The 140,383-nt window shown below is 29.5% G+C and overlaps 19 protein-coding genes across 59 annotated transcripts in view; 11 read left to right on the top strand and 8 right to left on the bottom strand.

Annotated features, from left to right (window-relative positions):
• LOC124952137 (inositol polyphosphate 5-phosphatase OCRL) overlaps positions 1-1,442 on the bottom strand; it is a 5,372-nt gene extending 3,930 nt beyond the window's left edge. The window contains exons 1-4 of the mRNA XM_047501556.1: positions 1,271-1,442; positions 625-812; positions 340-520; positions 1-85 (exon numbers count right to left, since the gene is read on the bottom strand). The exon at positions 1-85 is cut by the window's left edge and continues 50 nt beyond it. Coding sequence (XP_047357512.1) covers positions 1-85; positions 340-520; positions 625-690 — 332 coding nt within the window. The 5' untranslated portion in view covers positions 691-812; positions 1,271-1,442. The remainder of the gene's footprint in view (positions 86-339; positions 521-624; positions 813-1,270) is intronic.
• Positions 1,443-1,714: 272 nt separating this feature from the next.
• On the top strand, positions 1,715-4,249 carry LOC124951975 (beta-1,4-mannosyltransferase egh). Its single transcript, XM_047501144.1, has 3 exons — positions 1,715-1,875; positions 2,434-3,242; positions 3,318-4,249. The coding sequence occupies exons 2-3, from the start codon at positions 2,439-2,441 to the stop codon at positions 3,888-3,890; spliced, it is 1,377 nt and encodes a 458-aa protein (XP_047357100.1). The 5' UTR covers positions 1,715-1,875; positions 2,434-2,438; the 3' UTR covers positions 3,891-4,249.
• Positions 4,250-7,702: 3,453 nt separating this feature from the next.
• Positions 7,703-11,072, top strand: LOC124952208 (lymphoid-specific helicase-like). Of its 2 annotated transcripts, none has more exons than XM_047501742.1 (7): positions 7,703-7,903; positions 8,049-8,368; positions 8,506-9,092; positions 9,207-9,811; positions 9,933-10,327; positions 10,425-10,683; positions 10,807-11,072. In XM_047501742.1, exons 1-7 carry the CDS (start codon positions 7,837-7,839, stop codon positions 10,890-10,892), a joined length of 2,319 nt encoding a protein of 772 aa, XP_047357698.1. In that variant the 5' UTR covers positions 7,703-7,836; the 3' UTR covers positions 10,893-11,072. The 2 variants fall into 2 exon arrangements, with proteins under 2 accessions (XP_047357698.1, XP_047357697.1); XM_047501741.1 differs by having other exon boundaries at positions 7,706-7,903; positions 7,986-8,368.
• Positions 11,073-11,298: 226 nt separating this feature from the next.
• On the bottom strand, positions 11,299-16,386 carry LOC124952079 (SANT and BTB domain regulator of class switch recombination). The gene is made up of 9 exons (XM_047501411.1): positions 15,625-16,386; positions 14,619-15,498; positions 13,779-14,162; positions 13,421-13,687; positions 13,052-13,346; positions 12,741-12,969; positions 12,339-12,600; positions 12,012-12,208; positions 11,299-11,534 (listed from the first exon to the last, which is right to left on the bottom strand). Exons 1-9 carry the CDS (start codon positions 15,713-15,715, stop codon positions 11,431-11,433), a joined length of 2,709 nt encoding a protein of 902 aa, XP_047357367.1. The 5' UTR covers positions 15,716-16,386; the 3' UTR covers positions 11,299-11,430.
• Positions 16,387-16,574: 188 nt separating this feature from the next.
• LOC124952080 (solute carrier family 35 member G1-like) lies at positions 16,575-18,799 on the bottom strand. The gene is made up of 3 exons (XM_047501412.1): positions 18,211-18,799; positions 17,911-18,007; positions 16,575-17,823 (listed from the first exon to the last, which is right to left on the bottom strand). The coding sequence occupies exon 3, from the start codon at positions 17,819-17,821 to the stop codon at positions 16,775-16,777; it is 1,047 nt and encodes a 348-aa protein (XP_047357368.1). The 5' UTR covers positions 17,822-17,823; positions 17,911-18,007; positions 18,211-18,799; the 3' UTR covers positions 16,575-16,774.
• On the top strand, positions 18,548-21,214 carry LOC124952081 (transport and Golgi organization protein 2). The gene is made up of 5 exons (XM_047501414.1): positions 18,548-18,877; positions 19,027-19,450; positions 19,628-19,877; positions 19,968-20,186; positions 20,259-21,214. The coding sequence occupies exons 2-5, from the start codon at positions 19,309-19,311 to the stop codon at positions 20,467-20,469; spliced, it is 822 nt and encodes a 273-aa protein (XP_047357370.1). The 5' UTR covers positions 18,548-18,877; positions 19,027-19,308; the 3' UTR covers positions 20,470-21,214.
• On the bottom strand, positions 20,217-26,626 carry LOC124952078 (Fanconi anemia group D2 protein). Of its 6 annotated transcripts, none has more exons than XM_047501409.1 (16): positions 25,621-26,617; positions 25,279-25,552; positions 24,811-25,170; positions 24,353-24,713; positions 23,845-24,272; positions 23,683-23,774; positions 23,345-23,519; positions 23,016-23,273; positions 22,621-22,945; positions 22,467-22,538; positions 22,226-22,376; positions 21,941-22,147; positions 21,551-21,848; positions 21,218-21,435; positions 20,888-21,096; positions 20,217-20,778 (listed from the first exon to the last, which is right to left on the bottom strand). In XM_047501409.1, exons 1-16 carry the CDS (start codon positions 26,141-26,143, stop codon positions 20,566-20,568), a joined length of 4,164 nt encoding a protein of 1,387 aa, XP_047357365.1. In that variant the 5' UTR covers positions 26,144-26,617; the 3' UTR covers positions 20,217-20,565. The 6 variants fall into 6 exon arrangements, with proteins under 6 accessions (XP_047357365.1, XP_047357364.1, XP_047357363.1 ...); XM_047501408.1 differs by having other exon boundaries at positions 22,226-22,538; positions 25,621-25,773; positions 25,849-26,617; XM_047501407.1 differs by having other exon boundaries at positions 20,217-20,529; positions 20,652-20,778; positions 22,226-22,538; positions 25,621-26,613.
• An 823-nt stretch (positions 26,627-27,449) lies between these two features.
• LOC124952163 (regulatory-associated protein of mTOR) lies at positions 27,450-37,043 on the top strand. 3 transcript variants are annotated; one of them, XM_047501608.1, is made up of 23 exons: positions 27,450-27,819; positions 27,938-28,040; positions 28,299-28,540; positions 28,610-28,756; positions 28,826-29,010; positions 29,091-29,150; positions 29,401-29,501; positions 29,585-29,718; positions 29,834-30,217; positions 30,304-30,378; positions 30,484-30,741; positions 30,808-30,951; positions 31,031-31,286; positions 31,372-31,413; positions 32,091-32,236; positions 32,339-32,436; positions 32,496-32,604; positions 32,769-32,932; positions 33,050-33,220; positions 33,526-33,767; positions 33,844-34,008; positions 34,225-34,507; positions 34,585-37,043. In XM_047501608.1, the coding sequence occupies exons 1-23, from the start codon at positions 27,661-27,663 to the stop codon at positions 34,778-34,780; spliced, it is 3,864 nt and encodes a 1,287-aa protein (XP_047357564.1). In that variant the 5' UTR covers positions 27,450-27,660; the 3' UTR covers positions 34,781-37,043. The 3 variants fall into 3 exon arrangements, with proteins under 3 accessions (XP_047357564.1, XP_047357566.1, XP_047357565.1); XM_047501610.1 differs by lacking the exon at positions 28,610-28,756; XM_047501609.1 differs by lacking the exon at positions 31,372-31,413.
• A 1,823-nt stretch (positions 37,044-38,866) lies between these two features.
• On the top strand, positions 38,867-48,187 carry LOC124952384 (putative phosphatidate phosphatase). 4 transcript variants are annotated; one of them, XM_047502186.1, is made up of 8 exons: positions 38,867-39,416; positions 43,702-43,853; positions 44,778-44,882; positions 45,314-45,516; positions 45,798-45,855; positions 45,918-46,094; positions 46,203-46,301; positions 47,123-48,187. In XM_047502186.1, exons 1-8 carry the CDS (start codon positions 39,353-39,355, stop codon positions 47,177-47,179), a joined length of 915 nt encoding a protein of 304 aa, XP_047358142.1. In that variant the 5' UTR covers positions 38,867-39,352; the 3' UTR covers positions 47,180-48,187. The 4 variants fall into 4 exon arrangements, with proteins under 4 accessions (XP_047358142.1, XP_047358143.1, XP_047358144.1 ...); XM_047502187.1 differs by having other exon boundaries at positions 38,868-39,416; positions 46,387-48,187; XM_047502188.1 differs by having other exon boundaries at positions 38,868-39,416; positions 46,369-48,187.
• A 2,686-nt stretch (positions 48,188-50,873) lies between these two features.
• LOC124952379 (E3 ubiquitin-protein ligase HUWE1) lies at positions 50,874-73,063 on the bottom strand. Of its 7 annotated transcripts, XM_047502165.1 has the most exons (55): positions 72,713-73,063; positions 72,319-72,596; positions 71,451-71,523; positions 70,879-71,097; positions 70,557-70,796; positions 70,325-70,387; positions 70,025-70,243; positions 69,408-69,679; positions 69,029-69,305; positions 68,157-68,798; positions 67,732-68,001; positions 67,111-67,620; positions 66,572-67,015; positions 66,379-66,495; positions 66,169-66,303; positions 64,924-65,210; positions 64,524-64,761; positions 64,322-64,444; positions 63,976-64,230; positions 63,534-63,851; positions 63,303-63,434; positions 62,974-63,222; positions 62,558-62,907; positions 62,226-62,466; positions 61,957-62,110; positions 60,622-61,843; positions 60,211-60,352; positions 60,027-60,132; positions 59,561-59,857; positions 59,283-59,427; positions 59,057-59,198; positions 58,847-58,973; positions 58,604-58,753; positions 58,383-58,523; positions 58,063-58,248; positions 57,791-57,965; positions 57,515-57,700; positions 57,102-57,330; positions 56,828-57,008; positions 56,340-56,712; positions 56,015-56,191; positions 55,320-55,938; positions 54,993-55,168; positions 54,734-54,915; positions 54,571-54,630; positions 54,387-54,479; positions 54,185-54,312; positions 53,828-54,065; positions 53,446-53,721; positions 53,108-53,296; positions 52,845-53,032; positions 52,623-52,756; positions 52,343-52,508; positions 52,027-52,217; positions 50,874-51,891 (listed from the first exon to the last, which is right to left on the bottom strand). In XM_047502165.1, exons 3-55 carry the CDS (start codon positions 71,493-71,495, stop codon positions 51,789-51,791), a joined length of 12,522 nt encoding a protein of 4,173 aa, XP_047358121.1. In that variant the 5' UTR covers positions 71,496-71,523; positions 72,319-72,596; positions 72,713-73,063; the 3' UTR covers positions 50,874-51,788. The 7 variants fall into 7 exon arrangements, with proteins under 7 accessions (XP_047358121.1, XP_047358120.1, XP_047358126.1 ...); XM_047502164.1 differs by having other exon boundaries at positions 72,319-73,063; XM_047502170.1 differs by having other exon boundaries at positions 54,387-54,458; positions 72,319-73,063.
• Positions 73,064-73,496: 433 nt separating this feature from the next.
• Positions 73,497-80,837, top strand: LOC124952381 (RNA-binding protein 39). Of its 8 annotated transcripts, none has more exons than XM_047502178.1 (10): positions 73,502-73,660; positions 73,739-73,812; positions 74,062-74,064; positions 76,771-76,835; positions 77,914-78,252; positions 78,656-78,863; positions 78,955-79,221; positions 79,299-79,474; positions 79,640-79,810; positions 80,164-80,837. In XM_047502178.1, exons 2-10 carry the CDS (start codon positions 73,759-73,761, stop codon positions 80,459-80,461), a joined length of 1,581 nt encoding a protein of 526 aa, XP_047358134.1. In that variant the 5' UTR covers positions 73,502-73,660; positions 73,739-73,758; the 3' UTR covers positions 80,462-80,837. The 8 variants fall into 8 exon arrangements, with proteins under 8 accessions (XP_047358132.1, XP_047358130.1, XP_047358136.1 ...); XM_047502181.1 differs by having other exon boundaries at positions 73,515-73,660; positions 74,062-74,135; XM_047502176.1 differs by having other exon boundaries at positions 73,497-73,812; positions 78,659-78,863.
• Positions 80,838-82,144: 1,307 nt separating this feature from the next.
• On the top strand, positions 82,145-85,159 carry LOC124952382 (GDNF-inducible zinc finger protein 1-like). The gene is made up of 6 exons (XM_047502182.1): positions 82,145-82,914; positions 83,064-83,251; positions 83,346-83,522; positions 83,578-84,049; positions 84,158-84,202; positions 84,551-85,159. Exons 2-6 carry the CDS (start codon positions 83,069-83,071, stop codon positions 84,940-84,942), a joined length of 1,269 nt encoding a protein of 422 aa, XP_047358138.1. The 5' UTR covers positions 82,145-82,914; positions 83,064-83,068; the 3' UTR covers positions 84,943-85,159.
• Positions 85,160-85,388: 229 nt separating this feature from the next.
• LOC124952380 (G patch domain-containing protein 1 homolog) lies at positions 85,389-88,991 on the top strand. Of its 2 annotated transcripts, XM_047502171.1 has the most exons (4): positions 85,389-85,758; positions 85,828-86,206; positions 86,309-86,539; positions 86,615-88,991. In XM_047502171.1, the coding sequence occupies exons 1-4, from the start codon at positions 85,695-85,697 to the stop codon at positions 88,794-88,796; spliced, it is 2,856 nt and encodes a 951-aa protein (XP_047358127.1). In that variant the 5' UTR covers positions 85,389-85,694; the 3' UTR covers positions 88,797-88,991. The 2 variants fall into 2 exon arrangements, with proteins under 2 accessions (XP_047358127.1, XP_047358128.1); XM_047502172.1 differs by lacking the exon at positions 85,389-85,758 and having other exon boundaries at positions 86,005-86,121.
• A 333-nt stretch (positions 88,992-89,324) lies between these two features.
• On the top strand, positions 89,325-92,146 carry LOC124952383 (ethanolaminephosphotransferase 1-like). 2 transcript variants are annotated; one of them, XM_047502184.1, is made up of 8 exons: positions 89,325-89,744; positions 90,037-90,105; positions 90,188-90,380; positions 90,595-90,857; positions 90,943-91,100; positions 91,178-91,358; positions 91,629-91,805; positions 91,883-92,146. In XM_047502184.1, exons 1-8 carry the CDS (start codon positions 89,670-89,672, stop codon positions 91,943-91,945), a joined length of 1,179 nt encoding a protein of 392 aa, XP_047358140.1. In that variant the 5' UTR covers positions 89,325-89,669; the 3' UTR covers positions 91,946-92,146. The 2 variants fall into 2 exon arrangements, with proteins under 2 accessions (XP_047358140.1, XP_047358141.1); XM_047502185.1 differs by having other exon boundaries at positions 89,329-89,744; positions 90,042-90,105.
• Positions 92,147-93,120: 974 nt separating this feature from the next.
• LOC124952378 (coiled-coil-helix-coiled-coil-helix domain-containing protein 7) lies at positions 93,121-95,955 on the bottom strand. Of its 5 annotated transcripts, none has more exons than XM_047502160.1 (4): positions 95,139-95,955; positions 93,658-93,836; positions 93,489-93,587; positions 93,121-93,411 (listed from the first exon to the last, which is right to left on the bottom strand). In XM_047502160.1, the coding sequence occupies exons 2-4, from the start codon at positions 93,754-93,756 to the stop codon at positions 93,304-93,306; spliced, it is 306 nt and encodes a 101-aa protein (XP_047358116.1). In that variant the 5' UTR covers positions 93,757-93,836; positions 95,139-95,955; the 3' UTR covers positions 93,121-93,303. The 5 variants fall into 5 exon arrangements, with proteins under 5 accessions (XP_047358116.1, XP_047358118.1, XP_047358117.1 ...); XM_047502162.1 differs by lacking the exon at positions 95,139-95,955 and adding an exon at positions 94,444-95,022 and having other exon boundaries at positions 93,718-93,836; XM_047502161.1 differs by lacking the exon at positions 95,139-95,955 and adding an exon at positions 94,361-95,011 and having other exon boundaries at positions 93,718-93,836.
• Positions 95,956-96,104: 149 nt separating this feature from the next.
• On the bottom strand, positions 96,105-102,360 carry LOC124952376 (46 kDa FK506-binding nuclear protein). 3 transcript variants are annotated; one of them, XM_047502151.1, is made up of 4 exons: positions 102,211-102,360; positions 98,398-98,487; positions 97,124-98,114; positions 96,105-96,979 (listed from the first exon to the last, which is right to left on the bottom strand). In XM_047502151.1, the coding sequence occupies exons 2-4, from the start codon at positions 98,477-98,479 to the stop codon at positions 96,898-96,900; spliced, it is 1,155 nt and encodes a 384-aa protein (XP_047358107.1). In that variant the 5' UTR covers positions 98,480-98,487; positions 102,211-102,360; the 3' UTR covers positions 96,105-96,897. The 3 variants fall into 3 exon arrangements, with proteins under 3 accessions (XP_047358107.1, XP_047358105.1, XP_047358106.1); XM_047502149.1 differs by lacking the exon at positions 102,211-102,360 and adding an exon at positions 98,677-98,846; XM_047502150.1 differs by lacking the exon at positions 102,211-102,360 and adding an exon at positions 98,789-98,820.
• Positions 99,203-104,207, top strand: LOC124952377 (transcription elongation factor, mitochondrial-like). Of its 5 annotated transcripts, none has more exons than XM_047502156.1 (6): positions 99,203-99,527; positions 100,270-100,380; positions 100,460-100,673; positions 100,752-100,898; positions 101,059-101,227; positions 101,316-104,207. In XM_047502156.1, the coding sequence occupies exons 2-6, from the start codon at positions 100,277-100,279 to the stop codon at positions 101,645-101,647; spliced, it is 966 nt and encodes a 321-aa protein (XP_047358112.1). In that variant the 5' UTR covers positions 99,203-99,527; positions 100,270-100,276; the 3' UTR covers positions 101,648-104,207. The 5 variants fall into 5 exon arrangements, with proteins under 5 accessions (XP_047358112.1, XP_047358111.1, XP_047358108.1 ...); XM_047502155.1 differs by having other exon boundaries at positions 100,188-100,380; positions 101,316-104,206; XM_047502152.1 differs by lacking the exon at positions 99,203-99,527 and adding an exon at positions 99,537-99,739 and having other exon boundaries at positions 100,188-100,380; positions 101,316-104,203.
• Positions 104,208-110,042: 5,835 nt separating this feature from the next.
• On the bottom strand, positions 110,043-112,563 carry LOC124952375 (bifunctional purine biosynthesis protein ATIC). Its single transcript, XM_047502148.1, has 7 exons — positions 112,402-112,563; positions 112,105-112,308; positions 111,668-111,956; positions 111,089-111,580; positions 110,592-110,981; positions 110,255-110,519; positions 110,043-110,168 (listed from the first exon to the last, which is right to left on the bottom strand). The coding sequence occupies exons 1-7, from the start codon at positions 112,418-112,420 to the stop codon at positions 110,049-110,051; spliced, it is 1,779 nt and encodes a 592-aa protein (XP_047358104.1). The 5' UTR covers positions 112,421-112,563; the 3' UTR covers positions 110,043-110,048.
• A 1,770-nt stretch (positions 112,564-114,333) lies between these two features.
• Positions 114,334-138,569, top strand: LOC124952289 (AT-rich interactive domain-containing protein 4B). Of its 5 annotated transcripts, XM_047501896.1 has the most exons (7): positions 114,334-114,733; positions 125,275-125,389; positions 132,821-135,377; positions 135,910-136,163; positions 136,283-136,699; positions 136,867-137,350; positions 137,424-137,822. In XM_047501896.1, exons 2-7 carry the CDS (start codon positions 125,387-125,389, stop codon positions 137,606-137,608), a joined length of 3,900 nt encoding a protein of 1,299 aa, XP_047357852.1. In that variant the 5' UTR covers positions 114,334-114,733; positions 125,275-125,386; the 3' UTR covers positions 137,609-137,822. The 5 variants fall into 5 exon arrangements, with proteins under 5 accessions (XP_047357852.1, XP_047357848.1, XP_047357850.1 ...); XM_047501892.1 differs by having other exon boundaries at positions 136,867-138,569; XM_047501893.1 differs by lacking the exon at positions 114,334-114,733 and adding an exon at positions 115,011-115,032 and having other exon boundaries at positions 136,867-138,569.
• The last annotated feature ends 1,814 nt before the right edge of the window (positions 138,570-140,383 follow it).

The following is a 140,383-nucleotide window of genomic DNA, read 5'->3' as shown; positions in this document are numbered from 1 at the left end:
CGTTTCATTTCGAATATCAAACGAAGCTTTCTGAATGCTATGTTCAAATATACATATAAACCTTCTTGTTGCTTTCCACCAGTATCTAAATAATATGATATATATTTATTGTCTGTTTCTTTTAATAAATAATAGAAATAAATATAAAATATAATGAATCCCTGTACAATGTAGCAGATATGTTCCCTATTGTACAAACCATATGGAACATATTGATTATGAATGTAGAGTATCATTATATGAATGTCAAATATAATTTAAAAAGTTTTCTATAACATGGAACATATTTCTTGCATTGTATAGGGACGGGGGAGAGAGTTTTATTGTATTTATAATTACCTATATCACACTTAAAATCTTGATCAATAGGTAGTACTCTTTCTATAGTTAAATCGCTATATACTTGCGGAGGTGTTCTAGATATAAGAAATACTACTAGAGCATATGTTGCTCCTTTATTAACTAAAGCTATTACACGTGTCGCTTTTACCCATCCTTGCATTAAAGATGCTTCCATCGCCTTTGAAACTAATTAAGGTTATTTACACGTATATATGAAATATATTTATCACTTTTAATATCAATTACTAAAATAAAATTTGCATTAATTCAGACAAAGGATACAATCACTACTATTTCACCAGAAATGAATTTGGATTGAATAATACCCAATTGCTCTGATGAAGCCATGGTATTTGTTATAAATATAAATTGCAGATTATATGGCACTTGGTATATAATTTGTTAAATACAGATACAATGAACCATGAGTATCTATTTATTTTTTATTTTACTTTTTGTATTTCTACCTCCTAAAAATATGTTGTATTAATATTTTATATTAAATATATATAATTGCTCTCTATAAATTAATTGTATAAATGTCTCAGAATACTAATGGTTAAAGGACAAATATAATTAATTGCAATTTAATAATAAAATTAATGAGATAACAGAAATTTTTTAAACATTGAAAGAATAAGAAATTGAAAAAAGAAATATTTCTTTGTGTTAAAAAAATTCATTGTCAATTACAATCATGCGCAAATATAATAGTTACTTGTAACAAAACAAGTATGTGGATGTGTGTATACATATATGTACAATATTAAATATATATCAATATATATAGATAGATATATAGTACAGATGGCGGGATGGCAATGGTGGAAGGAAGGGGGGAGAGGGGGAGAGAGAGAGAAAGATTATTAAGAAGACGCTTAATCAAAAAATGTATCACTTATCATATAATTCGTATTACTTTACTTACCACTTAATATATATTTAAAAACTTTCATATTTCCTTTATTACAGTCATGATTTTTAGATAAAATATTAAAAAGAAAAGCAAATATACATTTCAATATGAGCATAAAATTACAACTACTTTTTGACAGAGCTATCACTAGTTATCTCACTAGCGTCAAACACGAATTATCTAAATCTATGAAAGTTTTATACTATAGAATGGTATAACTATTAGAACTTAGATAACAGAAAGACTCAAGAGGGTATATTTGTTATTGTAGTACACGACGAAAGTAGAAATATAGATTCTCTTATTTATATGACAAATAATAAAAAAGTATCCGGAAGTATTTTCATGATATAATTGCTCAGCCAATCACAAAATCAAATGGAACCAACTATCGTTATATAGAAATATGCTTATATCAATTCAGTATAATTTAGTGATTACTCGTAGCAACTGATGGTAACACTGAAAAATAAGTACAAAGTTGCAAAAATGACTGTGTTGGTCGTTGCTTCGTGAAATTTTTATTTATATGTTATTTACCTATTGCCTTATTACAGGCAATGGGCTAAACAAATTTTTCGGAACATATTTTTAATTAGAAGCTCTACATAAAGCAGGTATATATGTTTGTTATAGGTTAAAATGATTACAGTTTTAATAAAGTGGACTTGCAGAATGTTTACTATTTCCTAATGTCCTTTTCTTATTTTATTGTATCATAGAAATTAATTATATTATTGTTGATAAATTTACACATTTTTAAATTATATATTTAAATATATTAGACATATTGTGAAATTTAGATAAAATAACTTATACTACTTTTTAAGATAGAGAATAAAGTACAGAAATGATAAGATTTCATTGAATTCTTTCAGTGATTAACTTGACTGATAATTTTTAGATAAAGATAAGATAATACTATATCTCAAAGTTATATATACTTGTACTCATTTATATATATATATATATATCTACTTTTTATACTTTCTACTGGTTAAATTAAATTAATTAAACTATATAATCACATATATATATTTTGTTTCTTTTGGCACCTGACTTTAATCTTAACATATAAACATATTAGTAAAATAGTAAATAATTTTAAGAATTTGTTACTTTAAAATTATTTTTATATGTTACAAATGATAAAATATTTTTATTCTATATTACAGGCATAATGTTAAGCAGTATTATGAAACATGTTTTACACTGTTGCTTGCTGCTCATTGTTATTCTTATATTTGAATTTGTCTCTGGAGGATTACAATGGAATATCAATAAAACAGAACAATTAGATCCCTGGGTCCGATATGGATTTTTTGGTGCTTTAATATTGTATCTGTTAAGAAGTGTGACTTTTCTTTCGCTTCCTCAAGTTCTATTTAATTTTTTTGGTTTAACAATTTATAATGCATTTCCGGATAAAGTTATTCTGAAAGGTTCACCATTATTGGCACCATTTATTTGTATCAGAATAGTAACACGTGGAGATTATCCACAATTAGTCAAAACTAATGTAAATAGAAATTTAAATAAATGTATAGAAGCAGGCCTTGAGAATTTCCAAATAGAAGTAGTAAGTGACAAACCAATAGGGTTGGTATCTCATCGTAGAATTAGAGAAATTGTTGTACCTGCAAATTATCGCACAAGTAGTGGTGCTTTGTTTAAAGCACGTGCTTTACAATACTGCCTTGAAAATTCAGTAAATGAGTTAGCTGATCATGATTGGATTGTACATTTGGATGAAGAAACTTTAATGACAGAAAATTCTATTCGTGGAATATTAAATTTTGTATTGGATGGGAAGCATCAATTTGGTCAAGGCCTAATCACATATGCAAATGAAGATGTTGTTAATTGGATTACAACATTAGCAGACAGCTTTAGAGTAGCAGATGATATGGGAAAATTAAGATTACAATTTACAATGTTTCATAAACCATTGTTTAGTATGAAGGGTTCTTATGTTGTCACTCAGGTAATTAGTAGATTACATTTCTTATTATCAAATCGGATATGCAACTTCTAATAGAAAACAACTTTTATCTTATAGATGGCAGCAGAGAGAGAAGTTTCATTCAACAATGGTTTAGATGGATCTGTTGCAGAAGATTGCTTTTTTGCCATGAAAGCCTTTTCACAAGGATATACATTTAATTTTGTAGATGGAGAAATGTGGGAAAAATCACCATTTACATTATGGGATTTTGTACAACAAAGAAAAAGGTGGCTACAAGGTATATTATTAGTGGTGCATTCCAAAGCAATTCCATTGAAAAAAAAATTGCTACTAGGTATATCTTGTTATTCATGGATAACAATGCCCTTATCTACTTCTAATATCGTTTTAGCAGGACTATGTCCTATTAGTTGTTCTCCACTTATAGATTTTTTGTGTGCTTTTATAGGGGCAGTAAATATTTATATGTACATATTTGGAGTAGTTAAATCATTTTCTTTGTATCGTTTTGGCATTATTCATTTTTTATTATGTTTGTGTGGAGCATTATCAACTATTCCGTTTAATTTAATAATAGAGAATGTTGCTGTAATATGGGGTTTATTTGGTAAAAAACATAAATTTTATGTAGTTAACAAAGAGTACAAACCACCTATAACTGTATGATTGTCTAAGTACTGTCTGCTCAACAACGTATCATATGTGCATATAATCAGTACCTGTAAGTCTATGAAAATAGCAATATCATTGTCGCGAAAAAATATCAATATAGATAGACTTACAACATTGATCAGTGGAAAATGTTTAAAAAACTTAAAATGTTTAATTACTTAAATAAGTATGTAAAGTTTTACTAGGAAACCAAATAATGTATCTACATTCAGTTGTAATCTAATAAGGTAATATTTATTTATTATTTTGAAAAAATTTTAGTATTATTAGTTTAATAAATTTTTTTATAATATTGATCAAATAATTGTTATTGCATATTTATTTTCCAAAGCATTGCGAAATAGCAATATAAATAAAGCTTGAATTTGTTCTTTTATGACATACATTTTTCTACAATCTATAAAATTGTTAATATAAAAAAATAAATTAAAATTGCATGAAATTCAATCTAAGGAGAGATTATTATTAACAAAAAGCACTTGCAATATATTTCAATCATATACATACTTTCTTTTCATTTTTAATATTATTATTTGTCAGTTAATTTAGAATAATCATATACTTTTATAATCAAAAAATATTAATATCATCTGTGATAGAGATAGAGGGAGAGAGATGTCTAATGGATTAATCTTCATTTCTACTTTGTTAGCCTTATTAATCTAATTACACACTTTGTAAAGGAACAAAATATAAAAGCTAAGTGCCTCCAAAAGAACAGACATTAAACATTGCAATGAGGTCAACACAATATAACAATATACATAACACCTTATATTCTTATAAGTATCCACTTAGACATCTCTGATTCTATGACATAAATATCTGTCTGTATAAAGTAATGTTATGAATTTAATTCTATTACATTACATTAAATCTTTATAAGATATTACATATAAAATAATTAAATTATTTGATTAGTTAATAAGACAGAAAATTAAGAATTTTTGAAAATAAAAATACATATATAATGAATATTTATATCACATTTACTCCAATTTAATGTGTATTTTGTAATTATACTACTAAAATAATATTTCTAATATTTTATATAAAGATTCATCATTTTTAAATTTTGAATTTTGACTGTTACAATCATTTTCAATTTTTTAGTCCCATTTGAATTAAACAATTAATCGCAGATATTTTTAAAGATTTTATATTTTGGGAAACATTTATCTATAATAAAAGCAGACAAAGGAAAAACGTAATATATCTTCCAAAATAAAACAAAAAAAAATTATTTTTTCCTTCCAATACTATTCAGTTTTTTGCTATTTAAGAAATTTTAGTCAATATAGAATGCTGAAAAATGTGTACTGTATTACTTTCATATGTGCCGACATATCTAATAAGTAAAACCAGAATATAGAGTAAAGATGAAGTAAAATCATATTGAAACAATTTTAATTTTAATCTGAAGTAAATATTTTTTTTATAAATTATAAAATCTTGAAATGAAATATGTTTTTATAAGAAGAAATTGTTATTCTAAATTTATGTGCCTCTTGGATCTGTGTTTTGTTGCTTCATGTAATGATATATTCAGATCTTAATATTTAGTGAAGTAATAAATAGTTGATAAGATTATTCAAAAAGACTTAAGCTATCTAGTCATAAAATTTAAAAGAATTAACACATTACTGACTGTAGAAATGTGTGTAATAATAATACTAAATATGTTAAATGTATTATTACTATATCTATACTATTTATTTCTAGTATACACCTTACATGTAAAAGAATGTGATTCTTTAAGAAAGTAATATGTAAATATAAACAAAATTATGTTTAATACTGAAGATTATGAAATAGAATACTAAAAAATGTATATATGTCAACAATTATATACATATACATGCATGGACCAAACTTGATTTATATTAATAAAATCACTGAGTGTTAGCCTAGAAGGCATTCATTACGTATATAATAAGCATTATGAAATGAAATATTAAAATTAATATACAAATATATGATGTGTGTGACTTATTTTTTTATTAATCATATCATAAATGAATCTAGTTAAAACATGAAACCGTTTACTTAAAACTAAATAACAGGCATTTTCTCTAGATTTACATATATATATATAAAAAAGGCCTCTATATATAGGAAAGATATAAATTTACAAAACGATATCTAAATATAGGATTTATCGTAACAGTTACATAAAATTATTATTTTTATTACTTAAATGACTTAATATGTACTTTTATATTTACACATTTATATTACATAAAGTAGATAATCAGCATTAAAACAGTTAGTAAATGTGTAAGTAAATTTGCCTATATATATACATTAAGTCGAAAGCGAAGGTGAAAGATTGACCTCTAAAGGATTATGCTTTTTCTTATTAGATGTAGAATCTATATTTTCTAGTAATCTTTCTTGACGTTGCTGATTCACAGGGGGGGTCGCAGGAGTATAACGGTTGGATATCCATCCCTCTAAATGATATCCAATAAAACCAATAACACAACCAAATGGAAGTGATATATACGGAATATATTTATTGGCGATTCTTGCCACAATCTTCGACCACATTTTCTGAAATATAAACAAATAATATACGTATATTCATCTCTCGTTTGTTTATTCATAATGATTTCTATATATGTATGAATACTGGAATAATCTTTGTTTGTAACAGTAAATAATAGACAAAAATTTTGCAAATTTATTATGTCATTTATTTAATTCTTTGATCCATCTTTTATAACAATGATTATTTCATAATTATTTTATGAAAGTACTATGAGAAAATTTATACTAAGCATGTATGTGCATATATATGTATATACTGACCAACTAATGTACTTAAAGCTACTTCGATCAAATTTGGTTAACTTTAATCAACGATTCACTCAATCAATAATACACCAAACAGTAAAGCTTTTAATTGTATATTGTTTTCAACTTATATTTTCATGATATAAATAATCATTTAAAAATCTTATACATGGGTATAGAAATGCATATATATATATATTCTCTTAACTTATTTCAATTAATATTTTGTTTGTTTTATATTATATACAAAATTTTTTATTTGAAAATGAATATTGTTTGGCATAACAGTGAATAATAACAAACGTATAATAACGAGTAAAATACTATATATAAAGAAGAATCAGGATTTCCAATAACAGCAGTTTCTACCCGATGAGAACTGAACGATCTATATTATTTGATCTAATGATAAATTTTTGACAATATCAAGATTATCTAACATTCTATTTTTTGCTTGTTTTTTGACAATATAATACGTATGATGTTCATATTTTTTGGATTACACATACTTTTATTATTTATTATACCATTTGCATGACATATATACTACAGTAAGTAAAATCAAGCTAATAACTATTCAATATACATTTCGAAAAATGTTACTAGATAGCGCTTGAATTATCGTGAGTTTCAGTTCGATATATTTTATATATTGTTACATTTTTTTATTTAAGCACTTTCAAAAAACATGTGCAATTTTTCGCTAGTAATGATATAATTAAATAATTACAATTCATTTTCTAAATAACGAGATGATATTTTACTGTTTTAAAAATTTATTTGTAGCAATAATATAATAAAGATATAACAAAAAATAACACATATTTATATATTCCTATATGTCAGTGAGTGGATGTGAGATTTCTTCTTGCCCAGTCTAGTAATCATGACGCGAAGTCGCAGTGTTTGTTGCCTAGTAACTCTTTTTGGTAATTTGTCAAGTCTAGTGCACATGTGTCCGCTATAAAGGCACTATTTGTGTAATGTCTAATCTGAATAAACTGATGATCGCTACACAGATAAAAGAGGTTTACGTTGAAAATTTCCTTTAATCTTCTTTAAATTTGGTGGGAATTTAGGCGCTAAATGGTTTAGTTATACTTCGTTGTTACAAAGATTTTCATATTTTTTGTTTCTTTCGAAAATGGAGCATAAGAGTGACAAAATTTTAATAACGAAAGAGAATAATAATTCTAATATAAGAATAAGGAGTAAGTATAATTAATATAATATTTTTAAACGTATATAAGAGATTAAATGATTACTTTATTATATCAACAACTATTATTTGAGGTGAATCGATTGATAATAAATCTTTGAATACAATTGTCGATCAAGTTAAATTTAATAATTCAGTTATTGAAGATGATATTAAGAAAGAAAAAAAAAGAAGGCGAGATGAGATTAATATTGAAGAAAAGCGCATTGCACAGGAAGAATATAATAAAATATTACACGAACAAAGATATAAACGGTTGATGCATCTTTTAAATCAAAGTCAATTTTATGCTAATTATCTAATGAAAAAAATTACTCCAACTTCATCGCAAGAGATAAAAAATAAAAAAGACGAGAGAAACGGAATATCAAATATTAATGAGAATATACCACCACAAAAAAAAGGAAGAAAAAAAAATACTCAAAAATATGATATAAAACAATATTTTTCTCCAAAGGTGAATTACATATATATTATTTTAGAAAAGTATAATAAATTCAAACATATAATAAATATAATGTAAAATGTACCTACTTTTTATGTTTTATATTTTGAAGTATATAAATTATTTTTAACATTTAAAATTTCTTTTAGATGGAAAAATGCGTAAATTCAAATAAATCCAAAATGAATTTAAGTGAAGAAGAAATTACAGAAGAATTATTAAATTTAGATACTCAAGTACAAATAGATGGCTGTGAAAATTCTAATGCTCCAAAATATTTTAATGGTATTTTGTATAAATATCAAAGGGAAGGTTTGCAATGGTTGAAAGTATTGTATGAGAATGGATTAAATGGTATCTTAGCTGATGAAATGGGACTTGGAAAAACAATTCAAATAATAGCATTGTTATGTCATCTTATAGAGAAGCATCAAGATGGCCCTTATTTAATAATTGTACCACTTTCTACAATGCCAAATTGGATTTCAGAATTTGAAAAATTTGCCCCTTCTTTACCAGTAATAGTATTTCATGGACCAAAAAGTGAAAGATTAGGTCTTTCTAAAAAAATTAAACAATCTCACCAGCTTATGGGAGGATATAAAACACAACCTATTGTAATAACCACATTTGAAGTACCATTATTAGAAAATAGTTTTTTTATGTCCCAGAAATGGAGATACATAATTATAGATGAAGGTCATAGAATTAAAAATCATCAATCTTTATTAGCTAAGTAAGTTGGTATCTGTAATGTATAACATATTTGAAATGATATTTAGGGCTGAAAGTTGTTTTATTTATTTTCTGCTTTGTACTATTATAATTTAAAATCTATATCATTTTATAGAGTCGTGAGAACATTTCCATCTATGAATCGTCTTTTATTGACTGGTACACCACTTCAAAATAATCTAGCTGAACTATGGTCACTTCTTAACTTTTTATTACCAGAAATATTTAATGATTTGGCTGTATTTGAATCCTGGTTTAATGTAAAAGAGTTACAAGGTACAGAGGGTACTGAAAAGATTTTAAAACAAGAAGAAGAGAAACACATTCTATCATCATTAAGGGAAATTTTGAAGCCTTTTGTTTTAAGACGTGAGAAATCAGATGTCCATTTAAATATTCCACCGAAAAAAGAATTAATTGTTTATGCTCCACTCACACAGTTGCAACATGACTTATATAAAGCAGTTTTAAATTACGACATTGATAGTAAAACTGAGAAAGAATCTATTTTGCAAACATTGGATGGTAGCAGACCTAAAAGAAAGTGTATTTTGAAAAATACATTTAATAACTGTGATAATTTAAACTATCAAGTAACATCTCCTGTACCAAACAAAGAGTGTACAAAAATAGAACAAGATCTAACTATGTGGAAGCAACATATTGATATTAATGATCAGAATCGTGATTATTTTATCAACCTACGTTTCCGAAACAGGTGTAAGTAATTAACATACAATTGTATATATACATCTATATATTTTGTATGTATCGTTTGTACACACAAACAACAGTTTTAACTGTTATTCTTATTATTGTATATTTTTTTTTGCTATTTCAGGGGCAGTATATAAAAAGATTGTCAATCATCCATATTTGATTCATAATCCTGTGGATTTTATTAGTGTTTCAACAATTAATGATGATATTATCAAATCTTCTGGTAAACTTTTAGTAATGGATGCTATGTTATCTAAATTGAAAAGCAAAGGACATAAAGTTCTTTTATTCTCAACAATGACAACAATACTTGATGTCATAGAAGATTATCTTTCATTACGAGATTATAAATATGTTAGATTAGATGGTATAAGTAAACTAGAAGAAAGAAGTATAAATATTAAAAAATTTAATACGGATCCTGAATTGTTCTTGTTTCTGATATCTACAAAAGCTGGTGGAACAGGACTTAACCTTGCTGCTGCTGATACTGTGATTATATATGACAGTGATTGGGTATGTTATAGTATTATATAGAATTATACAATGAATTATGAGAATTCGTTATAGTATGAAAGTTATATTATATTCAATATATGTATTATATTTGTAGAATCCACAAGTAGATATACAAGCAATGGCACGTTGTCATAGAATTGGTCAAACTCGTCCTGTTGTAATTTATAAATTATGTACTAAAGGAACAATTGATGAAGCAATAGTTAAACGTGCTGAAGCTAAACGGCTTTTGGAAAAAATGGTTATGTCTAAAGAATTGTGTAAGCTAAATATTCACAGTAAGGAAACACTTATAGAATTAAAACAACTTTTAGAATCAAAAGAATCTAAAATTGTTACATCTACAAAAGAAGGTAATTTTTTATAACACAATCTTATATTTATAAATCTGAATTTTTATAACAAATTGAAGTGTATTTTCAATTTTTTATATTTAATATGAAAAAGTACAATAAATACAAGTGATAATTTATTAGTGTTCACAGAAGCAGAACTCAATGAATTAATGGATAGAAGTGATTTGGTATACAACAATCCTGTTGATACAAAAAAATTTACTTGATAAGATTGTTATTGTCCTTTAAAGATCAAAGTTCAATTTAATGTACAAATATCAATAGATGGTCATTTTTTCTTGATAAGTATTATATTTATTTTATGTATTTTACAGTAAACTCTAGTAAAGTTTTGTTTAATTTTCTAATAAAATAGCATTAATTACATTTTCCTTCCAAATCTATTTATTGAAAAAAATATAAATAAAAAAACTTTTTGCTTATTTCGCATTTTGTTATTTTTCCTTGTATTTGAGTGACTAGTAATAAAATTGATAAGTCACGTTTTTAAATAAAAATGATATATTGTCCCATAATTAACACGAAATATTTGAAAATTAATATAGATAATCAAAGGAAATAAAAATTGAAAATTTTCTACATTTCACGTTCAGTTGTTTAATTTTAATTATCGTAGGTAACTTATATTTTATATAAACATAATTTTTTCGTATCATAAATTACAAAAATACGTGAGTATTAGCCTAATATAACGATATAGATGAAATATAATTTATATAAAAGATTTTAAATATTTAGTAAAGCTTATTGTTTTTTCAAACGCATTGTGTTCTTTCCCGTTGAAGAGTTCTTATAAGTTTGAGCCCATTGATCACGAAACTCTGCTTCTAATTTCATATAGGATCCACCTATTTGAAGAAATAATATAATATATACTAAAAATAATAAAAGATGTAAGCACGTGTATTTGTTTTTGCGTAATAGTATATGACTAGTGAAAAAATCATATCTAACTGTAAAATATATTTCCTCTTAAACTAAGAATAAATGTCATAGACAAGACTATACATAAATTTATAGTAATATATGTGTATGTAATATATGAACTATAGTAATATATATGTTGTGATAATTACTAATATATATATTATATATATAAAATACATATATGATCAATTTGGGAATTATATATAACCATCAGTTATTATATAAAATAATCCATTTGGTCAGTGTTATCAATACTACTATATTTATTACATTAACCAATGATTATATATTATTTCCAATTTATTATATTGACCATATATATATATGTTCATTATTATATTTTTTAATTAAAATATATTAAATTATTTGTAGGGAAAAGAACAAAATGAATAACTTACACATACCTATTGGTAGAATATTTTTATAAATTTGGCTGCGTTGTCTATTATATGATTTTGATAATAGGATGTGTTCTATAGATGTTCTTTTTGTTAACAGTGAAATCATTTGTGCATTAATTCTTTCTTCAAAATCTCTTTGATTATCCTGATTATATCTTACCATTAAACTTGTACTCCAACATTTACCATTTTCCCTATATATATATATATTTGTATAATTTATACGAAAGAAGCAAAAACATTATTTTATTGATCGATATATACGTACATATGTAAGCACTTATATGAAAGATGCACTTAATAATATATTACATTTATCTATACCTTTTGATAGTTGTAGCTTTCGATTTTTTGTTTGTTTTTTTAATAGTTTTTAAACTGGACCATACTGATGATTCTTCGCTGTCATACGATTCGTTATCCGTGTTATCATCATCATTCATTTCTATTTCATCGTCATCACTAAATGTAACTGAAGAGCTAGTAGAAGATCTGCCTGTTATTTGACGATTATCTTTTTGCAAAGGTTTTTCTAGGTCAATGATCTGAGTAGACTTATGAATAATTGATCCATTCCAAATTTTTCCTATATTTAGATGAAAGAATTAAAATTCTCTATAATTTTTCTTGCGATAAGAAATTAATTGAAAATTACAAAAACTTATGTCACATCGTAATTTTCTATTTTCTTTTTTCTCGTAAAAATATTATATTATTTTACTGTACCTAATAGACCAAGTTGCAGTCTTGATGGTACAAGTTCTAAACCATTCCACCACATTGTTTCTTTACATATTAACTTGCCTGATTGAATGCTTGAATCGTGTGTTACTAATCTTGTAATTTTTTCTGGAAAAAATAACTGAGGGGGTTCTATAGATATAATATCTCTGTACGTTATAAAGATGTTCAATATATTCATATCATTTTCTGTTTTGATATTTGGTAAGTGTTCCTAATCAAAATATATAATTTTTAAATTATATATTATAATAGTTATGGATAAAAACTGAAATAAATAGTAGCAGTTTATGGACCTTGTATTTGCAGCCTTGTTGGTTTGGTAAAACTTCAAATCTGTAAGCACGTTGACTACAACAGGGATATCTGCCCAATGGAAATGACATAGGTCTTTGATGTTCATTTACAAAAAATTGTGGACATTCAGGATGGTAACAACACCAACCCATTTGATGTATTGAAAAATATGTATTACAATATTGACAAAAGAGAAAATGGCAGTCACCCCACAATCTCCAATATACTTTACGCCATGAACGCAATTCCATCCGCAAGTTTGTAATATATTCATTTAATGACCATGTTGAATCTCTGAGAAAGAAATATCATCTTCTTATTTACAATTAAATAAAATATTTTTTATCATATAGTATAAAAAATATTACCTTATATGTTTATTATGAATAGTCCCTTTATTATCTATCTGCATAGCAGTTGAAATACATGGAATGAAGTCAGAAATTGATTGCACAACATTTTTATTACATTTTCCACATTTAAATAAAGTAGCCAAAGAACCATAATGTCCCTTTTTATTATCTGGATTAATTTCTATTAATGACATGATAAGCTTGCAGAACAATCGGCTTTGAATTTTATCTTTTTTGTCTTGTAAATTTTCTACATCCTCGTTTGTAAATAGTTTAGCCAATCTATATGTTAAAATAAATATTTAAAATAAATTTCATTAAAATATTTATCAGTATTCAAAGTTTGCCATAAAAAATATTTGATATATTTTACCTTGTAAGAAGATTATCATTCAAGCATGTCAAAATTGTTGATGTTTTTAAAATATCTGACATATTGTCATGACAATATTGAAAACAATTTTCTAATAACGGTTCCATTTGTAGAAAGGATGCAGAAACCATTATAGGAATAACATTGCTTGCTTCTAAAATAGGCCATTCAGATTTTTTTGTGATATCTTTTTTAACCCATCTCATTAACCAATCAAAAATAACAATATCGCAATGGACAGATATATCTATTTCTTCTAATTTCTGGCCAGCTGTTATATCAGCAAAATAATGCATTTTTTGTATCAGTAATTTTTGAGGACATCGGAAATCCTTCTTCATATTTTTTCCCTCGTCACATACATGAATTTCTACTTCTGTCATACTAATGACAAACATAAAGAATGAAAAATATACAATAGCTTTCCTTGTATATTTCTATAATGGTAATTATTTGCAACTATAAGAAATTAATATAAAATATTAATATATTCTCAGCACTTTACTATTATAGTACTTTTTACTGCTTATGAAATATATATTTATATATGTGTATATATATAATAAAAGTAAATATTAGAGAGAAAAAAACTATAATAAATTATTACACAAATATATTGTTCCATGAAAATTAACACATATTACTATTGTATAATGTTAATGCACTTCTGCAATAAAATAGAATTGTTAAAAAAATATATAAAATAATATACTTAGGATTAGTTAAACATTGTATATAATTTTTCATTGATTAATGAATCTTTGTCTATATACTCCTATTATTTTATATAATATTATTATGTAAATTATTAGCACTGGAAAGTTAAACTAAAATACTTACTCTGCAGCTTTTTTCACTTGTTTATTTTTATCTTTATCTTTAGATATTGACAGATTATTTATTATTCCATTATCAATATCATTAGATAAAGAAGTACTCCTTTTGATGTTTATATTAACAATGGATTTTTTAATAACAGGCTGTGATATTGCAGGCTTTGGAAGCATATATGGCAATATAGAGTCTAACAATCCTTCATGCAATATATCACTCAAATTTTTCCGCAGAATTTTTGTTAAAATAGGTTCTTTTTCTTCTATGTGTTGCTTACTCTTTGATGGCTCTACATGTAATATATGCTCTGATAAATGATTTCTATCCTTAATATCATCCTCTTTTGATTTTGAATTTTGCAAATAATCTTGCTTTTCTGTATAATTTATGGTTTGCAAACACACTATTGACTGATCATGAATACTTTGCAAAGGTTTTATTTCTTTTGTATATTGATTAGTTGTCAAAGGTAAAATTAATTGATTATTGTCATCTGCTGTATTATGCATTATCTCTGGTGTATAGAAATCAATTTTTTCATTTGTACATGTACTTAGTGTTTCTGTTAAATCTGACATCTCGTTGTTAGGACTTTCAAGTTCATTTGGAAGATCCTTATGCAGTTGAGTGTCATTTGCTGGATTTTTATTATCAATGGATATGTCCAAATTTAAATTAATTTTTGCCAATTTATTCCAGTTTATTTCACTTTTATTTGTAAGAATAGCAGCTAAACCTTCAAAACTATCATTCACCTGATACGCAGTTCTCATAAATTCAAAGAACATTCCAATTGTCAGTTTTGGATATTTATTATTCTTAATATCATATGTATTTTTAGAGAATCCGTAGGTAAGTTCATCCAGCTGTTTTTGTTGGGATGTATCTTCCAATACATTGACAATTAATATAAAGTATATAATAGATTTGATATATTGTATTGTAAGTTTTAAATTAATGAAGAAAAGACCTTAATATAGTATAGAATTTAAAAATAAAGGTTGATGTGTACCTTTTCGAGTAGCAGAATTTGGTGCTAAAAATGAACACGAATGTCTTTTTGATATTAGATTTCGGTTTTTATTTAATTCCATTTCTGACATATAATAATTTGTATACTTTCTACAAATTTTATTAGATTGTCAAGGATTGGTTTATCGTTTTAAAAGAATTTAATCTATTTCAAATTTTACTTGCATATAATAACATACTTTAATACACACGAAAAATTTTAAGGTATCATATCATATAAATAATTTAATTTTGTCCATTATAGAATAATTACATCGATTGATACTGACTGAAACCACTAATCGATGTATTAAAAATTAGACTATTTTGGTTATATCAACAAATTTCGAGCGGATTTGCCTTTTAAACAGTCCTGCCAATACTATAGTAAAAGTTGTCTACTTTATCCTATGAAAAATATCAAAGATACATACAGTGTCGCCAATATAATAATAATAATAATAATAATAATAATAATAATAATAATAATAATTTTTATAAACGACACAAATTTAAATTTGATAAATTTCTACGTATATGTATATTATTATATTAAACGAAATATGAGCGGTTGATCACGTACTTTCGTTAATTGTTTGACGAATTTTTAAAATACTTCATATAGTTCTATGACAAATTTAATAAAATCTAATAAAAGCAATTATGTTAATAACACTTAAGCTATTCTTTCTCATATGCATACCTTGTAGTAGATACATCTTGAAAATAAAGTTTATTAAACTTAAAAAAAAAGTATTATATTCAAATTATATAAAAGTATTATAGATAGTTTTGTAAATATATATGTAATAATATTATTTTAATTTATAATAAATAACATTATGCTAATCATTAAAAACATTTCAAGAAAACAATATTTTGTTGAAATTAATATTGACTATTAGACCCAATATAAATTTAGTATCACAATCTTTTGTAATAAGCAATTGATAAATTCATAAAAATATGTATTGAATATATCTATATCACATAATAGTACATCATGTTTCAAGAAATGTGTATTTTGAAAATATTCATATACATAAGACATTATAACACAGTAACATAATTATGACATGTATTAGGAACACCCACAGATTCTAAAATTATTCAAAAACTTCATGCCAATGAATTTTTTTTGTTTTTTTAAACTACATTGCTAATATGCTCAATGATCTTTTAATATTGGACGTGTCGGGTAATGACACAGCCCATTTTTTTAATCCTATCAATAAAACTGAACTTGTTACCAAGATTGCTCCACCTACTGAATATTTATTAGGTATTTCATTGAAAAAGAGTACTTGCCAGAAAAATGCGAAAACTATATCTGCTGATCTTGCTATAGCAACAGGACCAGCCTGTTCTATTTGTAAAGCTAGAGTGAGTAAAATTTGTCCTCCAAAACTAAACAATGCTAGAGCAACGACCAACAATCTGTCGGCACCGCAACGAGGTAAACAGAGAGCACCAATCGCCCAAGAAATGATTATTGTTTGTATTAAAGCAAGTGATCCAAAATTTGTCATGATAACAGAAAAATGAAGACCTTTTAATGCACGCAATAAAACGTAAACATTAGCACCGAATAAAGTTGCAGAAAATGCTGCTATTGCACCCCATAAATCAGCATGTTCTGATGTATTATGAACATCTGAAAGAGACTCTATGGTATTTCCAAATATGAATGGTGGGCGAGTTATTAACACAACCCCGATTAATGTTAAACATACAGTCAGTATGTTAAATAATCCAAAAGGTTCTTTTAAAAATATCCTTGCAAATATTGCCACAAATACAGGCACAGAAAATACTACAATGGAAGCATCTGCTAAAGGCATATGTCTAAAAGCATAAAAACTAAGCATGAGAGCAGTTGTACCTACAAAACTTCGCAATATTAACATTATTCTACGTCCTTTAGGAAACGGATGTTCACCTTTATATATCAGAATTGGTATTGTTGGTAGTAACACCCCAACAAATCGAAAGGCTGCCAATTCCATTGGATTAACTTCTACTAATCCTTTAACAATAACGCTACATAAAGAAAAGAACAAAGAAGAAAGTGTTGCTAAGACTAAGCCAAGGTATGGACATGATTTACAAATTGGAGCAGATATTTGCTTTTGATGGAAGGCTGTATTACTTTCCACATCTTCATCAACTAAATGCTGTAACTCGACGTGTTTTGACATATCTAAAAAGAAAAAAATAATTATTTATAGATACTTTTAATATCATGGTCTAAGAAAAATTCATCTATATATGTAATAATTATAAATACCTTTAGGTATGAAGTAGATACAAACTTATTAAACACCCAATTTCATTGAGTCTCGCATCAATTATATTATATTTATAATAATACTTTTTAATAATAACTGCAATGGAATTATAGTTTATTAAATATTTGTCGATTTTTGTTATTTCTATTATTTCTATTATATTTGAAAATGGTGATGATATTAAACTGAAGAAGTAGAATTTATAAAATTAAAAATGATTTATTTTCTAATATAGGAAATATGTATTGTTCATATATTACTATAAGTATTTACTAATACTTTTAATAAAATACACTCACTTAATCATCCCACTTATTATTATAGATTATCAAAACTTCTTTGGTAATTAGTTGTGACCAGATCATACGACTAGATCGTGAAATAGGTAAAAAGATGACTAGATTATGGAATAATTTTTTTAAATATATGTTGTTCACAATTTGATAAGAATCATCCATGAACCACAATATCAAGTTAAACGATTCATAATATCATGTCAATGAATTGTATCATTTTGATACAAGGTTATTCTTTTGCGATTTTAATTATACTTTTTTATATTACATTTTCTGTGCATTTTTTTTACTGATATCATTGTATTTCAGGTTCTTCTCCACATATAGACACAGATAAATAGGATCATAAAGAATTTCTAATAAATATTTAACTTTCATAGAAGCATTCCAAAGCAATTTCCGAAGTAATTTGTGACACAGATATCATGCATTTTTGCGCATGCTCCTGAATCGATATACTATCAAATTATACTATTCGTGTTTAAAAATTCATAAACAGCATATATATATATATTTATACAATCGCTTAAAGAGACGTCATAAGGACTTTTCGTAAAGTAATGAGAACTAATTCTTGAAACTTAAATAACTTTGACACAAGACTCTACAAGACTTTGATTAGATTGAACTAGTGTAAATATAAAAATTGTCCAATCAAAATTCAATAAAGGTATATTCAAGTTGGCCATGAATTTTATGAAATCAATTTCCTTTGTATCTTTTTTATGTATTGTTTAAATTTTATTCTAAATATCCTAAAATATTTATACATATGATGTATTTTGAATAAGTTAGTAATAAGTTGTTATAATTTGATAGGAAGAATAATGATATACTGATTAAGAAAAGAGAAAACGAAGAATCTATTGTAATAAATAGCAAATTATTTTGGCGCACAACGTACGATAATCAATCTTGATTAATTTTAACAATCGTAACTGATTTAATGTACTGTTATAAAGATTTTATCTTAATTTATGATTGCATGCTGTCATGATCTTATCAGAAACGGTAGATAACATCCAAATGATATTCTTTTAAGTGGAAGAATATAGACCAAATGCATTCATATATTATTTCAATACGCATGTGACAGACGATATGTGTATTTTATTTATTTATCGAAATCCTAATGCCGACGCTAAATCTTATCGGCTAATCCTCGCTGGAAATCGAGATGAAATTTTTAAACGCCCAGCATTACCTGCACATTATTGGAAGGAATATCCTACATGTTTAGGAGGTATATTAAAGTTAAATAAAATTTTTTCTTGTATATATATACAATATATATATATATATATATATATATACACTCTTACATTTAAAACACATTTATATCGATTTATATATTTTTCTTTTAACTTTTTGCAATAATTTTCTATCTGACTTTCTATATTTTTGTTTTTTATTGGATTAGGTATTGATATGGAACCTGGCAAAGAAGGTGGTACTTGGTTAGCGTTATCAAAAAAAGGAAAAGCTGGTATCATTTTAAATCTAAGTAATGAACCAGGTAAAAGTAAAACTCCAAAAAAGGGCCGTGGAACTTTAGTAAATGATTACATTACTTCAAATGATTCTGCAGAATCTTATCTAAAAAAATTGCACAGTGAAAATCAAATTACTCAAGGCTATAATCCATATAATTTAATTCTTATAAATTTGTAGTATGTATCTATTATTTATCTACTAAGAATGTGAACAAATTTACCAAAATTAAGATTGTTTATTAAAACTTCTTTTTTGTTTTCGTTTAGTACTGCCGATGTGTATTACTTAAGCAGTTCTTTAAATTCTTCAGGACCAAAAATATGTCAAGACAATATATTAGGTTTTGGTAATAGTACAATAGAATGCCCTTATAAAAAGGTGGAAGCAGGAAAAGAAAGTTTTTCAAGCATTGTTCATAATATTAAAACTTCAGAGCAAGATGAACTTATCGAAAACCTTTTGCAACTTTTAAAGTCACGAGAAAGGTATGTAATAAATTATTAATTTAATGTATATATTATTGTCAAAAGTATTATATTATTATTTAACATTTATAGACATTTACCAGATCTTGAATTACAAAAAAGATCGCCAAATATGTATGTTGAACTCAGTTCCATTTTTGTTTCTGTTGCTGATTATGGTACAAGAACCCATACTATATTAATGGTTAATGGTTTAAATCAAATGACCTTTGTAGAAGAAACTCTTATGCCGGATTTTTCATGGAAGCGGCAATCATTTAACAGTACTTTAATTACTAATTAGAGGAATTCACTTTAATAATCAGTCACATTTTTATAAAATGTGACATTTATAACTCTTCATCTGAGAAATAAATACATTGATTAATAAATGAAATGATTAATCAGTCTTTAGTATGTTTACATGTAAATGCAATAATTTATTTGCTTTCGATTTTTTACATTGTATATTAGTAAAATACCTACCATCTTCCATATTTTCCATAGACTTCTCCTCCTCATTTGAATCACTATCTAATATCTCTGATGATATATTTGATGCTTCATGTGTAATTGTATCAATACTTGGTAATGAGGTTTCTTCAGATGATGTCTAAAAATAAAATATATTAGTTTCTGTTTTATATTTTTATATCTCGAAATATTGAGCTGTTCATATGTGCAACTATTTGCATATAATTTGTATATAATTATTAAGAAACCTGTGAAAGTATTTCTTGACCCTCTAAATTTTTGTTTAAAAGATTTCCCATCCAAAATGCAGTAGAACTGTTGTTGAGTACAAGCATTCCTTTCACGCTATAGACTAATCTTTCAAGTACAGATTTAGCTGCAGGTATATGTTTTGTTAATATCATGTCTTTTTTCTCCATACCATCGCAACATACCGCATGTAAATATCTTGTACCGACTATAATGTAGTAGAATATATTAAAGTAGACATTTGAACGTTTATATTTTTCTTGTAACTTATTGTAGTACACTTTTACTTTTATTTATGTTACAATAAATAAAAATTATGCATTATATACCTTGCATTAATTTTACTAATTTAGTTATATCTTCTGATTGATATTTTAAATTATGTTCTAAAATTGGTATACCAGAATTTAAGAACAATCGTAAAAGTATAGGCATACATCGTAAGAAGATAAGTATATTAGTTTTTGTATTCAATGTTTTACATATGTGAACCATTTTTTGAACATTTGTTGCAACATTCAACCATATTTCCACTCTTTTAGGATCTCTAAAAGAAGAAAAATCTTTAAAATACAACAAATTATTAAATTAATATCATCAATTTTTAATGTATGTATGTATATTTGAGCTTTTAGCACTGGTTATTAGATTTTTAAATTTACCTATTAGCTGCTGATAAAGATATTTTTACACCTTTAATCATACCATCAAATATCTTTTTATATAGCAAGTGAAAATTATTTCTATTTATTGATGGTAATCTATCTAAGTAATTGTGAGACTTTTCCAGTTTTATAACTTCACTTGGTAGCCATTCCAATAGCATAGTTATTGTATCAAGAGGTGATAATTCATAATCAATCCAACTTTTTATAAGAGTATTAACAGCAACTTTATATGAAGTACTTGCTTGTTTATCTTTAGACCAGTCCAAAGATAAAAAACCCAATGCCATTTTTGCTAATATATACAATTAAAAATGATATATGGCACTTTAATAGTTTGATAGTCAAAAATATTTATCTTATTGCTAGTTATTATATATATTTTACCATTTTTATCTTTATGCTGCTGCATATAACTTTCTGAATGTTTCATTACTGATTGATACATTGTAATAAGAGCAACGCTGATTGATATTCGTGTGGCTATATCAGATAAAGATTCAATATATTTACATGACTCAGTAACAAGTTCTTTGCAAGATCTAAGCATGGCATTTGTGTCATTTTGTTGACTTGCTAATATTCGTAATCCCTCTGGAATGCATGAAAATGATTATCAATTATCACAGACAAAATTTTATATAAAAAATATAAACACAATATGTATTGTACCACGAAGCATTGGGTTATAAATAGCACTGTGAAATTCTTTCCAATTAAAAACTGTTGCTAAAAGGCATAATATCAATCTTGCCCCTTCTCTTTTTTCATCAGCATCTTCTTCTCTCAGTTCGATAACAATCTCTTGTAATTTTCCACATATCTTTGGCAATAAATATATAATATCTTTCAAAAATGTTTCATTAAGATCATTTTCAAACATTCCCAGAAGTTCTTTAACAATAAAACATACTTGGGATATTGAAATACTTTGTGTTGTTGGTGATGCATTTAAATCTAATTTAAAATCTAACAAATGTATTATCTAAAAAGAAATTTTAATAAAGTAGTATCTTCCTTTTTAACATAGTAATATTATATAAAGAAAGTCAAGTGTAAGAAAATACTTTTGCATCGAGTTTTCTAAAATATGCTGGATTTTTAGAGCACAATATAGAACCGATTTCCCAACTTTCTTGACTACATGTATTTACACTTTTTTCTAAGGATTTCTTTTTTCCTTTCTTTCTTATAGTTTTTTCAACTTTCAAAAAAGGTGGAGGTGGGAAATAATGAAAATAGCATGGTGATGGTTGATATTTTGGATCACATAGAGATAACATTGTACTTAACTCTCCTTGTAAAAGCATTAAATCATTTAATCGTGTTAATACTTGTTTTTGTAATAAAGATTGTGATTGGGTTACAAAACCACTAATAACTTCTCTAAACCTGTAAATAAATACATAAATATTATATAATGATTCATAATATTTATTATGGATTTGCAATATCCACTTACCAATTAATACAGGATACTACAAGATCTATTATAAAAGGCTCTGGTATATCAAAATTTTCTGGCATTAAAATGGAACATCCTAATAAAGAATCTATATCTTCCAAATCTCCATTTTCACTAAGTTTCATACAACAAGTTTTTAATAATCTAAATGTAATAGGCACAATAGCTCCATACTTCCTATTACTAAAATTTAAAACCAAATTCTGTGGCTCATCTTCTACATTATTTAAACCAAATTTAGGTATAAGTTCTCCGCTACGGATAATATCAATACATTATAGAAGTTATTAGTATTAATTCATATACGTTTATAATATTCAACTTACTTATAATCCGATTTATTAACCATGTATGTGTTGATTAATTCATCTTGTATATAAATAGTCACGCATCGAAGAAATTCTTCATGGATATTTTTGGTTTGTGAAATAACTTGTGCTAGTTGATCGTAAAATAATGCTTGTGAACGTGGACATGACTTCACTGCAGTAAGAACTTTTTCTGTGGAAAATAACATTAATGAAAAAACCCATTCATATATGCAATGAAAATAAGTAGCAAAAAGAGAAAGAAAAAAATATTTTTACATTTAGGAAATTATAGGAAACATATTTATTTAAATAAAAAGAAAAATAAAAAAAAATAAAGGATATAAATTTCATACTGAATAAATTACGAGCAGATGTATGAGTGTCTGGTTTACATGCCAAATGTTTTATTGCCATGACAGCTCCAAGAACTCCTTTGCATTTTATTCTAAAAGGAAAGAGAAACACACAGTTATATTTATGTAGAAATATCATAGTTGTGGAGTAATAATACTAACAGTGGTTTTATAGCAGAAAGTTGCTTTTGTAAAACTATAAATAAATCATCACGTAAAGATTCTGCCAGCGTACTCGTACATAAACTGTGCAATAAGTCATTTAATGTGCCAACTTCTTCGATATCAAAATGATCTATTTTTTCTAATAGAATTCTTAAATGATTGCAGTGTGCATATAGATACTCCTTTTCTTCTGTACCCATGGCCATTTTACACAATACTTTAAGGGCATTCTTTGCTGTCTGATCGTTATTACCCATAAGTAAAATGATTTTTTCTATAATTTCACGTTGCTTATGAACAGTATCTTTTTGACTAAGAAACTGTAATCGAAACCATTCAATTGCAAAATCCACATAAATTCTTTCTTCCACTTTCAATAAATTGCTTGCTAATTGTATTACAGATGATTGTAAATGTCGTACAACCTGAAATCAAATTATCCATAAAAAAGACACTTGTATATTGCTATGGTAAATAAAAATGACTTACAATTTATTATAAATACCTCCTTATAATTATTATATAAAAGTTGAAGTAAACTTAATCTGTAAAATCCAGATCGCACATGTTGTTTTAGAATAGCATCAACACTTTTTCTTCTAGATGATCCAGTAGATGATATAAGAAGTAGTAATATGATATCCATTGGTTTTGGATCTTTGATAACTTTTTTTATGATCATCAATGATGCACATACCATATTCTTAGAGAGTAGAATACTCATTTTTATATTTTGTATCATAATCATTTGATTTTTATAACAATCTTCATGTTGTTCACCATGAAGAGGCTGCATATCAAGATTACGTAATACACATAATATGTTCTTGTATGCCTCCATTGATGTGCAATCGCTGAGAATAAATCTGTATAATAAAAGTTAATCAATTCATTAATATATTCATGTTCTTAAAAATTAATGTGATCTTTGAAATTACATAGTTCAAAATATTTTATACTTACTTAGTAATGGCTGGTATTACGTTTGTTTTTAAATGTTTATTTAACATTTCTAGTACTTTCTGTTTATAATCATTCAAATATTCTCTTCCAAGTGTCAAATTATTAATACAGTCTAGTACTGTATCTATTAATTCATTATTATCATCCATTAATTTATTAAGAATTTCAGCAATAGGTTGATGTTGTACTTCTGTTATTATATCAGGTATACATAGAATTAATTCACGTTGAAACCATAGGGGACATGTCTCAAGAAGTTGTTCCAAACATTTTGTTAATTCATCTGGTTCAATAATAATTTCTAAAAAACGAAATTTCTGCAACAATGTTCGAGCCCAAGGTATTTTTTCTATAGATTCACTATAAAAAATAATATAAATAGAATTTTATAATCAATAATATAACACTTTAATTTTTATAGTATTTATTATTAAAACTTTAAAGTTTTTAAAAAATAATACCACTTACGCTAAAAGAACAGATTCATTCAACTTATTTAGAAAGTACACATATATATCTGGTTGTAGTTCTGATACTTGTAATAAAATTCTTACAATACATGTGTTACTTATATGATCAAAGCTTTTAAAATCAGAAGAAATTTCAAAATCACACAAAATACTTTGTAAATTTTCTTGATTATCAATGTATCCTTCCAATGAATTTATAATTTCTTGTTTTTTATATTCTTTACTTTGTATATTTTCTTTCATTTTTTGTTTTATTGTTGTAACTTCTTCATCTATGATAATATTCAATATATTATATAGTTTATATTATGCAATAATAAAAATATAAGAAGGAACTTACTAAATATATATGTTCCATCAGAAACCAATGTAATACCACATTTTTTTAGAAAATCAACAAATATTTTTGTTTTTTGAGTAGTTTGTATATTACTTATGTTTTCTTGCGTATTTCTACTTTTTTCTGCCTCAGCAATATTGTCATTATCTTTTTCTGAAACATTAGATGTTTTTTTTGCTTTGAGAGGAGTTTTGCATATGTTTGATGTTATTTTCTGTGATGATATACCAATTATTTTGGAATAGTTTTCATATTGAGAAAGTTTAGTTATTTCTTGTGTAAGATTTACTTCACTTCTCCTTTTTTTTGTTATTTCATTTTGCGATAAATAAAGATTAGAATCATTCCTGCTTCTGCTTTTTACTATATCTAAAACAGGTAGTTTACGTTTTCGTGATGTTAATTCTTTATTTGTTAGATCATCTTCATTAGTTAAATTACTTATTGATCCTTGACTCGAATTATGATTCAAATTTTTATGTAAAGTTGATTTTAATCGTATCTTTCTTTTATCCATTGTCATAAAATTATAATTGTCCCTGTCTTTTTTTTAATATTATGAACGTTTTGCTGTAGATCATAGATTTTACTTTACACTATATTATACATAAAAATAAGTGATCTTGAAACCCTTTTCAGTTTTATGTGGTATTAATGCAATAGTCGTTTTAGTATCATTCAAATTTTATCAATAATTTTACCACTGACGGTTACATTTAGCGTAAAGTAATTGATACGAGATGGACAATTTTGTAAAACATTCTTATTGGTTCGCTCATCGTTTGTCCAAAAACTAATGAAAGTCCATTTATATATAACTATTTATATACAGCCATGTCCATTTCATGTTCAAACATTGTCTGACTGTTAAGGTTGTTCACCATTTTTCGCATATAGTGTACGACTCCAGCAATAAGTATGGACAAAATATGAACTATAAAGTTATTAATAATTATGTATATATCATCATTAATAAATAAGTATAATAAAGAGATTAGAATTTTTCAGTGAGTTTTTTTAAGAAATTATTTAAAAATTTTTCTACATCTGATCTGTTTATCTATTAAAGTATTATTAGCAATGTAAAACGTAAGTTAATGTTTAGTTAGAATTAGAAAGAAAAGATTTTGGAAATATACTGACATATTCAACCATTAACCCAAAAATATTTGCATTATTTAATCTAGAATTAGATTTCGATAAATTGCAAATAATACCGATCCAAGTCTCATCACATGGAGGTTGGTGCTTCTGGAGACTCATGGACTGATGGTACTTTAAAATTCGAATTCCAAAATAACATGTCGGTTAGTGAGAATTCAGGATCTATATGTTAATTGGAGGAGAATTAATTTCCACTTATGGATAGCAGAACTGTCGCAAAATCGGAAGCTTCAATTACCACTATTGAACATAACCATTCGTGTTTTTAGAATTTCGAACAATAAAGTGGAGTTTACGGATGAACTTGCATTCGTGACACTTAAACGCGCGCTTTGTTCTTTCGATCTTATCCGTACAGAAGAAAATGTATTATTTATTATGTATTTTTGTCTATCTTTCTGTTTTCTGTAATTCATTGTAAAAGTTATACATTAGACTTCAAATTCACAATCAATTATTACTTTAAAAAGCAGTTATATTTTTTAGATTTTATTTTTATGTAATATTTGAAAGATATATAAATAAAAATTTAAAATATTCATTCTCGAAGACATAATTGATATCTCCCAACAAACTTGTAATTTTGTTACCAATAGACGCAACAAAGAAACTAATCTAACTTGTAGAGAAATTCATCGATTATATTATTATTGGCCAACCTGATAGTATGAGTCGCATGGAATTTTATCATGGCGACTGTCCAGGTAAACTTACGAAGTTCGGATTTAATTCAATACATTTGCGATTCGTGTGCTTTGTGATTTCTTATTTTTAAGTTTACAGACTGTAGTCCGTGTAAAAGTGAATTGAAATTTGATGTGATCGAAACGTGTCTTTCGTGGAAACCGGCGGAGGCTTTCCGTAAAATATAAGTGGATGATGTCAGTTATCGACGCAAAGTCATGCCACGAGGAAGACAATTCGAATTTGACCGAGGACGATTGGAAAATGCCTGTTGCTTTCCAAAAACCTCGACATACAACGACAATCGAGGGTATCAATTGTGTCACGCAAACTTGGCGTATGAAAGAACGGGTCGGTTTTCTTTTTTTTTCCTTTTTTTTTTTTTTTATTTGAATTGCCTTAGTATTTTCCTTAATATTATAGATCTTTTATTAAGATAAGTTTACTATAATCTTTTTTCATTTTTCAGATGAAAACAGTTAGCGTTGCATTGGTACTTTGTCTAAATGTTGGTGTCGATCCACCTGATATCGTTAAAACACAACCATGTGCTCGTTTAGAATGTTGGATTGGTAATTAATTTTATTTACTTAATTTGCTATTAATTATCTTTATTTGCTGTCTCTTTCATTACTGTTATATAATGTTACATCAGTGTTCTAATTACATTTAATATATTTACCTTGATATATAATATATAATGGATATACTTGAATATTCAAGTAATTCATTTTTAACATTTTGCTTATAATAATTACTTTTTTCCTATCTAAGTAAATGTGTAATAATATAAGATTTAAAAATGTAAATTTCTAATTTATCTCCTACAGATCCATCATCTGTAAGTCCACAAAAAGCTCTTGAAATGATAGGCTCAAATTTACAGAAACAGTATGAAAGGTGGCAGCCTAGAGCACGTTATAAACAGAGCTTAGATCCTACAGTAGAAGAAGTTAAAAAATTATGTACCTCTTTACGGAGAAATGCTAAGGAAGAAAGAGTTCTTTTTCATTACAATGGACATGGTGTACCTAAACCTACTAGTAATGGTGAAATATGGGTATTTAATAGGGTTGGTGAAAAAATGGTTTTTCAATTATTAAATTACGTATCTTTTTGAGACACAGATTTTTTTTTACAGACTTATACACAATACATTCCATTGTCAGTGTATGATTTACAAACATGGATGGGAGCACCTAGTATTTATGTATATGATTGCTCTAATGCCGGCATTATTGTAGAGTCCTTCCAACAATTTGCTGAACAGCATGAAAAAGAATATGAAGTAAAAATGTTTTGTTAAGTTCACATTTATAATTATAAAATATATATAATATTAATTTCTGTTTCTCAGATGGAAAAACAGGCTGTGCAACAAAATTGCGCAACCGGAATTGCGAATTCTACAATCCCATCTTATAAAAATTGTATTCAATTGGCAGCATGTGCAGCTAATCAGATTTTACCAATGAATCCAGATCTGCCAGCAGATGTGTTTACATCTTGCCTTACTACACCAATAAAAATAGCATTACGTTGGTAAGAAAACAAATTTTCAAATATTTTTTGAATGCATATAATACTTGGTCATATTATTTATTAAAGTAATTTTTATGTAGGTTTGTGATGCAAAATACTACCAAATTAATCCCAAAGATATCATTGGATTTGATTGACAAGTAAGATGAACATTTATTTTAACCGATTTTTAGAATTCCTTTATTTTTAGATGATATTAGAAGATCATTATTGTATACAGTTTGAAAAAATAATTGTTATCTATTAATATATTAGATTAACCAATAAGTGAAGTCAAAATTTTCAATGCAAGCATTGTTTATTTAAATATAAAATAATTTAAATATAAAATACTGAAAATTCCGATATTATTGGTTAACTCAATACAGTATGTAATCGCGTACATTATAGAATTCCAGGTCAGCTGACCGATAGAAGAACTATGTTAGGGGAATTAAATTGGATATTTACTGCAATTACAGATACCATAGCATGGAACACTTTACCTAGAGGTATGTTAAGATCTTAATAAATTTTTATTATTTTAAAATTACTAATAATAATTAATTCTTAAGTAGATGTTTTGCTTTTCCAGATTTATTCCAAAGATTGTTTAGACAAGATTTGTTAGTTGCTAGTTTGTTTAGAAACTTTTTACTTGCCGAAAGAATACTTCGTTCATATGACTGCACTCCAGTATCCTGTCCAAAGTTACCACCTACATATCAGGTAAAAATTAATATTGGAACATTTATTTTAGAAATAAGAAATTTCAATTTTTTAACTTTTGATAAAATTTTGAAATATATCAATATAATCTTTTCTATTTTATTTATAATCTTAGCATCCAATGTGGCAAGCTTGGGATTTGGCACTTGATTTATGTTTAGCACAATTACCACAGATTCTTGAAAATGAAGAGCAATTTGTACATTCTCCTTTCTTTGAAGAACAATTAACAGCTTTTCAAGTGTGGCTTACATTGGGCTCAAAAAATCGTAATCCTCCAGAACAACTTCCGATTGTGTTACAAGTGCTTTTGAGTCAAGTACATAGACTTAGAGCATTGGAATTATTGGGACGTTTTCTTGATCTTGGCCCATGGGCTGTGAATTTAGCATTAAGCGTTGGAATTTTTCCATATGTCTTAAAATTACTTCAAAGCAATGCAAAAGAACTTCGACCTTTACTTGTGTTTATCTGGGCAAAAATTCTTGCAGTGGATAATGTAAGTTATATTCTACAACATTTTATAGTTATTATTTTATTCGTTTTAATACTAATGTTAATGCACAGTTGTTATTTAAATTGTAGACCTGTCAGGCTGATTTAGTACGAGATGATGGTCATAAATATTTTCTGTCTGTTCTTCAAGATACTTCGATTTTGGTATAAAATTTAATAGTATTTTCAGCAATATCTGTAGACATAATTTTTAATTAATTTATTACTAACTTCATTGTTATGTATATCTTCAAATTAATCATATTTCAGCGGGAACACAGAACATTAGCAGCATTTGTGTTAGCTTGTATTGTAAATGATTATCGACCTGGGCAAGTTGCTGCAAATCATGGAAGTCTTGTATCAATTTGTCTTGAACAATTAGGTGACTCTCATCCATTACTACGTCAATGGCTTTGTTTATGTCTTGGAAGACTTTGGCATAATTATGATAAAGCAAGATGGTGTGGAGTAAGAGACATTGCGCATGAAAAGCTTTTCATATTACTACATGACCCTGTTCCTGAGGTATAAAGTTTATTATTTTGATATATGTTATAAAAATCAGTGAACTATGATTATTAAACTATGTAGGTACGAGCTGCTAGCGTTTATGCGCTGGGAACTTTTATAAACAGCGTAACAACTCGAAGCGAACATGCGAACAATATCGATCAAATTATTGCTATGACGCTTATTAATACTGTTTCTCATGATATGTGTCCCTTAGTAAGAAAAGTACGTATGCTTTATTTTTTAAAATCATTACGAATTATTGATAAGAAAAAATTATCACAAAATTGAATGGACATTGTAGGAATTGGTAGTAGCACTTCAATGGATGGTTCTACATTTTGAGAATTCGTTTGTGACTTTAGCTTTAGCTGAAGAAAATAGCAGAAAAGATTTAATCGTAGAAACATTATCACCATTCAGTGGAATGAGACGTATTAGTTCACGAGATCGTTTGAAGATGTTGTCTCCTAATAATACATACACTGTAGATACAACTGATGGGCTTGGTCAAGACCGTATAAAAAGAGTTTCTTCTTCATCTTCTATTAGTAGTTTAGGTAAAATTTTTACGTGTTATATCATTCTATATGATTAATTGATCTCAAGATAATAGTTACTTGTATTGTTTCATTCATATGCCAGGAAATAATTGGGAGTTCGTGAGGAAACCTTGCGAGTCACTTGGTAATAATAATTAGGAATTCAATTGCATGTTCTTGGTTACACAACTTTCTTACTATTCATGTATTCGATAGATCTTTTTATATCTTAAATTTTAAATATTCAATGATCATATGTTACTTTGATATATATATATATATATATATATATATATATATATATATATATATATATATATATACATATATATATATATGCCAACATAATATAATATAATATAATATAATATAATATAATATAATATAATATAATATAATATACAATACAATACAATACAATACAATACAATACAATACAATACAATACAATATAATACAATACAGTAATATACAGAATGTTCCAAAGAAAAGTGCCCATCAGAATTATTATGAAATTAAGTGATTTTTTCGAAAAACGATAAGAAGTAAATTTTTTTGTTTTTTAGGGGGACAAATCCTTATTATAAACTCATTCACTTTAAGCTAATCCTTTCAAAAATCTTAAATTAAATGGGTTATCTTAAAGTAGGTGAATTTATGATGCGAACCTATTGCTCTTGAAAACAAAATTGATATGTTTCTGTTTTTTGAAAAAATAATTGGATTTCATAATAATCCTGGTGGACACTTTGTATACATTTTTGTTATAGAATAATCGTATTTTATATTATTCTTCATTAATTTAGTGCATTTTTATCATAGGTCATAGTTCTTTAGGAAATTTACCAAGTTTATCTTATGGTAGTGTATACATGAAATTATGGCATGGACTTGGTAATCTTGATAATGATCCTCATCCTGCGGTTGCTGTGATGTCTCAAAAAGTAACAAATCATATTCGCAGACAGGTAATGCATATTGCCATGATGAAAAAAAATATCTTTATGTATATCGTCTAATTATTTGTATATTAATAAAATTAAAGCAAATTTTTAAACATAAAATTTCAGGTCAAAGATTCGTTTGTGTCTAAAGAAGTAGGAGAGACAAAAATATCCTCATCATTGTCCCTTCCACCCTCTCCATCAAATCAAACTAGTTATCTAAGGTTAGTAAATACATTTTCAGATTTAAGTTATTGTTTTAAGATTTTTATGTCATTTTTAGTAACAGCAAGGGAGAATCACCACCTATAGTTAATTCTGGAACAGATTTATTGCGATCTGCACGAATGTCTTCACATGGTAATCGTCCTAGGAAACCGGTTCCCATTACAGTAAATATAAAATATTTTGTTTTCTTATACAGATTATATATACAGTTGGGAACTTAAGTATTCGTACAGAATATTTAAATACGTACAGAAATACATATTGTACTATATTAATACTTAAATCCTGTATATATTTAACTATATATTTATTGTTTCTTTATTACAAGATATCAGAAGAAGCAGATGAAATATTTGATATTAAAACTCCTTTAACTACTTCACAATTTGTTGAATGGAGTTGTGCACAATTTGCACAACCTGTTACTTTAAAAAATGAAACTGAATCTATAAGCGACATGGAAAGCAGGGCACATTATGAACGCGAATGGAGGTAATTAATATTATTGAAAACCAGATGGGATTGTTATTATATTTGCTTTTTATGTAAATAATGTAATTATGATATAAATTTATATAATTATATAAATTTTTAAAATTATTTATGTAGGTATTTACGAAACAAACGACAGAAACATGATGCGAAAGAAGAACAGTTAAAAGCAATGCAAAATAGAATAGAATCTCAAGTATTTCATACTAGATGTCCTCAATCTCCAGATGTTCTTACGTTCCATCCGTTTGAATCACATTTGGCGGTAGCATTGAAGGATTACTTTGGGTAATATTAATAATATGATTCAGTTCACTATTATTTATATTAAATACAGTTAGGTTGTGCGTGGCACTGCGCACAATCTAATAGTATATCTGTTATTGTAAAAAAACTTGAAATCAAAGACATAAACGTTTTTAAAAAGAGGATTTTTCAATTTTAATATTGTGATTATATTTTTTGATTTACTACTCGAAAATTATTAGGAAGCATGAAATCATTAAAGTATTTATTGTTTGATATGATTAATTAATTAAAATCAGATTATTATATTATATCTGTAATATAGAATGGTTAATATATATGTACAGTGTATGGGACTGCCAAAATGGTGCTAAACTAACATATTACGCCAGTCGTGGTAATAGAATGTCACGTATTACAACTCTGGAGTTTATCAATGCTCATGATGTAACGTTATTAATGGCTGGCTCAGATGATGGTTCGATTAGAGTATGGAAAAATTACAGTAGCACTTTAGGACGTGATCCTGTCTTGCTCACTGCATGGCAAGCATTGTCTGATATACAGCCATTAGCGAGGACTTCCACTGGTAAATAACCGATAATTGTATATTCCTAAAAGTATAATATATTTTTCACAGGAATATTAAGGAATTTTTTATTTAGCAACGGCAGGATTGGTTACTAAATGGGAGCAAAAATCTCTAACTCTAGTTGTAACAGGTGATGTTCGTATTGTGAGACTTTGGGATGCAGAAACAGAGTTGAAAAAGCAAGATATACCAACAGGTGCTGACTGTTGTATTACGTCTGTTGATGTCGATAATACAGGTTTGTAATTTTTTATAAGATCTAATATAAGTGAAGATATTATTTTTATATACATATATTTACTTGTATCAATTGGTCAATAAATAATGTCGGAATTTTCAATATTTTATATTTAAATAAACAATCCAGTATTCAATATTTTTTAATAAAAATTTCATTCCGTTCAATTTAAATTATAATAAGGTAGACATGCATATTTTATATTTTAAATTTTAGGATCTTTGATGGCATTAGGCTGTGGTGATGGATCAGTTCGACTCTTTGACCGGAGATTGCCTCCATTGGAAGCAAGAGTTATGACCTGGAGAGAACATATTGCATGGGTGTTGGGAACACATTTGAGAAAATCCGACGGTTTCATATCACAATTATTTACTGGATCTTCTTCCGGAGATATTAGAATATTTGACATAAGAAAAAATTCTTCTATAAATACTGTACAGATAACGCAAGGCATTACAGCATTAACAGTTCATGAAAATGCTAATGTTTTTGCTTGGTAAGTAAAAAATATATTAAAATTTTTTAAAGTATTTTTTTACTTCAAAAGAATCCTCTTATACTAATTTATTTTAGCGGCTCAACGAATCACTGCATCAGTGTTTATAATACGCATGGACATCATCTCAATACAATAAAGTTTCACGAAGGTTTTATGGGTACACGAATTAGTCCTGTAAGTTGTCTTAGTTTTCATCCCTATCGTGTGATTTTAGCAGCGGGATGTGTCGATAGTACTATAACTGCATATGCATTAGAGTCAAGAAGATGACTATTAGAAAGAGAATTTGTGTAATATTGGTTTTGACAATTTTTGAAATTATATTTTGAATTTCTCTAATTATTATGATATGAAAAGTACAAAAAGAAAAAGAAGAAAAAAAAAAGAAAGGAAGAGAAATTTTAAGCATAGAATATTTTTTCTATATATGTTTGGTATAAGTAATAACAAAAAATTAAATACAATTTTTTTTCCCTATTGTTTATGATAAAATTATTTTGGTTATGTATATTTCTCTGGGTCTAATAATATGTACAAAAAATATATTTCAATATGTCTTTTGTAGTCAAAAAAAATAGCGGTTAGCACAACCAAAGTCTCTTATAATAACCAAAGAGCAGTGTAAAGATGCAATTAGCACCATTTTTGAAATAGAATCTGTGCTCCGTTAACTATGAATTTGAAATATGTGTGCGTGCGTAGAACTTAATGAAAGAGGCTGTGCGAATAAGTGTTTGCATATGTTTAAATTAATATTTAACAGAAGTTTGCAATTTGTACAGAGTAAATTAACTTTAATCATTGTAATATGTGGAAATGACTTCGGAAAAATTTGAAAGCTATAATGTATAGATTATGAATTTGATATAATTTAAATTAATTTTTATATTTTTAACGAGTTGTGTAAGACCAGCAAATATTACTTCTTTTTGTAATTATGTTCCTAGTTAAAAAAAAGAACTTATTCAAAGTGACTATGAGGATACGAAACATTTTTTACACAGTTTGGCTCTAATTTTTCTAGTCACAAAAATATTGCATTTGAAGCTAAGATGCACAATTATTTTTTTGTGTAAGAATTATTCAAAATTTATTTATATACATCACAATGCAGATTTTCATGTTGAAAGGAGTAAGCATTTTCTTACTATTATTAGTTATACTGCACGACTACAATACATATGAAATATTCTACGATATAAGAATATTATTGCGTTATTATTATTATCTACTATCGTCAATGCAATGTAACGTAAATTATTGATATTCATATAAGATAAAATACTTGTGTATCATATTTGTTAATTAAACTGTATTAATCTCAAACACGTAACATACATTAGAAAAAGAACAGTAGGTAAAAATGTTATAGGAAAAATAAAAGAAAATATTGACATTGCTCTTGTCACTGCATAGTTTTCATAAGCATACATGCGCGCAAGTATAGTAAATAACGAAAAATAAATTATACCGACAGATAATTCTATCGATAGTCTATTATTAATATGGACACCTACGAATGGACGATAAGTGCTTAGACTAATGCATGCGGAAAGCATGAAATGAATGATATAAATGAGACAATTAATATGAGTCATTATTTCTAAGTTAACATGTTTTAATTAACAAAGTACTACATGTCCTTCGTAAGTAGAACCATCAGAAATGTATTCGAATGATTACATTATTTTAAATGTAATTCCTATATGCAAGGAACTCGATAGAAACGATTCAATTACATGAATCAACGATTTGATCTTATATATGCGAATAATGTTCATTTTATACAGTCTTCGAAAAATGACTGTAAATCTGTAAAATTAAGTAATGCTGACTGTTGAATGTACTTAAGCATGACGATTGACGATCGATTGCTTCGACCACATATACAATAAATAAGACACATAGGCAGAGCTAAAATACAGACAAGCCTAGAAAAATTTTTGTCTGTATTATATACAGTCGACGGTCGCTTTTATTATTAGCAATAATTGTCAGGAATATCCTGTACATGGTAATTGTTACAGACGAAGAAAGGAGGTAAATTCCATGTACTCGCTTCGTTCTGTATTGTCTTTTGTATATAGTTGCCCTATAATAAATACACAATCATGTTAAGTCGAAATATAATACGATATATATATTCTTTTTTAATTTATTTTCCAATTAAACGTCCATTGGATAAATATACAATCATTGATTTTTCGAAGAAAATTTAATCGAAGTATGCGCTTTTGTCACATCGGATATAATACACGCTACAAATAATAATAATAAAAATAAAAATAAAAATAATAATAATAGTGATGATGATGATGATGATGATGATGATCAGCGATAATATTATTATTAATATTAATAAAATAATAATAGAAATGTGTAAGAAATCTTGGGTAGTACTTCATTTTTTTTTACAATGAACAATGAGACTCCAAGTATCAGTCTTATCTCGTAATTTGACTTTATAGAGTCGGCGTGCTTGTAGTATGAAGGAAGTTCTGATGATAAATCAAAGCATGTTTGCTGGAACATATTTAACTTACGTTTTTCTTTAATCTTATCGTCTTTTGCTTCTGAAAAGATCCCTAAAACCTGCCCTGTTCATTACAGCATCCAATTTTTTTAGATAAGTATAATGCAGACTAATAATCTTATCTCTATTTATAATCTTCATAGATCTTTTTATTAAAACATATTATTATGCTTATATCACAGAAATTTAGATTATTATGAAAAGGTAACAAGGTCATGTTATGATATATAAATCACTTGAGAAAGTAGTTATATCATACAAATATCAAGTTGCTTCAATTAGATGTTATTTAACATATATTTTGAAAAGAATAAAAAGAAACATTATTAAAAATTTTAATAAATTATTTATTTTTACCTTATGTTATTATTTTTGCATTATTTAAATTTACGCGAATTTATTTCCATGAATGCGGCGTATAAATATCGGTACAAAAATCAAATGTTTCAAAAAACTAGATAATTTAATAAATGAGATAATAGTATAAGATAACATTATTTTCGTGTATTAATCTGTTAAGGTAGACATTATCATTTGATTTATCGCCATATATATATGTGTGTGTGTGTGTATGTGTGCGTGCGTGCGTGCGCGCGTGTGTGTGTGTGTATATATATATCTGTATTAATGAGTTTTGTAATATCTACAATATCTGACATATGTAATACGTATGTACATACATATGTACATACGTATATACATATGTCGTTATACATTCTTGATACATTTTTTTTCTACTTAATATTACCGTGCATAAAAGGTAATGTAAAAAATGTATTATTCTTTTATATAATTTTATCTGTTGTGTGTATGTGTGTGTGTGTGCGTGTGTGTATGTGTGTGTGTGTATGTGTGTGTCTGTATACATACATACATACGACTTATATCTTTATTATATTTTTTGACTTTTAACTTTCGTACGTGCAATCGAAAAAAGAGATTATTATAATCTGGCGTTTTTAAAAAATTAATATACAAGTGTATACATGAAATACCACAGAAATTTTCGAGTAATATTTAAAAATATATTTGACATTTTTTAGCATTTTTAATTTATTTAATATTTTATATATTTATTTTCTTTCGAAAGTTAATTTTCATTTGTAGTTTCACGAAGATCTCAAAGAAAGATAAATTCGATAAAACGTATAAGGTTATGCAAAAACAAAAGACTATAAGAGACACATTATATTACACAAACTAGATGGAGTAAACAAAGGATCTCCTTAAATAAAGCCAATGACAATATATATATATATATATATATATATATATATATATATATATATATATATATATACGGACTAAAACCAGAATTATTCAGACGAAAATTATTATTAGAAAAATTAAGACGATTGATGATTGTAACTTATCAAGTTTTTATCATTTTTGCTTTTCAACGTAATTTTTTTAGTAGTATGTTTGATATATAAATATGTACAATTTTATAAATGGAAGAAATCATAAGTGAACATGAAAGGATAACTGAAATTTTATCTATACATAATAAATAAGTAATTATATTAAAAAAAAATAATTATATTAATTGAAAAGAGCTTTTTGACAATATCTAATAACGTTCTTATTTCATTGCGGATCGTTTAGTTATCTTTAAAGGAAAAAAAAGAAAAAACGACTTACGATTCCATATGTCTTTTAAGGTTTTTTTTATCGATTAGGATGTTCGTACGATATTCAACGGATCAACGATCTCTTTCAGAATTTCGCGAGAAATCACGTTCGTTGCAGCTTTTTATTTATAAAGCGACAGATTCGAAGGGCGTCTAGGCACTTGCCGTCCAATCAAAAAGCGCACGTGCGCCCCGCATTAGCGAAGCGGCTACGAGCGCAGACGCATTCTTCGACCGCCGCGAACTGCCGTCGTCGCACAGTTTTCGTTCGGATCTTGAAGGAGTTGGTTGTTTTTGTCGTGAAATTTCTCTCACTCTTTCTTACTCTCTCTCACTCTTTCTCTCTCTTCCTTTCTCTTTTTCTTTATATCTCTCTATCTCCTTATTTCCATTTTTCCTCATGCTCCCCCGAGCAAATTTTTTTCTCTTTAACGTTTGACACACAACGAAGCAGAAATTTCACAGAGCACCGATATATATCGTAGCATGATATTTTGCATCGCGTTCGCGCGTACTCCTCTTATTCTCAATAAAATACATACACGTGCGCACGCGCGCGCGTGAAGACACACACACACAAAACACGCACGAATATCCATACTACATAGAACCGCGCGAAGTAAAAATTGAGCTGTGGACTGTAACTAGTACTACAAGAGGAACGTCGACGGAAAGAAGATGGATCGAACGTCAAAGTTACTTTTACGGAAAATCATCATCGACTTTGTCTGCTTACTTGTCGGTAAGTGATTGACCACTATCGCAAACGATATTGTAAATCCTAAGGGAAGTGCATTCCCGTTAGAAAAAGGAAAAGCGGCGTTAAAAGCTTTTGCGAATCGTCTTACCCAATTGAGGGTACAATGAACGATGATTGCGTTACGTCAAACGAGCTGACAGATCGTGACAGACGAAGGCATCGTAAGGCGGTACGTTTGATTGCGATCCCAAAGGAAAGGCTTAACATCTGAATCGAATATATTTGAATACTTTCAAATACGCTTGAACACACGTAAATTTTTTTATTTTACATCTCGGTGAAAGCACGCTGAGTATACGTTGCTGTGCACTTGTCCAAGAACACAGATATCCTCGCAAGGCTACGCTCGCTTATCCGCGAGTTCTCCATCTTTTCTTCCTTTACAAAGAAAAAAACAATATTATCTTTTGCACGTTTCTACATATATCATATAGAAACTGTTTGCTCATTTCCACGCCCAACAAAAGCGATGAATTCGGTCGTGATTAATTCACCCGTGATTCCTGGAAGCATCCTTGTTGCTTTAGTATTTCGCGTAACAATATTCCCACTCTTAGTTCGCAGCAATTTACGCAATCGTCGAGGTCATTGAAAGTAAGGATCGTCGATTTACTATATAAGCAATACCTTGCTCACCTTCTTGAGTAATACTTATCAACTTTTTTACCACTCCTTTACGATGTATTAATCATTAATTTAAATAATTAGAACGTCTTAATATTCTTAATAATAAACTTTGAAAACATTTCAGGCAATAACGTTTTACGTTATTTTTATGTACTTTTCAAGTTATCTATAATAATATTATTTTTGTTAGATCACTTGTGTTTTCTTATACTTTTACCTTGTTCTTAATATTCCTTGATGTTCATGAGCCATAGCTACTTAACGCAGTTATTACTGTTTTCTTTACTATCACTTATTTTACGATTTTACCGCCAACGAACTCAACAGCATATAACGGTACATTTATTTTTGCATATATCGGAAAGTGCAAATTAAAGTGAATGTAAATTTGCAGGTTAGTTCTTTAACAGTTAAGTTCTCGACTGAAATACGAATAGTAAGCAAGTCTATGATTAGGAATAAAAAAAAGAAAACATCGAAGGAAAGTGAGCGATATTATAAACAAAATTTGTTCTTGAGTTTTCTACGGTCCGGTTAACTTTGTTTAAAAACTATCTTATGTAAATATAATTCCAGTTTCATCGATCTGACCCAAGGCGAGATGACATAGTTTCATACTGAACAAATCGACACGCCTATAAGCTCCCTGGTTTCTTATTCCTTCTTCTAATAAAATAAATATTTATTACTAAATGTCTATTAAAGATAATCGTACTAAATAGCATAAAGATACGTAGTTATATGTAATTAAATACACATAAAGAAATAACTCGATGAATGAAGTATAATTGACTAGATAAATTCTCTATTATAATTTATCGCATTTATCCTTTTATATTAGGAAAACTAATCGAATAACTAATAAAAAGTTATATAATAATACATCGGCAGTTAACAACAGCATAAGGAAAAAATATAATTACTTGTTGGAAATATAATAATTAATCGAGCAATGTGATAATCGATCGAGATAATATTTTTCCAAAAGATATATAAGAAGTAAGTACTTATCTTCTTTCTACTCCCCTCAACGAAAGAATTTTGAAATTGATAACAAATAATGAATTACATATGATTCACAATTCGTATAAATATTGCTATTTTTACTATGCGTGTAATCTTTACTACGATGACGTATCATGCTTATTTCAGGTAGCTGAAATAATTTCAGTTATGTCATGTATTGGATTTATAAAAATCTGCGGAACATAATCGTTTTTTTTTTTTTTTACGAATAGGAAAATGCGAGAATGTAGATTCAAGGTAAATCTTCCACCGGCGTGACATTGCCAGACATCATACATATATATTATATATTATATACTTGATTACTATACTATTCTACTCTTCTGCATATTATTGTTCTCTTATTCTATATTACTATACTTCTAAACTAGTAGCTATATATATATTTTCTTATGATTATTCTTCGTGAAGAGTCATCACTCGTATATATATATAGTACTTATGTATACATATATACATATATATATATATATATATATATATATATATATATATATATATATATATATAGAGAGAGAGAGAGAGAGAGAGAGAGAGAGAAAGAGAATGTAATGAAGAGTTGTTAGATTATCCCATTAAAAATCAATTTCCCGGCAACGTTTCTAATCGTATTCAATATTCATTAAATAAGTGTTTATCATCCTATTCTGATAATTTCACAGATCGTGTGATATAACTTATTTATGAGCAACTTATTTTAAGCATTTCAACTATTCATAGAATTTCATAGAAATTTTGCAGAACTTAATATAACTAACGTAACCCGCAAACTGAAGTACTTAAATATAATTCTTTCAATGACATATCTCCGGAAGATTGCTTGCATTAGAATTGCTAAAACATGCCTCGAAACATGCGATTTCTTTGTTCTAAATATTATTTTCTAATTCGTTTATTTACCATGCCAATTTTCATGAATAGATTCAGTGTACATAAATAAAGAGCTTTTTCTAAAGCGTTCTAATATATTTTGATTAATTTTAAGTTATAGAAATTTTGTAACGTTAATACGATTTCTGCCTATTATATTTTTTCAATTAATGATTTTCCAGAATTATTTATTCCATGGTTTCATATAATTTCAGAAAGGCAAATTCTAAGGTATTAAAAAGTAAACATTTTTCGTATATTATGATTTATAATATTAACACGACGAAATCCCACGGTTCCCTTATGTCATTTTACAAAATTCAAATAGACATTTATAAGGTGATTAATGGATAATTGCAGATTGTCTGTATAAAGATCTCGTGAGATTAAAAAAAAGAGATAATGTTCGAGTTTTACTATAAGTGTTAAATTAAAGCAGCCCACCATACACAATGACGATCGTACCAAGTTCACACTATTCATCAATGGTGTATGCGTTAATGCTTATTTCTTTAGTGAACATACACAATGACCGCTCCCTTTGAGACGTCGTTAGGATGGATGACGAGAACCTGCTCGACCCTTTAGAAGAAAAAAAAAAAAGAAAAAAGAGAAGAAAAAAAGAGAAAGAAAGAGGGCAATTCATTGAAATCCGAGATACATAGTTTCCTTATTATGTTCAACATTTCATTGGCGATTTTACTATGACTATGTTGGTAATTTGAGCGATCTAGCTTCCACTTTTCGACTACCGCACTGCGCTGCATTAACTTCTCTTTATGATTATTTATTATGCTTGTTTCTTCTGTTAGACTAGTACATGATAAAGATATAAGAAGAAATAGGCGATGAAATATGACGTATAGTGTTATTTCTATCGCGTTATCGATAACATTACATTACAGACCGGCGTCTTCCTATTATAAGAAAACAAACAGATATATATCGTATTTAAAAAAATTTTTTACTTTTATGAAAGACAAATATCTTTTATGAATTATTAAAAAATATTGTCATATATAAATTTTTCTCGTAAATTTATGTTTGATAAATTACATGTGTCATTAATATTGAATAAAACGGAAGGCTTAATAAATTTTAGTGGCTAACAAAGAAATTTCAATAACGAAGAAATAGTGCTAGAATGTAGCGCTAACATACAATTGTAATATCGTAGTAAGATTTCAAATAATTAATTATTTTTTTACTTTACTTTAGTGAAACGTAATTCGTTATTACATGTATAACGTTATTACGTGCTTTAAAAAATTTGTATATTTAACGACTTTGTTTATGACGATAATGTAAATATAATATGATTTAATTACTAATTTATTTCTTTCATTTTTTCTTTTTTTCTTATTTCTTACATTAACCGTGAAGAAATAAAATTATGCAGTCGATTCCTGACGACGTTATGTACTGATAAATATATGGTGCATATGCGTGTTTCACGTAAAATATTCCATCGGACACCATAATTTTCCAACGTTACTCATTATTTTCATTTTTTTTTCACCATAATTACCATGTGCGTAATAACCGAGGATGTTGATGTATGTAAATCGTTATGAACTGACACAATGATTAAAATAATGAGAGTTCTTTGGTTTACCTGGAAAGATCAGATGAAACTCGTTATTTAAAAAAAGCAACCAGAAAAAAAGTAATATAGCATTGTCAAATATAAGATCCGTTTTTTCCTAGATTTTTCTAATATATTATATTTATGAATTTGTTATAGTTAGTCTAGCTGTTTTGATGTTCTTCCTCTTTGGTAAACCATACAAGCGTGGGTTTTTCTGCAACGATGAATCATTGATGCATCCATACCATTCGTCCACGGTTACTAGTACGATGCTCTACGTCATTGGCCTCTTTCTTCCTATATGTACGGTGAGTCACCTGTAGTAATTATTATTTCTTAAGGTAGTAGGTGAAATCAATGGTTATCGTTGCCGGTTATTATTATGATCATTTGTTTCTTCTTTTAACGAAAAATGATGTCTCATGATATTAGTGCACATGTTTTCGATCTCTCACGTCTCCATTATCTATATATTATTTAAACTATTGTCAATAGTTTTGAATCTATATTATTTTCCATCTATAGAATAAATAAAAAGATAAGAAAAAAAAAATGTTATCAGTTGGACGGAAAAGAATCAAAATCAGATTGAAGTATATAAATTTCATCTTGGGTCATATTATTATTACTATTAAATATCTCCATTCTTTCATAGAATAAAATATTTTTTCTTTTATATCTTGGAATAGATATCTGAATGTAAGAGATGCTATGTCTGGATTGTAAGAATCCAAAAAAGATTTATTTCTGTTGCCCATCCTGAAGTTTACAGGCTTCATAGAAAAGCTTTAATCCCTTTAACGTGTAAAAAGAGAAAGGCTCAGGTTATTCTATTCTCTCGGAAAAGATGAAAGAAGTCGTTGAGGCAGGTAAAACTCCTCAGTGCTGCAGTTATATTTCATTCACACAATTCCTGTCTCGATCGCCGTATCGGCCCGTATCACCTGGCATAGCATTTACTTCGAGTTTGACCGGTTAACCCACTTTAGGTATACGGATGTAGCTTTTACATTGGAGAAGATTCCACAAAGGATGGAGAAAGAGAAAGAGAAAGAGAGAAAGAGAGAAAGAGAGAGAGAGAGAGATAAACGTGACCCTACTTACCTACCCTACTTTTCATTTCCCCTCTATAATGACGTTTCAAACATTTTATCTTTAACCATTTAAATATGGGTATGCTTATTCCGAACTGTTTTGTTAATCTCTTATTTAACACTTTTAATTTACTGCAGATGATCGCAGGTGAGTACTTATATGGAAGACAATATTCTAGCGATTCGTCAAGAGTACTCTTTGGATATACGATCCCACCTTGGCTTTGGATGGCTTACATTAAGGTAAGGGAACAACCTTTTACCAACTATTTTTTTAATTTTCCCTTCTTCTCTTCTTCAAATTTACCAACTATTTTTTTAATTCTCCCTTCTCTTCTTCATCATTTTTATAGTAAATATTTCTTACATTTTTAGTTACATACATTTCATGCTTTGTAAAAAAAAAGTTGAACAGTTGAAATAACGAAAACATAAAACAAAATTTCCAGCGTGATAAGAATAAATTTATCTTTGTTAGTTATCATTCCTTGTTATATATATCGAATACTAGGAAGAGTCATCAATTATATAAATTGTATATACTACTTAACTGCTATTTAAAAATAAGAATGACAAACCCACATTTCCTCGTTTTTACTAGTAGTGTGCTATCTAATATGATGTATACTCTATAATAATGAAAGATATATATTATATTCTATAATATTTGCCAGGTTGGTGTTTTCGGATTTGGAGCAGCAACAACAGTTTTTATGACGGACATTGCCAAATACACGATTGGTCGATTGAGACCACATTTTATGACACTCTGCGTACCAGACATTAATTGCAATTTGCCTGAAAATCAGTTCAGATATATCGAGAATTTCACTTGTACCGCACCAGGCATTTCGCCGAAATTACTTAAGGAAATGAGGTAAAAGAAGATGTAAAATAAATCTTTTTAAGGAGCTTGAAATTAGTTAAATAAAAAAAAAAGGTAAAGAAAGGAGAATTTTACTATGAGCAAAAACTCAAGTAAAACGCGGAAAAATAGATTTTATGAGATTTTAGATTTCGACAAATTTATTTTATTTCTTCTTTGACGTTAATTTAAAATTAATCGCAATTTTTCTATTATACGTTATATTATAATCTTATAATGTTCCGCAGAAAAAATATTTTCGATACTTCATAAAGTACGATGGATCATTTCAGATTATCTTTTCCTTCGGGGCACTCCTCGTTTTCAGCCTATACGATGATTTACCTCGCCGTAAGTTATTTGAAATATGCTTACACATACTTTGTAAAATACAACATGACCATTTTTTCCAGATTTACTTGCAGCTAAGAATTACATGGAAAGGTAGCAAATTACTGAAGCATATATCTCAACTTATATGCATTTTTATGGCGTGGTTTACGGCAATGTCAAGAATTTCCGATTATAAACATCATTGGAGCGACGTTCTCGCCGGATCGACCATCGGTACCATTATCGCTCTTGTTGTGGTAAGTATCGATATTTCATATATATATCCATCGTAAATAAAAGATCGAATATCATTATCTAATTTAAAGTTATTCTTTATCAATGTTGATAACGTCGTGTTCGTTTAGATATTCTGCATAGCCGATCTCTTCGAGGAAAGACGAAGGAGCTGTCGGGTGGAAAAACAACGGACAGGGGACTATGAAGCAACAGAAGCTGGTACGCAGGTGAATAATGGCAATGCTAATCACAATCGTTGACCTAACGAGATCGCTTGTCGCTGATCGCAACAAGGCCGTAACTGTCTTCTAGTTGTCTCCGGGAAGCTAGTGTGTTCTCGGGAAAACGAAACGTCGAATTTGCTAGTGTCGGCCTTGAGGATGCACCCATCATCCTTCGGGACCTTTTAGTTCAGCTGCCTTACAACCGGGACTGCTCATATGCAGTTCTTCTTTCATCTGGAAGGCCTCCTCTCTGTTTCTATCTCTCTATTTCTTTCACGCTACATACAACATATGCCGCTGATCGAACAAGATAAAAAGCTGCTAAATGTCTTTTGTGATCCATCTATCTTCCATCCTCATTTTTCTCCGCACAATTTTACCAACCATACGGGAGAATTAAAATATTTGTTTTATTTACAAGTTTAAATTGTCTTACGCTTGAAAGTTTTTTTCAACGATTTCGAATTTGTGTAATATTTGTTTTGTTTTTATTACTGCTCGTGAATTAGCAGTCGTTGCGATCATCCGGATAGATATACCTATTTGTTCCTTTGCATAACATATAAATTCGTATATATATATGTATGTGTATATCGATGGAATATAGAAATATCTCTATTTAATATATTATACGCTAATTCTCGAACTTTTATTTGAAAATATTCGTACATATTTAATTATGAAGTAAAAACTTCATAGAACGGCAAGAACATATCGTTTTGTTTTATTTATATTATTCACATGAATATGTCTAGCTTCTGCGCCAAAAAATATTTGAATTGATAACAGGTAAAGATAAAATGTCTTTATTCTATGATCAAAAGGTTGTTATCGACTTAGAAGAAGAGGCTGATGACATACTACTACGGCAGACATTGTAACTACGCGCGTACCTATTAATAAGAAGTTGACAGAGCCGAATTAATTATTTCGGTCAATATGCATATATATATACATATATATATATATTTACTTCTTGTTAATTCTTATTTATTTAAAAGAGCGAAGTTTTATGATGGATAACTATGATTCTATAACTTGGGAAACACTGTGTATTTCCTATCTGTGTAAATATTCTCTCAGAAAAAGGACAATACAATGACCTTAGAGCAAATTTTCAATGGCGTCAATTAACAAAAGTTAATGTCTGTAGATAAATATTTTTTTTCAATAATGTTAAATTGTTAGCATGATTAGTATGTTCATAGAACTTGTGATTTACGTCTTGCAGTGCATAGATGTATATGATGATCATACATGCACGATCCATGCTACTTAAATACGAAAAATATTCTGTAGTATCGACGATACATACACATTACAATGGTGCTTTAGATTTGTTACATGTACAGCTATGCTGTATTCTTATATCTGAAAGTATTTCATAATTAGATGTATCTTATGTATATGTAAGAAAATCCTCTATATTTACATACATTCAAAGATTTTTATTTATTTTATAAATACCTTAATGTAGGATAGAGTTTGGATTTACATATGCATTTGATATACTATAGATTATTAAGTTTATAGATTATAAAAGGGCTCTATATTTCTTCTATGTAGAAGATACTGTTATTTCGGATGACAGTTATATAACATCCGTAATATTAGGTCCTAATTTGTTAATTTATGTTAATTTATATTAGTCAAATTGTAAACTCTATATTGTTATTTCCATGCTTAAATAATACGTTACTTATATTTTATAACATTATATGTGAATTTTCTATAAAACATTTACAATTAACAGTTAGAATTAGAAAATAAAATAAAAAAAGTGTCGGTAGGTAATAAATAAAGAAAATAAAAAAATAAAAAAAATCCAATTTCGTTACAAGAATCCATGTATTATTTCTGGATGTTATGTTATAATACTATATACTATACAGTATATTCAAATCGAAATTTATAAAGGTTGCTTACTCGTGATCAGAAATATTGAATAGCACTATATTAAGGCGAAAGTAACGTGCACACAAGACCAATGTAACATATTTCAATAATATTTATTCTTAAATTACTGTAACGCGACGAGATAAATAATGTAACTTTTTCGCAAGAGTTTACAAAAAATTCATAAAGAGAGTAAATTATCTACACCATTGAATGATGGAGGAAATAAAGAAATGGTGAACATAAACGAAGTTTTCTTTACATAACAACAATCTTTAATTTTACGATATGCTGCCTTGATATCCAAAATAGATTTCATAAGCATCTAATAAAAGTTAAATCACTTAAAAATTCCTCTTATTCCTAGTATTTCTGCTCCTATTTTCATCAGATTTCTATTACTATCCTTACAATGTTCATATCTAAAGGAGTTGTTTTTTCATCAGTAACGTCACCGCGACAACATTACTATTTTATTTTTAAACAAATGGAGGACATATAATAAATGAAGTCAGAAAAAAAGATTATCGTTGCAGATAAATAGTCCTCCCAAAAAAGAGTTATTTATTCATTAGTCTAAAGAGAGCATATACATACTAATGACAACTGCTTGGATGCATAATATCGCATATTTTTCTGCTTAAAGAGTTTGCGCAGAAGTTTCTACATGAATACTATTTCTGTTTCTGTTTGTATGTATGAGTGTATCTTCCATACAGATCGTGACATTAACAGCGCCTGTTGAGGATAGTTCATCGCTCCTTTGATTTTCTTTTATTGGGAGAGGCCACGATATATTATCCTCCGATTTTTAAATTAGATTGAAAATATAAGAGTCGAGTAAACGTGAGCTAAAAAATGCTTTAAAATAGTTCTTTCAAGACGAGCGGTTTTCTCAAAAAACCGATCTTTATTTTGAAATTTAATCAATGAAAGAAGTTTTTACTAAAAAATTAATAACTATACTTAAAAAAGATTGTTTTATATTGTACATTATACGTAAAAGTAATAAAAAATGAAATCTGTAATATTACTAAACAAAGCTTTCCTACTTTTAGATTCAAATAAATACAATAGTTTATACGATATATTTTGTTAATACAAAGAACAATGCAATAAAGATGCACGTTAAAAATAATTCTTCTGAAATGTGTACCATTATCAACCATCTGATGCATACTTTTCTCGTCAAGTAAAAAATTTTCTTTTCAGATTGCAAAATCCTTCAGAATTGATCACAGAAGGCAGAGATATTTCTAATTATAAAAAAATATATATGTATATATTTTTGCTTTCTTGTTAACATTAAAATAAAAGCAAACAAGGATCTTCTATATCAATTTTCTATTCATAGCGCAAACATTCATTTTTCTTTATGTTACTATGAAGACTGTTATCTGAAAACTAAAAGAAAGATTAACAGGAAAGCATTCAAGAATTACAATAAATATGCATGGTCACTTTATATTTGATTTGGAACTGATCATTTTATGATTCAGAGAGAATTTATTTCTCAAAATTAAAATTATTAAAGAAAATTATTAAAATTAATAAAATCTTGTCTATAGACAAGAGTGCTAGCGGATCTCTTATGAAATATAAAAATATAATTAAAAATAAGAAATATAATTAAAAATATACTTCAGATATGTAAGAAAAATATTCTGAATATATAAAAAATAAAATAAGTAAAAACTTGCAAAAAAAGAAAACAAACTGACTTCGCAATTGGGATCGATCTCAGGTCTCTATGTTGTAAACCGTGAGCGGTCGTTGATATACCATCGTTGCTGTTGAAATAAAGATTCAAGTTTTTGACACTTTTTTTACATAATATGCAACAAAAAACAATTTTTTGAAGCGAAGTTTTAATTTCTCAACGATATTGTAAAGCATCTTTTTCTTTCTCCCATGAATGTCGATAATATAATATACGAACAAAACAGTTTGATTCAACAATGTTGATATTTGTAAATAAAAATTGACTTTTTAAAATAATAGCCTGTAGAAACATATTTTAGGATTTCTTCTAATTCACTACTCTCTATCATATCAATCTAATTAAAAAATTCCAAGATAATATGTCATGATCTTTCTTTGTTAGTATATGTTTACAAAGACACCTGCCATATTCTTTTAGGACTTAACAAAAAGCCACGAATAAGCACATAAACATATGTGTATATATTATTTGATATATGCATCACATATAACGTATATACATATATTACGTTATTGTGTATGAGTGACCGACGAAAGACATTGGCCGCTTGAATTGTCAATCTAATGGAAGCATATTTGCATTCAATATACATATCCATATACATACATACATATATATATATATATATATATATATATATATGTATGTATATGTGTATGTATATATTTTAAAAAACCATATCTAAATTAATTACCAGGCGCTTATTGAGATGAAATGCGCAAAAGAGCAACAAATGTGTTTTGTTTCAACACGGAATAAGGAATGCAATTAGAAAAGTTGTCCTACGCAGTAAAAAATACAATTCTTTTTAGAAGAAATACAATGTTCTGTTTATTCTATGATTTCTAGGTAGTTATTCTCTCTAACAATATCCAATAAAGGAGTCCAATAATATAACTGTATGTATTTTTGCGCGCATAATTGATATTGTCCCGTTCGATGTGTTTACAAAGTAATGTCTGTTCAACTGTAAACTTTATTTCGTTAGATTTCAAGAAAAAATTACACGATTTTAACATCACATTTCGAATGATTAATATTAAAATGATATTAATTAGCGATCATTACTATTATTTAAAAGTTAGTTATAATTATTAATACTAATAGTGTACAACCATACATTACATGGGGCAGAACAGCGTTTTTATTATGAAATCTTGTAATTAGGCTCATCATTTCCATCAATATTTCTCGTTCTACTTGGAGCTTTTGCTCCCTTATTTGCAAATTCACACACTCATTCGCACACATCTCATTTACTTGCATATTTCTCTCTCTCTCTCTTTCTCTCTCTCTCTCTCTCTTGCTCTTACAACGTTTCGTTTTTAAACGCTACATTTTCTCCCCAGCAGTATCCATGGTATTATTTCCATATAAACTATCGAACCGGTTACAACGTATCGCCAATCAGTTGAAGTGCAATATATTACATTTTACACCCTATGTATTCCTTATGAGAAATTAAACTTCCTACTACTTAAATATGAACCTTACATTTATCTTACCCATATAACTTAGTTAAATTTCCTATATTACGTTTTGTTGGAAATTATTGTAAAGCTCAGCATCTTCCTCAAGATCTTTTTCAACGAAATAAACTTTAGTAGCGGATATAATTGAAAATTATTCTCAATAATTACATCGTGATAATTATACGTATATACATACGCTTGTATCTTATATATACGTTGATGTATAGGTCTCATCAGTAGATCTTGAACGAAGATTAAGCATGATTGCTTAGAATATCTCCGATTTAATAATAAGCCAATAATTATAAGGGCCATGTTCTATAATATATCGTAGATAGGCAGGGCAACACATTTACGATGAAGTTTTATAATATGTAAAAACAGTATTCAAATTACACTTTATGCAAATCCAAATCCTTCACTGCATTCGTGAATTGCCTTGAGTAAATTCGTGCGTAATTTGTCGTATGTTTCATATACAGGCAAATCCAATTGATTGAAACTATAATTGAAGAATTTATAAATAAATAATTGAAGAGCACGCATGCAACATACTATTATGTACAAAAATATATGATATTATGGTATAGGATAAATCATTAAATTTTTTTTGACGATTATGTAATCGAATACTAACCATGTATGAGCGGATGGTAATCTATCCGTTGATCTATCCTCTCGATGAATTTGGAACTTTTGTACACCATTCATTCCTTCTAATGCAGCAAAACCTTGCAAAGGTACCTTAGAAGTTCCAGTAACAAACTGTAAAAATTTTGCTCTATCGGCTTGATCGAATCCTCGTAATGCACGCCAAAACCATTGGATCTGTTAAAAAATTTTATTTTTAAATGATTTAAAGTTAAAGCATATTCATTGATTTTAAATATAAGAGATTGCTATAAATCAATTATTATATGGATGATTTTATATATTTGCAAAAGATAGTATACCTGCAGGGACGTCGCACTATATTTATGATATTCAGTGTTTGCTTTTAAATCTTCAATATCTACATTAGGCAATCCACTGATTAATAATTCCAGTTCCTGTTCATTAAATATGGAAATCAGTCTCTTCGGTATAATATCATAAAAGCCTTCCAGGAACGCATTTAATCTACAAAAAAAAAAGATTGTAATAATAACAAAAGATAATTTTCTTTAATATCGTTATAAATAACAAAATATAATTATTAAATCCATTGAGAAAGATATCTATGCTTGTACTCACTGTTTGCGAATTGCTCCAGTCATTTTCATTTGACATACTAGCCTAATATATTCAAGTTTTGTTTCCTCTGTAACGATTATATTACGGCCATTTGGTATTAAATCTCGAACATCATTAACACCAAATTCGTTTACCTAATAAAATTTTAGAATTTTTATACATTTTAAAATTAAATATTCATTTAAGTTTATAAAAATAAAGTTTGAATATCATTTCATTTACCTCCGTTGAGAATGTCAACTCATAGCCAAGATCAGCAATAGTATGCTCCGTGAGATAAACGAGACCCTTATAAAAACTGTAATCTTCACTTTCCATATCAGTATGTTTTACAAGGATTCCAAGTATATGTTTGTAAAAGCTACGTGTAAAGTAACATTCCAATAATTTATTATCGTAAATAGCTTTAGCTGTTAAAAAAGAAACATTTCATTACTTCTCTGTGATAATAAACAAAATAGATAATAGTAAACAATATTACTTACCAATAACCCGTCCAACAAATTTATAATAACATAGGTGATTAGGATTACAATGAGAAGATGAATTAATCATATATGTAACCCGATCTCCAGGACTAACAGTAAAGAGAGCATACATGGGATTAAAAATTTCTCTCGAAATAATGACATACCATTCTCTCAGTAAACCTCCTGCATCTTGCCCTTCCTCCCCTTTAACAAATCAATAAAAACAATGTTACTTTTATGATCACTGTTATCGATTCTTTTGACAGATAAGTTATCTATATACAGACAATATATCGATATCAACAAAACTATTTAAAAAAAAAAAAAAATAATAATTTACTCCATTAATTTACCTTCAAAAACAATGTAAAAGCGATTCTTCCATTCATCTGCATTTCTTCTATGGAGTTCCCTAAATGAATCTTCGAAAACATGACTTCTACGTACATGAACTGCCAGTTCTTCTCTACGGATACCTTCGTCCATTCGTTCCAATTCTGTTCTGAAATATCTACGCTTTACATCAAAATCTAATACTCTTGTATGATCAACCAAGACCGAAAATGGACCATCGGCTAAATGGGTGGTTGTTTGTCGTAGAATTTGATTCAGTACCGTTCTGTGCGTTTCTAAAATAATACAATATGTAAGATAAAAAAAAAAACAAATACGAGACAACAAAGTTTTTATACATAATCTCGAGTATAAATATATGAGTATAAATAAAAACTATACCAGCAAATTTCAAGAATTTTAATTGATCCGGGGGTAGAGTTTTTTGCGCTGAAATAGTTGTATCCCAGGAAGTATTAGTACCAGCTTCTGTTTGAGAAGTACCTTCATTATCGGAATATATTGGTGAAACTGGCGCTAAATCTGGCACGACCTCACGATTTTCCGTATTAGTATTGCGATGTCGTTCACGAGATGTAGTAGACGATGAGTGGACTAAGAAAAATGCTTCCACGGCAGGCTGTAAATAAGATATGAAACAATTTTTTTTTTTATGATACTTACGATATTTTTAAAAAGGTCAGACTTAGCAAAACTTAACAGGTTATTTTAATGTCTTCAATAATATAATTGCCTTACCTGTAAAACAAGGACGGCATGATGGTCTGGAGTATATTCCAATTCTAACAAACAAGCACTAAGTGTTTCCCATAAATGATCCAACACTAAACTTTCACTTAAGTGTGGAAGTGGTGATTTTTCATCATCTATGATAAAAAAAAAAGCACATTATTTTCATTTGTTAGCACGCGTATATGTATTCCATTTTTATTTAACTTACCAGTACGTGGACAAATCGTTTTTGTATTTTCCGAATTAGCAGCACTACTTTGCACCGTGTCCATAGGAACATCTGCACAAGAAGTATCATCGGCTGAAACATGGCATAATAAAGTATGATCTAATAATACTAAATAATAACAATTATATATAAGTAAATAACAACAGTAAATACAATATATCACCTGTTCCTGAGATTTGACTCGATGTTGCCGTGTCTGCAGTAGGAGCAGGTGCTTGGTTTGCTATATATAGAAAATAAAAAAATAAAGATATACTTTGTTTAAAGCAAGATAAAAGTTTAATTATAAATTGTAATAATGTTATAAATATATTTTAAATTTATACCTGCTTTCTTTGTACTTGCTAAACGCACAGCTTCCCTTATCTGTACAATAACTTTAAGTATTCTTAAAAAGAATGCCTGACTAGAGGTCTTACTGACAAGAGCAGCCATTGATGGTAATTGGAGATCACTTCCGGCTTTGACTTTACTTGGTGCCGTTACAACTACACTTTCATTGGTAAATCTTTAAACAAATATTATAGATTTTAATTTTCAATGGTAAACTAACAATGCACCAATTATGAAAATGAAATTTCTTACCTATCCAAAAGAATTCCACGTCCACCTCCCCCAGAACTAGTTGATGGTTGTTCTTCGATAGAATTCCTTCTGCTCAGTTCACGATTCAAAACTTTAAGTTCTATCATTAAATCGCTGATGTGTTCACAGACCATATTTGCCAATTCCATCGCTCCTTCTAAGAGTAAATTCAGTATCTATCCGAAAGAATGATAAATAAAAAGAAAAATTAGAAAAACAATTAATCTTTTGTAAATAATAAATATAATACTCCATATTTTTAAATATATTCGATAGTAAATTGTAAAAAAATCATATATCAAATATAATACTTTAGTAATACTATACCAATTGTCTAGTTGGATCTGGGCAGTGTGATAAGTTAAGCAACAATGCCGTTGCATCTTCTAAGCCTTCTTCGGAACAACTTTTACTGGTCAATACTTGTACGGCTAATCTCAAATGTCCTTCTGGCGCAGCAACACTTTGTTCTTTACTCAATTCTGTTTTTTTATTTTTATTACCTTCTTGTCGACGATATAGATTTACTTCTGTCAATCCGATCGAGATCAGAGAAAGCAGCCGTAATAGTTTGTCAGTTAATTGACTGCTTCGTTTAATAACTGACCAATTTAACATTGAAATTAATTGACCAAATGGAGATGCTTCAAAAGTTGTCATTGTATGCTCTGAATCCATTCCCAAATTTGAATTTGAATGAGTTCTTGCAACAGACTTTCCTTTCTTCGAAGCACACGAGTCGAGTTTTAGTAACATATCCCAAAAATCTGGAATATCGCTTTTGCCTGGTTTTGATGCAGACTTTGATTTTGAAATAGTTTCATCCTTGTTATTGCCTATATCTTTTTCCTTATTATTATCTTTATCTTCTGATTCTTTAGATTTGATTGGCACAAAATATCCCGGAAAACTTTTTGCTAAGGAGATCAGGAGTTCTAATGTGTGCCTATAGAATTAAAATAAGGTTAAAAAGGAAAATGTTTTTCTTTATCAAGATATAAAGGAAATTTTGATATACCAACCTACAAACTGTTGGTGCAGCTTGTGGATGAATAGCTATTACGCTACCTTGTCTTTCTGACTTTTTACCACCATGTCTGATAATATGAAATACATTTGCCCTACATCCTAATGCTGCATCCATGCTAATATTTAGCCACGATTGTGTATTATTTCTCTGCTCAAAAATTTTAGGATACCTGAAAATAATAGAATAATAGCATTCTCAATCTATTTATTTACTTTTGTAGAACATGTGTATGCTATATATATATTAAAAAAAAATTAACTAAAAAGAATTCTAAAAAAAAAAGAGAGAAAGAAAAGAAAAAGAAACAATTTTTTTACCAATAATCTGAAGCGGTAGGGAGCAAACTTTTTCTCTTAAATTTTCCACTAAAATCTGTAATTATATCTCTAGTTTCATCATTACTTCTCTCCATGATACTAAGTAAGGCTTTAACTACCCATTCTCTTGTACTGCCATGATAACAAAGATTTCTGATCACTCTGTGAAGTCTTAAAGTATTAATTTTAGGTTCATCGACAAATAGTAAAACCAACAAACATGCCATCGATTCGTGATCAAGTAATTGTCTTCCTCTCAAACGTAAACCTGCTCCTTGATGTGCTATAGCAGTATCTCCGCGAGGATTCCAAGATCCCCACTGAGCTCTCTGTGGAACTGCATGGATAGCATATCGTGTACCGCCCCCTCTGCCTATTAAAGGTACATTTAATTTAATTTAATTTCTTTAATACAATCATATAAATTAAATTTTATTTCTTTGGATTTTAAATAGATTAATTTTAATCATTAAGTGAATAATAATTACCTCCACCCGAACTTCTCAATATACTCGATAACGCTGTATTGCTTTGACTAACATGACTAAGGAATCTCTCCTGCATCATATGCCGGTTACGAGCTTCCCATTCTCTGCGCAAATTTTGAGCTTCTTGAGCTAAATCTGGAGGTAGAACAGATATTTGCGATTCTTCCATATCCGTAAGAATCTATGAGAGAATAAAGAAATGGGAGAACAATTGTTATAGTAATAGATTCAATATTTAAGAAAGAATTAATTGAATGTTAAGAATTTTACTAACTGCTTGTCGTAAGGAAGGTTGTAAATTTTGAAAGAATGCCGCAGCATCGACCGGATCTTCCGGATTTGCAGAAGCAGCTGCATGTCTTTGTTGTTCCAATCTTTGCTGGGCAAGAACTTCTTCTTGAATGGCTGGTGGTAAAGCGGCCAAAAATTCTGGATTTACTTCAACCGGCCCTGCAAGTTCTTCGGCTGCCGTAGCTTGAGCTCGTTGTCTTATACGCTGAAGTCTGTATAATAATAAATTATATTTGATTTTTATTAAAATTAAATATTAAATATTAAAATTAAATATTAAATATTAAAATTAAATATGCTATTTATATTAGAAATATATTACTACTTTATAATACTATTTATATTCAATTTTCATATAATATTCATATAATTTACAAATCACCAATTTTAACATACCTTAGTTGTTCCGCTATGACTTCATCACGCATGTCCTCTGGTAAGGCAGCTAAGAAGGATGGATCCACACCATCTGGCAACTGCTGTTCTTGAGATGGCTGTTGTGATTGCTGTTGTTGGCTCGATGTTTCTGGATGTGTGTTTTCAGATGTCGAAGACGTTGGATCTTGACCGACGATATTTGCACTAAATAAATTAAAAAATAGTACGCATTATTATTATTATTATTATATACGTAAAAAGTATAATAAAATTACGATAATTAATTCTACTTACTTTCGCTCCACACCAGATTGACTATCATCAGTTAATAGACGTCTTATCCAATCAGCTGAATCACTACTCTCTCTTGAAAGATCTTCATTTACCTCTTGACTAAAATCTACTAAAATCGGTGTAGATGTACAATCTGGCATTTCATTTGATGTTTCGGTAGTATGCTCCGATTGTCCTATTTCATAAAATAATATATAAATGAAATTCTCAGGCAAAATTGTTAATTATAAAGATTCTATATTACGAACTAACAATGAACATTATATATTTACTTAGCCTCGAAACTTCAGAAGCACAAGGAGCAAGTACGGAATCAACGATACTTTCAGCGAGCTCTAATCTAGGAGTCCAATCAATCCGGGGTTGTCTAGTATTTGTAGATTGTTCTTCTGGTGGTGGAGGAGGACGTGGTCTTTCTTCGTCATCCTGAACTGTTACTTCCATTTCTCCAGTAACATCTAAGTAAATAATAATAGTCATTTATTATTGATTTATTATTATTATTTATTAAATGATAAAAATACTTAATGTAAAATATATAATACAAACAACATTGTTCCATGTATAATATGCGATATGCTTTTACACTTACCAATGATATCTTCATCAGGTATGCATTCTTGTCTTATAGGTTCAGCATGAGGTTCCGGAGCTGTAATAACTATCGTGTCATCTCTTTGAGATAATGCCAAGTTTCTTTCTTCTTCTATTGAAATTGTTGTTGATGGGCCCGCTAAAGATCAGACATATTTATTAACATTATATCTTGCATAAAGAATTTTATTCATATTAATCTATTCCATTTGCACTTACATTCAACATTTTTTGTACTGTCTTTTTCTTCTTTTCCGTCTCTCTCACTTTCCCTTTCTGAACCATGTTGTTTCTTACGTTTTTCTTTTCTTTCAGCTAATTCAGCATTTCTATGTTTCTCAAGACTAGGTATCATTTTATGCACAACACCTTTTTTCATGGAAAATGAAATATTATAGAATGTATATTACAAATTTATATAAAAACATGATTGATATATTTCCATATTTTAATAATTCTCACCAACACAACAATCAGGCTGCGAATCTCCATCTAATAGTTTGCTTTCTTCGATCCACCAGTGTAATGCAGTTGGAATGTTATTTAACGTTGCAGCTAAACTTGGTCCAAATAAGTAACCTGATTGATCCTATAAATTTGTTGTCATTAATAATAAAATTGTAATTTTCAAGTACATTTAATAAAATACTATTATAAATTTTATTTACTTACTACAAAATCAATTTGTTCTTCTTCTTGATTTGTAAATATTCCAAGACCATTGTCCATTACAACAACACGTGTGTCCCTAAAGCTAGAAGCTAAAACTTGACTAGCTGATAAGGGAAGACTCTGTGCAGTTGGACCTAAGAGTCTGTGTGAATAAAAGACAAAAAAAAAATTAAGTAAAAAAAAAAACAAATTATTAAACAATAGTGAAGGCTACTAAAGTACGTACCTTTGTAATATTACAGGTGGATTTGGATTACGAGAATTAGATAATTGTAAATATTGATATCGTCGATGACGAAGTACTCGTTGAGCTCTTGGATTTCCGCTATCAAAACTACCTTGAGCTATTAATATAGGATGTGAACTAATACCTAAAATCAGAATAAATATCTTCTTGTGATGAAACAAGTATATATAGGCAAATATTACATTACTTTTAACAAACGCAAAAGTTCACAGATTAAAAATTCGGTATAATTTATACTTGAAATCATTTGTACTTACCATTTCCTTCAGAAAAAGAAGGTGGTTCTTCAAATAAACCAAGTGGTAGAGGGAAACTTGTATTCCACGATAGACCAGGTCGAGTTGAAATAGGTGTAGATGACACTGTATTTACATTGTCTTGATTATCAATATTATGCTGTATCATAACAACATTGCCACCATCACGTTCTGCAGATGGAAACATACGAAAGACACCACTTGCTTCTCCAACATCCTCATAAAATTCTATTCCATCTTCCTCATAGTTTGACGAACCTTCTTCTTCTTCCTCTTCCTCTTCTTCATTCTCTTCGCCTGAATAGATAAATTGTTATCTATGTATATTTCTGTTATAATCTACATGTTTGTTACAGATAAAATTATTAAACTACACTAAAACCTCTTATGAGGTTTATAAATGGTTAGTTATATTTTGAGACTATGGATAATTACATATGGAATAATGAGATGTTTCTACTCTTACCTTCATCTTCCTCTTCTTCCTCTTCGTCTTCGTCATCTTGAACTTCGTCTTCATTATCATCTGATTGATTACTATCAGAATCCGAATCAGAGCTCATTAGATCTTCCTATAAAAATAAAATTAAATTATTAAAAAAAATACAAAAAATAGAATAATAGAAGGGAAAAAAGAAAAGCGATGTTACTCTTACGGTGGTGTCACGTGTTGGATCGAAGTCTCCTTCTGGATCACGCATCGCTAGACTTTCATCATCAATATCCATTGGTCGATGTGACCGAGACGATTGTTCTTCTGCCACAGTAGAACCATCTCTGGAAAATAACACACTGCTTGATTATAAGCATTGCACAACTATTGAGTTCATATCTGATTTCTTAGTCATTCATAAAATAAATAATTTAAATGATTTAAAAATAATTTATATGATTTAAAAATTATGTTTCTATATAAAATTAAAGATAAAGAACATAAAATATTAAAAATAAAGATAAAGGACATCAACATTTTCAACAATTCATATATTTTAATGAAATTTAATAAAATTAAAATATTTCTTGTAGTTTAATTTAAAAATTAATTATTTATATATTATTACCTTTCAAGAAGTTGATCCATGATATCTTCTAAGGCAGCTTCATCTCCCACTTCGTGTACGTGACTCTCGGATGTTGGTTCTAAACTTTCTGCTGTCACCGAAATGTCATGCTCGGTATTTTCTGCATCCTCAATAGTTTCCTCGCCGACAGCATGAGTAGTTTCCGAAGTTGTAGTACCAGTTTGTTCTCCTATCGGTTCTTCATGAACGGTTCTATTTTTTGGCTTCGTGAATTTATTAATACCTCCAGGCATTGGTTGATTAATAATACGAGATAATGTTTCAAGAGGTTTTAAAGCAGCATTTATAGTCCCAGCCATATGTGGACTCGAAAGATCAAGACTATGCGGAATTTTAGCTAAGTCAGTTATGATACCCTTTTTAAGCATAATTCTAACAATATAATTAACATTATTATATTGATGAATTTTCAACGATGCTCTTAGCTGTGCATGTGATGTAAGTGGACAACTATCGATCATAGTAGAAATTAAACCAATTAATAACTGCAATTGTGCATGTTTTTCTGCACTCTCTGGAAGTGCCAATGTTCGTGTCAATGCCGCTTTGACTTCGGTTACTAATGTCGTCTGCACATCCGGTGAATGATTACACGATGCTATAGCAGCTATTAACGTACGTGCCATATTATTACATTGACGATCACTGGAGTTTTCTGGTAACATCGGTAAAAGTTTATCAAGCAGAAATGCAAGAGCTGTGGTATCTTCTGTCACTAATTCACTCTGGCCTGCTCTATATGTGTGTTCAGTAATAAGACTAACAATTGCACCATAGGACCGAACTGCATCGGCTAATGTCTTTAATATTGCAGACTTTGCCAATAATGGCTTTTTCGCTTCTTCCGATTCTGCTTTTCCATTACTGCTTACATCCGTATATATTTTAAGAGGAATAATTTGAGATACTTGGTCATCATCATCTAAAGGATCATTCGTAGACATTGCATTACTTCTAAGTACGTCGCGTCTTGAAGATGAGGAAGATGCATTGCCAGTTGCAGAGGTTGAATGTGTTGTCTTCTTTTCTGGACTTCCTGTCGGTGTTACAGATCCATCATCAGGTAGTATAGGTACCGGTTTTATTAATGCATTTAACAGATCTCGAACAACGCCGATAGAAACTTCTTCTACCATTGGTAAGGCTGGAGAATGAGTAGGAGGTAAGGCTTTGACGACTAATCTGCTATCAATATCATCCCCTACAATAATATATACGTATATACACAAATTAAATTTTTATATACAATTAAAATTTTTAAATACAATTACTTATCATCTTGAATCTTTCCAATTACAAAAATCAGATACTCACTTTTTAGTACGTTAATATCAACCCTAAGAATATTTTCACAAACTTCTCTGTAAACTTCAGGATTGCGACATACTGCACTGCTGATTTGTCGGGTCATAAACAAAATTTCTTTGTACGCAGGAGGAATATTACTTTGCGTGCGCGTGCGTATGACCTAATTAGAAATAATAAGATCAGAATGTATTAATTTCAAATTCTTCAATGTGTTTTGTAATATCCAATATCACTTTAAACGCTTATAATTGACGCGGAAATTATAAAAGTGATACCTTTTCCATAGCAAGACGTAGAATACGTGGCTCTTCTAATGTATGTCTTATAAGGAGTGTACTTAGATTAATACATCCGATAAAGGTACTGGACTGAGTCATTTCTAAAAGCAATTTTACACCACCCTCACGTGCAAATACTTCTGCATTTTTATAATCTCTCGTTAAACGCAAACATACTTTCATCAAGGCATGGAGTGTATCGCGATCAACTGGGATGGCTAATAATTTTACACAAGCACTAAAAATATAAATAGTAAATGAATAAATATATTGCGATGTCCCTATTTTATTAATAATATTATTAATTAAAACAAGAAGATTAAATTTACCGTACAATACTTGGTGCTATACTAGGATCTAAACCTTGTACAACAGCGTTTCGTTTTTCCTCGACTGGACTATCATCGGTATCCATATTAGAATCAGAACCAGAACCACCATCTTCGTTTGTACCACTGTTGAAGTTAAAACCCATCGTAATTGGTCTCCTATTGTCACTTTCCTCGTTTACTTGAGTCATACATGAAAATGTTATTAAGTAACGACGTCTGCTACATGTTATACGCACATTAGGCTCACCAGCCCAGTATGCCTCATTAATAATTCTATTATTCATTGGTGAATAAAGAGTCCATTTTCCAGTACTTAAATCGAACCATTTCCACATGCAATTTGTGACCTAGTGAAGCGTCCAATTAGAAATATTTCTTTGTATTAATTACTTCTCATTGTATCATCTACTTACTTTATGCATTAATTGTTTTCTTTTTGTAAGAGTTCCAACTTTCTCTAAACGGTCTATAAGTAATAATAAAGGTGCAAGCCATTTAGGAGTCTTCACACAGACTGTTCCATCCTTACTTTCTTTTACGATCTTATTCTTATTAGCAGTAAGCGGTCCTTCGCTCATAACAAGTAATTTCACGAGTTTGTCTAACATAACGCACTCCTCGACAATACGGGCACAAGGTACTCGCATTTCTTGAAAGGTACCCTATAATAATTTAAATATAGAGTAAAAAAATAAAGGTAAATAGAATAAAGTTAAGTAAATCGATATTTCTGTATACCAACCTCAAAAAATAAAGTATAGAGGTAGATACGTCTTGATACTTTATTTGCCTCCTCACATTCTACTAATCGTGTTCCAGCATTTTCATCTTGACTTTTAGTAATATCGATCAAATAATCGACTAAGTCACCGATCTGTTGAATTATTGTAATATTATTTAGAAGTTTAATTCGCAAAGAAATAAATATTTTTTATTATTGTTTTACGAATTATAATATTAATAAATAAATTACCTCTCGTATTAATTGCCGTAACATATTATCTCGCCATTCATCCCCATTTCGTTTTGTGATAGTTACTAATAAATCGCAAATTCTATATACTGTGTCGGGCATAAGATCCAAAAGATTAAGACATTGTGCTAACGCATTACGAGTGAATTCATCTATGCTCTCTGTTAATGTTGTCTCTCTATCAGGTTCTTCTGGTCCTGGTGCTTTTAATGCATCGGTATCAGCAAATGCCATAGCAAGAACCTGCGTTATGTCTTCATCTTCGGTTAATTCTAATTCCATAGTAACAACACGATTTGGATCACCCGATGGAGCATCCTAAGTACAAACATATACAACGGTCACTCTTTTAAGATTTGTAATAATCGAATAATTTTTGTTTTGTTTTTAAAACTCTGTACGCATAATTAATATATAATGAATAAGTTACGCTAAATCTTACTGGTCTTCGTAATGTAGCAGGATTTGCCAAAAGATATTCGGTTGCTTGCTCAACGGTCATCGTATGTAAGAGGGCTTCAATGCAATGGGCTCTACTAAAACCCATGTCCATCAATTGCCTCAAATGTTCCAAGTTTACATCTGCTTCTGGTTCATCTCGTCTATCTGATATTGCTCCACTTCTACCAACGGAACTAGTACTACCACTACCACTAGCCGAAACACCTTCGTTATTTTTCTCTCTTTCAGAGCGTTCCTGCGGATTTTATTAAAACATTGAGATAATTCATTTTATATTTGAAATACAGTAATCATCGAAAAGATCTTAAATATTGTACATTATTTACCTTAATTATTTTTTCACCACGTAATATATGCCGCAAGATCGATAATATAGATTCTGTCATACGAGCTCCATAATTTTTTAATGGTTTTTTACCCCACATAAGCATCACCGCTTTAAAAGCTTTCTATAATAAATCAGACGTTACACGATAAAAGTATAAGGAATACATATGCACTTGTAAATAATAACTTTCGTAATATTACCTTATGAATATCCGTGAGGTATTTTATCGGATCAAATACCTCATACCTATCATACATTCCTGTACATTTAGATGATACTACATGCGGGGAATCTAAAATTGCTTTAGGGTTCACCATTTTCTCAAGGAGCATAAGCCAAGCATCTAGAAACTCTCCAGTTCCATCAGGTAAATTTGGATGTTCTAAACCTTCAGATAATGGAAACTGTCCCCCTCCTGACAATGCCCATTGGAAAGTTCTGTAATTATAAAATGAAATAAATATAAAGTAAAGTAAAAATTATACCATTAAATGTCTTACATATATTCATATATACATATATATATACATATATATATATATTGTATATATAATATATACATATACAATAGAAGGATCTATGTATCCTGGTAATACTTACAAGAAAAACGCATTTTGTCCACCCAAGAGAACAAACTTTTGAAGCATCAAATGATATGGATGCCTCTTTTCATCAAAAAGCATCGGAGAAGTAAATCCCACAGAACATATTAAGAAAGTCAATTGGAATTTAGGAATTGGCGATGGAGGTAATATTTCCCAAGATAGACCACGCGTTAATAAACGATTCAAAGCAGTCGCTACGCTTCTTGCTGCTTGGGAAGGAAGAGCAGGAGTTAAAGGCATTTGTTGTCCTCTTCTTTGCCTTATAGGTGAACCCATGCAAAGCTTTAAAAAGAATTTTATTGTAGTATATACTTATATAATAATAATATATATTTATAAATTAAATTATACAGCCCAATTAAAAAAAGTTTTTATCTGTTGCTTTGGAAGTTAAACCTATTCCTAAGTATACTTGATGCACTAATTCCAAAAATAGCATCGGTTTCATCGTATCAGCTTTAATTTTCGAAACACTCGTATAGAAAAATCATAATTTAATAATAAAGTATATATTTTTAATTATGATGTTTTACGGTGAAAATGGAACATTGTAAGTGTAAGTTTAATTCTAGAATCTAATATGATCCATTTATTTTTTAGAGATTATACAATTAAAAATCTTAAATTTTTATGGAAAAACTGTTAAATTAGCATATAAGGCTATTATGCTTATCTCCAAAATTATAGCTAATAGAATAAAAAAAATTGCCACTTTTGCTACCAGTGCCCCAAATATATCTGAGAATAGGTTTTACTTTTTAGGCACCAAAATTGGACAATATTATTCTACGTATATTAAATATAGTAGAACAATTATAGTATGCATTAATATACATTATATGCAATGGCGGATTTACTTACAAGCTATAGAAGCATTGGGCTCTATAAGGCAAGAGCCTTTAAATAATAATATAAATTTATATTATATAATTAATTTAATTTAATATTTGATGACCATCATATAATTTTTATTTCTATATTTGCGGTTATAATTTAATTTAGGCAATGTATTTCTCACGTCATTATTTGCATTAAAACGAGAGAATAAATATTATGTATAATTAATTTATTTTAATGAGACTCAAAAGATTTGTAACTTCGGTCCCTTGAAGACAAAATCCGCCAATGATTATATGTATGCTATTATATAGTTTTTCATTGTAGTAACAAAATTTGTATAATGCAATATTATTAAATATACTATGTATATAATATTTATAAAAGATAAATTTAACTATACCTTAACAAGTAGACCAAATAATTCTGCAAGTGCTCTACCTAATCTCGATGATGCACCTAATAAAGGCTTAATATATTTAAGTTGGTGAGAATTAGGTGAAGTCCTTCCAGCACTTGTACTTGGCTTATCATCGACCTAAGAATTTAGTAAATATTTTAATATTATGATTCACTTTTTTTCTATGATCTACATTCATCAATTTATAATTACCTCCATGGGTATAGGTGGAGGATCAGTGCTGAGTGCTTCCATGGCAGTTGTCATTCCATTACTACCTATATCGGTAGAAGAAGCAGCACCAGACCATGTAGAACTTTCACAATCCGTCTAAGAAAACTTACATTAGTGTCTAAAATTTGTTAATAAATAAAAGTAAAATAATAAAAAGTATACTGTAACTTACTCTTAATTCGGGCGGTATTAATTTGTCCATATCTTCTTTTCCAAAGTCACAACCAGCTGGAATGATATCTTCACTACATAGCGCAAGTAATAAAGTACTTTCCCAAACAAGAGACATGTATAACTTAGACAATCCTTTTAAAACTGTTAAACCTAAGTCAGATCCCCAATGATTCATAGATAAGTTTCGAATCTCGCTTTGACTCGTTCGACAAACGTGGACAAACATTACAATATATCCATGAGCTGCATTCATAGCGTGTAATAATGGCGTTGCTGTATCACTTGTGAAAGCTGTCTCAAGATTTGGAGCTGAAGCCAATTCGTGTAGTAAAACAGAACCTGCAGGTGATTGCATGTTACTGCAAAGAGGCTTTAGCAAGTTTAGAACCTCATTTAATTGTGACAATCCTGTTTTAAGAACCAAAGGTTCATGCGCTAAATTCTATAAATAAAAATGACAATTATAATACTTGATCTTAATTCTTACTAATTTATAATTTCTAAAATTTTAATTTATTTCATTAAATATCAACCTACCAAAATACTTTTACACACTGAAGCTACAGCCTGAGCTGCTTGAGCAACAGGATAATCTACTGGTAAATTTGGTAATCCTAAAATGGAAAGGAGCGGTACAAGTCCCTTTTGCGCAACAAATTCTCTACAATGATCATCCGTCGAATTGTTACTCAATATAGCATCGACGAACTTCATAACATTCTGAATATAATCAACCAAGGCAATAGGTGTTTTTTCTCTAGGTTGAGGTGGTGGCCCAGGTTGTGCAGGAGATGGAGAGGGTTGTTCTTCACGTTGGGGATGAGAACTAGTGCTAGCTTCTTCTTCATCTTCTTCCTCTTCGTCGCTACTACTTCCTCCACCTCCACCACTACCACCTGCTGAATCTCCAACACCAACGCCAACTGATTGACCCGAAGATTGACGATTTCCACATCCAGAATTTGATGGAGAATTATCTGATTTACTAACACCGCGCCAACATATATATCGTGGATCGCAACCAAGTACGCAAAGTTCTTCAAGCAACTATATATATCAAACGTTTTATATTAATAATATATTATTTTTTTAAATTATATAAATGTATCATCACTTATATAATATATCTCTATTATAATTATAATAGTAATAATGTACCTTAATAATTGCAGAAATAGCATCAACTTTTAAGCTTGGCTGATGTCTCATCAATTCGTCCATAGCATTGCCCAGATTAGAAGCTGTGTCACCAAGTGGATCGGCGCTTTTACGTCTTCGCATAGCTGATAAATAAACTGGTGACAGAAGCACTTTGAACAATCGTTCGAAAGGACGACGTTTCACAAATGATTCAAGACCACGTTGATTCAAACAAAGTGCACTGAATACATTGGGCAATGATCCTAGAACTTCTCTAGTTGCAGGTACCTAAATATAAAAAATCATTTTACATTTGTATCTATAAATTTTGATAAATAATTTCATTACATAAATACAAAGTACTTAAAACTAGTAATGAAATCTTTCATTCAACTAGATCGATCGTAATCACAATATAAACTATAAATACAAGAGGCACTTACTTCTTTAATAAGAAGAGCATGCAATACAACATCTGTTAAACCATTATCCTGTAGTGATGAGAGTAATGATGGTTCTTGGAAAACATATACTGTTACAACATCGGTAGCAAGTAGAAATAAGGAAGGACCATAATATTCGGAATTGCTTATAATATGTCTTAGAGATGACGGTAACGTCCCTTCCATAACATGTCGAATACTATCAGAGAAAGCTGGATCTTGAATTGCTTTTTTAAGAAAATTTAACATAGATTTTAAAAGCGCAGCACGTTGTAGTAGACAAGTCTTTCCAGTCTTTGCAGCAGAATAATCAGGTAACTGTTCATTTTTATCATCTGTTTTAGTACTCATATTTTCATCTTCTGAAAATTCCATTGGATTCAAAGATTCTTCGCGTTCTTCAAAAGTTTCATTTAACCGGCGTGAAGAAGTCTCTCCATCTCTTTCTAAAGTTCTTTCATGTACAGTTTGTGGCGTATCTTCATAAAGCTGTGGTTCTATTTCAAAAGATTGCTCTTTTCTGCAGACATTAACTTCCATATCAAGTCGATTAATAAAACTAGCCAAACCACCATGAGCTTGAAATCCTTGCATATCGATATTTGCAATCAAATCTATCACACGCACTGCTCTAGTACCAAACTATAAATATAAATTTCAAAAAAAAAAAAAATATATTACTGTATACTATTCATAAAATCAAATGATGCTAGTTAACATACGAATGTATAGGCAGTTATTTTTTATAAAATTACTTGTTAAGTGGCTATGTTAAAATGAAATACATATATATTTAATAGCAATTATTATTCATTGCTTAAAATTAAACTTAACTCAAGTTTAGAATATTCGTATTCTTACAATCTACATACCGTTATATGTTCAAGTTCACTTCCTGGCCAGTTTATTATTTTAAGAAGACTTTCCATCATTCCACAACTAACAAGAGCTTCTGCTCCTGCTTCATAACTAGCAAGATGAAATAAAAAACTGAATAAAGCCGTTGCCAATGGCAGTGGAAATGGCTGTCCATCTGCTTGCGATGATGTTAATGTTGTTATGCAAGTACGAATAAGAACAGGTAGAAAACCATGATATGAACTGGCACCAGTCACATCAATGATCATATTTAATCTAGAGCCAGGTTTTCTATCAAAAATATGAAATATGTATAAAGTGTAAACAAAATTAATAAAAGTAATAAAAGTAATAAAAATATGAATTTATAAAAATAATAAAATTTTTACATACTTTGGAAAATGTGGATTACGATCTAAATGTATAATACTAGTAAGAGTGCGTAATGCTGCTGCACGAATTTCAACAAGATGAGAGTGTGGCAACTCAAGTAATTCCACTAATTCTTCAAGAAGTCCAGCATGTAAGAGACTATGTGCATTTTCTTGCAATGCATTGCTATATACTAATACAGATAATGCTTGAAGACGAGCTTGAACACATTGCAAACGCCTACGATAGTCTGAGAAACTGTGAGCCAGTCTAACATGTGTCAATAAAGCCATCTGAAAAGATGGAAAAGATTATTTATCTTATATATATATGTTATATATATATATAATCTTTTCATGTAATGTAAAGTATGTAAGAATTATACAAAATACGTTACCATAACTATATAAGAAACAAATATATCAATAAATACTTCAAATATGAAAATAAAATAAAATAAAATAAAATTTATAATTAATAATATCAATGATATTAAATAATCATGTTTGTTCTATTATAGAATAAATTATTTATAATTTATAGTTTGAAAGTCATAAACACTATAATGTTATAAATTAAGATAATTATGGACTAGATATATCTATATACTCTATAAGTACTAATCATAAAGAATATACCTGACGATCCTGAGGTACATTATAAATTTTTAATAAGTCATTCATTATTTGTGCTGGTGTTTTACCAAGTTTATCTACACCTTCTATATGTATATATGTTGCATAATTTGTTTGACCAATCTTTTTTATACTAATATTTGATGTAATTGCACTCTCTGTTACAGTGGGATTTTCTGCGTAGAATTCAAAATGTAATGTTGTAGCACTTGACGGGAATGGCTGAATAAAACAATAGAAATGTTTCAAAATACTGAAATTAATTTTATAATTTTTATAAAATACACGAAATTCATATAATACCTTATCTGGATGTTCCTTGCAACATGTAGCTAATCCAAAACCATTTTCTTTTCCACCCCAACTCTATAAATCGAAGAAAATCATCAAAATTATTATTACCATCATCATCATCATCATCATCATCATCATCATCATCATCATCATCATCATCATCATCATCATCATCATTATTATTATTATTACTATTATTATAAGTAATCTATTTAGTATAACAAAATTTGATTACACTAACCTCTGCTAGATGGTTAAGTCTACTAAGAAGAGCTTGACGTTTGTCACTATTTAGACGAGTAATAAAATTACTACGCTTACTGAACATATACAAAAGATTTAATACACCAAGAACCACGTGCATGTCACAACTTGATAATAATGTAATTAGATGTTCCATACTGTTATACAAATGCCGTGAGAATGAATGTTCAATTAACAATGTAGTAAAATGGAGAACCCAAAGAAGTAATTCTTTTGCCTGTAAAAGGTTACTCATTTTATGTTTATTTTTATTCTCAAAAAAATTATATATATTTAATTATATGAGATATTAAATTTACCTCTGCATTTTGAGGCAAGTCACATGCCAATTCCCATGGATTATCTGAGCTTTTTGCTGTAGCTTCTTCTAAAATACTGTCGCTAAGATCCAAGACATCAATCCAATGAAATAATTCGCACTTTCCAAAAGTCCAAGCATCTATTTGTTTTAGCTCCTCTAATAATTCCGCGTGTGAGCAAGAACGCAATTTGCTTATGAGGGCTTGACATTCTGCTGGCTATAGATTAATAAATTAATATAAATTTGGTTTCATACAAACAATTTTTTCTTGCATATTTCCATTAAAAAAAATTGTGTTATAAATAAGTATTACATCATCTAACTATTTATATAATTGATTCTTCTTCCAATATACATACACATAGACATATACACCAACAATAAACAATAGTAGCCAAAAAAATTGTCTACTATTACAGTCATTTTCAAGAATAAATTTATGTTGCTATCATTGTATTATGTCATGATTTAAATAATATTATATAAAGTATTTTGAAACAACTCTCAAAGATTTTCACATGAATTTGGAATAAATTATACATCACTTATTTTATAAAGTAGTTTACTTACAACTTCTGAAGTGCACTTTTTCAACCTGCTTCGGTCGATCTTCATTTTAGTATTTCTTTGCAAGACCTAGTATCTGAAATGAAAAATATTTTTTTTATAGGTTTATTCTAAATATTTAATAATGAAACTCAAATTAGATTTTGTTTTCCAAGTCTAATTGGTATAGAATTAATTTATCAATTAAAAAATTACATCTTTAACAAAGCATATAATATATCCCCTAATTATGAACTTTCACCAATATCCATAAAAAATGTTTTGTGCTTATTGGTATTTAATGATATCATGGCAAACACTCGAATATTTAGTTTATTTCTTTTTTTTGCATACTTTATATCGTTTTGTTCGCTCGGATTATCCAGAAAATTCTTGTTCGTAAAACCACGAACCACGGTATCATTTTGCAAAGTCATCTGTTAGATTAGCCTAACCTATCTATCATATGAAAATATTTAATAAACAATAAAAACAATCGAAATACTATCGATTTGCTTACATTTGACAAACGTCAGTAATAAAAAATTCGATTCTAAACCGTAACGACGTTCGCTCGCATGACAACAAGGAAAGCAATTTCGTACTCTCTCTTTCCTCTTCTCTACCCCTTCTTCATATACACGCTCGTTCGCTCGTCGTTCGCTCGTTCGCTCGCTCGCTCGCACTCGCACTCTCTCTCTCTTTCTCTCTATCTCTCTCTATCTCTGTCTCTCTCTCTTTCACTTACTCCCTCTCTCTCTCTCTCTCTCTCTCTCTCTTTCTCTCTCTCTTCTTTTTTACTTTACCTGTCTCTATATCTCTATCTCTATCTTTCTTACGAAGAGAAAAAATACATCACGAATGAACACAATCAGAGGACGTTGTCTCTCACCTAACTTTAATCTCTTCGATGACACCGACTCCTACTCGTACCGTTTCTCTCTCGTTTGTATTAACGCTTTCAACGTTCTTGCAAAGATTACGATGTGACACGTGCATCGCGCTCGTAACGACTGTGGAGGAAGATTTCGAGCGCAAGCAATGGCCTCCTCAGCACCCTATGGTGCTAACCTGATCCTCCTCCCTTATTATCCTTCTTCGCGATGTACTGTTCTTCTCAATTTGAAGGCGACGAAGAAAGAAGAAAAAAACCGATAACGGAAGAGAAACCTTGATGAAAAAGGTTCTAGTTCAAAACTCAATGTCGTTTGTAAGTTAATCGAATATCTATCGTGATAGTACGAATATAAAACAACTTTAAAACGTCGTCGATAATCCGAACGCACCGATTTTCCTCTATCGTTGAGCACCAATTGCACTGTCGATTACCGCCATTTTACTGAAGCATTCCACGAAGGATAACCGTTTCTTGTTTCCCGTCCTCCGCGAGTCTTTCTCGCACAACGGAATATCTTGACTGGCTCTACAAGAAACGATAATTTCGCTACACGACACCGTATTCTCAAAAATTACTGTACGTGTTATTGCGTCTTGAACCGCACTGGGGGGAGGGGAAATGGCTCGTGGAGTACGAATCTTATACTTAATACGATCACAACAGTACACACACGCGCGTAAGGGTCTAAAGTGCCTTTAAGCACAAACTAATCGCTGCCAAGCCGAGCAAAGAGCGCTCTAGTCGACTACAATGATTTGTTCATCCACTGCCGCCACTGAATACGCAATTTCGGGAACATTCTATCTAGAGATAGTTACAGTATGATATAGTTCGAATTCCCTAGATATACTTGAAGATCTTGGTAATCGTTAGATTATTTCTTGTATTCGATTTCATATAATCAAGATAATTTTATAAAATCAAAATAAGTGTCATTCCTTTCGAAATTATATAATCATTTTTATTATTGAATGATCTATTAAATGTTTTATTAAAAAATATTACTTCATTAGACTCAAATGATCATTTTTTGTTATTAGTTGCTAGCCAACCAAATAATCATTTCCGCAGATGATGCGTTGTTAGGTATATTGAGAAAGATTCAACATCGACCACGTTCTGATATCTTTTTATTCATAGACGTTAGTATTTTTGTGGGTACAAACATGTATACGTCACTTCCGTTAAAATAGCGATTAGTCGCAGTTCTTGCGATATCGTCCATTTTCTTTTGGCCATTTTACGTACGATCGCGGTATTGTGCGTTGCACTTGTTTTTGTATTACAATTAAAAAAAACCTAAATCTTTTAAATTATATATAAATCGTTATAAACCGTACGTTTTATAATCCTAAAATAGTTCTTTCGACTCGCGTATAATTTATTTGTCGTGTGCTAATGCGTGGAATTTCAGAAAATTCTCCAACTCGCGCAATGGCGGAGGAATTGGATGTCGAAGCGATGCTGGAAGCACCATATAGAAAAGGGGTAAGAATGCATTATTCTGAGGTTTTGTGGTCTTTTATTTTATATTCTTGTGTTCGAGTTCCCGATTTGTTCTTCTCCTATAATTTAATTGTGTTGATGCAGTACGGTGCGTTCGTATTTTGAGCGTATTCGTCGTCTATTAAGATAAAAAAAAATATCCTCCTCCTCTCAATATATACATGTAGAACAAAGTACGTCCTTGTCTGATACCATTCTATTGATCAATACCTCCATTTTTTGTACTTATAGATGGTACGTAACATGTACCCTCGCGCTCGTAGGATGTTCGGCAGCGAGTTCCTAGAATGCACTTGAAATACGAGGTATTAAGAAAAGTCATCACTAACATCATTCTCTACTTCTTTTATTTTATTTTGATGAAACATAATTTTTTAATAATTAGGATGTAGATAGTATCGCTATGGTCAAGTACTGCATTTCAGGAAAGGAAGATTGGAAATGATTTAAATTATTATATATAATATTATAAACCTATTTTTCTAAAATGTATAAATATATTATAAATATCAACATATTAGATTTTTATAAAATGATTATATTTTGTGATATGCGACTTATATTGAACAGGCACTGGTATAAAAACAATCTCTTACTTCAATAGGTGGATACCTATTTTCCTTGAGACACATTTTATTTAATATTCATTGTTTTTTCTTTATTTTCATATGTTATCACTATAGTTCTTATTATTCATCTATATAATTATCCACGAACATACAACAGTTGATTACAGTATAAAACGTTATTGATAGTTTAGTTGAAGTATTAGGTCTTATTTAAGGAAAGCAGTGCTGTAGGAAAATGGTTTCTATTCTCTGTCACCTTTTTTCTTATCTTTTTATCAAATTTAAATGAATAACATTAAATAACAAGAAATGAAAAATTCATTTTTATTAATGGCAGTATTGCAGAAACATTTAAATTAAATGAATTTTTATAAATAACACTAACATGCTTATTGAAGCAAGGTGTATATGTTGTATCAGTAATGTTAAGAAATTTCAATGGAAATTTCATATGTTCATTATGATGTAATTGTATTGTTGTATAGTAGTAAATGCCTTACTTCTATTAGTATGGAAATTTCTTTTTCTCTCTTTTGTCTGTTTCTTTTTCTCTTTTCTCTTCTCTTTTTTTCATATAAAAATATTTTTTAAGATCTCATATTTTATTGTTTATGCACCAGATAGTTACAAATATTTAATGATTTATCAGTTATAAATTACTTATATCCCTATAAAAACAAAACATTCTAATTAAAAGATATGAAAATAACATTGTTTTTTAGTTTCAGTTCAATATTATTGATTTTTAATGAAAATAAATAGAGATTTATCTTTGTTTTTTATAAAATCATTTAGATGATATTGATAGTTAGCAACATAATTATTTGAAGAAATTGTTACATACATTATGTTCATTATCATTGATTATTGCTCCTTGTATAAGGATACTATTTATATGCTACTGTAATATATATTACACAGTAAACCATACCACAATATTCTATATTTGATAAAAATAAAAGAAGTGTATTCACATAATAAAATTGTGTTGTAGGAATTTGATAAAATTTCCAATGTATTCACTGATCATAATCATAAATATATCTAAAAAAAGTTTTTAATTAAAGGCTGCATATGTGATATTATTCAATAATTTTATTCTTGTATTATTATATGTAATATTTATAAGAAAAGTAGAAGAGATTATTTAAATTGTAATAATGAATAATCTATAAAAGACTCCAATTAAATAATATAGTATAACAAAGTAATGATTAATTAACTAATCATACATTTTGAAATATCACATTTTTGAAAAGTTTTCAAGAATTTTTATATAAACAAAATGAGTTCTGTTCTTAATGAATAAAGATATACTGTTTAGTTTTTTTTTATTCCATTCATTTTTCTTTGTATTTTGTCTTATATTTATATATATTTCCCGCAAACGTGCGTATTTTATATTTATCAAAAGTGCCATCGCGTATATGTGAATACACATATAATGTGGTCTTGGTATTATAAATATATTTCATTATAATATTACCTTGTACACTGAGACATAAACACATGGTAAACTGGTGCGTAATGAAAAGTATCAAAAATAGAGTAATACACACATGAACATGTTTTCAGAAAATATGCATTCATAAAAATGTTATTGTCTATTCAAAAAACAATGTACACAAAGGTCTTACTTTCAATTTTAAAATTCTCTATAAGTTATATACATTTTATTTCAATATCTCAAATATTTTTTAATATTAATCTATCAATATGATAAAAGTGTAACGCAGGAATGACCATTAATCATTATATTTCATCGTGGAGTAGCTATTATTGTAAGCATGCAAGGGCTTTAGGCTAGCAATTAGGGTTCACATCACGTGTTACATTAAAAACGTACTGTCTTTGATGAGGGCTCTCTTTTACAGAAGAAAAAGGATGTGTGGTTGGCCATTGGTAGTTTAAGACCAAGGCATGCTCAACCCAAGATTGCAATGCTTTCCTAAAACCCGATAAAACGATTGGTAAGTCTGAGCAAGGTGTATGCGACGACTCGCGACACTAAGCTCGCCCCGTCTCTCTTGTTCTCTATTGCTATTCCCCTATCTCAGCCCCCTGAGACCAGTAAAGTCTGCCTGGAAAAGACAAAAGAGCACAAGAGTTGTACCACCATCCGGCAATCATCTCTATACTCGAAAATTTAGTGCTCAAGGGAGAAATATCAACGTATTCATAACTAGCAAAGTCAACTTAATGTTATATTTAAGTTTTTATAGCTGCTGTTTAAATTCAAAATGTTGAACATGCATAAAAATCATTATTATGAAACCTACTAACGTTCAATGATTTGCTTTTTGTCCCCTTGTTCGCGCGACCCTGCCACATCGGCTGGCTGGCATGGCATTCAACTGTTTGCTGTTCGTAGGAGCAGGACTCCTCCTCCAAAGACAAGTCCTCCAAGGAAAATGAGTCTAGTCGCAAATCATCTGGGTGAGTTTCAAAAATTTATTTTTTATCATTACTATTATTACTATTATTATCATCATTATTATTATCATTATTATCATCATTTTTACTTTTATACTAATTTTCTTAATATTCTATTATATTATCTAAGGTATAGAAATATTCTTTCCTTTTTATTTATGTTACTTTTAACATCAATTCTTTAAGATGGCCAATTAGCACATCTTGACAATATAAGTTTTTATGCAGCATGTAAAATTAATAGGTTATTTTAAAAATTATTATAGTAAAAGAGAAAAAATGTATTCTTTTTAACACAAATTATTCAGCAGATCACAAGTTTAATTAATGCAATATTAAAGATGAATATAAACTTATCTTTGCAATGGCCATTTGAAGTTATATTCTCTTTGTTATAGACTCCATTCAATTAGTGTAAATGCTGGTTATTTTGATAATTCCAAAGGTTAGACTTCTAAATGGTAAGTACATAGGACCAAGAATAATAGAAGATAACAAATTTATTTACAGTAAGTGGTCATTTGTATTAAAAAAAAAAAAAAATAAATAAAAAAAATAAAAAAATAAAAAAAAATAAAAATAAAAAAAAGTGAATATTTAAGACCCATCTCATAAGTTTTTCAAGGACATTATTATTAATAATATAATTAAATGTAACAGTTTATGAACACTTTCGCAAAAAAGATTATTTTTTTGAATGGAAACATTGTATCATTCCTACAACAAGTCAAATGTGGAAATATGTGTATAGTTACTGGATTTTTTATTCCATTCTATTAATCGATTTTCTTTCTATATTACATTATATAGCAACCTTTATTACAGACAAGTTAAAAAAAAAATTTTAATTTTTTATATGAAATAAAATTTATATATATAAAATTTATTCTCATCTAATATCACAAGCGCGTTATGTTTTTTCTCCATTTAATTAAAATACATTTATTAATATATAAATTGAAAAATATTTGACAGAAGGGTAGTGAAAAAAAATACCTAATATCGTTCTAAAACATGTTTTTATTAAAGTCATGTTTGAATGTTGTATTTCTATCGCTAATTTTGATGTTTCTTTTTTTAGAAAGAGCAAACATCGGTCTCGTTCCCGTTCACGATCTCGCGATCGTCGAGATAAAGACCGCCGTGATCGTGACAGAGACAGGGACAGGGACAGGGATAGGGATAGAGACAGGGATAGAGACAGGGATCGCGAGAGAGACCGGGATAGAGATCGTGATCGCGATCGCGAACGCAGACGGAGATCGCGATCGAGAGATCGACGTGATCGTGATAGAGACAGAGATGGAGATAGAGACCGAGATCGAAGAGACAGAGATAGAAGAAGAAAAAGATCTCTTACACCAATTACTTTACCTAGAGCTCGACCTCCTTTTGGTAAAGGTGTTAGCCCTCTTGGAATGTAAGTATATAATTATACTCATTTAGAATAGATATATATTAATCCGTGTAAGTTCGTGTCGATTTTGTCATTACGTTACCTATCACAAATCGGCACGAACTTTCTGGACAACCTAATATTTCCATATATAGTATATATACAAATATTCCTTTATAATTATTAAATAACTATATCTACTTAGAAGTCTGAAAAAAGGAAACTCGGAAAGAAATTCTCTAAATTCGGAATTTTTTTTCAAAAACAATTATAGAAATGAAATGAAATTTTTTATTTGAAACTACTTTGAGTTCTCGATTCATTACTATCAATCGTTCTTGAAGATAAAAAATTCGTATATCGACTTATATGTAGTCCGACTTATATAAAGTACAATTATTTGATAGAATACTGCTTTCTGTTTTAGCAGAAACGATGAGTTGACACCTGAAGAACGAGATGCCCGTACAGTATTCTGTATGCAACTTAGTCAACGAATACGTGCACGTGACTTGGAAGAATTTTTCTCTAGTGTTGGGAAAGTTCAAGATGTCAGACTCATTACATGTAACAAAACGAGAAGATTCAAAGGGATTGCGTATGTTGAATTCAAAGATCCTGAGAGCGTTACACTCGTAAGTTGTTTTTTTAGATAGTCCTGTTACATTCTTTTTTATTTGATTTGATCGTTTAATGTTTAGAATATTTTCTATATTGTTTATTTAGGCGCTTGGACTATCAGGCCAAAAGTTACTTGGTGTTCCTATAGTAGTACAGCACACTCAAGCAGAGAAGAATCGCATGGGTAATTCTATGCCAAATTTAATGCCTAAAGGGCAAACAGGACCTATGAGATTGTATGTAGGTTCTCTTCATTTTAATATCACCGAAGAAATGCTTCGTGGTATTTTTGAACCATTCGGAAAAATTGATAATATCCAATTAATTATGGATCCTGAAACTGGTAGAAGTAAAGGTTATGGCTTTTTGACAGTAAGTTTGTGTGTACACAATTGTATAATAAATTTATATCAATTTTTATTAATTAACTATTATAAATATATTTACAGTTTAGGAATGCAGATGATGCTAAGAAAGCCTTAGAACAATTAAATGGTTTTGAATTAGCTGGTAGACCAATGAAAGTTGGAAATGTTACGGAACGTACAGATTTAATACAGGGTCCTTCACTTTTAGATACAGATGAATTGGATCGAAGTGGTATTGACCTTGGTGCAACTGGCAGGTAAATATATATTGAAATATATATATGTATTGAAATATATATATATATATATATATATATATATATGCATTAAGAATTGAATAAATTTAATTACATTATTTTATCTCATTATTTTCATAAGTATGTATATACGTTTAATTATGTTATCCAATGTTTGTTTTGCAGATTACAATTGATGTTCAAATTAGCCGAAGGTACTGGTCTTGAGATTCCACCTGCAGCAGCAAATGCTTTAAATATGGCACCTGTAATCTCTGCTCCACCACCACCACCACAAGCTGCCCCACCAATAGCGACACAATGTTTCATGCTTTCAAATATGTTTGATCCTCAAAAGTAAGTATATTGTATCATTTTACATTGAATAATACGTGAAAAATGTATATAAGTTTAAATACAAGTATAAAGTAACTTAACGAAGTTTAGTAATCCCACGAAGCATATATAAGTAGATCCAGTGCAAGCATTTGTTCTTTTACTGGAGGAACAAATATGCGAAATAAAATAGTAATACCATTTTTTATATCGCTACATAAATATAACATATGTCAGTGGAAGAATGGTAATTGAACATTAAAACGATTATATGAATATGAATGTCTCTATATAATTTTTAAAATATTGTATGTAAAAAAAAAAAAAAAAGAAAACCAGAGAGAAATGCCTAATGTAATATGATTCTATTACAGCGAAACAAATCCAAATTGGGCAAAAGAAATACGTGATGATGTAATAGAAGAATGCAATAAGCATGGCGGTGTATTACACGTATATGTGGATCAAGCGTCTCCACAAGGAAATGTTTATGTCAAATGTCCATCAATAGCAACGGCAGTTGCTGCAGTCAATTCATTACATGGTCGATGGTTTGCTGGTCGAGTTATAACCGCTGCTTATGTACCAGTTGTAAATTATCATTCTCTCTTCCCAGATGCTATGACTGCTATTCAATTATTGGTCCCAACCGCACCTCGACGAGGAATATGATCTCAAATGAATCAGACCATTTAAAATGTTGTACATTTTTTTGTAGCATTACAATGATTGTGCTGGTATTTTTCTCCTTTTCCTCTTTCCCTTAAAAAAAGAAAAAAAAAGAAAACAAACAAACAAAAACAAAAAATGTTTTTTAATATTCTTAAGTATATTAAATTAAGTATCATTTGTGTTAATTGTATAATATTTTTGTGCACAACTATTTCTCATATTTTAGAAAATCACAATATATAAGGGCCCTTTTCTTCATTTATTCTCTTTATTTTGTTACTAGCAGCAGCTGTGTACAGAGTAATAGGATCTTATACAAAACTTGTACGTATTATTGCGTTAATCTGGAAATATAGCATTTAAATTTAAAACTCAACACAATGTGACGTTGTATAACACCAATTGTCTCACCATATTACGCCCCGATGATAACAGATTAGTTAGAAAAATTATAAAAAAAAAGTTAGTAAAAGCGATAAACATAATTGATGTATAGTATTCTGGTTAAAAGTTTATGGAAGCACAATGTGATTGTAGAACAACATTTTTGGAGATTTTAAAAATATGTCAATTGTGTGAATAATTATATATAATAATATATGTGTGTGTCTAGTGCGTGTATATGTATACACACACATATATATTCATGATGAAGAATAATTGGATACAGACTTAAAAAAAAAAAGTAAAGTAAGTTATTGGAAAAATTTATAAGAAATATATTGTATTAAGAATTTATAGTGAAAAAATCTGCCTTTACGAGATTGCGCGTTCGCAATTTTTATATGACCAACTAAAATAGAAAAAATATAATAAATACTCTATACATGGTACAATTCTATATGGATATCTATAAATGTAAAAAAAGACATGCAATATATTTTAAAAGTATAAAACTAATATTTTATCGCTCATATTACAATCATAAATTGATTATATTTAATAAATTCTTTTTAGATTTGCTTATAAAATACATTTTGATACATTATTATTAAACTATGTATTAGTACGATTATTTAAAGAAATTATCTTTAAACATAATTATTAAATCACGTTCAACTGTTAATAAAACTTCTTTTTATTCGGTAGAATAAAATCAAATTTAAATTTGATAATAGAAAAGATATTTTTAAATATATCGTGATACAATATAATTATTTGTGTTTATGTTCAATCATTACTAAATTTATCATATAAATACCATAATATCATATAAATATCATGTATTAAACAGTGAGTTCTGTTTAAATTAGATAAGTTAATATTAAAGACTACTTATTTTTGTGATACAGTTACACCAAAACTATATGACGTAACTCATGTAAATATGTAATAACCAAAGCATTTGGCTCATTAAGGTCACACTTTAAAATGTTACAAAATTTTTACAAATAATCGATTACCATTTTTATTTCATGAAAATACTCTTTTTTGTTTTGGTTGTATGAATATAAAATACATATATACATCGTGTTAACATGTGATAGAAAACAATATTTTTTGAATGTATCAACAATTTGAAGTATAAAAACTTTATATAAAATACGAAGAAATAATCCATTTAGAAATTTTATTATACATATTACTTTTATCAATCTTTTTTATTTGTTTTGTTTTCTATATCCTTATAAGTAAAGATATTCGTTTTGTTCAATGAATAAGATATTATAAGGTAATCACTGTTACATTATAATTATATATTATTAATTATATTTAAATAATTTAGAATTATGATCGAATAATGGAAAACATCTATTTTTTTAATTTAATTTTAAAGGGTTTATTAATACGTATTATTTATTTCTGTTTTATAAAAAAATCTGTAAGTTTCGATACTTTATTTATGCTACAAAAAGCAATTTAGTAGTTATAAAAAAAATATATTTGAATTTGTCATCATAAAATCATAATCCCAGTAATATACAAGCAGGTTTAGAACGGAAAAAACTACATACTTTTTTTGTGTATTAGATGTTTTTTAATTTTTTTATCGATAATATTTTTCTTTCTAAATATTTTTATTTAAGTTTGATTTATAATTAAACGATGCCAAAGTTGTAACTTTTATTTAATTTTTGATTATTTATTTTAAAATTTACAATTTGAAGTTTACAATCTATATAAATTATACATCTTTTAAACTTGGCGCGAACAAAATTGACGCGAACGAAGTAGTGACTGTACTTACACTTCCATTGCGTGATACAAAATGCTTACTTCTTATTTAATCTTCTTATCAAATTTTACTTTAAGATCATAATAAATAAAATTTCAGATACTATTTAATTCTGAAAAGAATATTTCAAATGAGAATAAAGACTATAATGTGTTATTATGTGTTATTTATAATTATCATATGCTTTTAATCATACACATATATTTACATGTATACATACATAATAGAAGAACAAGTTCCAAAATACTTTGTAATTTTTATGGGTTATTTGTTTAAGGTATTACGCCTATTTTTGGATAATATAATTTTTTAAATATCATTTATGTTATATTAATGATATTATATAATACTGTTTTTTTATTAGTAAATTGTTTAGATACCTATGTAATCACATATTTTTTAAAAAGTTCTATTACTTCATTACAGCAACAATGCCTGGAGAACAATTCTCTTTAATATGGAATAGTTTTTCGAGAAATTTATCTTCCAGTTTATATACTTTATTAATTGATGAACAACTTGTTGATGTAACTTTAATAGCTGAAGACAAAATTTTAAGAGCACATAAGTTGATATTATCAGTTTGTAGTACTTATTTTAATAGGCTTTTTAAGGTATATCATTATTGTAGAAATATTTATTAAAAAATCTTTTTTGATTACTATTTATAGCTTTTTATATATACATAATAATTAATTTGTGCTATAGGAAAATTCTTATAAACACCCAATTGTAATATTAAAAGATGTCAATTATCATGATTTATCTGCTATGCTTCAATTCATATATCAAGGCGAAGTTAATATTAAACAAGAGGATATTGGCAATTTTTTAAAAGTAGCAGAAATATTGCAGATAAAAGGATTAACCACAGAAAGAGATGAGGTATGTTATTTTGATTAAAGATCATAGCAATAAATTTATTGTTCTTTGGTTTTAGAAAAAAGACAAAATATTGGATAATAATATCCAAGAAATGGATTGTTATTTTGATATAAAAACAGATAGAGAAAATCATCTTACTTCCATAGAAGATATTTATCAGTGTGAGAAATTAACAGAATCTTTGAAATGTAAACTGGTACAAAAAGAAAATACAGTTCTTCCTTCAGATTCTGTAATGAAGGGTTTTGATATTATGAAAAGAAATATATCAAATGAAATTCCTTATACTACAAAATTAGTTTCTCATACAGACTATAGTCCACAAAGGACATTATTTATTGAAACGTATAAAAATATTGACACTCAGACTACAAAGGAACCATTTGATTGTACTTCTGACATAAATCACACAAAAAAAATACAATACAAATCCTCAAATTATATAAATGATATGGATGTAAAAGCAATGTATAAATCACAAATGTTAAATAAAGTATTTTGTAATATTGAGAATATACATAAATCAGGTAATAGAAAAACATCTATAATTATACCGGAATTAAAATTTATGTTATACATAATTGTTTTAATGCAATAAACGAATTTGATGCTTGGAATTTTATTTAATGTTTCAGATTCTAAATCAGATATGCAATTAAAATCTGCTGATCAATCTCTTGGTATGTGTTACAACTTGGTATATATATTTAATGCTATGAATAATTCGAATGCTAATTAAAATGCTATGAAAATATTAATAGTGAAAAATTCCTGAATACAGAATAGTTCCATTATTTTTTCCATACTATAAAAAAAGAGAAAACTAAAAGTAAACATATTCAGCTATTGGACCACATATTGTTTCAAAGTCTTCACTATATGTCTTCACTAAGAATAATTCAATTCTTATCAATTTAATAGCTTATTTTTGGATTGAAAAAATTTCGCAGTTTGTTAAATTTTTTTTGTATATTATTTTATATATTATTTTTATGTGTCTATTAATAATGTATGTGTAAATGTATTAGGTCTGACTAATATGGTGATAGAAGAACATAAAAATTTGACATATGATGCAGCTAATGGTGACAAAAAGCATAGATATATCAAAGCTAATTCTAGTAGTACATTATCCCTGGAAACAACACAGCGTTTAGTTTCAGAAATTAGACCAACATTCTGCATGGAAAAGGGTAAATTAATGCGGGTTTATTCATGTTCTTGGTGCCTTCGTAATTTTACACGCAGAGAAAATTTGAAATTACATATTCGTTATATTCATGGTCCACTTGAAAGTCTTACATGTAAGCTTTGTGGCAATAAATATAAAAACAGCAATAGCTTGCGTGTACACTCTTACCTTTATCATAATGCTAAACGGGATAAACATAATAAATCACTTGTCAATAATAATAATTAGAAATAGACAAGATTACAACTATTTTTATATACTACAATAATAATAAGAATTATTAGGATATTACAAGATTAGTTATTAGAAATTGTTACAATAGTTATTTAAACAACTTATTATACAGCTTTATAAATAATTCATGACTATCCATATTTAATAAGTTACATCTGATAATGATAAATTTATATAAATAAAATCTGATGTATATTTCTTGACTTTCATTTACTGATTTCTTGACTACTACTATCATAAAAATTCAGTTGTTTTAATGTTTCTTCAAAGATATTTTATAATTTGAGTTACACTATAATAACTTTAAAGAAAATAAATTATTACACATACACTCACAAACACATTTTTAAATTACAATTTTATTAAAAATATTACTATTTATCTTTTAATATAATTCATATTAGTATTATGCAGAGAAAAAAACGTTGTTATGAAATTATATAAGTACATAAATCGTTTATCCAAATAAAAATTGGGTTATTTGTTTCATCTCGTATATATGAATGTATCTAAATCATTTGCAAAAGTCGATATCGATCAATGTATGCGCGCGCACTATGTATGTGAGTATGTATTGGTATTGGTAGAGTATCAATCGGAGCATATGACAGTGTACGATGAAATCACTGACATGCACCATAACCTCCATGATATTATGTTTACAAAGTGTACTCGGGCTTAAATAATAGTTTTTATTTAATTATTATAAACTTCAAGCATTGTGTTATATATAAACTTAAAAAAAAATGAGTGATTCTGAGGACGAAAATTATGCAACTTTTGGTATACCTTTGGAACCTTTAGATGAAGGTATTATAAATGATTTTAATTTTTTATATATTGGATGTTTATATCTTTAATTTTGAATGAATTTTACAGAAAATTTACCAAGGAAAAAAGCTGTGACAGTAGAAGATCAATATGCATATGACGCGCAAGGTAGACGTAGATTTCATGGTGCTTTCACCGGTGGTTTTTCTGCGGGATATTTTAATACTGTTGGAACGCGTGATGGATGGAAACCACAACAGTTTAAATCTTCAAGAGGTAGTAAAGCAAAAACAATCGAACAACAACCTGAAGATTTTATGGATGAAGAAGATGTAAGCATATTTGGCATAGCACCGAAAGGTATTAGAGCCAATAGTGACTACGAGTATCATGGACAAAAAGGTATAAAAAGAGGAAGAACTGAAATAATTAATAATCGATCTCTGTCATATAATCCTGTATTAAAAGAACTTTTGAGACCTGTCAGGTAAGTGGTTATTAAAATTGATTATAATTAGACATAAAATATATAAATAAAGCAAAATCATTGTATAAACGTTATTATTTCAATATGATATAAAAATTATAGAGAAACAGTTGGTATCGCTCTTTTGAAAAAAATGGGATGGAAACCAGGACAAGGAATAGGAAATAGGATTACAAAGAAAGAGAAGATTAAAGCAAAACAACAGATTGAAAGAATTAAAGTATATGGCTGTTCCTTACCCAAAAATGAAGAAAAAGAAATTGATAGTAATATTGATTCTGACGATGAAACACCTAATATTACATTTGCTCCTGATGATTATGAGCCTTTTAAGTAAATATAATTTTATAATTATAATTATATTTATTTTTTACCGATTTTATTATTTTAAACTCTTATATTTTATAGATCTAAAGGAAAAGATAATTACTTTGGTATTGGATATAGTGGGTTAAATAGACAAAATATATTATCTAATCAAATTAACGAAGAATATAATTATCAAAGCAATAATAAAACCCTTCCAATATTTGGACATGCATTTGGAGTTGGTGCTTTTGAAGCAGATGATGAGGATATATATGAAAGAGAAGATATGTCCCGATATGATTCTGTACTGGGACCAGAACGCAAAAGTAAAACAAGATGGTCGAAGGATAATATTTCAAATGACAATGGAAGCAATTGTATAGAAGGATTTGTACAAGCAAAAGATAAATTAAATTATAGAAAGACTTTTGCATTACCTTGTCTTCCAAAAAACTATTGCGCAATTCATATTACCAGAAAAAGTAGATTTTTTCCACCTATCCCACATCAATCAATTAATGAGAAGAAAAAGAGCCTTAATGTTATAAAAAGAGCTAAAATCTTGCAAGACATTAATTTCACTGATACAGCAATTCAAGGAAAACTTGACACAACTACAAAAACATTAAATTCTACAATTTCTATGCCTGTTGATAATTCATTATCAGAACCATTGAATTCATCAGAAAACCAAAAGGCAAAAAATAGTGAGAAAGTAGTTGAAAAACCAAAAACACAAGTAAATAGTATGTGGGTGGGCAAATTAAATACAAAAACATTTGTCAGTGGTGGTGTCACAGGTACAGAACAAATCACTTCTGGATTATTAAATATACCAACACATTTAAATAGCTCTTCTTCATTCGCCAATGTAGAATCAGTTAATAACCAAATTTATAAGAGTCCAGTTTTAACTGATCAAAATAAACAAGAACGATTTGAACAGACCCTTACTTGTTTAAAAACTAATGATAATCATAAATCTGATAACATACAATCACTTTCCGCGATTAAATCAGACAAAGATTTAGACCTTGTTGAATTTAAAAAAGCAACTAAATCAATTGAACAAGAATCAAGTAATGATAATGATATAAATAACTCAAATAAATATATAATAAATATAACTGATAGTTTAGAAAAACAAAAAGATGAAGCTGCCAAGATGGAAATGTTTGGAAAACTAACTCGAGAGATAACCGAATGGCAACCTGCAGGTATTGTATGTAAAAGATTTAATATTCCTGAACCACGAAATAGTTGTATACAAACTAAAATAGAGAAGAAACCGAGGTTTTCAGTATTTAATTCATTAGATTTAGATGTATCCTCCAGATTTTTAAAAGTAACTGACACAATTGGCAAAGACATAGATAATAAGGCATCTACCTCATATAAAGATGAATTCATAAAAGATTATGCACTTCCTTCTTCCACGTACTATAAGACTTCTGTTGAAAATCAGGAGCCAGAAATAATGTCAGAAAAAATGAAGAATTTTGAAGCTTCATATGAAAAAATATTTGGCAAAACAGTCCATGAGGTACCTTCAACAAAATTATTGACATGCAATACTGAACAAGAATTTCTTAATGAAGAAAGTAATATGTTAAATATAGAACAACATCAAATTTTGGCAGACATTGAAAAATCTCAACACGAAGAGACTAGTATAACTCATAAAAAAAATTCAGAAGAAAAAAAAGATCTTTTTAGAGCAATTTTTCTCAGTAGTAGCGAAGAATCAGAAACAGAGATAGAAGAAAATATCGATAACGAAGTTGTAAAGTCAGTGTTGATTGGTGATTCTTCGAATGATGTTAATATATCAAGAAATATGTCACCACCTAGAGGCATTTTTGCCAAATTGGATCTTGAGGACCTTGTAAAAAAAACACATGTCAGTACAGAAGATATTGAGAGTAATATCAAAGAAAAAGGAACGAGTTTGCAATTAGAACCACAAACTATCATTGAACAAAATTACGAAATTAATACTTGTGATACGTTACAAATGCCATTACCAGAGAAAGTATATGGACCGATGCTTCCTTCAAGATTGATCAAAGATGGAAATATTTTGACAGATTCTACTGGAAGTACAGAATTTTCAAGGCCTATTTGTAAAAGCGTCATAGTACCAAAAGTCGTAGAAGATTTTCAAGGAAAGTGGGTGGAATTACATAAAACAAAGAAATCAAAAAAAGTTAAAAAGAAACATAAACATAAAGAACATAAAAGTTCAAAAAGTAAGCGAAAATCCAAAAAGCATAAACGTTAATTACATGACCTTTAGAGAGTTAAAGGTTTCTTAGCTTTTATCTTTTTTTTATGTGTTATATTTTAGATTTAAATATTACATGAATATTGTTATGTAGAATACATCAGTTTTTTCATAAAGTTGAATGTTATCAATGTATATCTAGAAAATGAAGCAACTTTATATTATTTAGAAATAAAAAGATAATATAACTGATCATAAAATTTAATTTAATGAATATAATACAATACATTTTTCTATTGAATGATGAAACTTTCATAAATAGTAACAAAAAGGTTGTTAAAAATAATTAAATAACTTTCTATCTTTATAATAAAGATATATATTGCTTTTGATGTAATTTAAGAGAGTATAAATACAATATTATATAAAATTTTGGCCTCTTTTTACATTAAATGTTTTAATGTAAAATAAATAACGATAAATTTAATTGAACATTTTTTTTTAACTGTTTTAAGATATCTTAAGATATGAAAACGATTAACAACTGAAATTTATTTAATCCTAATCTTAATTTATTTACCTAACTATCGTATCATATAGCATTGCTGATACTATGCTTCTATTTTTATGTGTTTTGAATAACCCGCGTGTTCGCTTTAGTTTGTATTTATCTTTACAGAGGCGCACGAATTTGTCAATAGTTTTAAGATAGAGAATCTATACTAAATTTCCGTTGTTCAACGACAATGAATGGGCGCTATATAAAAGATTGCTGTTATGTACAATATATATCATTTTAAATTGTTTTAGGAAGGGTTGGAATAATTGGTATTAAAAACTAAATCTTTCATGTATATTTACAAACTAATACAACAGGTGTTAAATATTTCAAAAATAAAGTACTCGAATTATAAAGGTTAGATTTATCTTATGATGTATCAAAAAATGAATCTCGAAACAGAATATTTATCGGAAGAACATTTGACTGGTTTTGAAAATTATAAAGTAAGTGATTATTTTCTATGATAACTATTTTTTTTGTATCTTTTTATACGCTTCCAATAAACACAATATTACAAATTAAAACAGTAAATCAATATAAAAAAAACAAATATAGTTATGATTAATAAACATAACTGAAGTAAATAAAAATATATTTATGCGTAATTATTTTTATTGTTTTATTAATTCATTAGATTTTATAATTTATGAGATTTATAATTGTATATCGTCATATTAATATATATATTTACATTTGTTTTTATTTTTTTTTCTTTTTTTTTTTTTTTTTTTTTAGTATAGCTCATTGGATACGAGTCCCCTTAGTGTGTATGTTATGCATCCATTTTGGAACAAAGTTGTTGAGGTATAAATTTTGTATTACTTTTATGTAATCATACTTACAATTTACAGAAAATATATCCCTGTCATATTTTTAATTTTTCCAGTATTGTCCAAAGTGGGTAGCACCAAATGTATTAACGTTCTCTGGATTTCTTTTTACCGTATTAAATTTTGTGGTATTTGCAACATTTGATTATTATTTTTATGCATCAAGCGATGATCATTCACAATATTCTCCTATACCTCGTTGGGTATTTGCAATAGCTGCATTTAATATCTTTATGGCATATACACTTGGTAAGTAGGAAATTATATTATATTTCCAAGAAGTAATGTGACATTTATTTAGGATGTTAGTAAATTTAATTTATATGCATTTTCAATAACAATACATAATATATAAAAAGCATAATTATTATCTATATTGTTTAACTTATATTAAGTTATAATTATGCATTACAATAATTATATTATATCAATTTTATAATATAGTAATTTGAATTATATTTAGATGGTATTGATGGAAAACAAGCAAGACGTACACAAACTTCTGGGCCTTTGGGTGAATTGTTTGATCATGGTTTGGACAGTTGGACGGCAATGTTAATCACTGTTTGTATGTACTCAGTTTTTGGAAGGACAGATCATAGTGTTTCCCCGTTACGAATGTATTTCATACTTTGGAATGTATTTGTTAATTTTTATTTAAGTCACTGGGAGAAATACAATACAGGTGTGCTATTCCTTCCTTGGGGATATGATGCATCTATGTTGGTTGGTTGTGTTCATAAATTTTTATTGCACTATATTTTATAATTATCTTATTATTCATAATATTTAAGTGTTTTTTTAATCTTAGGCAACTATCTTGGTATTTATCCTGACTAGCATAGGAGGTCATGAAGCATGGAAATTTTACTTGCCAGGAGGAATATCAGCAGGAATAATGTTTGAAATGTTATTATATGTTAGTGCCCTTGTATCAAATTTACCAGTTGTACTTTGGAATATATACAAGTTAGTATAACTGACTTTTAATATGTTTAGAAATGATTAACTTTACTTGTTGCAATATATTTATTATTAATTTATAGATCATATAGGGATAAGACAGGAAAAATGAGAACATTTCCAGAAGCAATAAGACCATTGGTGCCTTTAGTATTATTATTTATGATTTCTACACTTTGGATATTATTCTCACAACAAAATGTATTGGAAAAAGATCCTCGTATCATATATTTTGCCATTGGCACTACTTTTTCTAATATATGCGTAAGTCAGTATTAAATAATACTTTTATATAATAAAAACAAGAAATATGCTTTTAATCGATAAATATGTTTTTATAATCTAATATTCTGGTGAGCAAAAATTATCTGTATATATATACTATGCATCTGTATACTTATACTATGCATAATTTGATAATATTACAAATTGTATTATAAAATTTAAAAATCAATTTTTTTTTTATTTTGTAAATGTATGAAAAAATATTTGCTTATAAAGACATTTAAATACGCTATTTTTCATAAATTACAGTGTCGTTTAATTGTGTCTCAAATGAGTAATACTAGATGTGAAATATTGCCATGGATATTATTACCGGTGACAATAGCAGCTATTCTTTCATTTGTCTTGCCTGAAATAGATCTTAAATCTATGTACTTTGTATCAATTTTATCCTTACTTGCCCACATTCACTATGGTACCTGTGTGGTATGTCTACATTTTTATTATGTTATTGGAATTCTACAATGATTTAATAATAAATGGAAAATAAACATTTATTTTAGGTGCGCCAAATGTGCCGTCATTTTCGAATTCATACATTCCATATAAAGGATCATTCTGATTGACTACTTGTGGATAATATATGTTAGAAATAAAAAGAGCAACAGACCGGACAAGAGGCAATAAGAATAAAAAGGAAAGGAGATATTTGGAACCCAATGGTTAGTGACATACGAAAATCATAGATCAAATAATAACTCACTTGTATAGGAAACCGAAATAATTTAAGTCTAATATTACTACAATATAACTATTTAAAATTGTAAGCATACACTCCTTTACTTGACACCTGATAAATGTCATATTAATTTAAATATGTCATCAATTCCTTTAAGTAATGGAGCAAAATTGTCTAATTTATTAATTATTGACTTCATATATCATTATTTTACTATAATTTTTAGCTTAACTTTATCTGTACGTGTGAATATTCACCTGTATATCACTAATTTCACTACATATATATATTGAATGTGTTTTTAGTTTTTACAGGTATTATTCCTTATATGTTTTGTATTGATAGTTATTTGTATGTATATCGTGAATACATGTTTATATGTTTTATCTTATTGAATTAACACTTGAAAATATGTTCGAGAAAATTTTTTTAAATTATGCCAAAAAATAATCACCAGATGACTTTATAATTGAACTAATTGTGAGTACTGAGTATTTGGCTATTATAATATTACTGAAAAAATTTGAATAACATTAAACGTGTTAATTTATTTTGGTTCTTAATTCAAGAAGTATAATTAAAATAATCAAGACGATTACTTTATAAGCAATTACGTAAGGATTACTTTAGAAATCTCAATTTTACTTTACGTACAATGAAAATAAAATAAATACACTAATCTTGAACTACATATATAAATATTGATAAAAAATGTTACTTATGATATTATATAAATATAAATGTATTCACTCCAAGGCCAAAGTGTATACTTTAAAAAAAGATGTATTTATTATTTACGTATAATACAATTGTTGTATTAATAATATAATTTTTACAATTGCAGAAATTATTATGATTTGTTGTTAGTGTGCCATACAATAATACAATATTTCTTATAATCATGCATCTTTATGAATTCTTGAATAAATTTCAGATTTATTTAACAAAAATTATAATACATATAATTAAAATAAGCAATATTTTTAAAGTAAAAGTGTGTATAATGTAAATATAGACAAAAATATATTCAATCGTTGAGAAAACTTAAAATATCTTACATTTTATACAATTTATTACAATTTATTACAATAATAATAACAAATTTTCTATAATTTTGCTGTAATAACAATTGTATTTTAAATAATACATTTGTACATGCAAACTTTATTAAAATCAATAATTTAAATGGTAATCACTGAAACATTTCTTCTGAAATGTATATGAATACATATACATGATTAATTACTATTTAATATTAAATTTGAGATATTCATTCTTAACATTTTCTCGATCTTCTGGTGATGGAAGATAAGGTTTGATATTTTTTCTTTTACGATCAACCACTATTTTTTTCTGTAATACAAATTGATTTCATATAGTTAAATTTATAAAAAAATTATTTTGATATATAAATTTCATATAAATATTACCCAGAATTTTTGACAAATCCTATAATTTTGGAAGTAGTCTTGGCAAGCATCACGAATATAATTATTATCACTCAAGCATTGTAAAGATAAATCGTGTTCCTAATTTTTACATAATCATATTTAGTATATTATTATTTTATAATAAATAAATTTTGTTATCAGAAAATACCTTTAGACACGGATTATCTATTTCATGATCCCGTCGTAAATTATTTTTTACATTTTTTACCTTTGAAGTATTGATTTCTGTATCGTTTATCTTGCTCATATTTTAATTAAGTATATAGATTTTTATTATATTTTATATGCCTTCAAAAACTTTCAATTTCTTTACTCTTCATAAGCAACCTGCATAATTTATTATGTTAATTATAAATCATCAAATGATGGACGTGGATATAAAATAAAATGAAACTACATCACGCATTTATAAATTGTTAATTAGCTTTAACTGTTTTATGTTTAGTACATTCTAAATATTAATAGAATATTATGCGTTTTAAATTCTAATATTTCATAATAGGTAATTTTATAAAATATATTTATTATTAACAAAAAACATATTATACGTGGAAAATATTACGGATCAAAACATATATATCTACAAATGTAATAAATAACAAATATTTTTATTAAAGGTTTTATCGTATTTACAAATGTAATATACGTAAACTTTCTAATTATTGACATAAAATAAACTATTTAATCAGTTCAATAATGAAAATAAAAGTATGGTCGCTACTTTGATATGTGCATTTTAATTACATAACATTTAAAAAATATATTATTTATATAGATTTCAGATTTTTAAATAAATAATAAAATATTCATTTTTCATATGATATATATATTTCAACATATAATTACTATACCATATAAAATATGCGTTGTACGAGTCAATCATACAAAAAAACGCATATTGTACCATTTTATAAATTATTATTACTATATTTACTATTTTATAAATTATATCTGCAGTAAAAAGATGTAACCACACAGATGTAGAAAAAATAGAACAACAAAAACCCTCAAAAACAGAAAGTACTACCAATACAAAAATAACATACTAAGATAGTAAAACGTTACTTTCGTTGCGCCAAATTAAAATGTTCACAATGTAGTCACTTTTACTAATTATTTTTTATATTTTTATAGTATTGTATATATTTTTTTTATTTTTCATTTAATATTGAAGTATCGGAAAAATAAATTTTTGTCTTCTTTTATTATGAAGTAAAATTTAAAAAAATTGTAATATCTAGGATCCTAAAAATCTTACATCTTTGCTCTATTTCAATATTAGCGCCACTGACGATTATTGTTACGACGAAATTTCATCAGTGAGATGGGTATTTTATATTAGCTATGAAATGAAAGATTTGATCCTAAGTAGTGTCTTTACAGAACTGAATTTTTAGAATTATTATTAAAGTAAATTATCATTTACTTATAAAAGAAGATAATGACAAGAAAGGATCAGCTATTCACTCGAAATGACACGTTTTTTACTTTTATAAAGATAATTTTTCAAATTTAGTTTATTAAATAATTAAATTATTTGTTAATAATATTTTAAATAAGACTTAAATAAAACGAAATATATGATTTAAATTTAATATTGTTTCAATGAGTGTAAAAAAATGTTAATACCTAATATTTTGATGATACACTAAATTATATAATTATGGCAATTTATACAGTATAGATAATTCAATTCTTCGAGGTATGTTTTCTTTATTTTTGTTCTCATTTGAGATTTCAATTGTGCTAGTTTGTCGATATGGCAGGAATCACTGATCTTACAACGGGAAAAATACAACATTACTATCGATGTCCATTCTATGTGATACTATGTCTAAGGTTAATACTTGTTAATGATAGATAGATAATACATTTATCGTTACGCAGTTGTTATGCATTTGTTTTCAAATATATATAAATTTATTACTAAATAAAGTAAACCATTTATAATATTGATTGATAAAACAGTAATAAATTGTATTGAACAAAGATACGAAGTTAATATTCTGCATTTAAATGATTCCTTAATTGATATATTTTGTGTATTCATGTCATTAATATGATAATTTGTATGCTACAGGTTATTAAAGAAAATAAAAGACGAATAAAATGGCGTGTATACCATGCATTGCTATTCCTTTATTATTGATTATATGGAGATTTTTGGTGCAACCACTTATTTTAAAATGGTGGCAATTCAAAAATAAGATCAAATGTACAAATGAAGATGAACAACCATCAGATTTAGTTAAAGATTGTAAAAATGGAGTATGTACATTAGGATGGAAAAAAACTAACAAAGATCCTGTAAAGACAAATTAAAATTTCATCAAGAAAAGTTATAAAATCATTCCAAAATGTACTGCTATAGATACCAAAGGCCGTGCAGAGCTTTATTTTTTTCATGTATCTTGTTCATATTTTTGTTTTTAGTTAATTTCTAATATTTTGAAGTTTATTTCCAATAGAATGTATATGAACTAAATCATATTAATAAAATATGTGAAATATTATTGACTGAAATGTATCTTTTAAAATTAATAAAATATTATATTCAGTTTCTCTTCTTTTTCATAATAGAATTTATAAAATGTATAAAGTTAAAATTTTATTAGACAATATCTTTTTGATGAATACATTTAAATACATTTAATGTGTACACTATTTTGATGTATATGCCCTGAAAATCGATGTTGTTAATGACATTATAAAAGTTAAAATAAACATATACCAGAACTAGAATATTTGTAAAATTTATTTGTAAACATCAGTTACTTTTTTAATACTCAACAGTAGCTTGTAAGTTTATACTGAGATATAAGAGATGTTATACTTGTATACATTATACCTTGAATGTTCAAACATATGTTGACTGTATACATCATATTAAATGCATTGCATTAATATAATTTTTTATTAAAAACATCAACACCTTGTTTCAATAGTTCCAACAATTCAAAACTGTTCCAATCTATTTTTTAGGCATTCTTTTACGCATTTCATGACTCTGCCTAATTATAGTTTAATACTCATCCACTAACATATAAGGATATCACAAGATATTATTAATTGTATATGTCTGATAATATCCAATTTAATGAAACTTTTATAATATAAAGGCTTGTAAATTATGGAAACGATATTCCGTTGCAAAAATGCAAATATTATCGTGTAACGAGAATAAACATCACATTTAGGACAAATAAATTTAATATTGTATGAATATTTTTAAAATATTATAACCTATGGAGATCTTTTTCTTATTAATAAATATTTAACAAATATTACATTTTTAATACATCCTTATATGTTGATAAACAAGTAGTAAAACCTTTTAGAATTATAGTTATATGAAGTATCCAAATATTTGTTAGATTACAATTACATGTTAATGGACATTTTTTAGTTCAACTTCAAAAACAAGCGTACTGTTGCCAGGAATAGCAGGTGGATAACCCTTAGCGCCATACCTAAAAAATAATTATGCTATAGAATAGATATACTACATAGCCTTTGTTGTGATCTTTTATATTAATAATTAAGAATAATTATAATACTTTAAGAAAGAAGCAAAACATGATAATTATGTATTAAATCACGATAAATATACATACGCCATAGCTGGAGGTATTGTAATTTGTCTCTTTCCACCAACTTTCATGCCAGAAATGCCTACATCCCACCCTTTGATAACTTCACCTTTTCCAAGCCTAAATTTAAAACCATCTCCCTGTGTAGTGGCATCAAATTTCTTGCCATTTTGCAATCGTCCTACAAAGTACACAGAAACAAATTTTCCTGCTTTCGCAAATGCACCATTGCCTGTCTTTATATCTTTTATTTGTACACCTCCCTCAACCACCCTTTTCTTCTGTTCATTTTGAGTATTCTGCTGTTGCTGTTCTCCTTTATTCTTCTTTTGTTGGTCTTGTTTGATATCCTTTCCGTTTAACAATTTCTGTTTATCTTGCTTCTTTTTAGGTAATTGTTGTTGTATTTGCTTGTTTTTGTTTCCCTGCTGTTGCTGTTGTTTGCTAGATTTTTTTTGTATCTTTTCCTCTTCTTCCTCTTCAATAATATCATCATCATCATCATCATCATCATCACCATCATCATCCTCATCATCGTCATCATCATCATCATCACTTTCATCCTCCTCATCCTCTTCTTCATTAATATTTTCTTCAATCAATAGAGTTTCTTTCCCTTCTTCTTCCTCTTCCTCATCAGAATCTTCATCATTATTTGTTCCATCTAATTCCAAATCATCATCTTCCGACGATTCAACTTCATTTTTCACTCTTTTTACTTTTTTATTTCCTTTTGGAAAATCTATTGCTTTTCTCTTTGATTGTCTATCAATTAACTGTTGAACTTTTTCTTCCTCTTCTTCATCCTCTTCTTCTTCTATTTCATCAATTAAATCATCTGGTATTAAATATCCAGTTAAATGTACACGACTGTGGCCATTACATGTGAAAGCTATTTTAGTTCCCTCTTGAAAGTGCAAATCAAGTGGTACTTGCCATACTGAGCCTTTCTTTAAACTACAAAGTAAGTAATTTGTACCATCATAACATACAGTCACCTGTACTACATCGTCATCTGCAACAGCAATTATAACTCATATGAGTTTTAATTAAAAAGATACTTTTAGAAGGAAAAAAGTATTTAAATAATTAAAGTCTGTTCAATATTATTTAATAACACTTTGACATTTGAAATTGTATTAACTGTATGAATTTTATTCTTGATTGCAGCAATAATTTCTATCGTAACTTTTTAAAAATAATCAAGCATATAAAAAACAAAAAGAATTAAATTCAATAGAGTAAGGAAGAAATTACAAATATAAAAATAACAATGTAAAGTATATTTCTCGATTTACCGGCGCTTGCGACATCTAAAGTCGCCATAGACACGTGGAATGATTTTTCAACGGTTTGAGTATACCGTTTATTCGGTTCCATTATTAGACCTACAAAAAAGAATAAATATATATATTATACTGATCAAAAACATGTAGAGATATTATAAATTATTTTTCCTTTTTTAAACTTTATAATTTATTATTAAAACCACATGGCGACGCCATTCTTGGCAAATAGTACCGGTAAAATTAAGACAAAGATTCATATGTATTTTTATAAATAATGCTATTATTTACCCCAAAACATTTTGATTATTTTATTATATAACCTTGGATCAAATTAAACAAAAGTATATTTATATCAATAATTATTCTCTCCTTTTTCAATACGTTAACAAGAGTGATCAACCTTATAAACAGACCACATCCGATGTTCTCGCGCCAATGCGCCTAAACGAACGATGAACAAACAATGCAACAACGATACTAGCTCCAATACCGGAAAAACGATTTCACTAGATTTGTTCCAACCTAATTCAATCCATATTTGAATCTTTTAAATTATATTTGATTTGATGTTTCAATCCAACTTTATTTAATTTCATTTATTGTATTATATATAAGATTTAATTGTTTTTATTGCTAACTACCATCAAAAAACGAAGTGTTAATCTAAATAATTTCTATGATTTACGTAGTTGGATGCTTCATTTATCGCGCCGAACTGTAATATCAGACAATATCTCGTCTCGCTATCTGATTGGCTATCTGTAAAAACTGTAACAATATAATTTCAATATGTTAAATTTTTCGATTGCTACTTTACGGAGGCTGAATCCAACAATGTGATAGGTAGAAAGCTTACTTCTATTGAGAATCTATTCATGATGTATTTATGTAAGTAAATAGCAAATTGCGAATGATCGCGTATTTCTAACAGTCGTAAATGCAACTATACATTATTTTGCATATACGATACAATACATGATTTATACCGTATGCTTTGGCAGTGACAGTTGAAAAAAGATAGCAAAAATAATTGTATGCGTATATAATATTGTAATACTGCCTTACATAGAACAGAGAACATAATATTGCAAACAAGAATAGAAATCCTGTTATGGAAAGTGTGTGTGGTCAATCTTAAGGTACGTTTTCATATCATAGTAAAAGTCATGGTTTTTGCCGCTGCGACTCTGTATGACAACATGATATTCTCAAATATCAATAGAAAATCAAATTTGTTTTAATTTCGTGACAAAAATGTTGATACAGCGAATCAAATGTCACGATAATGTAATATTTAATTTTATGACGACAAAAGTTGGAAGAACTATAGCTAACTACAGAAGTTTTAACTGTATGTTTCTCTTAACCTATATTTGCATGAAAATTCATATATGTATTTTTTTAGCTTATTTTAATTAATATTCTGCCTGTTTTAGACAAAATAGAAATAATTCTTATGATTTTATGGAGTTTATATGATAATATATCTTTATGTATTAATTTTTATATTGATTGTAATTAGGTTATGATAATTTTTGTTTACCAATTAAAAAAATTATAGAAGTGAAAAATACATTTTGTATTTTGGAATATTAATATTTTAGATAGGTGTAATATATAAATATTATGTAATGTATATATATTATGTAATTTATAAATGATCATTACAAATTGATGTAATTTAAAAAATGACAAGTTTTAATTCACACAAAATTTTTATGCAATTGTATAAGTAAAATTAAGAAAACATAATAAGAAAATTTATTTTTCTTTTACAAACTATTTTTGTATGATTCTAGTACAAAAACTGGATATGCTTAGACAATATACAAATTGTAATTTATCTGTAAAACAAATTCGATTTGTATTATATCCTTATAGTAGACTGATGCACTCTAATAGAAGCAATAAGAATGAATTACACGATAATTATGCCTATAATAATTATATTTTGAAAATATTAAATGATGAAACAATTGATTATTTTAAAAGGTATATTTTGTTTTTATAACTTATCTGAATTTTAGAATTATTATAATTAAAAGTATATAATAAAATAATTTTTATATAGGTATCGGATCCCTCAATCGCTTGCAATTAAATTGCACTTATATCGTGATAAATATGGTTCATATAAATCATTAAAAGATATATTAGAAGTACAAGATATGACAAAAGAATTATTAAATATATTTATACAATCAATTATTAATGATAAGCAGTTTAAAATAATGTGCAATTTTAAAAAATCAATTATTTTGCCTTTGGCAGATATCCCACAAGATGTAAAAGAATTACTATTTCTTATTTAAAATATAATATTAGAATGATGGATGAATAAACGTTATTTAATATTATTTTAGCAAATATCTACTATATTGGGAATTCATATAGGAACAAATATTATTAGTTGGACATTACTTGAATCTAAAGAAAATGTATTGGACTGGAATTATGAAAATTTTTTACAAATTCCAAAAAATGATGATACTTTCGAACTATTTAATTTGGTAAATGTTAAATATATATTTTTTATATAATGAATCAATATTAATCACATAATATTTTATATTTATAAATAATGATATAAACTTTTTATATCATTTATATTACTTGATGAATTTTATCAACATCAATGATATAATATCGAAGATTATTTTTTTATAATAGGCTTGGAAATTGAAGTTTAAAATTCCTAAGGCTGATGTTTATGTAATGGATGAATTGAATTTCAATTACAACATGTCGAAATCTGTAAAGTATATACGAACATTTTTACAGAAAGAAAAATTGAAAGCAATGATTTTAGCTTTCTTATCAGAAAAAAATTTATCAAAGGGTAGGTTAATTTTATGATTAATGATAATTGTGAAAGTAATAGTAAGTTATTTGAATTTCTATAAGTACATTTCTATAATAATTAATAGTTTTTATGTTGAAATTAGAAAATAACGAAATTTCATCACTCCCAAAGAATGTTTACCTCCTGAAACATGAGAAACTTGTGAAACTGTTTGACCTTTATATAGGTAACGAAATAATATCTTCTAAAAATGTAATTAATAGATTATTATGTGAAGAAGATTGCATAAATAATAAAGAAAAAGATCCTGTTGGTGTATATATACAGAGGGACATAATGCATAGATATAACAACCAAGTAGATTACATAAAAGATCAAATGAATTGGTCTTTATTGATTGCTTTAACGTTCTTACAATTAGGTGTTCTTGGAAAATATGATTATGACTTTGTTTAAGATTGTGAAAATGGCAAAAAATTAAAGAAGTATTCCATTCCATAACTTTTCTTTTCTATTTCGAATCGTTTTATTTTATTGTAATACTGATATGTATGCAGCAATTATACATGCATATGACATGTAAAGTTTTCAGATACTGGAAAGAACTAAAAATAATTATTAAGTATGAAAAATAAAAAGCAGAGTATTAAATACGTATACAATAAAACACAAAAGGTCCATAAGTAAAATAGAAGATGCTGTGATAGCATATTGGTCAATATTTTACTATTATAGTTCCACAAATTGAGCATCTGCAACATTATTATTACTTACATAGTTCAGAATCATGATACAAAAAAATTGTATATATTAATTATCTATAAAAAATTATCAGCATAAATATAAAGTTTTATGTAAAAACATGTTAAAGAAAATAAGACTGATCTATAAGGATCTAATTAAAAAAATTTCATTTCAACCTGGATTACTGTAAACAATGTGACAGCTATACTATGCTATCTGATTATTATTTCATTTTTGTCCATTCAATAATATATATATTCTTGGATTCTACTTACGTCATTATCCATTGATTTATCATATTGACGAAAACATGAGAAGTTTGCTCATTCAGTAGACACATAAGCATATTCTTGAGATTCACATCTTTTTGATATTAGTATAATATCAAAAATTATTATGTTATATAATAAATTTTCGAGAGATACCTTTTTGCAAAGTAAAAGAAATTGAAATTAGTATATTAATTGCTGAAAATCCTGAGCTAAAAATTCATTAACTTATCATCTAGGTCTACGGACTGTGACTCTACAAGTCTCTTTATTTTTTAGCGAATACTTTATTCGACTTTTCTCTTTCAAAAGCAATAATTCTATTGAGACTTCTCTTTTATAAATTCAAATTGATTAAATATTTAAGTGATAGTTATTTAAAAATGTAAAGCAAACTCTCAGACGTTCCTTCTTACAAATGAGTATTTTAATTATTATTAGAAAATCATGCAAAGTTTCGTTTGTAATCCAGAGACTATTCATTGCGAATGTTTTCTTGCTCATTATTTATTAGAATTCATTAATATCGATTTTTTACTATTTTCGCGCGAGAAAAATATGTAACAATAAAATAAAATATTCGAAATTTAAAATAATTATAATTAACGCGTTTGAACAAGAATATCATTCAAGAAGTTTGTACAAGAAATCATTCACGGATAAATCTCCAGAGAAATTTACTCGTGGTCACTCAATGCTCTTCTATTAATTAATTAAAGCCAATCACTCGTGCCGATTCAGATCTTTCATCCTCAACACGATTGAGTGATCGGAGGGACTTAAAAATTCACTTACTACTTAAGAAGTTCTGCGATGGCTCCAAAACACTCATCCAGGATTTAAGTGGATCGAAATTAGGGATGGATGGTTGAAAATAAGATAGCTGGTTGAAAATGAGATAGGTCGACATCAAAGTTGATCGAGATCCTCTTGAATGATGCACTGTCTCTAATTTGCGGTAGTTATTTATTAACGGACGATCATTGAATTTATTTCACGTAACTCTACTATCTTTTATAAATACAGTCTGTGCGACTGTTAAAAAAGCAAAATAATTTACAAACAAACACTGACTCTAATGACTGCATTACGCGCAGTCGATGCAAAACTACTTGTTGTTTAAATTGCGAAACGCGGATGAACAAACACTGCTTTTACTTCGCGAACTTTTTATTTTAGCGGAACAAACAATCGATTACTTCATTGTTACGCGCGCAATTGCTGGAATAGAAAAATGCAAAGAAAGTTATTAATATCATTCTTATAACAAGAAAGTATATGAATTATTTAAGAAATATATGATATAGAAATATACTTCCTTTATCTATGAGATGATTAAATGATGATACGGAAATAGTGTATTTCGACGTTTACTCCTCGGAGTACGAAAGGAAACTGACCTTGTCGCTCTCATGATTCTTCTAATGTTTATTTTTGTTGACATTAAACTATCGACACATGTTGAAAGAAAATTATTCTAAGTCCAATGCGTCTTAAAGGCTATGTTCAACATTTAATTCTATTTAAATATTCAATTATATTTTTACTATATTTAATGCGTGTTTCGAGCTACATAATGTTTAAATGAACGTGCTATTGTTTAAATATTATTTAATTATAATCCGTGTACGTTTTAAATTGTTTAAATAATACTAAAATTATCAAAATTGTGATTTATTTAAGTTTAACTGGAAAGTTGGATGGGAAGAGAGAATTTCGATGGTTACTCTTTGGAAGGCAAAATAAAACAGTTTCGATAATCATCAAAATCAATCTGTCGTTCGTTTTTAACGATATTACAGCCAACAATTCCGAGATTAAAATTAATGTGAATTTAATAATAAGTTAAAATTATTGTATGCTTTACGCGTGTTACGAACAATGTAATTGTTCAAATATAATTAGACAAATGTATTATTATTTAAATATTAATATATTATGTTCCATATTTATTATACATTGTTTAAATAATTATAAAATTATCGAAAGTATAAATTATTTAAACTTTTTTCGTATTCTTGAGTTATATTTCTATAGTTATCGAATTTGAATGATTAATTTTGTTAGTTTGGACTAACATAATATCCGTTTAAGTAGGTGTTAAATTCCTATATCGTACTTTTAATTTTTCCATATTTTCGTATAATAAATCAAAAAATTACATGCTTCATAGGAGTGGGAAGGCTACCACACAAGTGACGTACTGCGCATGCGCCTGGATCCATTTAGTCTTCTTGCTATTAGTGATTCCGTCATTTGGAATTGTTTCGTCGTATCAGTTGCAGCAGACCTTCATCATCTCGTTAATTACAAGTTATTAGTATATTCTTTTTTAACATACATCTTTATTTTATATATCAATTGATTTCCCAAAATGCAATTTCCACACATGTATGTTTGCAAATTGTGGCATCGTCTTGTTTAAAAGACATCCGCGAAAATAAAATCGGCGTTTTGGCTTCTCCTTTGGAGCTATGACATCTTATTTCTCGGATTTTTCAGCTTTATTTTCGTGATATCGATATTTTTCTCATTCTTAATGATGCTATAATTAATAGTTTTTCCTTAATTAATCGTGTTTGATTGTATTTTGTCGTATATACGATTTTGATATACATATATATATGCATACATATACATATTTTTCTTACGGACAGATACAAATATCGATAACTCCTGGTTGCATATATATTTACATACAATTAATTTTCTACTTTACTAATATCGATCTAATATTTTATCGATCTAATAACTTATTGAATAGTATACAAACTAAGAAAATTACGTAGTACACTAGAAATAATATTTAAAATACAAGTCTTTCGTTTTGCACGCACACGTAAGTCTATCTGTTTTCAAATAAATACGGCGTCTCTCTTAATAGAGAGAGAGAGAGAGAGAGAGAGAGAGAGAGAGAGAGAGAGAGAGAGAGAGAGAGAGAGAGAGAGAGAGAAATAGTATTAAGATATTGATAATAGCTTCAAAGTTCCTTCTCTAATAATGTCTACGAATTTCTTTGACAATTACAAAAACAGAAATCAATCGCGATGTATGTATTTGTATATATATTATTCAGAGAATTTAGGAAATACATACAGGGAAAAACAGATGTAAATTATCAAAAGACGACCGGGAACTTTGACTCGACCTTCCTGTTCATTCTTACTAATGTGTCACGCATTTCTCGTTCAGACAAACAGCTTTTAAGACGTGTTCAGACCTGCTCTCGGCTTCGTTGATTCCAGTCCATCTAGCTTCTCATTTATATTATATAGAATGTTTCATAAGTTTGATTTAATCATTTATGGATTATTAATCTTATTTTTTATCATATTAAATTTCAATACATGCAGCATTTATGTGTTGAATAAGCAGATCACATTTACACCTTATATACATGTTATATACATTATACATATTTATTCATAAATTTAGTTAATTATATTCTATATTAATAATACTCTTGGATTTTTATAAATGAATTTTTATAAATTTATAAATGGATCTCCATACGCAACAACCTCCATGTATTGAGATTCGGAAATCGGTATTGCGAACATTTATATATTTTATATTATACAACGTACACACTGCCGGGCCAATGACTGATGTTCGGTGCACTAGAAAATATTTTTCATAAACTTTTAATTCATTAAAAATTTTATCAACATATTTTACATTGAATTTAAATTGAATTAACATTGAATTTAAAGAATATTAAGAAGCACCGAGAACAATAAAAATTTAATTAAAGTATAATAAAAGTTAAATTAAAATAGAATAATATTTCAAGATACGTTTAATCGTTTAATTAACATTATGAAATATTATAATGTTAATGTTACTGCTTTTTGTCGAGTTTTACTTTAATGTTATATCTATTCTGATTTATAGGTATCCATGCAATTAGTATATTTCTGTGAACATATCCCTATCGCAATCATATTCATTTTTAAATAATAGATACAACGCGAATAGAATTTTTCGGTCGCGTTAGTAAATCGGAAAACAAGAATTTATGTCATATTCTTGTTAAAACTATTTGTTCGCCGTGTTGTTAGAACCATTAAGACACTTACGGCCAATTCGGTGGAAGAGGATTGCGTTGCGATAAATATTGTTATGGTCGAAAGTGTAAATTAAAAAATTCATCCTCTTCATCTTTATCAACGAACGTAAAGCTTCGTCCGGATACAATTACATGTAAGTATATAATTTTTTTTTCTAATCATTACTTTTCATTCATTGTTCAAATGAAATATTTTTTGATTATTTTCATTCATTAAAGGTTCAGCAATAATTTCAACCAACTTCACGACATCATTCGACCTACGTCGAGGGGGACGAGTGTTTTGGATCCATCGGAGAATTTCTTAAGTAATAAGTGAAAAATATAAAGTTCCTCTGGTAGCCATCATGCCGAGGATGAAAGGTCCATATCGGCACGGGTTACTGATTGTATTCGTTGATGTCCCATTGTCCAAAACGAGCAAAAGTAACCGTGATTAAGATCTTCGATTTTATTCACTAGTGGTTCCCTATATGTGTAGTTAGCTCTTTTCTTGTGAATTTTTTATTATTATTGTATAGATGTCAGGCTAGGGTCTTCTTGTTTCAAAGTCGTTTAATTAATAGTGCTATTAATTAGCACTGTTTTCTCTCTTCGTCTTTGCTCGCGATATTAATAATGAAATCAGGTATTCATTTACCCGATTTCGTCCAAATAAAGCATATAAAGTGATCTACGTTACATGCATTGCTTTGTACTTAGTCTATTTAATCGCGATTTACTTCGATATTTCGATATATCAATATACCAAAAAATAAGCAAGAAGACAAATCCCTTCCGCGACGGATAGATTCTATCAGTCAAATGGTGGATCATTTTCTGCTGTTTTATTATATGAAATTCGCATATTATTTTGGTTGTTTCGCATATTATTTAGATGTTTTATTTTCACAAGTACCTATGCTGTTTACATCTTATGAAGAAATTGTGTATAGAATTATGTGTTAGATGATAACATAATATATGTAATGCAACAAAAAAGAAATAAATTGGTCAATCATTAATTTTACAAAAGATTAAATTATTTTTATTGTGTTATAGATAATAAGATGATATCTATATAATATTATATATTCTTATTATGAAATAATATTGAATAAAATGCATAATTTTTATATAAAGTACATAGGCTATGCATATATCTACTTTAGTTTAATGGGAATAGAATTCCATATGAAGGGCTCTATTTTTTACCGGGTACATAGGTCGATATCAAACGGATTCATAAATTTTCATCTAATTATGATTGATTAGAAAAAAATTTGTAATTCGTTTCGTGATTGTTTTTTCTTTCTTTTTCCAAATTATAATAATTATTATTGAATATGTTATAATAATGATATTATACAATTAATTTTATATAATTTATAAAAGTAATTGATATTAACAGTGGGTCTCCATATGCAGCAACCTCCATGTGGTGGGACCTGAAAATCGATATTACTTGCGATATATGATAAATCTAAATAACGCAAGTACTATCGAGCTAATGGCTGCATTTATATTCAATCAAAATTTATTATGGTCTATGATGGCCTTTTTCATTTTTTCATATTGTTCATTTTTTGTGTCTCAATGTATTGGGTTGGCAACTAAGTGATTGCGGATTTCAAATAAGAAGGAAAATTCTTAATTTTTGTTTAAAAATATAACTTTATTCAATTAGATACTGTCCGTTCTTGTCGATGACCTTTTGCCATCGTTCTGGCAGTGTCAAAATTCCACATTCGTAAAATTTCTGATCTTTGCTATCAAAAAACTGAATTAAATGTGATTTGACATCATCAGCGTTATCAAAAATTTTACCATTTAAGGAATTCTGAATGGAAGGAAACAAATGGTAGTCTGAAGGCGCAAGATCAGGGCTATATGGTGGATGTGATAAAACATCCCAACCCAGTTCCAATAATTTTAGGCGAATGATCAAAGACGTGTGGGGCTTTACATTATCATGATGGAAAACGACACCCTTACTATTTGACAATACTGGCCGCTTTTCTTGAATTACATCGCTCAGTTTGGCGAGTTGTTGAACGTACACATTTGAATTGATCATTTGATTTTGTGGCATAAGTTCAAAGTACAAAATTCCTTTATAATCCCACCAGACTGACAGCATAATCTTTTTTTGGTGAATCTCTGCTTTTGATGTCGTTTGAGCTGGTTCATCTTTCATCGCCCACGATCTCTTCCGATTAACGTTGTTATAAACTATCCACTTTTCGTCACCAGTAATTAGGCTTTTCAGAAATGGATCAGTTTCGTTGCGTTTCAGAAGCGAATCGCAGATGCTAATTCGTTGCGTCAAATGAATTTCCTTAATCTGAGGGATCCATAAATCGAATTTCTTGACATAACCAAGCATTTTTAATTTTTTTTCAATGCATGTATGCGATACATTGAGCTTCTCCGCAATATCACGTGTTGTACTATGACGATCTGAATCGATAATGGCCTTGATATGGATCTCATCGACTTCAACTGGACGGCCAGATCGTTGAGCATTTTCCAGTGAAAAATCACCAGAACGAAATCTGGCAAACCAATTTTGACACTGCCTTTCTTTCAAGGCTTCATTTCCATATACGGCAAATAACTTCTTTTGTGCTTGCGATGCGCTCTTACCTTTTCGAAAGTAATACAATAAAATATGTCTGAAGTGCACGTCTTGTTCTTCCATTTTTAAATTAGGATAAAAACAAAACTAAAGCACTAATCGATATAATTTTTTTACTAAATTAAAGGTAGAAGTCCAAATAATAAGAAAAACATATAGGTTAGATGCAATGACCACGTTAACAAAACAAAAGAAAGTGTAAAGTCCATCTATCGACAAAATCCGCAATCACTTAGTTGCCAACTCAATAATATATTCATTATTGAATCTGTTTTGAAATTATATATCTATATTATATAAGTTATATATATTACTCCTTCGGAAAAAGTCGTATCATAAAATTCTATTTTTTTTAGAATAGTTCATGCATAAAAGTACAAATTTTATAACAATTGAGAAAGATCTCGTCTAAATTCTCATCTTTAAAATGAAGCTTTTTTCATCAAAAATGGTCAAGAATTACACATGAATTCATTGTTGATACAAACCATTATAAAATCTGGGTTGATAAACAGCTGTATTATTCAAATGAATCCTGTTTAGTCGAATGTTTCATCTGGATAATAATTATTCATTGTTCTTTAGAAATTATTCTATTTTTATAATAATAATAATAGTAATGGTAATAATAATAATAGTAATAATAATAATAGTAATAATAACAATAATATATACTCGACTGTTAAAAGTGTAAAGACGAGAGTAACGCTCTCTATATTTTTAGCTGCTCATGTCGAGATTGCCTATCTGTTATCATAAGATAATCTTCATGTTTTAAACGATGAGGAGGAACCTTAAAATCCGAGAAAACATATAATAGTTTCATTTCCAGAACAAAATATAATTCATGTACAACAGATTTTTTATGTTAGATTTTTTTTATTAAGTTTCTTAACAAATCTTATATGCACTTAATCGTTTATAGAAATATGTTCTTATATGTATTAATGTGAATATAAAAATATTTTTTCTTTTGTTATGAGTAATATAAAACTTTAACCACAATCTTAGATTAACACTTATTTAAAGGCTAATGTATTTCATTTTTCAAATAATTGTATGCATATATATTTATGCAATGATGCAAAAGAAATCATTTTAACATGGCCCAACATAGTATAAACATGGCCCAAACATGGCTCATCATGGTTCATCATATTAATGATGAAATAATCTCAGGTTTGTATGGCACAATACAATTTTGTGTTCATTACACGCTTGAATTACCACTTCATCGTTAGTAGAACCAGCAGGACTAGCGATATAAGTAACTCCACTCTGTAATTTGATGACATTGGTCATAAAAATATTTACATTTTTATCTAATTATAAAGTTATAAATTTACAGAAGTATACAATCTAACCACTTTAGCTCTGTCCACATTATCTCTAAATGGAAAGAAAGCATCACTACTAATAGCAACGTCGCTTAGTTTTTTAATCCATTCTTTTTTATCATCTTCAGAGAGTTTCTCAGGAACTTCTTCATACATAGCTGCCCAAGTGGATTCGTCCATGTCTTTTCCAATAGATCCATTGACGTAATTGTCAATAGCATTAGAAATTTCAGCTCTTTTTATACCTTTCTTGAATTTCATACCAACTACTTTAGGATGCTGTCGGAGCCACCTATGAAAATAATAATAAATAGTATTATAATATTTTCTGCAACAAAATTTTAGCTAATGTTAAGTATACTACCAATTATCGGCTTTATCTCCAGCTAATCGTGTACAATGAATTCTCGACTGTTGACCTGCACCAATTCCAATAATTTGTCCATCTTTTGCATAGCATACTGAATTACTTTGAGTATATTTTACAGCAATAGTTGCCACAATTAAGTCTCGCATAGCTGTCTCTGGTATTTCTTTTGCATTAGAAACAATATTTTGGAAAGTTTGATTATTAATAATTGCATCATTACGCCTTTGCTCCATTGTAAGTCCAAAAAGAACTTTATGTTCCATTACAGATGGTTCATACGTTGGATCAATTTGTAATATACAATAGCTACCATTTTTTTTTTTCTTTAAAATTTGAAGAGCTTCTTCTGAATAACCAGGAGCAATTATACCATCAGAAACTTCCCTAAAAATGTATTGTATTAAATAATAAATACAATAAAATGAAATAAATTACTTAGATAAATATATAAATAATAATAATAATAATAATAATAATAATAATAATAATACCTTGAAATAATTTTAGCGGTTGCAATATCACATGGATCAGATAATGCCACAAAATCACCAAAACTAGACATTCTATCTGCACCTCTTGCTCGAGCATAAGCAATAGATAAAGGTGTTAACTGATTAATAAGATCATCTACTTGACATAATTTTGCTTGTACATCATTCAATGAAACACCAACTGCTGCACCTGCTGGGCTAACGTGTTTGAAAGATGTTGCAGCTGGCAATTTCAAAGCAGTTTTTAATTCTTTCACTAATTGATAACCATTTAGTGCATCACATAGATTAATGAAACCTGGAGAACCATTAACAACTGTTAATGGTAATTTATCCAAAGTTGTAAATATTTGTGCTGGTTTCTGATGAGGATTCATTCCGTATCTAAGAGTAAGTTGTGAAATACCAGCACTATATTGTTTACGGAAAAAATCTGAAATTGCATTATCATACTCTGCAGTATGTGTAAATGCTTTCAGAGCTAACATTTGTCTATAATTGAATTAAAATGATTTATATATTAATTTGATTGACATAAAATTCTTTAAATCTATAAACAAAGTTTAATAAACAATATACCTGGTTTGAATAGATGTGTCTTTGTCAGAAGATGTTTCTAATTCTTTAATCACTTTTTCATAATCATTTGGATCACAAACAACTGTAACTCTAGAATGATTTTTTGCTGCTGCACGTAATAGAGTAACACCTCCAATATCAATATTTTCTATGGCATCATCAATTTTTACATCAGGCTTTGATATAGTTTTTACAAAAGGATACAAATTGCATACTACTATACTAATAAGGTCATAATTTTGCTTTTCAAGATCTCTTTGATCAGATTCTGTAAGTCTAGCCAATATACCTGTATATTATATAATATAACAATTATGTACAGAAATACAATATGTAAATAATTTGTATTTCTTAATTAATAAATATTGTATGGAAATATCCAGAAATTTCAAAATCCGAATTATATAGTATATAATTATTAAGTATAAATAATATACCAGCATGAACAGCTGGATGAAGAGTTTTTACACGGCCTTCAAGCATTTCGGGTGCTCCAGTTATATCGGAAACATCTTTAACTGGAAGTCCAGATTCTCTCAATGATTTAGCAGTACCACCAGATGCAATTAAAGTTAAACCTATTTCATGTAATTTTTTACTAAGTGGAAGTAAGTTGGTCTTGTCTGAGACACTTAGAAGAGCTATGATCAAACAAAAAATATTAATTATATCACAATCCATTGGTGATTGTATAATAATTCGAAAAATTATTTATTTTGTTTTAAAATTCTCACCTAGTTTTCCTGATGCCATTTTTTTTCGTTCACTTTAACGTAGAAGATTACTAAATTATTAACACAGATTAATTTATTATATTACTTTTATAATACGTTATAATGGCACGTTATAACACGTTACTTTCGAATCGAATGGAAGACGTTCAAGAAGTGTTCGTCAAGGCGGCAATTGTTATCATTATAACTCGTTTACAGGGCCGCATATAGAAAAAAATAACATTAATATTTATCGGGATATTATGAATGTGCGAAACTGATAGTAATACGTAAGTAATAATAAAATCATTATTTTATATATATTTTCTTGTTTTTCGCTGTGTAACATTTTTTTTGTACATTTTTTCTGTACACTTTCATCAAATTATATTAGTTCGATTTTTTTCTTTTTATATATTTAAATTGTTTTCTTTGTAATTAAAATTTAATAAGCGTATACATTTTTTATTTAAACGAGTTTTATTTTAAAAATATTTAGTTTTTTCATCCTAAATCCTTGGAGATTTAAAATCGTAGAATTATGGGAATTTGAAAGCGATAGGTTCCATAGCATTTAACGGCGTCCCTGGCCAATACCATAAATAGTTTGAAATTACTTGAATACATCTCATTGATAATGTGTTCTGATTAACAATTTACGTCAAAATATCTCGCAATTCGTGGGTGTCCGTGTCAAATGCTATCAATATTGAATAAGATAAAGTTATTACAGTAATATATAATCGAATTTTTAAATATTATTATTAATAAGTTTATTTAAACTAGAGATAGGAATAACAGACATATTACATATTAATGTTTCTTATTTGATAAAGATGTTTATGTATAAATTATTTTGAATGTCTGATTGAATTTGTAAGTTAAATGTGTAATACTACGGTAGAGATAATAAGATACAACATTTTATTAATAACGAAATGGAATTGATAAGAAAATAGAAAAGAAATTATTCATCAAACTGAAGGAAGAAAGTCAATGAAAAGTATTAGAAAATGTTAAGTATTATTCTTTCCTATAACTTTCTTATTAATTTAGTTTTCAGAAGATGATCACATTTTATATAAATAGATATATTAGGTGTAACTTTACTTTATGATAGTTTTAAAGATACAATCAATATATTAAATAATTAAAAAGGAACATTTGGAATTTAAATATTATCTTTTAGATTGGAAACATTGGATCGAAAGAAATCATTTTATGTGATCACAGTCTTTCATATAAGCAATATAATATTTGAATAATCATAATAGATAAGATTTTTTTAAAGAAAGGTACCAAATAAATATGCATAGAAGTAGATTCAATTACATATAATTTTATTAAGTTAAATACAATTGAAATATAAATGAAAATATAATATTACATTCAAAGAAAAATATTAATAAAAATGCCAACTTATTCCAAAATTATATAAAATGTTCTCATTAACTTTTTAAATATATCATTGCGTACAATAAATATGTTAATTATTTCGACAGATCATTATGTACATATAGTTTATGTAAGACAAATTCGAAATATTTTATGGATTTTATTATTTTATTACGTATTTGAAGTTCAGAAACATTACGTTAAAATAATATATACGCGCGTCATTTGAAATTGATAACGTTTATGAATGATATTAATTCGAATAAAATTCGTAAAAAAATTCAAGTCTTGAAAATTTTAATACTAAAAATAAGAGAATATTATACTATACGCATAGAAAGTTTAGAAAAATGTATAGATTTTAAATGAATTATAGATATAAATAAGAAAGAAAATTCTTTTTCGATAAATATATTAACAAGCATAGGTAAACGTTGCTATAGTATAACGTAATACGTTGGATGACTTTTGGCGGGCAAATATTTATTATCGTGTTTGGTCGCACGAGGGCGGTAATAGTAACGTAACAACCATAGAGAGTGCGCTCATTCGTCCGAACGTCGTCCTACCGTGCGGACGAGTCAGAGGATAATGGTTCGTCTACATTGTATTGGTTTGGCATCATTGTCGCTGCCGTTGCTGCTCTTCGTAACAAACTCGACGGTTCTCGCGGTGTGTGCGTGTGCGCTTCGTCGCTAGCTTCAAGATGGCCTACCGCTACTGGTTAACACTGCGCGCCACGGTGTAATCTTCATCAAATTTCCAGTGTCCGCTGGTGTATGCTCACACGACGCTCTCTTTGCAAACTCTTGCAAAAGATAAATAGACCAACGAGAAAGGGAGGAATAAAGAGAAGAAGAAGGAGAGAAGGGGATAGGAGGAAAAAGAGAAGCGCGAGGAAGCTCGATCTCTTGGACGAATTGTGCGTCCGGAAATGTGACGAGTCGATGAGAAACCGGTAAGTCCTATACTTTTCTTTCAATTCTATTATTTTTTTTCCAGATATAAACGCTTTCCTTTTTCTTTTTGTTTCTTTTCTTTTCTTTTTCTTTTTTTTGTTTTTTGTTTTCTTCTGACGTCACTACATGTATCTGTCGTTCCAACTTTGCGGTCAACCTGCGTAGTTAACCACCCGATATCTTAAAAAAGAAAAAAGAGACAACGAGTTAGTGAGTCAGTAAGCCGAAGATAGTGTGTACGGAACAGAAAGATAGAATCGTCGTCGTCGTTCAAAAAGGACGCGAGTAAAAGCGTAACGTACGTTAGGAAAATTCTTTTTTCCTTTTCTTTTCTCTTTTTATTTAATTTATTCCTTCTTGGAGCATTTTTATCGTGTTATTGAGATTTTTCAAAAATGTACAAATGATAGAGTAATAAGTAAAATCGATGAAAAAGACGATCAATCGCTCAAATGAAGCTTAAAGTCTAACAATATTATTACAACGGTGTATTCCTTTGTCTCTCTTTCTCGCATTATTATTTATTTTCTCTCTTTCTTTCTATTTCTCTCTCTCTCTCTCTCTCTCTCTCTCTCTCCCTTCTCTCTCCCTTCTCTCTATCTATCTATCTCTATGTGTCGTCGAACGCGTTCGCTAACCTTGTCTTTTAGTTTGCGAGGATGTTACGTATAGAAGTGAATAAGAAAATAGGCCGAGTAGTTTCTTGATTCAGTAAATATATATTCGTTTCAACTCTTTCTAGATCAATAATAGTGAAAATTTTTGCCAGTATCTAAACGAAAGGTATAAATTTTTTCTTTCATCTTTTTTTCTTTTCTTTTCGAAGTGTCGAAAGTGTATCATTTTTTTTTTTTTTTTTTTCGAAGTCAGATAAACATGTTTTTCATTGGCGATAGCGGTAAAGAAACTTAACGAATTTACGATTTGAGAATTTTATTTCGAAACGATCATACAGATCTCAAACGAATCATATATTTTCAATAAGCGATTATTTATTTATACAATGTCCATTATTTTCTATATATTTATATCCCTTTTTCCTAGTATGAATATACTCGACATGAAATTATCAAAGCTTATCGATCCAACTATATTTGCTTATATATATATATATACATATATATATATATAATACATATTTAATATTATATTTTAAAGAACTTTATCGAATAATTATAAGTCTTCTTAATTATGAATTAGATTTATATCAGATTTGAAAAATCATAAGACACTTTAATCGTATCTTATTTAACATGTACAATTTTTTCTTTCGTTAAATTATCACTTACATAGGTTAAAGTCTAAACATTTAAAAATGTACAATTTACAAACTCTTGTCAAATTTTTTACGAAATAAAATCCCTTTCCTATATTCATTATCGATATACATACATACATGTATGTACATTGTTAAGAATCAAACGACCGTATCGAAGTTCAGCAAACGGTCAAAGGTCGCGCGGGAAAAAAGGATCGACCGGTCACACAACGCCATTTTTTAAATTATAAATCCGAATTTTTTTCACAACTTTACCAAGTTGTGAAAAACTTTTTTCGCAACTATACCAAGAGTAATGGCGTATGAAGTGTGTGTGTATATATATATATATGTATGTATGTATCAAATTTAGTCATATTTCACTTACATCGTGAAAACCAATTGAATTGTTTGCGAATGTTTCGTCGCGATATATATCTCTACTTAGTAAAATGATAAACTCAAAGTTGTCGTTTTGTCGTTTCGTTTTCATTTTTTTTTCTCCATAGTCATCGAAATATTTCAGATTTCGAGAGGGAAAAAGTTCAACTTACCTATCATATTTATATTTACAATACGTATGTTTATTCAAGAGAATGAATCTTTTTGCGTAAGTATAGTAGAAAAAATAGGGGGCAAAGAAAAAAAAGATAATTTCACAAACTTTTTTCAAAATCAAAATATACGTAATCGATAGAAGTCAGGAAAATACCGTGAAAAGTTTTTATCAATTACTATACGATACGATTAACGTGATTAAACGATGATTAACGTCAATTAAACATTGTTATTGACTGGATACCTCGATAAAGCGTAATCATAATTCCATTAAGATCCGTAATTTGGATCATTGTTACTTCGTGGATTGATTTCACTTATTTTTCGACTTTTGCTTTCATCGGCAAATGCGGTTCATTTGGACGCAAAATATAAATCATTATTGTTCTTTGTGTTCCGTCGTTTGGCTTCAGGGAATTAATTTTTATGTATTATTAACCAGTAACTGTGGTAATACAGAGCGCTGCGATCGCATAGAGCGAGTATGCCAATGTCACGTAAGTGTGAGAAGAGATACATATATAAAATGATTTGTGTATGTGTGTAACGTGAGTTCCTACGGTATGGCAGAGGGTAAAAGGGAAAAGAGACGTAGAAGGAGAGGAGGGTTCGGGATGACGAACGTAGAGAGAGGGGGGAGAGGGAGAAGGAGAAAGAAATAAAAGGTGGGCGGCAAGGGACGAGGAAAGAAAAGAAAACAAAGCAAACGCAGCCGTCGAGGCAACAATGGTACATCGACCCGCCAAAACTTCTACCGATGCAGAGAGAACACGCGCCTCGTCGTCGTCGCGTTGTGTCGTTGTTTGTGTCGTGTCATCTTTGCTTAAAAACAATTGAATGTGTTTTAATCTCTCTCTCTCTCTCTCTTCCCTTCCCTTCCCTTCCCTTCCTCATCCCTGCATCTTCCACTGCTGTTACAAGCCTGCTTCCAATATTGATCGTTTATATCGTTGGTTCGATCAATTTTTACCTCTTTTAATTTAAAAACATCGAAAATTCCCATCGAAATGGCGACTAAAATATGTATGCATGTTCACAACTAAATAACATGGTTACTACTTCACTCGAATTCGAGTTTGAGTATAGCCGAGAGTCTATGTAGATAGTTGAATGTATTTTTTTTCCCCTAAGAGAAATAGAGAGAGAGAGAGAGAGAGAGAGAGAGAGAGAGAGAGAGAGAGAGAGAGAGAGAGAGAGAGAGAGAGAGAGAGAGAGAGAGATGGGAAATATGGAGGGGTGGAATGGGGGATTGGCATTTTACGTTCTCGATCATCTACACTCATCGAATAGCGATGATTTATGGATAAGTTTTGATGCGAATAGTTTTAGATTTTCATTGAAGTTTCGTTTACTAGTTCGAGTCGAGTCACACCGTTGATCATTTTTAAGCGGGAAACTTTGCATTCTTTCCTCTTGTAATTCATCATTTTCCAATAACACGCAAAATGATCTAGATTTTCTATCGATCAGTAAACACACACTCGCGTAAAGTATACCAATTTTAATTGTTAATTGTAAAAGTTATTAAAAAATAAAATAAATAATAATAATAAAAAAAAAACGAAATTGAATATTTGGAAAAAAGAAAGATCGATCGAAAAATGTATTCAGTTTAATTTTTTTTACGAAAGAATTTCAATTCGTTTCGCATTATTATCGAGATCTTAATTCGTTGAGGGTTATTATTACTTATTAGTTTTCTTTTTTTCGTAACTCTTCGAAATAATAATAACAACAACAATATTGATACTAATAATAAAGAAAACATATATTGTCGATGAATAAGTTAAAAAAAAAAAAAAAAAAAAAAAAAAAAAAAAAAAAAAAGAAAGAAAAAAAAGATCGATCGTGATCATTGATCTAACGAAAAAGGTGTCGGATCAAATGATACGAGGTGGTTTCTATAGTCGAATTCTAAAGTAAGTCCTTCAGATACCTAGAGAAGAGAGAGAGAGAGAGAGAGAGAGAGAGAGAGAGAGAGAGAGAGAGAGAGAGAGAGAGAGAGAGAGAGAGAGAGAGCACTCTTTTTCGTAGTCCCGACTCGTTCTTATACGCACGGGGTAGGACTGAGAAAGTGCGCCTCCAGGATAGATGGAAGGAAGGAAGATCGGGTGCCGTGGTTACCCTGGCAACCGGCATTGATCCCTCCCCTCTTGTTCTACCATCCTTTCACTCCTCTCCTCTAGTCTCTTCCTCCCCTTCTCTCTCTCTCTCTCTCTCTCTCTCTCTCTCTCTCTCTTTCTCCTCTCTCTCTTTCTCTCCTCTCTCTCTTTCCACTGTCTCTTTTTTCTCTCTAGTTCTCTACCACCCTCTTTTTTCTTCCTCTCCCCACCCTCACATTTCTCCTACATAGTCTGATACACACCTATACAACATACCAATTCTTTTTTTCTCGCTCGATCTCCTTACACCACCACGCTACTCGACTTTTCGGTCTCCTTTTCGTTTTCGCTCCCACCCATCCTCTATCTCTCTCTTTTTCTCCCTTTTTCTCTTTTTCTTTTTCTCTTTTTATTCTTTCTCTTTCTATTTCTCTCTTTTTCTTCCTCTCTCGTTTCCTTCTTTTTTCCTCCCTCTTTTTCTTTTTATTTTTCATTTTCTTTTTCTTCTCTCTCTTTTTCTTCTCTTTCTTTTTCTTCTCTCGTTTCCTTCTTTTTTTCTTCCCTCTTTTTCTTTTTCTTTCCTTCCCTCCTTCCCTCTCTTTCTCCTTCCCCCATCTCTCTCTCTCTCTCTCTCTCTCTCTCTCTCTCTCTCTCTCTCTCTTTCGCCGTTCTTCTTTCCCTCGTCCCTTGTTTCTTTGTGCAGCATGTCTTTCTTTCCTTCGACGCGACGGATTTCGATCATCGTTCGCCATATTTCGTTTTCTCCGTGACGTCCAATAAGATCGAGAACGAAGGGAAGTCGGATGTTTGATGGTAGATTCAGAAGAGTGTTTGATGGTAATGAACGAGATGAAATATTTATTTAAAAGAAAAAAGAAAAGACGAATAGCTTGGCTTAAATTCGGTCTATCAATTTGTTTACTTTCATTATTGATGTAGAACGAATATATGTAGATACATATATAAATGTTTAATGTTTAGATCTAAATATTTTTTTCTTACGATTGATGTATCGTACCATCATTTTATCCTTCTCTCTTTCTCTCTCTCTCTCTCTCTCTCTCTCTCTCTCTCTCTCTCTCTCTTTCTCTCTCTCACTCACTCACTCACTCAGTCTTGATCGTTCAATCGATCGATAATCTATCTTTTCAACATTTTTTAAATACAATCAACGAACTGTCGATCTACGAATGATCAGGAAAATCTTTGTTTATTTCTATCCGTTTCGTTTGATTTCTCGACGTTTAACAGGCTTGACTAATCCTGCGGCCGAGAGTTTACCTTCTCGCGGTTACAACGGATCATCGTATATAGTAGTCTAACTATACATCGAATAATCTCCATGAAGAAATTCTTTGGTATTCTTTTTTCTATCTTTCTTTCTTTTTTTATTTTTTTTCTTTTCTATTTTTCTTTTCATTATTATTATTATTATTTGATATTTTTATGAACATTTTTATTTCCTTGTAAACGATTTTACCGATTAAATTTGATTGGCCAAATTCGTTGTCGGTTCGCATTCAACATTTCCGATAGCATCCATTTTGTTCTAACATTATTTATTTATTTATTATTTATTTATTATTAATTAATTATTTATTTATTTTTTTATTTCTTTATTTATTTTCTTTTTTTATGTATCTGAATTTTGCCAGAGGATAATTTTCTTTTATTTTTTTTTTATTTTCTTTTATTTTCTTTTATTTTCTTTCAAGGAGGGATTGAGCTTACGTAGAGAAAGAGAGATTCTTTTGGGGTCGATGATGCGTGTCCGGTGAAAGCACGCGCTATGGGATATACTTTGGTGATAAAAGAAAAACAGAAAGAAGAAGTAAAAGAAAAAGGGTGAAAGAATACTCCATTCTGCAGATTATTATCTGTCTTTTCTCTATCTTACTACTCTTTGGAATTAAGAGTGGTCAGTTACGCAATGTCATCGTACTACACATTCGATTCGATCTTTCTTCCTTCTCTCAGATTGTATGACAAATCTCGGTTTATATTTTCTTTTTCTTCTTCTTCTTCTTCGTCTATTCGAATTCCTCTTTTTCTTCAGTTTCTAATTTTTTCTTTATTTTACTCATTTTACTTCCATCACTTTTTTCCTCGTTGTTCGTTACACGTTATTATTTCAAATAATAATTATACTCAAATTATACGGAGATTTTCGCGTGACTTTAGTAACGTTTACAAGGGTAAAAAATCGTTCGAGGGATGCCTTTTACTTTGTCCTCGTTGTTTCTAAAATTGATGCGATTTCGACATCATTCTCTCTTTCTTCTCCCCTTTTCTCTCTCTCTCTCTCTCTCTCTCTCTCTCTCTCTCTCTCTCTCTCTCTCTCTCTCTCTCTCTCTCTCTCTCGTTTCTAACAATGCTCGTTGTGAAACTTACAACGCTCGGCCAACCGAACAATCTCAGAATCATTTTGCAACCAACTCGACGTTTTCGGCCGTGCGAGTTTACATTCGTTCGTTCGTTCGTTCGTTCCACTTGCATTCTATCTTACCACTCTGACGTTGAGATACTTTTATATTCTGTTAAAAGCTACCGATCATAATGGACTTTCTTTGATATTTTTTTCGAGGGCATTTCGAATGTGCTTTATCGATATAAAAATTGATCGTATTAAATATTTAAATAACTTTTCATATTAATAAATGTTTTATGCATATGTTTTAATTCAACGTATAATTAAACAAATTACGTTAATGTTAACTACGATATATTTACAAGTTTAACGAGTGAACGATGGGGAATGAAAAATATCGAGTTGTTGTATGAGAGATGATCAGTCGCGCGTACACGTTCGACGATTGTAGGTTTACAAAATGTGGGTCAGGCCGTTCTCTTTGAATTGGGGTTTGCACATCGCGTTCATATAGATAGGTAGTAGATATGTACGTTCATTTTGTTTGAAAGCAAATTGCATATTTTTTTTCTTTTTCCCCGATTTCGTGACACAACAAAAAAATAATATTGTAATTATGTATCTTAATGATGATTTCTTTTCTTAAAAAAAAAAAAAAAAAAAGAATAAAGTGTTGAAGTATCGTTGTAGTTTAACGTGGAATTAGATTTATAGGAGAACTTTTGTTGTTATCGTAGTTACTGCTAAACCATAGAACATGCATCACAGTTTGCTTACAGCGTTTTACCATGGAAAGTGGCGTAAAGTTACTTGCACGCTATACATTATCGCGACTCAGTGTTTTCTGATAATTATGTAATAAAAGCGTTAAAACACATAAAATAGGATTTATTTTTCAAATATATATATATATATATATTTTTTTTTTTTTTAATTAATTTTTTTTTCTTTTCAAAAAGATTCTAAGCTAAAAAAATATAAAGAAAAATATATAAAATATATATTTACCATAAATATATTTGATTTGCATAAAACGATTTGTATAAATGGTAGGTAAAATCGTAAACGATAAAGCATCGAGATAGAGAGAAAGAGAGAGAAAGAGAGAAAAACAGCAGCCCTACCTACCGACTAAAGATGTTTGTAACGAATCTAACTAGATGGGGAATTTTCATTTGTTTTATACGTCGCTCCAAACCGTAGTACTACTTCGTTGTGACGTCAGACGTACCGCGGCTATTCTTGGTCCAAAAACATCCAGGATGTTTCATTCGGTCATATTCAAGACGCAGAGATAGGTCTTAACGCGAAACGCAAATGATGATTGTCCATTATGAGTTCTGAACTATTCTACAACATTTCTTTTATCTTTTTTCTCTTCTGTTTCTTTTTCTATCTTCTTTTTTCTTTTTCTTTTTTCCTTTTTCTTCTTTCTTCTACTTTTTGCGATTTCTTCATTTAAGAATGTTTTAATATCTTCGAAGTTCTTTTCGTATCTCATATTCTCTGATATTAAAAATACATGAAAGGAAAGGGGAAAAAAAAAAGATTTAGCGAACACGACAAGTGTATTACACGTCGACGTTAGTTCGCTATACCATGATTGTGGATAGAGAAAGAGAGAAGGACAGAAAGAGAGAGAAAGAAAGAGAGAGAACATATACGATTGTGACCATGGAGGTACGAAGCTTCGCTGACCTCACTACATAGATATGATCCCGTTAACGTACAACTTCTTCGTTTTACTCATCTGTCTCCACAGGTTATCGTATGTTCGACTTATTATTGTAAGCTTTTCTCTTTCCTTTCCTTTTTTCACTTCATCATACGTATTCACAAATCTATACAATGTTCGTCTCTTTAATATCCACATTAAAATTTTTTACCTGATCGGTTAAGAGATATTCCATGGGAAATATTAAAAATATGTAATATCTTTTCAATGATTAAAGTGATAGCAGTGATAATAGTTAGCAGCAACAGTAATAATAATAATAATAATAATAATAATAAAACACAACAACAATATCGAGTATTAATCGTGTTTTAGAGAAAACAAAAAATGACAACCACGAAGTTTTCTTCTTAGCGATTTCCGAGTACCTTGTGTTTATCTTCTTTTCTTTTTCTTTTTCTTCCCAGTCTGGCGAGCGCACATCTGCACTCTCTCACATTGGTCAGTTGCGCGCTTATGTTCATACATACATACATACATAAATACATATGTACGTACATATTTACATACATATATACACGTACACGTGTATACATATATACGTGTGTAATATGCACGCCTACGAGATCACATATCTGTGTAAATGTTCGCTATTTATCTGTATATGTATTATAGCTTGTATGTACATACATATACATACATATATACGTATGTATATAGTGTAGGTGTAGACTACATCAAGAGAAACCGATGGTCTCGTCTATTGAACCGAGGATAATGAGTACCAGCTGTATTGTCCACCTCCTACCTCCCACTCTCACCCCCTCCCCCCTTCCCCACTCCTCTTCTAAACCTTTAGCATATACCCGTGTACGTTCGATGTATAGTCGCGTCTGCGCCTATGTGTCGAGAACGATCATACTTGTATTTGTGTGAAAAGTAGTTCTCCATTAAAATGTAGATATATATATATATATATATATATATATATATATATATATATATATATATATATATATACACATATATATCGTGTTCTACACGATATATGTATATTAGTATCGAAAGTAATATCGATTGTTTGAGTCTTTCCTCCCACCACCTAAAGGAGGAGAAGGAGGAGATTGTTGCGTTTGGCAACACTTTAAAGCGCGAGAACACAATCGAATATTTTCGCAAACTTTGATCAAAGTGTACAGAGTTTCTATCGAAATCAAAATATTATTACCATATAAGTTCTCGATGAAGTTCATTTTTGCAACCTCGATATAACTAACACTTTTTTTTTATTTTTTTTTTTTTTTTTAATTTTTTTTGTTTTGTTTTTATTTTCCTTTTTGTTTGTTTTCACTTGATTTTTTTTTTTTTATTTTTTTTTTTTTTTTGTACGTTCTACTTTCGAATGACTTGGGGCTTCTCTCGTTAAATTAATACACTCACGGATGTATGTATCCTGCATGAGTTCGTTCACATGTTAACTCATCGTATATTTATTTTTGGAACTAAAGAGTCCTTTTATTACAAATCCGATATATGTCATACTTATATAAAATTAGAGTGTTGTCCTTGTGTTGTTCAAGTTTTGTCATGCTGTTTCAAGATAAAGACAGTAATAAATAAAGTTGACATATTTCTCTTTCTCTCTATCTTTTTTTTTTTTTTTTTTTTTTTTTTTTTTTTTTTTTTTAAGTAGGACCACAAAGAGTTTTCACTTTTTTATTTAGAATTTTGATTTTAATATCAATTTTCTTTATTATTATAATCATTCATCGTAACTTATACGTCATAATTAGATATACTTGCATTGGCCATTCGAAGTTATAAAAAAAAAAAGAAATAAATATGTTAGAAAAGATTGTAAGTACATGGGAACTTTCTGGAAAAAAAAACAAAAAAAAAAAAAATGAATGATCAGCTAATTAATGAATGATAATATAGAAAGAATGTATTTTTTTTTTTCTTTTCTTTTTTTTATCATCGAAGATGTACGTATGTTATTCGTGCTACCGTATTATATATCTACATTCTTTATCTTCCCACGTCTCCTATTTTTTTACCTCCCTCGCGATCTTCTCATCATCCTTTTATTTTATTTTATTTTTTCTCTGTCTCGTTTCTTCGTCACCATCTGCGGTACGTATCAGCATTGATGTTGGTACATCCCCACGTATGTATGCAGGTGTCGTTAGAATGCCGATAATACGTAATTTGGGCTCGAACGAAAGTTAATCCTCGTACACAAAATTTAATCAACGCACGAGGATTTCTATTTAATACATTTAAAAAAATTATTAAACCATGATAAAGATTTGATCAATCGACGATTTAATCAAACGACAAAATTAATATTTATTTTCTTCGACAAAATGATGGATAGATGATAGTGATATCGATAATTATGTCTTTATGGGAGATGTTTAAGTCAAAAAAAAAAAAAAAAAAAAAAAAAAAAAAATAAATAAATAAATAAATAAAAAATAAAAAAAATTAGTATATTTTAAAGATTATTGGATTGAACTTGATGAAGTTTAATATATACAAGGTTTCGTTATAAGATAAATATTCGTACGTGAAATTAGGTCGAGCCGAGCCGAGCCGAGCCGGTAACATCGTTCTCCAAACGAAGAAGGGAGGGTAACCGAGGTGGATTATTACGGCACTGACGGTGTGGTACCATGGACCTCGTCGTTCATGGTATGTATGCACGTGAACTGGCTATAGTGCTACAGTGCTGCGGTGGGATCGATTCGACCGGAGGTGTAAGCCCTACCTCGATTTACAAGCTTCGATATATACCCCCGTAGCGCTTCTCTCGATTTTTGCTCTCTCTCTCTCTCTCTCTCTCTCTCTCTCGCTCTCTCTCTCTCTCGCTCTCCGTCTCTCTCTCTCTCTCTCTCTCTCTCTCTCTCTCTCTCTCTTTCATTCTTTCTCTTAACCCCTTCTCTCTTTTTCTCTGTCCTTTGCACCCTCACTAAATATTCGTACCATTTTTCCTTCCTATCTTCCTATCTCTCTAAACTGTACCTTCATTTTATTTTTCCTTTCTCATATTCTCATATTTCTTGGTTAAAAAGAAAACATTTTTACTCCTTTCGACTGACATTCGTAGAAAATTAAATGCTTTCATACGTGGTAATTACGAAAAGAACGAAATTTATCTGAGTTTTGTTATATGAGAGTTTTCGCGGGATTTTCTTTTTCTTTTTTTATTTCTTTTTATTTATTTATTTTTTTTTTTATTTATTTTTTTTTTTTTTAATACACCTTATTTCATATATTTATTATCATTTACCTATCGTAAATAAATTTTCTCACATTATTATCATATTTGCCGATAATGGTTTATAAAAAATTCAAAATTTTATTACATTATATACATGTACTTGGAACAAAAATGAAAATTCGTTACACGTTCATTTTCTTCCTTTCTGAAGGAATGAAAAATATTATTGTCATTTAGTTAGATAACGATAATAAATCTTCACACATTCTCGTATTCGCAGATAATGAGTTATCGAAAATACGAAATAGTATTATATTATGTTCCACCGAGGAAGAAATAAAAAAGAAAGTTATCTGTTTCATTCCTTTCCATATTTTTTCTCAAGGAAGAAAAAGAAAAAGAAAATTATTATCGGTATTTTATCTTTATCGAAAATAAATCGAGGCTCTCTTGAGGCGAGCTTTAAAATTGTAGATATTCATCTGGGAATACCACGTTCGTTTTCCTCGTGGGTGTATTTCTGTAAACGAACGGTGACGGCGTCGTTTGGCGGCGCCGGTGTCGTCGTCGGCGTCAGCATCAGCGTCGGCGTTGGCGTCGGCATCGGCGTCGACGTCGGCGTCGGCGTCGGCGTCGGTATCGGCGTTGGTGTCGGCTTCGCCGGTGCGCATCTATAGAAAACATAAATGCATGACAATAATGTGCAGCCTGCAGTATGCGCGTGTCCACGTTTCACGGAGCGTCTGTATATATCTGTACTATAGTGTACTTTAGATCAGTTCATCTTATGTCATGTGATATTACTAAAACAGTATATTATAGTAAAATTAACGATCGACGGGATATTAAATTTTCAACTATTAAATAGAAAATTTATTCCTTCAAAATTTAAGAGAGAAATGGTACAGTAAATTGTTTTTTGCTCTGTTATCATTGTGCGAGAGTTACTTCGATGATTTTACATTCATCATAGTAACTCTGTGATGATTGTAAAATCGTATATACTTTATATAGTAATATACGTATAAAATTATATATAATTTGTAAATAATATGTTTTATTATTTCTTTAAAAGATACTTAAAATGGCTTGTAAAGTTGAAATACTTGTAAAGTTGAAAAAAGGATAAAGTTTCTAAATTTTAATTAATGCTATATCTATATGTATATGTATATATATATAACCCTTTGCACTCCAATATTGAGCATAGTTCGACGTTCTTTCGAATAGTATACCAACAATTTTTTATTACAACGTGTTGTATTTTCATTAGAATAAATTATGTGAAACAAAATATGTATAGAAAAAAAAAAAAATAAGGAGCGCAAAGGATTAAAAAAAGGAATATATTAAGTATACTAATATCCTTACTAAACAAATATCCTTGTATTTGGTTTTATCTTTATGGTAGAAAGATGAGATGGTAGGGTTAATGGCAGAGGTTCGAAGAAGGAGAGGAGGAAGAGAGGGACGTTCGGCGGAGAGCAGCACATTCCACGACTTCCAAGGAAGCCTGTGAGGAAAGGAGTCTGCGTATTATTATAGTAATTCTTTCCCTCGCTCTTATTATTCCAAGACGACGCGGATCACAATATATATATATATATATATATATATATATACACCTTCTCTTTGCATATTCGTTTTTTCGCTCGAGTGGTTTCTATATATACCTACACTGTATATTGGCATAGACGATTAGAGATATAGATTAAATTTTGGAGAAAATTATTTCTTATCTCAACGTATTAGATATAATCAAATAGTATTTGAATTTTTTCTTTCTAATACATTAATATAATTTAACACGAGAATATAAGATCTCTGTCAAATTTAGGAATGCATTAAATGTTTTTTTTTTTTTTTTTTTCTTGCCCTTAATAATGATAAAAGTTATATTATTATCTTATAAATTATCGAAGAAAACGTTTCGATAAAAATAGATAGCGATCGATGTGAATACGCAATGGCTAGGGATTCTTGGATCCATCGATACGGTCCTAGGTTAGCGCGCGTACGGCGAGCTGAGTATGTGTAGTAGTATGTTTGCGCGATATAAGCGCATGGTGCACTATAGCGATCCATTATAGTGGAGCTATACTATACCATATAGCCGTAGCGGCCTGCGCAGACGGTATATGGGAAAGCTTTGCTAGTAGAAAAGGCGAAAGAGGAAGAGAGAAAGAGAGATTAGTAAAGAGAGAAGAACGAAAAGGGGCGAGGGGAGAGGGAGAGAGAGAGAGAGAGAGAGAGAGAGAGAGAGAGAGAGAGAGAGAGAAGCGTGTCTAGGACCTTTTCCAGAAAGCAGAAAGCACGACGAAGCAATATCGCACCGTCTGCCAGTGTCGTAAAACCCCTTTGATCTCTCTCTCTCTCTCTTCCTTCCCCCCTCTTTCTTGCTCGTTTGTTTTATTATTATTTTTCTTTTTTCTATCTCATCCTAGTTACACAAAATATTTTTTATCTCCCAACATATTTTCCTTTCATTTGCGCTTTCTTTAATTTTGAAAAAAAGAAAGAAAGAAAGAAAGAAAATATCAGATAAAAAATTCAAATACATTTTAGCACAAAGTCATTTTATGTTTTTTTTTCTTTCTTTTTTTTTTTTTTTTTTTTTTTAACATTATGATTATCGTAATCGTATTGAAAAAAGATTTCGTAGAGTTGAGAGTTTTTTAATAAAGTTACATAGATGGATATACGTACTTTTTCATAGAATTGTCGAAGATGTTATCGGAGATGGGTGGGTGGTGCTTTTCTTCGAGGACTAAAGGAACGTAGCTAAAAGGATGCAAGATTCGCGGTGCAACAATAATTACGGGCAGTCACCGTGCGGAGTTGCGCAAGCGCTACGTTCTTTTCGTCCGTCGAACTGTTTGTGAGAGAATAGTGCTTGGTGGTGTGCTCTTGCTATTGCTCTGTGTGTGTGTGTGTGTGTGTATGTGTGTGTGCGCGTGTTGTGTGTAGATACCTCAAAGAGAAAGAAAAATATAGACATGGGAACGGGGTAAAGAGGAATGGCGAAGAGAGTAGAGGAGAGAAGAGGAGAGAAAGAAAGCAAAGAGGGTCGTTCGAAAAGAGTACGGTAAAAAAAAGAAGAGACTCGTTGGCGATTCCGCGCCAATTCCGTAGGCAGCCCCATCTATGTAACTTTCTTTTCCTGAATCTCTCGGTATGAGTTTTGTGAAAGTATTATTACCGTTTAGTAATGATGAATTTACTATGATAGTTTTTATTTCTTCGATCGAAACGATCGTTTTTTCCGTTTGTAATTTTCATTGATTTTTTTTTTTTTTTTTTTTTTTTTTTTTTTTTTTTTTAAATCGCTTTTAATTATATTCAGCAGATAGAACTTTTATATCATTATTTCGACGTTAATTTCGTGCTTCGACGGAAGGTATACATGTTGAAAGATTTTTTTTTCTTTTTTTTTTAACTCATTAAATGTGAAATCTAGAATGTGCTATACTATAATATTGAGATGTTAATTATGAATGTGTTAGAGGATTATTTCTTTCTGTTTTTTTTTTTTTTTTATTACTTGTTTTTTTGAATACATAATTCTATCTACGCTTCTGAGTTATAAATCTTCGGATTGACCTTTCAATATGTTAATAATCAACGAATGAATTTCAAATTACGAGAAGAATCGAATGAAAAAGATTTGCGTACTTTCTCCTACGATTATCGATTGAGAACCACTGTTTTACGGAACGAAGCCTACTATCCACACAAGCGCACGCACACACACACACACACACATAACAAGTACACATACCATTAGAAACGTCGACGTGTGATACACTCGTAAGGTTCTCACTGACGTTGGCGATCTTGGCCGAACATTTACGAATATAGACGAATGGAAGTTGATTTAAATAATGACTTATTTAATTGCGATAAGTGACAGAAGATGAACGAGAACGTTACGAAACTTGATTCTGTTTGGTCGTCGCAGAAAATATTCTCGGATTGTAATAAATATATATACATACATATATATATATGTACGTATACATGTATATTAAATATATGATGAGAAGAGCGCAATAAAGAGAAAGGCATATTTTATATTAGTTAAAAAAGTAATATAAAATATGCTAGTTTAGTTTAGATCCACGCTCGTGAAAACTTATGTTTGTATTTTCAATCCGTGTTCTCTGATTATTTACGAAGTACTACTGCAAGTTGCGTGCAAAAACGCACGCGTAAAAATAAGTTACGTCGTTTGATAGTGGAAATTAAGTAAGTTCTTTTACGTTAGTTTTTTTATCAGGTTTTCTTAAGAGAAAGGAAAAGAAAAGTGATAGAGGGGAGAGAGAGATGTAGATATCTATACTAGAAAAAGAATTCTATGAGGAAGAAGAAATCTCCTATCATGCGATCGAACGAACGGCGTGCTCGAAATTTCGAAGGCCGAGCACCACTGTTTTTTTTCTTTTTTTTTTTTCTTTTTTTTTTTCTTTTTTTTTTTTTTTAAGCGAGATCGGCGCATGCGCATACGAAGTTCTTGGACGGAAAATACGCGTGTACTCTTTGGTAGCGCGGCGGAGAGAAGCTCGTGTCGTCGTCGTCGTCGTCGTCGTCGTCGTTGTCGTCGTCGTCGTCGTCGTCGAGTGAACATAGTCGAACATTACCGAACGTTGCCGAGCATCGAGCAGCAACATCATCGACGAGCCGCCGAGGCACCACATCTCACTTTGCTCCGAGCTGTCGAACGCGACGGGCGTAAAAATCCTAATCGCGTTGCGCTTCTATATTTTCTTTATTTCTAATTCTCGCAGACTTTCGCATCCCATCTAATAAACAATCGTCTATCATTTTTTCTCTTATTTTCTTCATTTATTTTTTTCGCTTATTTTCTTCGTTATATATAAATACGCTCGCGTTACGTTATCATCATCGTCGTCATCGTCATAATCATCATCATCGTCATCATCATCATCATCGTCATCATCAACATCATCATTATCTCCTTCACCGAATCTTTTCATATATAATATTTCTATCTCGTATACTAGAAATCACGCGTTATTTCATTATCATTTGACATCGACAATATTATCCTTGTCGTTTCGACGTTTCCTGATCGATCGTTCTTTTTTCCTTCTTATTTTATTTTATTTCATTTTTTTTTTTGTTTTTTTTTATTTTTATTACATCTCATAAGTGGATTCTTCACGTTCATTAGTTCGTTCTTTCCGATCGATTTTCCTTCCAGAGCCTCCTATATATTCTCTCGATCATAAAATATATAGAGAAACAAGGCCACTTTGATAGAGAAGCTTTTCTTGTGTTACCTTCAGTATTTTTCCTCTCTGTATCTCTCCATCTCTCTCTTTATTAATCTCTTTTTCTTTATCTTTTTCAATCTTTCTTTGTTTCCCCTTCTCTCTTTTTTCATCAATCTCTTTCTTTTTTTCTCTTTATCAATCTCTCTCTTTCTCTTTATCAATCTCTTTATCAATCTCTTTATCAATCTCTTTCTTTCTCTCTCTCTCTCTCTCTCTCTCTTTTTCTCTTTCTCTCTCATGTCACTAAAATCTCAAGTTTGGTCGTTCTCGCTCGGAAACGTCGACCGGACGACAGATCTGAAGGACGATTGTAGTCGCGATCAGAATGGAAATGGCTGAAGCTACGAAGCACTTTATAAAATTACGTGAAATAGGATTCGATCGTGATCAGATTTACTGTTCAAATTCTGATAATTGGGGACGCACGAAATTAGACGAACGTAACGAAAAATGGAAAAGTAAAGGGCCAAGAGGATAAAGAATATAGATTGAGGAGAGAAAGTAGTAGGAGGGAAGGAAAATATAAGGAAATAGAAAAAAGGGGGTGGAAATAAGAGGGGTGGTAGGATAAGCACAACGTGCAGCAGCCATTTACACCTGGCTCGAGTTCCTCGGAGGTATATAAGGGACACAAGGTGCGCATGGTAACCGAAGGCAGGCAGACAGAAACCTTCCCCTCCCCTTTTCCTCTCTTCCTTCTCCTCCCAAGCCAGCTTTGAATCAATAATCTCCGGTCACGATTATATATAAGCTTTCTTTCTCTCTCTCTCTCTCTCTCTCTCTCTCTCTCTCTCTCTCTCTCTCTCTCTCTCTCTCTCTCTCTCTTTCACCCACCCTCTCTTCTTCCCTTTTTATTTTCTCTTCCTTCCTTTTTATTTATTTCCTTTTATCTATCTTTTTGTCTATGCATTGAATCGCTAAAATATCGGATATAATACTTATGATTAAAAATCGCGATGAGATATGAAGGAACTATACAGGAGGCAAAGAGACGCAATATAAAAGTGCGCGAGTGAGAGAGAGAGAGAGAGAGAGAGAGAGAGAGAGAGAGAGAGAGAGAGAGAGAGAGAGAGAGAGAGAGAGAGAGAGAGAGAGAGAGAAGAAAAAGAAGAAGGTATTCTTTTTCTCTGTCTCTCTCACGTGTGGAAATTGATTTTCCTCCGCCGTATCCTCCTGGCCTTGTTCGAGCGGTGCGCCAGTATCAGCGCCGCGAATTATTGATCTCGCTATATCCTCCTCTCTCTTCTACTTCAACATTTATGGTATTTTCGAGGAAAAGAAAAAGAAAAGAAAAGAATAGAATAGAATAGAATTGAGTAAAAAAGAAAAAAAAGGAAAGAAAGGGAAGAAAAAGAAAAAAAAAAGCGCAAGGAGATACGATAATCGACGATCGAACATTATATAGCGTGATAAAGTAGAAAGAAGATGGTCGTTAGATATATCCTTGGATATTTTTATTTTTTTATTTTTTATCTCTCTCCTTCTCTTTTTCTCTCCCTCTCCCTCTATTTCTGTCTCTCAAAGAAATATCTAGCGGCATGTTAAAAGGATTATTTATTAATTCGTTTTTGTTCTTCTTTCTTTTTGTTTTCTCTCTCTAACATAAAGGATGTCTTCGATCAAAGCCTGGAACGTCACGGGTCCGCCAAGACGGCCGGTGGTTCGAGCATGATCGAGAAGACTGATTGTGATCTCGCGAATTGTGAGATGGAGGTCACGCGGGAGATCCAGACAGGCCTAGTAGAAGCAACGCGTAAGATTACGGAGAAGGAAGAAAAGGAAATTGATGAAAAGAATGAAGATGGTACAACAACAGCAGCAACAACAACAACAACAACGACTTGCAGCGAATCGAGCTGCACTCTTTCGGACAAATTCGTTCCCGAATGTTTTCTGGAAGAAGAAGAAGAAGAAGAAGAAGAAGAAGATGATGATGATGATGATGGTGATGATGATGATGATGAACGTATGCAGGTTGATGAGAATGTCGAAACCCAACCGAAGACGATCATTGACGTCTTTTCGGGTTCTTTGTCATCGTCATCACCATTGCCCTCACCTTCGCCATTGTCTTCGCCTTCGCCTTCGTCTTCATCCTCATCTTTGTCTTCGTCTTCGTCTTCACCTTCGTCTTCTTCGTCGTTGTCAAGAAAGAGACCAGCCGGTAGCGACTTTCTGTCGATCGACTCGGATGCCAAGAGAATCGGCGTGGAGATGTCCGAGGAAGAAACGAATCAGTTGAGAAACGACGTCAAAAGACTTTCTCCCGTTGAGATAAGCCTTCGAGAACGTACGCTAGGTGAGATCTCATTGACTCCGGATTCACGGTTGTTTTGCGAAGATGTCAATAATGTCACTTCAGAGAATTTATCATCGTCTAATGTTTCTCGAATGATTCGTCATAGGCAATCCATGATTAATGATTTTGTTGTCGATTCTAATGACGATAGTACGAAGACACGATCAAAGTCTAAAATTTACAAAATTGATGCGACGATTGAAAACGACGAGTGTACAAGTAGCGTTGAAATCATGGAGAACGTCGAATGTAAATTGCATCGTAACAAGGATAACATAGATGATGACGTTGATAATGATGACGATGACGATGATGACGACAATGATGATGATGATGATGATAATGATAATGAAGATGATGATGATGACAATTCCTGTTGCTCGACGTCGTTTCGTGAGAATGAAATTCTCCCTTGTGAAGACATCGACGAAGTCGTTGACAAGTCCAAAGCCAATACGTCTGACGTCGTAAAGTCGGAGAAAGAAGGTACAGATTCTCTGCGTCGTTTGGTTGTCATGCTGAATCGTGTAGACGAAGAGATCAAAGATAAGAAGACGGATCTTAAGGAATGCGAAGACAATGTTGTTAGTGCGACGAGACCGAGGAAGATTACTCGAGAAGACGCTACAACTATAAAGGACAATGTGTACGAGACGATGCTAAAGAGTTCTTTGTCGTCTCGTAAACTGATCGTAGTGCTAAATCGTATAGACATGAAGGAAGCTGTTAAAAAGGAGAAAGAAAATGTTGATGGATGCGTTGATAGAAGTATAGTCGAGTCTATGGCAGATTGTCGAACAAAAATTGATAGTACGATGCAAAAAATATGTACTCGTTCGTCTTCCTTGCAAAAGCGATTAGACATGAACAATATTGTAAGTACGAAAGATAGATACACGGAAGAAAATAACAAAAGCGATTCGATGCTACTCGATAATAGTCATTCGGTAGTCGTGTTGTCTTGTATTAAGAAGAGAAATAACGATGTAAGCAATTTGAGGCAAGCCGAATTAAACGAGGAAGTTGAAAATGTAGGTTCGGAAACGAAAAGGGCATTTTCCTCGACGGTGTCCATTGTGGCTAAATATAATGATTCAATTTCGTTGGACTCGAATGGAATAGCGTTTGATCAAGGCACACGTTATTCGATAAGAAATAAAACGAAAACGATCACCGATGAGGAGCTCGGTGAGAAGGAAGAATTGCGAGTTGAAAAAAATGTTCCAAGGAGAAATAGCGTTTTACAAAAATCAAATAAAGAAGAGGTGCCTAGCAGTGGAGCGGCGGTGGTGATCGAGAAACTCGAAGAAGAGGAGGAAGTTGTTCTAGCGACGTCATCGATTATGCCGAACGAAGAAGAAGACGATCGTCTGCAAAATCTTGATACGTCTGATTTAGATTCGTCCGAGACAACAACACCAGGTTCACCAGAAGAAGCGCTGGAAGCTTCTGCAGATGTCCAGGAAGCGATTGATACCGAGACGGAAACCGAGACCGGTTCCGACAGTTCCGAAATACCAACGTCCATGCCGATTGTTCGTATTCGCGATACCAGCTGCGAAAGAGAAGACATAGCCGATGCAGCGAATAATTGTCCCGAGAATGAGACTCTCTGCTGCGACGAGATAGCGTCCGAGATGATAACCAGGCTCGAACCAGAAAAACCAGAACCTTTCACCGAGGATTCCGCGGAGAGTTTAGCATTGACGGCTGGTGCAAGGGACGAGGTTAGATCCGACGGGAGCGATTCTGGCCTTGGAAGCGAAATACCTGGGGATCCTGGACCAGCACCAGCTCCAGAGAGCGATTCCGAAACGTCTTTTCTCGATAGAATACCGGATGATATTCTTTCCGACAAGGAAAAAGGTGAGAGACTCCCCTTGTTTCTTCATATTATCTTGCTCGACGCGAGCAAATACATTTTTCGATTTTATCTTATCAGTTCGTGAAATCCGCTTATCTTGATCGATCGACAAGGCCTTCGTCGTCATCTTCATCGTCTTCGTCGTTTTCTTCGCCTTTTATCCAACCCGATCGATCCATTTCACTGTTATCTATATTTACTAGCATTGATCGTTTTCACTTCCGTCGACCTTTGAGTTCCATGGAGACCTTTTTACGGGGAGAAACAAAAAAAGAAGCAGAAAAAACGCATGAGTTTAGAAAAAGATCGTATCATTTCGTCTAACGATAATCACAATACCTTTCAAGCTCCAACGTAACAAGGATCAACATTTCCTCGCATTTTGTACCTATCGAATCGTGTGTAAATATCAACCAGAGCACCTAGCTGCCACTTTACCATACGGCAGAATGGAAGAAAAGAGTATCGATAAGTTTCGCGTCGAATATACCAACGCGACGTTTTCTAACGATAACTATTTTCTTTTCTCTTTAGCTGTGAACCAATTGGAGAGCTTTGTGCCGGAAACGAGTGTCCCTGGGGCATCGCAAGCTACGTTAGCGACGTTCCGTAATCCTCCGAAAAGCAATCTTAAACGTAGACTGACTGATTGTATGGAAGGAGAACCGAGTCCTAAAAGAAGTAATACTACCGAGGAACCTATGAAAAAGAAAAGAAACATTCATTTTGATGCCGTCACCGTTTACTATTTTCCTCGAGCGCAAGGTTTCACTTGCGTTCCTTCGCAAGTAATGGCAATTCTTTAATTTCGTTTATCAATTACAAATCGAAGATTTGATTTGATTCGATAAAGTCAATTTAATTTTTTCTTTCTTTTTTTTTCTTTTTTTCCCCTCCCTCCCTCCAGGGCGGTAGTACTCTAGGTATGAGTGCTACTCATACGCACGCCGAGAGATTTTCTCTTTCCGAACATGCGGCCGAGCAAAGGAGATTGCATCGGGCTAGATTGGCGCAATTACGTTCAGAACGTGCAGCAAATTGCGCTACGGAGGCCGCTTCGAGTTCGGAAGATCCGAGCGACGATACTGACGAAGAACCCAGTGACAACGAGGAGCTCGACATCGACAGTTATTACTTTCTACAGCCTGTACCAACGTGGCAGAGACGAGCGCTTCTTCGTGCGGCCGGTGTACGTAGGATAGATGCCGTCGAGAAGGACGAATGTCGAGACATCCGTGCGAGTCGAGAACACTGCGGCTGTGGATGTAAGGGATATTGCGATCCGGAAAGTTGTCCTTGCAGCAGAGCGAACGTCAAGTGCCAGGTATATATACATTTATATGGACATCGTGAATGGGATTAAACGTTAATTCTTGAAAAAAATTAGGCCAAATAATTAACTTCCTCTTTCTTCTTTTTTCTTTTTTTTTTTTTTTTTTTTTTTTTTTTTCTTCGATCTTTCTAATTTGTTTTTACTCGCGTGTACTTTAGGTCGATCGTGCCGGTTTCCCTTGCGGTTGTACCCGGGACGGTTGTGCCAACAGCTCCGGTAGGATAGAATTTAATCCGGTACGAGTGCGGACACACTTCATACACACGTTGATGCGGCTCGAGTTAGAGAAGAAGCAACGCGAAGAAGAAGGAACTGATCACGAGGGCACCGACAATCAGAATAACAAAAGCGGACCATTGCGAGATATCAATTTGGGTTCCCTAATAGACAATTCAAATACGGAAGCGTGTATAACCGGTGGTGGTTTTACAACGTTACACTATGAAAATCATGATGCCGGCAATGGCAGTTCGAATTGTCAACCAGAAGTACCTGGTACGCGAGAAGATAGTTTAGATCTTTATGCTATAAGAGACGATTGTTATCCGAACGAAGACACGGTCGATGGTACGCAGAGTGGCCAAAGAAAATTGCATCCCGAATTTAGTCAAGCTTTTCAAACATTTTCGGGCCAAACAGCAGGTGCAAATATGAATTTTCAACAGACCGCTTATCAGGATTATCAGGCTTATACAAATCTTCCTTCCACGTCTAGGGTTCAATTTCAGCCGCAATTTCAACCGGTGCCCGGAAGCCCAGGTTTCTCGCATTACGCGGTCTATGGGCAAGATGGCACATCTGTGCAGGACAGTTGCCAGGTACATCCTGGGCAACATTCTTCCAATTACGAGGCTAACTTCGCGCAAGACGAATCGACCGGATCGCAATATACAAATTTGAATTCTGTGCAGCCGATGAACGGTGGAGTTCAGCAGATAGGTAAGCTAGAGCCGTTCTCGGAATTGCTATCCGGTAGGTATTCGTATTATGGCGAGATAGAGCCGCAAGCGCATGGTACTTATCATGGAAATGCAAATAAAGAAGGAGATAAGGATCAAACTACGAACGAGCAACAATCGGAAAGTACGGAGGAATGCGATGAAAATTTTGGAGAGATCATTAAAAAATCTATGGTGGAGACGGTATCCGCTTAGATCGAATCATCCTCATTAATACGAATGAGTGTCGTCCAACGGTGATATGATATGACACACGTCCTTGTCCCGTGTGTTGCGACATTTGCATCTTGGTGATTTTATATATATACATATACACATATATATATATATATATATATATATATATATATATATATATATATATAATTCTCAAGAGTTTAATAATCCGTCGAAGAGTTTCGATTCAATCGAAGAAACTTTCTCGATAGAGGAAGAAGGATGTTGGAACTTTGATAGTTCCGTTACTTCTGTGCGATTAGATAAATCCGATTTTATTGTTGTTCGTGATTTTTCGAAAGAACGATATTCTTTCGTTAAGAATCACTGGCGATGTACGATGAGTCCCATGGATATCGTTAGAAAAAAATATTGCGGCTACATATGCGTCCGCCCGGGATGGAATACTTGGAACGTCCTTCTTGAATAGTTTATATCGAAACCTCCCCCACCCACATCACCCCACCTCGCACTAAAACCCCCCGAGGCTTCTTCGAGATCGAGAGAGGATGATAGACACATCGGAAGAAATACGATGTCGAAGAATGCTAAGAGAATCTGGGGTCGTGCGAATTCGCCGAAGGATTATTCAAAAGGAAGGTCTCCGTCGAAAATCTTTGTGGAGAGTAAACTCCTTTGGAAAAAAAAAAAAGAAAAAAAAAACAAAAAAAAAAAGAGAAAAGAAAGTAATATTAATAAAAGAAGAAAAAGAAAAGAAATGAGATAGATACAAAAAGAAAGAAAGGAAGAAAGAAAGAAAGATAGAAAGAAAGGAAAGCAAAAAAACAAGAACGAAAAATATATATATGTATATATATATATATGTATGTGTATATACACACACTTATATATATGTATGTATGTATGTATGTATGTATGTATGTGTGTGTATGTGTGAAAAAAAGGCGAGTATGCTACCAAAGTGAACAGTAGGTAATCAACGTGGTTGTGACCAAGAAACAACATGGGATCAGCTTAGAAATGCGGTTTGTAATAACTAGCGTTATAAAAATACTTGTAAACGTAGCTCAGAATGAAAATCGTATGTCTCTTTTTAAAAGGGATACATTTGGATTATATAAGAAAAGCAAATGCAAAGCATTAATATAAATTTCTTATTTGTTTGTTTGTTCGTTTGTTTGTTCGTTTGTTTGTTTGTTTATTCGTTTGTTATATTTTTCGATCGCACTAAAAAACAAAACAAAACAAAACAAAAAAGGAAAAAAAAAAAAGAAGAAAAAAATCCGCACACAAATTGAATTTTATCAATTTATATAAAAATGGTATGAAAAAATATTATATGCGTATAATGTATACGCATATTCTCGGTTACACACGAAATACGACAACGTGAGCGATTGTGATATACTCGTGCGTATGATGCAGTTTTGCACACACACAAAGGTCATAGGTTATAAGAGATATATTATCGCGGAACTTTTATATGTGGGATCGAGATAGATCGCATTTGAAAAATGGTCTTTTTTCGATCGTCGATTTACACCTGTTCTTCGGTAATAGAAGATATATACATCTTTTCCTTGTACCGTGTCCACGTTTATTAAACGAAAAGCACAAACGTTTGAAAATAAATACGAACGGCCATTTGTAATAATAACGCCAAGAAGAAAAAGCCGTATGGTGCTGACATAAAAAAACGGCACGCGCATGTCGTCGTTTGCAAAAAAAAAAAAAAAAAAAAAAAAAAAAAGAAAAAAAAAAGAAAAAAAAACCGAAAAGAAAAGAAAAAAAAAAAATTAAGCGTTAACTTATGAAGTCTAAAATCGAAAATGTTCTTTTCTCGTACTTCATTTGAAATTGCAATATCCTTTCGTTTTGCGTTTCATATTTAATAAGAGGACAAAAAAAAAAGGAAAAAGAAAAAATTCTCATGGAGAACGAAGGCCTTAGAATAACAATATTAACTTCTCCGACAAATATGAAACAATTTCATGATTGAAACGTTAAAAAAAAAACATACAAAAAGAAAAGATACAAACAGAAAGAAAAAAGGAAAAAGAAAATGTAATGAAACTCGTGCTGTATTTATATATACATTGTCCTGATATTTTTTTTCTCTCTTTTTTTTCTTTTTCTTTTTTTCTTTTATTCTTTTTTCTTTTTCTTTTTTCTTGCGGCACATGTCACATGTATTCTTAATCACCCAGTAGATTTTCCGACACAGACCTTTTCAGCATCCCGGGACGTTGATCGCTAATACCCACAATTAATTCAAAACAATTCTACGTAAGAAAACAATGATATATGAGGATTAGTATTAAATTTATACATACTTATTGTGTGGACGTGTCAACTCCCAAACTCCTTCTATTAAGAATATTTTCCTTTATTCCTGCCCTCATTCTTTATATGTTTGTTCACATTGATCGGTGCCTAAATGATTAATATAATTCGTGTATTTTGAATGAGCGTTTAAAAGAAAGAAAGAAAGAAAGAAAAAAAAAAGAAAGAAAGAAAGAAAAAAATCGAAAAAAAAAGA

The sequence above is a fragment of the Vespa velutina genome, chromosome 10 (assembly GCF_912470025.1).
Source record: "Vespa velutina chromosome 10, iVesVel2.1, whole genome shotgun sequence".
In the NCBI taxonomy this organism is placed as follows: Eukaryota; Metazoa; Arthropoda; class Insecta; order Hymenoptera; family Vespidae; genus Vespa; species Vespa velutina.
This window is presented reverse-complemented; position numbering and strand designations above follow the sequence as displayed.

Bases quoted from the DNA above. Each gene is read 5' to 3' on its own strand.
- LOC124951975 (XM_047501144.1), top strand. From the start codon at position 2,439: ATGTTAAGCAGTATTATGAAACATGTTTTACACTGTTGCTTGCTGCTC. The intron at 3,243-3,317 runs GTAATTAGTAGA...TTTATCTTATAG, and splicing joins GTTCTTATGTTGTCACTCAG to ATGGCAGCAGAGAGAGAAGT.
- LOC124952208 (XM_047501741.1), top strand. From the start codon at position 7,837: ATGGAGCATAAGAGTGACAAAATTTTAATAACGAAAGAGAATAATAAT. The intron at 8,369-8,505 runs GTGAATTACATA...AATTTCTTTTAG, and splicing joins AACAATATTTTTCTCCAAAG to ATGGAAAAATGCGTAAATTC. The intron at 10,684-10,806 runs GTAATTTTTTAT...ATAATTTATTAG, and splicing joins TGTTACATCTACAAAAGAAG to TGTTCACAGAAGCAGAACTC.
- LOC124952079 (XM_047501411.1), bottom strand. From the start codon at position 15,715: ATGTCAGAAATGGAATTAAATAAAAACCGAAATCTAATATCAAAAAGA. The intron at 15,499-15,624 runs GTACACATCAAC...ATGTATTGGAAG, and splicing joins AAATTCTGCTACTCGAAAAG to ATACATCCCAACAAAAACAG. The intron at 12,209-12,338 runs GTATAGATAAAT...ATATATATATAG, and splicing joins AAAGCTACAACTATCAAAAG to GGAAAATGGTAAATGTTGGA.
- LOC124952080 (XM_047501412.1), bottom strand. From the start codon at position 17,821: ATGTCAAAACACGTCGAGTTACAGCATTTAGTTGATGAAGATGTGGAA.
- LOC124952081 (XM_047501414.1), top strand. From the start codon at position 19,309: ATGTGTATTTTATTTATTTATCGAAATCCTAATGCCGACGCTAAATCT. The intron at 19,451-19,627 runs GTATATTAAAGT...TTATTGGATTAG, and splicing joins ATATCCTACATGTTTAGGAG to GTATTGATATGGAACCTGGC. The intron at 20,187-20,258 runs GTATGTAATAAA...TAACATTTATAG, and splicing joins CTTTTAAAGTCACGAGAAAG to ACATTTACCAGATCTTGAAT.
- LOC124952078 (XM_047501405.1), bottom strand. From the start codon at position 26,143: ATGACAATGGATAAAAGAAAGATACGATTAAAATCAACTTTACATAAA. The intron at 23,274-23,344 runs GTAAGTTGAATA...TATTATCCGTAG, and splicing joins GTTAATAAATCGGATTATAA to CGGAGAACTTATACCTAAAT. The intron at 20,779-20,887 runs GTTTCTTAATAA...TTTTATTTTTAG, and splicing joins GTCAAGAAATACTTTCACAG to ACATCATCTGAAGAAACCTC.
- LOC124952163 (XM_047501608.1), top strand. From the start codon at position 27,661: ATGATGTCAGTTATCGACGCAAAGTCATGCCACGAGGAAGACAATTCG. The intron at 30,742-30,807 runs GTATAAAGTTTA...TAAACTATGTAG, and splicing joins TACATGACCCTGTTCCTGAG to GTACGAGCTGCTAGCGTTTA. The intron at 32,437-32,495 runs GTTAGTAAATAC...TGTCATTTTTAG, and splicing joins AATCAAACTAGTTATCTAAG to TAACAGCAAGGGAGAATCAC.
- LOC124952384 (XM_047502186.1), top strand. From the start codon at position 39,353: ATGGATCGAACGTCAAAGTTACTTTTACGGAAAATCATCATCGACTTT. The intron at 39,417-43,701 runs GTAAGTGATTGA...AATTTGTTATAG, and splicing joins CTTTGTCTGCTTACTTGTCG to TTAGTCTAGCTGTTTTGATG. The intron at 43,854-44,777 runs GTGAGTCACCTG...AATTTACTGCAG, and splicing joins TCTTTCTTCCTATATGTACG to ATGATCGCAGGTGAGTACTT.
- LOC124952379 (XM_047502164.1), bottom strand. From the start codon at position 71,495: ATGAAGATCGACCGAAGCAGGTTGAAAAAGTGCACTTCAGAAGTT. The intron at 62,111-62,225 runs GTATCACTTTTA...ATTTCTAATTAG, and splicing joins TACGTCTTGCTATGGAAAAG to GTCATACGCACGCGCACGCA. The intron at 57,966-58,062 runs GTAAATATATAA...TTTATGAAATAG, and splicing joins TTCTGAAGTTTCGAGGCTAA to GACAATCGGAGCATACTACC.
- LOC124952381 (XM_047502174.1), top strand. From the start codon at position 73,723: ATGCGTGGAATTTCAGAAAATTCTCCAACTCGCGCAATGGCGGAGGAA. The intron at 76,836-77,913 runs GTGAGTTTCAAA...TTCTTTTTTTAG, and splicing joins TCTAGTCGCAAATCATCTGG to AAAGAGCAAACATCGGTCTC. The intron at 78,864-78,954 runs GTAAGTTGTTTT...TTGTTTATTTAG, and splicing joins ATCCTGAGAGCGTTACACTC to GCGCTTGGACTATCAGGCCA.
- LOC124952382 (XM_047502182.1), top strand. From the start codon at position 83,069: ATGCCTGGAGAACAATTCTCTTTAATATGGAATAGTTTTTCGAGAAAT. The intron at 83,523-83,577 runs GTATGTTATTTT...CTTTGGTTTTAG, and splicing joins TAACCACAGAAAGAGATGAG to AAAAAAGACAAAATATTGGA. The intron at 84,203-84,550 runs GTATGTGTTACA...TAAATGTATTAG, and splicing joins ATCTGCTGATCAATCTCTTG to GTCTGACTAATATGGTGATA.
- LOC124952380 (XM_047502171.1), top strand. From the start codon at position 85,695: ATGAGTGATTCTGAGGACGAAAATTATGCAACTTTTGGTATACCTTTG. The intron at 86,207-86,308 runs GTAAGTGGTTAT...TAAAAATTATAG, and splicing joins GAACTTTTGAGACCTGTCAG to AGAAACAGTTGGTATCGCTC. The intron at 86,540-86,614 runs GTAAATATAATT...TATATTTTATAG, and splicing joins GATGATTATGAGCCTTTTAA to ATCTAAAGGAAAAGATAATT.
- LOC124952383 (XM_047502184.1), top strand. From the start codon at position 89,670: ATGATGTATCAAAAAATGAATCTCGAAACAGAATATTTATCGGAAGAA. The intron at 90,858-90,942 runs GTTGGTTGTGTT...TTTTAATCTTAG, and splicing joins GATATGATGCATCTATGTTG to GCAACTATCTTGGTATTTAT. The intron at 91,101-91,177 runs GTTAGTATAACT...ATTAATTTATAG, and splicing joins GTACTTTGGAATATATACAA to ATCATATAGGGATAAGACAG.
- LOC124952378 (XM_047502160.1), bottom strand. From the start codon at position 93,756: ATGAGCAAGATAAACGATACAGAAATCAATACTTCAAAGGTAAAAAAT. The intron at 93,588-93,657 runs GTATTTTCTGAT...TGTAAAAATTAG, and splicing joins TAGATAATCCGTGTCTAAAG to GAACACGATTTATCTTTACA. The intron at 93,412-93,488 runs GTAATATTTATA...TTTGTATTACAG, and splicing joins GGATTTGTCAAAAATTCTGG to AAAAAAATAGTGGTTGATCG.
- LOC124952376 (XM_047502149.1), bottom strand. The intron at 98,115-98,397 runs GTAAATCGAGAA...TTGCTGTTGCAG, and splicing joins TTTAGATGTCGCAAGCGCCG to ATGACGATGTAGTACAGGTG. The intron at 96,980-97,123 runs GTATGTATATTT...ATTATTTTTTAG, and splicing joins ACAATACCTCCAGCTATGGC to GTATGGCGCTAAGGGTTATC.
- LOC124952377 (XM_047502152.1), top strand. From the start codon at position 99,643: ATGTTGATACAGCGAATCAAATGTCACGATAATGTAATATTTAATTTT. The intron at 99,740-100,187 runs GTATGTTTCTCT...GTATGATTCTAG, and splicing joins TAACTACAGAAGTTTTAACT to TACAAAAACTGGATATGCTT. The intron at 100,899-101,058 runs GTAAATGTTAAA...TTTTTATAATAG, and splicing joins CTTTCGAACTATTTAATTTG to GCTTGGAAATTGAAGTTTAA.
- LOC124952375 (XM_047502148.1), bottom strand. The intron at 110,520-110,591 runs GTAGTATACTTA...TTATTTTCATAG, and splicing joins GGAGATAAAGCCGATAATTG to GTGGCTCCGACAGCATCCTA. The intron at 110,169-110,254 runs GTTAGATTGTAT...ATCAAATTACAG, and splicing joins ATGTGGACAGAGCTAAAGTG to AGTGGAGTTACTTATATCGC.
- LOC124952289 (XM_047501892.1), top strand. The intron at 136,164-136,282 runs GTAATGGCAATT...CCCTCCCTCCAG, and splicing joins TCACTTGCGTTCCTTCGCAA to GGCGGTAGTACTCTAGGTAT. The intron at 136,700-136,866 runs GTATATATACAT...CGTGTACTTTAG, and splicing joins GAGCGAACGTCAAGTGCCAG to GTCGATCGTGCCGGTTTCCC.